Source organism: Ictalurus punctatus, chromosome 9, assembly GCF_001660625.3.
Source record: "Ictalurus punctatus breed USDA103 chromosome 9, Coco_2.0, whole genome shotgun sequence".
Lineage (NCBI taxonomy): Eukaryota > Metazoa > Chordata > Actinopteri > Siluriformes > Ictaluridae > Ictalurus > Ictalurus punctatus.
Window position 1 is genome coordinate 23369789 of NC_030424.2, and position 121896 is coordinate 23491684.

General features: G+C 38.2%; 4 protein-coding genes across 11 annotated transcripts; 1 reads left to right on the forward strand and 3 right to left on the reverse strand.

The window, feature by feature from the left end:
• Positions 1–685: 685 nt before the first annotated feature.
• kcnk17 (potassium channel, subfamily K, member 17) lies at positions 686–7749 on the reverse strand. The gene is made up of 5 exons (XM_017476603.3): positions 7429–7749; positions 2052–2166; positions 1649–1815; positions 1316–1484; positions 686–1094 (listed from the first exon to the last, which is right to left on the reverse strand). The coding sequence occupies exons 1-5, from the start codon at positions 7660–7662 to the stop codon at positions 853–855; spliced, it is 927 nt and encodes a 308-aa protein (XP_017332092.1). The 5' UTR covers positions 7663–7749; the 3' UTR covers positions 686–852.
• Positions 7750–10058: 2309 nt separating this feature from the next.
• On the reverse strand, positions 10059–15258 carry LOC108270190 (potassium channel subfamily K member 16). Its single transcript, XM_017476616.3, has 5 exons — positions 15038–15258; positions 14817–14931; positions 14502–14668; positions 11561–11729; positions 10059–11227 (listed from the first exon to the last, which is right to left on the reverse strand). The coding sequence occupies exons 1-5, from the start codon at positions 15248–15250 to the stop codon at positions 10962–10964; spliced, it is 930 nt and encodes a 309-aa protein (XP_017332105.1). The 5' UTR covers positions 15251–15258; the 3' UTR covers positions 10059–10961.
• Positions 15259–17807: 2549 nt separating this feature from the next.
• On the reverse strand, positions 17808–120935 carry kif6 (kinesin family member 6). 2 transcript variants are annotated; one of them, XM_017476613.3, is made up of 22 exons: positions 120770–120935; positions 118177–118286; positions 116007–116081; positions 108832–108979; positions 106864–106973; positions 102198–102327; positions 93540–93746; positions 92183–92326; positions 90545–90631; positions 85864–85967; positions 82283–82388; positions 79908–80058; positions 77049–77237; positions 60820–60922; positions 59142–59197; positions 46807–46857; positions 43741–43822; positions 43464–43599; positions 42712–42782; positions 40000–40077; positions 36767–36882; positions 17808–17938 (listed from the first exon to the last, which is right to left on the reverse strand). In XM_017476613.3, exons 1-22 carry the CDS (start codon positions 120827–120829, stop codon positions 17922–17924), a joined length of 2331 nt encoding a protein of 776 aa, XP_017332102.1. In that variant the 5' UTR covers positions 120830–120935; the 3' UTR covers positions 17808–17921. The 2 variants fall into 2 exon arrangements, with proteins under 2 accessions (XP_017332102.1, XP_017332101.1); XM_017476612.3 differs by lacking the exon at positions 17808–17938 and adding an exon at positions 28962–30213.
• LOC108270188 (uncharacterized) lies at positions 22613–36731 on the forward strand. 7 transcript variants are annotated; one of them, XM_017476605.3, is made up of 19 exons: positions 22613–22972; positions 23224–23322; positions 23407–23542; positions 26545–26737; positions 27670–27711; positions 27805–27846; positions 28047–28112; positions 28913–28972; positions 29245–29292; positions 29571–29624; positions 30108–30173; positions 30281–30328; positions 30464–30541; positions 30704–30769; positions 30954–31022; positions 31725–33576; positions 33750–33800; positions 34155–34382; positions 34781–36731. In XM_017476605.3, coding segments are annotated over exons 1-19 (3903 nt in total). In that variant the 5' UTR covers positions 22613–22971; the 3' UTR covers positions 35485–36731. The 7 variants fall into 7 exon arrangements, with proteins under 7 accessions (XP_017332094.1, XP_017332095.1, XP_017332093.1 ...); XM_017476606.3 differs by having other exon boundaries at positions 28916–28972; positions 34778–36731; XM_017476604.3 differs by having other exon boundaries at positions 22614–22972; positions 34778–36731.
• Positions 120936–121896: the final 961 nt, after the last annotated feature.

The window sequence follows — 121896 nt, forward strand, 5'->3', positions numbered from 1 at the left end:
ACAATTATAAATAGTAAATTCTTAATTATTATAATAAAATAAGAAATAATGTGTAAAATGAACATTTGATATTGCACATTGACTGCCACACAGAAAAATAAGCTTTTCTGTTCAACCTTAAAAAGCGTTCATTTTTAGGAGTTAAATAGGATGTAAGAATAGCTGAAATTGCTATGCCCTCTAGTGGATATTGTTGGTAATACACGTCATCAGCTAGTCCTGTTACTGGTGCTGAATATCCACAAAATCTTAAAGAGCATTCACACACAGCCTTTAAAAATATACTGTAATCCAAAAATAGTTGTAGACATTCCAACTTGTAACTGGAAGGCAGAAATAACTATGAAGTCGCATATGACCACAAGTTATTTAGTAGTTTATGTAAATGTGTTGGTGAGTGTCAGAGAGATGCAGCCATTTTGTTGGTTAGTGGTAAGAACACAGTTAATGTAGTGGAAGATAATAAGGGGGAGCCAGAAAAATGGGCTGGACTAAACAATACAAAATCTGGAATGATCCTTCATTGTTTATGCATTTTTTAAACTAGGTGATGCATCTTTGTGGACAAAGAGCATGTGGACAGTATAATGTAATGTATTGTAATATATATATATATATATATATATATATATATATATATATATATATATATATATATATATATATATATATATATATATTGTCTTAAGTACTAAGTGTTCAGACTGTAGAAACTAAGTGAGATTTTTTACATCGTATTGAACATTGCGTCTGTAAACCTGTGTGTGTGTGTGTGTGTGTGTGTGTGTGTGTGTGTGTGTGTGTGTGTGTGTGTGTGTGTTGGCCTTAACCAAATTGTCCTGTATGAACAGATCATTTACAGCCATCATCTTTTTTCTCTTCATCCGGCTCTTTCTGTTGTGTCTCGGGTAGCACCTGGTCTTGTGGACTGTTTGTCTTATCAGTTGTCTTCCCTGATTTAAGGTAAGCTTCTAAGTGCCCCAGAAGATCAATAGTGTGATTGATCAGTAAAGCCAGCCAGGCCATGCCAAAAAATATCCAAACTCCCAGGATGCAGCCATACCAGTCAGGGAAATCAATGTTAGGATTATAATCTGAAAGGCAGAGTATGATGGAAAAGAGAAAATGAGAAGAAGCACATATGTAAATGAGCTCTTGGGTATGGTGTATCTGTAGTTTGTGTACAATATGTGGGTGTGGTGTTTCTGTAGTTTGTGTACAGTATGTGGGTGTGATGTTTCTGTAGTTTGTGTACAGTATGTGGGTGTGATGTTTCTGTAGTTTGTGTATGTGGGTGTGGATTTCAAAATCTTACTTGCAACAAAATCTCCAAAGCCTACTGTACTGAGTGTGATAAAGCAATAGTAGATGCCCTGTGCATAGGTCCAGCCTTCATATGTCTTAAAAAATACCATAGGGACCACCAAATAGAGGACTGCCGAGCCAACGAATGATGCAAAGTGGAGTGACACCAGAACACATTTCTGAGAAATGAATAGAAACATGTGCACAAAAGCTGAATGTAAAATGGAAATCTGTTTACATTAGCAGGTTTTTATTATTTGTTCAAACTGCTCATTTATTGAAATTTATTTAGACTGTCACTTAATGTTAGATGCTAAATATTATGGATGGACTGAAGTTTCACCTGGTAGCTGCTCTTTTTCGCAATCGAGGTGCAGAAATTTCTTTCGATGGCCAGCATGTACTTGCCCACTTGGTTCAGGACCACCATGTTAAGTGGAATTCCAAAAATGGCAAAGATCACACAAAACATCTGACCGGTCCACGTACTAGGGGTGATGTTTCCATAGCCTTTGCAGAACAGAACAGTACCCATAGCCAGTCACAATGGTAATCAACAACATGTGTATTTTAACTGCTAGTATACAACAAATATTCATGTGGACAAGCTATTTAGGCTGTACTAAGCCAAAAAAGGGTTAATATCTTGTACTAATGAAAACACAATGAATTTTTTTTTTTTTTAATTTCTTCTTCATATTTTCAAACATGCAACATACAAGATCAATCCCGTTGCATCGACTTACCAATAGTTGTCACCACGGTGGCAGCAAACACTGCCGAGCTGGTGAACTTCCAGAAACCTCCGGCTGTTTTGTTACTTTTCAGACTCATCCCATTCTTAGTTATGTCCAACATAAACTTAAACACAATACAGAGAAACACATCAGTCTTCAGCAAATAGATAACTTCCTACTACTACAAATTGTTTTCATGCAATAATAATAAAAATTGTACTTGAGTCGCCATTGATCTAAAATCCCTATCTACTTTCAAAGCTAAATCTTTAGCTCTACAAAAATATTTATAATAGCCTATTTTCACTTCTAACATAATCAATTTCTTTCCTCAGTTAGTACCAAGACATAACACTAGAATGTAGCCCAAGTACCATCTTACATCAACAAAATGCTGTAACAATTCCCAAAACTTGGTAAACGTTATGGTTCATTCTAACATTTACATTGACAATACATTGCATACCTCCAAAAAAGAGGTACCTATTAAAACTACTAGTCACCTTACTGCTTCAAGGACTGATATAATATTACTGATGAGAAGCAATTCAACATTGAATTATTATATTATACAGTATATCACTGGCACACTGAAACTTTTGTTTGTTTTTTTTGTGTTGGCACTGTATTGGTAAATCATAATGTTGATGCATGTGCATTATTGTGTTATCTGCATAGTTGTATGCTGTGGTTTTATTAATTAAAATTACTATAGAACAGAAAAAGTATTTTAGCTGAATTAGACCTGGAAACATTCATCTTTATTTGTAACATCAATGATGTTATCAATCCCTCAGCTAAAGCTATATGTTAAAAGAATACAAACATTATTGAATATGCTTGTTTCAGACTTCAAACCATCATATTCTAAGAACTAGGGGAGCCACTCTATTGACTCATTTGCATTGGAAAGTGCATTTAAATATCTGTGTGGTTTTTCACATGAGCACAGCAGTTGTATTTTGAACTACGAATGTGTGACTGATAAGCGATGCCAGACTCTCCCAATGTTATCATCATTATTATCTTCCTCATAATCATGATCATGATCGGGCAGCTCTGGCTCAGGTGGTAGAGCGGGTTGTTGGCAGTTCGATTCCCGGCCCACATGACTCCACATGCCGAAGTGTCCTTGGGCAAGACACTGAACCCCAAGTTGCTCCCGATGGCAAGCTAGCGCCTTGCATGGCAGCACTGCTACCGTTGGTGTGTGAGTGTGTGTGCACATGGGTGAACGAGACACAGTGTAAAGCGCTTTGTAGAACTGTAAGGTTAAAAAAGCGTTATATATGTGCAGACCTTTTACCATCATCATCATCATGCTTTATTATGATGTGCAGGGTATGGAAATTCATTAATAGAATGTATTCATTGAGTATTAATATCATACAAGTTTTGTAGAGACTAATATAATTATATCAGTACAGCAATCACAATCCTTTCCCCTATCCAACACACGGAATTAATTTAACTTATTTCCGCTTCAAAATCAACTTATCTACTACACCCGATACCTACATATTTCTTTAAACAAATACCAGATGCAATCGAACCGCCGTTAAAAATATTACACTCCTTTCCCTCCCTCTTTACCACTGATAAAAACCTGACCGTGATCATTATCAGCTCTCAAACTACAGGTTTCCTCCTTTATCTCTAAGATCATAGAAAATGTTGTAGCTCAAGAGCTAAACTGATACTTGCATAGGGTCAGGATTTAGGCCTCAATACAATACAGAAATGGCATTGGTTAAAGTTGTAAATGCCCTATTTCTGGCCATTAGTCAGGGTTCTGTCTCCTTTTTTCATGATGTACAAGGGCAGTGATAGCTCAGTGGTTAAGACGGTCACGAGTTCAAATCCCAGCACAACCAAGCTGCAGTGGTTGGGCCTTTAACCTTGCACAGTATCCTATATCCTGTCTCAACTGTAAATCACTGTGGATTAAAGTGTCAGCCAGATAAGGTACATGTAAATGACTTAATGACAGTGCAGCTTTTGTTATCATGGTTCACAGCTTTCTACACAGACAATTAGAATTTTTTGCAGTTAAGGGGAATGGCTCTTTTCTGGCACATTTCTTATATGACTGATGGATATTAGTTTGTAAATGGTGACTCTGTGCATACAAAAGTTTAGAATTGCACCTGGCTCTGTTCTAGGGCCTCTGATTTTTGTCTTAAATATACTACCTCTAGGTCCAGTTATTTATAAAGATGGTATTAGCTTCCACTGCTGTGCTGATGACTTTAGTTGACCTAAAGCAGCTTAATAAAGTTGAGGAATATATAAAGAACATTATACACTGGATGCTGACTTAATTCTGACAAGACAGAAGTACTTGTACTAGGACCACAGGCAGCTAGAAGTAAGCTTTCTGATTATGTAGTTACTCTGGATGGCCTTTCAGTTACATCATGTGGAGCAGTGAAAGACCTTGTTATGATTATAGACTCCAGTCTCTCATTTGAAGCTCATGTAGATAATATTACTACAATATGCTTAAACAAATCTCAGAAACATTGTGTTAATCAGACAATAAATTAAGTTAAAATAAACTTACTTTAAAAAAAAAAATAAAAAAAATAAATAATCTCTTCAGGACCTCACAAAAATGCCCAGGTAGAATTTGCATTTGACACGCCTGTTCTAAGAACTGCTGCTGTAATCATAAACACTGTCCCAGGCTTCTCCCAGGTCTCCTATCCATATCTGCTCACACTGAAAATCATTTCAACACACTTTACCTTCATTCTTCTACAATTGCATACTGTAATGATTTATAAGCCCTCTATCCAGTGTCACCAAGAAGAGGATGAGTTTCATCCATTGAAGGATTCTTCCTCATCTCAGTAAATCTGCTTTGTGACAATGTCTACTGTTAAATGTGATAAGCAAATAAAATTCATCTCTACACATTTTCCCATTTTATAATGTATGCAAGGCTGTATGAATATTCATGATATTTAATTTCATGAATACGCCGTACCCCTATATCCCTCTACACCCCTACCACACTTCCACCCGCTTTACCCTGGTGATGCTATGCTCTGAGCTTAGTTTACTTTATATGCTATTACAGAAGTTAGCCAGTTAGGTAACTGCTAGAAAACTAGCTTTCAGGTTAACATTAGCAGGACGTCGCATGTATATACAAGCAAGATTTCAGTATTTGAGCCTGGGTTTACACTGTCATATTCTCTGTGATTTATTTAACAGTAGGTTAACCAATCAAAACACACCATAATAGTTAGCTATCTTGCATAGAATGCAGGTTCTGTATCTATTGATGATCACATTACCACGTTATTCTCCAATATTTACCATTTTCCGCCATGATACATACTGAACCATAATATATATTTGCAGTTTGGACGGTGATACATTTGTAAGACGACAAACTGAGCTTATACTTAGCATTCCAGTGTTCTTTGTGAAATTGCTAAGAAATTATTTACAGGGAAGTTCATTTAAAGAAAATTGAGTGTAGGTGTGTTTTCAAATACAGTGGGGGTCAGTATTAGTTTACTTGACTTATTAGACTCAGACTCTAAAAAGTAGCACCTAAAAACATTATACAGCCTCGATTCACTACTGAGTTGTGTGAATTGCTAATGAGACATGCCAGAGCTCTACATGGTAAGAAATGTATTAAAAAATTAATTATGTGAGTTTGTCAAAACATTGGATTTGCTTGTTGCAATTTGCTGAATTAGAATGGATCATAATTCAGTCTTGCTATGATGCATACTCTTGTTACACAGTTTTGTACATTTTTTATGCAACGCACATTAAAACATGATGGTGTTGACTCCACAACATTCAAATTAGCTTGATGCCAGCTCATATTGTGTTGCAGTATGTAAATAGAAAATGAATATAATTTAGCATGTAAATATGATACAGCTTGAATAACTGTGGCCGCAGCAACCATGATAGTACGGTAGGACGGATCACTGATAATACATTGTGTGTATATTATTATCTTTTAAAAATAATAAACACTATTTTGTAGCTTTCTAAATGTTCTAAGCATGTACAATTATTTCATGTAAAAATAATACAAAAATAAATAAATAATAAAACCAGGCTTTAGTGCTGTTTTCCCTTCTGTTCTTTACCTATTGTAGTGTATAATGTACTTTCCCCTTTAATTGAACTAAACATAGGTTTGTGTCTTTCACTTTTGACCAGCCTGTCGATTTAAGATGATAATTTAGTATGAGTAATTACAGAAAAAATAAAGTGTTAAAATGATTACTGCATTTAATGCACCCCGCCCCAGACCTGTACGTCATCTTACCTTGCATGCAGTTGCTTAGTGACGAGCATGAAGCGAGGCGACGATCAAACTCTGCTTTGCGCTTTGAACGCTAACGTGTATGCAACACCAGTTCCAATCACAAGGCACAAGGTCTTTTGGGAGTAATTTCTCAGCCAAAATTGATGTGAGATTAATTGCAATTAATTTGATTAATTAATCAGCACATCGTGTAATTTGTTCGATTAAAAATTTTCATCGATTGACAGCCTTAATATGCAGACATTTGGTCTATGGCCACAAGCTATTAGGTGCAAATGACTTTGAATGGGTTCTTGAGAGTCAATGAACACTATAGTTGCTCATGAAATATGCAGTGTGACCTAACCTTGAGCATGAGACTTTATAGACACTAGTCTATATGTTAAATTCTCTCTATTGTGTCATTGTATGAGGAGCATACGAACCTTGCCCTAAATACATCTACTGTCTATTTGCATGGAAGTTTGAGTATTGACTTGAGCACAGGGAGTGGTAGAGTCTAGGATTGTTTGTGTTTTCCACTAGTAAGTACCACAAGCCTGATTGATTCAAAGTGCATCTATGTACCTAAATATTGCATAAGACATATGCTTTCATATATGCATCATCACATAAATACAGGCCTTTAGGTTTTTGGCCACTTCATCAGGTACTTAAAAGCAACTGATCAAATTCACCAGTCTGATATCAATCAACCTATAAAAAAAAACATCTAGACCAGACCAGACATTTTGAAAATCTAAGCCAATACCCATTATACTTTTGTTAAATGTTATAAAGCAATGGTCACCAACCCTGTTCCTGGAGATCTACCTTCCTGAAGACTTTAGCTCCAACCATAATCATGCCGCCCTGGCTGTCTAATAATTGCCTTAAGAAGTTTTTGGTAAACTAAAAAAGGTGTTCGATTTTGGTTGGAGAAGAAACCTACAGGAAGGTAGATAGATCTCAAGGAAGAAAGTTGGTGACCACTGTGAATAAAGGATATAAAATACCACAGCGTGAGCCAATGGCAAGACTGAATGAACTAACGCTGTTTTACTGCTTTATTTATCTTTATAAAAAAATGTTTTCATAACTCACGTCTCCCAGTTCCTCCAGACCACTTTGTCCAAGACATGGATAAATCTGGAGCATTTTTTCTTTCTTCACCTCCAGCCGAGCAATGTCACTCATTACCTGGTCTCCTTCCAGCTTCCAGAAAATGACCCCTCCAATAAGGACATATGTCAAGTACACCACTCCGAGCAACAGCACAGAAAAGAATTTGACAAAATTGAACCGTTTGAAAAGTTTTCTTAATTGAATGGCGGCCATTGTGGCTCCTGAGGCTTACTTCCAAGGTTTTAAAATGTGTGGCTAGTCCACAGTGCATAGCCGTTGGGTGTGGATTTACCCACGTTTGTGTGACAGGCAAATCAAACTACGTCCTTTAAGGCATAGCATGCAAATAATGGCTGACTGTGATTTAACGAGCCAGGTGGAGAGGGAATGAGGGAGAATGGTAAAGACTGGCTTTTCAGTGCACTCTGAAAATGTTATTAAGGTGTAGTCAAACAATCTATCTGCAGATTTACTTATAACACAAAGGGTACTTGTGTAAACACATTACAAGCATGATGATAGAGATTTTCAACCAAGTTCAATGACACAGCAAATAGGTTGAATTATGATGATCCATTTCAAGTGTCTTGGTTAAATTGCCTCTCTTCTTCTCTCTGAGGTCCTCGGTTCAGTCTATAGTGACTGTTGTTAGGAAGGAAACATCACCACATCACCAGATCATCAAATCATTCTGATGTGTTGTTTAATGCCTTGATGCTTCATTTACTATTTTTCTACAAAGAAATACACACACACACACACACACACACACATGATATATAATGTGTGTGTGTGTGTGTGTGTGTGTGTGTGTGTGAATGTGTGTTTCTTTGTAGAAAAATAGTAAATGAAGCATCAAGGCATTAAATACATATATATATAGTACACATAGTATATATATATATATAATATATAATATATATATATATTATATACATTGGGGGAACTAAGTACTGAACACGTCAACATTTTTTTCAGTAAATATATTTCCAAAGAGGCTATTCACATGACATTTTCACCAGACATCAGTATTAACTCAAGAAATCCACACATACAAAGAAATCCAAACACTGAAGTTAATAAATATAGTTATGTGTAATAAAGGAGAAAAGTATTGAACACGCTAAGTGATATTTATTTAATACTTAGTGGACAAGCCTTTATTTGTAATGACATCTTCAAGATGCTTCCTGTGTGAAGAAATTCATCAGCCACAGTATTCAGGTGAGATTTTGTGTAATTCTTCTAAACATATTGTCTTTAAATCTTGTTCAACTGGATTCAAGTCAGGTGACTGCAGTGCCATTTCTTCTCCGAACATGGTGTGTAGTATAACAGCCAAAAAGTTAAATTTTGCTCTCGTCTGACCAGACTACACTCTCCTAGTATTTCATAGGCTTGTCCAAATGAGTTGTAACAAACTTTAAACGAGCTTCGACATGCCTTTTCTTTAGTAATGGTGTCTTGCATGGTGAGCAGGAGCAGTGGAGTGCATTGCCTATTGTTTTCTCTGTGACGAGCGGTACTTGCCACTTGGGCTACTCCTTCTGACTATTCTTCTGACTCCCTGGTCAGAAATCTTGCGAAGAGCTCCTGTGTATGGCTGATTGATGATGAAGTGATGTTGCTTCCAATTGTGGATAATGGCCCCAATGGTGCTTACTGGAGGATTCAGAAGTTTTGAAATACTTCTGTATACGATTCCATCAATATGTTTCACAACAATAAGGTTGCGAAGGTCTTGGGAGAGCTCTTTGCTTTTACCCATCATGAGACACCTTGGTAACGAAAAGCCTTTTTATAGACCATTAATTTACTAACCCAGTTGATATTAATTTGCACAGATAGGGGGTATAATTACTTATGAATTTCAACTGCCTTATCTTGCGTTGGAGAACTGCTTTTTCTTAGCGTTTTCAATACTTTTTTCCTATGTCATTCCACTTTATTACATATAACTTTATTTATGGACTTTAATGTTGTGAATTCTTTATATGTGCGGATTTCTTGAGTTAATACTGATGTCTGGTGAAAATTTCATGTGAATAGCCTCTTTGGAAATATATTTACTGAAAAAAATGGTGATGCGTTCAATACTTATTTCCCCCACTGTACATATAGTAACTTGCCCCTTGTTAACTAATATGGTAAGTTTAGTTCTGTAGCCTATGTGATATGGAAAAAATTGTGCTATAAGATCATTAAAATCCCAATTTATCTTTTTAAAATGAAATTTAGAAGGCAAAAATGACAAGCCAGAGATGACAAGCCAGAGAAAAAGAAGAGGTGGAACATGGAGAAAAAGAGGGAGATATAAGAGAACAGTCAGAGATGAGTGTTGAGGTGCAGGGAGAGAGAGAAAGAGAAGAGGTGGAATCTGACCTGGGACAAGAAGATGTAAATGAAGCACCAGATACACAGATTGATGAAAAAGAAAGCAATACAGAATTTGAAAAACCTTTACTCCTGCTATTTCTATAAATGTAAAAAATAAAATACCATTAGGTTATATTAGTAGTGTCATTCTCATATTCATTAATGTGACCACACACAGTCTATTTATAATGTCTACCAGGGCGATAACACACCACACACACACACCTCAGACATCACTCACACACACGTGCAAGCACGTGTTTATTAGGACAAGTCACTGATATCTGAGTCCTGCAAAGGGGAATATATCGGAATAATTCATAGTCATACTTGTGGTCTTCGAATATGAAAAGCAGTTCAGTAAAATGTCTAACGAATTTTAATTCTTGACTGAATGCATGCTCATCCTGGATGTAACCTGAGCTATGTATCAAACAAAAACAGAATGCAAATACCAAAGCACAACAAGAGCACTCAAAGGATACATGCAAATGCATAATGCGCTAGTGACAAGCAAAGTTTGTAGATACAAGTGCTTAGAAGTCATATGACTATTACCAAACTCTGAGCTGTCATCACTTTAATTTGAGTGTGTTTTACTCACAGATTACTTTAAGGGTGTTTACACACTTGGCCCAAACACTCCCAAAACTGAAAATGACACCACTGTTCGGTGAACAAGCCCCAGACCAACAGAGGGCCATGGGTCGGGTCTCTGATCCGCTTCCGGGCTTGAAAAGTGTTCACAATTCAACAAATGCACCAAACTCTTAGGAGAAATACACAAATGTGAAAACAGACTTAATTTGGTAGTGACACCATAGTGACATTGGTTTCATACAGCACCCATAATCATAATCTACTGGGCCAAAATATTTGGTCTCTACTGATTTGTCCTATGTAATTCTGATTTCTAAATTTGGATTTGGAAACATTGCATGGTCTGAAATGAATAGAGATTAATAGTTGTTGTTACAAGTCCTTAACATGGCACAATTATCAACAGGTGATGTATGACATCTAGACTATACAGTAATGTACACATTGTATGTACGAAAATACTGAAAAAAAGTGGTTGAAAGGTACACTTTACAGCCAATAACAGCTCATTTCTTGAGAGTCTTAAACCACAAGGCTTAAACCATTCTGATTTTAAAGAAGCCTTTTTCCTTCTCCGTCTCTTGGGGTTGGTTCTCTGGTGTACTCCGCCCCTCATCCTGCTTCCTTACTGAAGACCTTCGCTCGTCTCTTGAGGTGATGGGGGGCTGTTTAAGGCCGAGAAAATGCTCCATGATCCTGGCGCCGATGTTGAGAAGAAGGGCGAGCCATGCCAGTGCAAAGATGATCCACACTGCTGCTAGGCAGCGGTACACAGAGACGTTTTGCTTGTCCTGGCCATTTCCTGGCAAAAATAATACTCCACATCAGACCCTTGTACACTGGTAGGCATGTACCTAAAGACTACTAAGTAGAGTACACTTAAGAGCAAATTAATTGTTCTTTCACACATCCAGTGTAGGGATGGAACCAAATGCAGATTGAACAGATTATACTGTATGTTCTAAACCATTTAAAAAAACAACAACAAAAAAACAATGCAAGCTGAATTAAAATTTTTTTTTTTTTTAAATGTTGGACTCTGAGAGGCAGGTTGGTTCAAAAGACCCTTCCAGACTTCAGGTTTAAATATAAATACAGATACCGATATTTTTTGCACTAATCCAGTGGTACTCACCGACCACATAGTCTCCAAAGCCAATGGTGCTGAGTGTTATGAAGGCGTAGTAGAAGCCCTCTCCATATGACCAGCCCTCCACGTAGCTGAAGATCACCGGTGGGAAGATCAGGAAGAGCAGACTGCCCATGAGTAGGAATAAAGCCACGGCCAGCACCTCCACACACTGCTGCGCTCAAAACATCCACATCTTCTGAGAAGGAGCTATACTGAAGTCTTCATTGTACATAACTATGTAGTATATGACTGTGTATCAAACAATTGTGTCCTAAAAACCATCTATGTGCCTTTTGATGATGACGACAGCCATTATATAACCACTCTCAAAAGAATATGTATATTTCACATGGAATCATGAATATACTTTTAAAATCATTATGGTATTTGAGGATGATTATGCAATTGGAGTTCCATTGGTGCCCCACTGATATGATATATTTACCAATATTTATGTAAAATTAAGAAAAAAAATATATTTTAAACATACAATCCCCTCAGAAACTATTGGAACAGCAAGGCCAATTCTTTGTAGACTGTAGACTGAAGACATTTGGGTTTGATATCAAAAGATGAATATAAGAAGAGAGTTTAGAATTTCATCTTTTATTTCCGGGTATTTATATGTATATATGTTAAATGACATTTTGTATCAGACCACCCAATTTGTAGGTAAGTAAAAATATTGGAGCATGAGACTGACAGGTGTTTCTTGTTATCCAGGTATGTCCTGTTAGACAGACTGTTTAAACAATAAATAGCCCTGAACATCTCAAACATTGGTTTGAGCCCTGGATTTCATCTGTGAAAACTGCATTTGTTGTTAAAAAGGATAAGCCAACATGAAGATCAGAGAGCTGTCTATGGGAGAAAAGCAACTGAGAAAAGAGGGAAAATCAATCAGAGGCATTGCACAAACATTGGGCATAATAAAACAACAATTTGATATGTCCTGCAAAAGAAAGAAACCACTGGTGTACTAAGTAACAGACACAGAATGGGGTCGGCCAAGGAAAACAACATCAGCTGATGTGAGAAACATAGCTGCTTCTGGAACAGGTTCATTAATCTTTATTGATGATGTAATTGATCATGATGGTAGTAGCAGAATGAATTCAGAAGTTGACAGAAGTTGAGGTTTTGTCTGCCAGTTTACAGAGAAATCAAATTAATCAGGAGGAACTTTATCATGCAGTAAGACAAAGATTCAAAATTCTTTACCAAAGGATTTTATCAGGGGGAAAAATTGGAAGGTTTTGGACTGGCCAATTTAATTCCCAGACCTTAACACAGCTGAGCAGTATTTCAGAGAGAAACCCCCCGAAACAAACAACAACTGAAAGAAGCTGTGGTTAAAAACCTGGAAAAACATCACAAAACAAAAAATCAACAATTTGGTGATGTCAGTGAGTTGCAGGCTTGATGCAGTTATTGCAAGCAAGGGATATGCAACTAAATATTAAGTGTTATTTATTTTAATTTACTTGAATACTTATCTGTTCCTATACTTTTGGTCACCTAAAAATTGGGTGGTCTGATACAAAAGCTTCTATGTTTTATGTTGTTTAAGACATCTAGATGTAAATACCAGGAAATAAAAGCTGAAATACTAAACTCTTGTCTTTTGCTTTCTACTGCAGTTATACCACAGAATGATCGAATCTGATTGGTCAGAATGTGTGCATAATTTTATATATGTATAAAAGCACAGTCTACAGTGTGTTATTCCTTACTTGATGTGTGAATCCATTTAAAATCTCATGTTTGAAATGTCCTTTTTCATGAGTCATCCACTACTGATTATGAACAATGTACATTTTAGCCCCACAACATTCACCGAATCCTGTTACTTGAATACATTCATTCCTTATGAAACATTTGGAATATTCTAAAAGAAATTGCATCATCCAAAATTCCCGAAGATCACGAGAAGAAGAAAAAATTAAGTTCTCTCTTTATTTTTTATTATAATGTAATATTGATTGATGAGCTCACTTTGAAAGTACAACACTGCTACCCATATTATAGACTGAAAGTTAGTTATTAATAAAAAACAAAAGTAAGTAAATCATTGGAATGTCTCTAATGTCCTTATGCAATTATCATGGATGCTATTTAACCACATTTTGTGTATTTGCTAATTCTACACAAAAAAAAAACAACCCACCCTCAAACCTGTTACTTTCAACCCTGTTCGTTGTCATTTAAGAGCAAAATGCCATTTTCGGTAAGAAAAAAAATGACATCGACTGAGATGGGTTAACACAAGTTCTAAATGGTTAAATGCATGTTTTATTAGATTCAATGTTGAAAAAATATTTTAAAAGTAATACATAATTTTTAAGAGCTAAATGGCACTCAATTGTTGCACCTGTAAATCGAACCGTTGTAGCACCTTTAAATAGCATTTACACTAAAGCTTTAAAGATACAAGGCATATACCTCACCAGGTAAAAGGATACATAATAAAGGTATGAAAGATGCACCCTTGAGGGTAGCACCCCAGAGACAAATATATAAAGGAATGAAGCTGGGGTTAGAGTAGACGGTCAGCCATCATAAAGTGCTCTGGAGCTTTTGAGAGTTAAAAGCCTCTAAATCTTTTCAGCAGTAGCCCAGAGCCTTGACCATTGTGTTCTGCTACTGTACTCTGACTCTAGCATTTCTACTAAAATCAGGATTTCCAAAAATATATCTACAGGCTACATTCTTAGACAAAATTAAGGTTCCTCAATTGCTATTTGAATGCGTTCTCTAGAATGTACAAAACAATCCCTTAGGCTTCTACAAGGCTCGTTCAAAGATTCCTCTAGTAGGACACATCAAATAACCCTTTAGGCTGCTAGACACCTTTTCCCCTGCCAAAACTCTATTATAGTGAGTAAAGTGAGATTTTAACAATGACTAGGATGTCAAATTTTTAGAGAAAGGTTTTGAGTAATACCTTGTGAGGCACCATTGACATCATCCTGTTCTCCAGGCGTCCCAGATGAAGGCTGAGACACTTGCTAAGCTGGTTGAGGAAGGCCAGGTTAAGGGGGATCCCACACAGGGCGTAAAACACACAGAAAACCTGCCCTGGGTATGTGGTGGGTGAGAGATTTCCATAGCCTTTGGAAGGAGCACAATATCCACATTAATTTTTACAATCATAAGCATGCTTCTCTGATTTGGTCAAGTCCAACTCAACAACAACTCAACAGACCATGTATGGTAGATCAGCATAACCCGGTCAAATAGATATTAACATTTAACTTGCCTATAGTGGTGACAACTGTCCCTGCAAAGAAGAAAGAACTGCCAAAATCCCAGTTACTCGGGTTAGTGGAGTTTCCTGAAGGGTTCACACCGCTTTCCCTTGCATCTAAAATCACCTGCAGCAAAACAATACAGTAATCCAAAGTGCTCCATAGAGTTTTCAGGACAAATCAAAACATGTGAGAACTAAGACATGCATACATTTCGACTGGTAATAATGACCTTTACAAACTTCTCCAAGGCTGGTCCATCCAGGCAGGTGTAATTAGCCAGAAAGTTGAGTTTGTCCATTTGAAATTGGTTGCGATTTTGGCTCTCAGCCTCTTTCTCAAGCAACTGGAAAACGGTGGCCCCCAACAGCAGGTAGGTAAATTGAGACAGGGCCAGCAGAGTGGTCCAGCTAAACCTCGCACCTGTGACCTGGAGCTGAGCCATGTATGCTCACAAGCATGAGAGACACACAGCCCAGAGATCCGGCTGTGAATCAGATAACTCTCAATCTAATCTAATCTAACGTAGGATTTTGTCCAGTATAGTCCTTAAACCTTCTTGGTTAAAATAAATCTTATGATCAGACAGTATTATGCACTAAAAATGCAAAATAATTGTCCATCTTTGCTGACAAATCCAAAAATAATTGTCAAAAGTTGGATAAGAAGTGAATGAGAAACCCTGGTCAGGCTCTAAAGTGCCGTGATATGGATTCGTGAATTGAGAAGTCAGTCTCTCACTGGAAATTGTCCAAAGTGAGGCAGAAGAATAGCATCCCTATGTGAGGTGGTTTTCGTCATCCTCGTTGGTCACCAAAGGTTTAAACGGATGTTTGACCAGGCTACGTGTTAAGTCTGTGGTTCCTGTGACAACGACTGAGAATGAGTCCCATAATATGGACCTGGAGCTGTCTCCCACAACCTCATTTATCTCTGCTAAAACCACAGGAGTACCACCATGTCAGCAGAACATTGGTTAATGTTTCATCTGATAGCTGCAGGTTGGTCAAGCGCACTAAATGTAGTAGAGATTAATCACTCTCGGCTGGTGTTATTCCTTCTGGAAGGACATCACACACAGCATTTCATGCAGCATAAAACTTAAGTTATGACGTTATGAACAAGGTATAAATTCATGATACTCTCAGTGTTATAAGCAGGGGATAAACAGAGATTTAGGTTGATATCATTGAAATGAAAAAGTTTTAATATGCACTACTGTGCAAGGCTTAAGCATTCATATTAAGCAACATATTTATATGAATTTTTATTGTGCCTATTTTATACTTACTGCCTTAGTGTATATGTAGAAAAGAATAAAAGATTTTCAAACATTCTTTTTTTCCCCAAAATAAAAAATCAGTGTTACAAAGATTGTTGTTAAGTAATAGAACATCTGTAAGGAATAACATGGCAGGCCAGACCAGGTCAGGTAATACAGGTGTGTTTTTTTCCCCTAGAACAGCACCACTCAACAGCAAGGCCTGAAGTGTGTTATTCCTTTTATACCTGAGTGATTTGCCAACAATTCGAATTTTAAACGAATTAATGAAAAGCGTATCACATGTTTAATGTTTACATTTAATATTCATTGAGACAAGGTCATTCCTGATATCACTTACAATTACTTCCCCTATAAACAGTCACTGCCTTTATTTTTTTTCTCTCTCATGAAGTTAATAAGGCACAAAATGCATCTTTTTATGTTGTGGAGAAACCGGAAAGCACAAGTGTTCACAGCTCCGTGCCGAAAGACTATCCCAAGTGAAACACTTACTGACTGTAAAACAAGCAGGGATATTATCTACAGAGACAGAAGAACTGTAGCAGGATGTTGCTCCGCCCCCTCGCCACCCAGTATGAAAATAAATCTTTTTCTTTCTTTCTTTCTTTCTTTTTTGTTTGTTGTTGTTGTTTTGTTTTTTTTACCAACAAGGCGTCATTTAGTGTAAAAGTGGTAACTAGAGATTTAATAACCATACAATCTGTAAAACACAGTTTTCAAAATGATAAAAACTTAACTGGTCTGAGGATTGGTTTCACTGAGAATAAAGAATAGCGAATTCAGCTTTATTAAATGCAATTAAAAAATTCCAAAAAAGCGGCAAATCAAATACCCCACAAACACTACGATTTCACTGTTTTACTGTGTATTTACATGGAAAAGAGTGCCACTGGAGCATACCAAAAATGTGCAAATAAAATAAAGTAAAAAGAAGGGCTTAATACGACCTTGCTAAACTCTGAAAGTACACACCCGAGGAAAGCGCCTCACAATGCAAATTTCTTTTCAGCTGCCTACATTTCAAACAAACACGTTCAGAGAAATGCAAATGCAGGATGCCTGAAAATTCTTATTCTTTGGTAAAAAATCTTTTTTAAAAAAGGAGATTTGTTGAATTTTATTGTATAATGTTACATCATCAATTACTTCAACAATCCTCACAGAATAATGAGCTGTTTGTGTTGACTACTGAATAAAGCAGTTTTTGTGATTCTCTGTATAACCTTATCAAAGTTGGGACCTAATGTACAGTTGGTAATAAGGCACAAGAGGACACTGTAAAACGGCGCACGTCTATTAGTGGGTATAAATTCACCTGACAGGCAGTTTATAGTGGAACAAGTCGTGTAAAGGAAAGTGCTAATCATATTTTACGGGAATCACTTTTATACCGAGCAGATAGTGGGGAAAGAAATCGATTAAACAACATGCTAGGAAAATAAAACACAAATGAAATCCATCATTTGATGACTCGAGTAAACAGGTCGCAGATCTTGGCAGGGTGACAGACATCCGATCCAGTTAGTGCTATGTGATAGCTTGTGAAAACATTTGCTCAGTTCGGATAAGTGCCTTCAGCAGTGATATATGCTGCTGCTAGGCTACTGTCTATTGCTGAGACATTCAAGCTCATTTACAGAATGTCCCTGTCCATTAGTGACAAAAACACTAAAGGAAAGTTTAGACCAAGAAGCTAACAATTATATATAAATAACTGTCTCCGTGTATATTCTGACTTCAGTTCAGTCCAAGTCAAAATGCACTGCGATGAAACACATTTGTTAGACAAACCCTTGTGCATTGTGCTTATCTTGATCAAATCGATCCAACCTTATTTTGGTGCCATTCCTGAAAGAAAAGGAACAGAGACACAGTGATAAGTAGTAATAATAATAATAATAATAATAATAATAATAATAATTATTATTATTATTATTATTATTATTATTATTATTATTATTATTATTATTATTATTATTATTTGTGTGTGTGTGTGTGTGTGTGTGTGTGTGTGTGTGTGTGTATTAGAGAGGCCATTAGATGTACTATGGAAAGTGTAAAGAGTTCAGTGGAGACACATTAGCACTTCAGTGTTTTAAACACCATCTGTTCTCTCTCTCTCTCTCTCTCTCTCTCTCTCTCTCTCTCTCTCTCTCTCACTCTCTCTCACACACACACACACATTCATAAATGTATACCTACATACAGGACAGTCGATATGACATTTGAAGAAAGACAAAATAATGACGTAATGTGACCTGAGTGTTGGAGTGTGTGAGAGTGAAGAGGGAAATAACTGATCACAATATTTCTAATAATTCACATATTGGGACTACTGTAAATTTCCATTCCAAGAAAGTAATCCAAGAGTTGCTTTCAGACACATCCTTATATAGGAGGAGACAGTCTTTATCAAATTATTATTCATTTAGTTTTGAAGTGGGGAAAAGAGAAAGACGCATTTGGTTGACTTCTACTAGTTTACTGTTTTAGGCAAATCATAGGAAATCCTTAATATCAATCCAGTGTTTTACTCCAGTCCCCACTGATCATCGCCATGGCACACCTTACTCACACATGCAAAGCAGAAAGACTTTCTGTCCAGAGACTCAGACACCCTGTATTCTTATACCATACACTACATCCTTCTCTAGGTAATAACCATGGAAAAGTTTTGAACAAAATGGAAATGATAAACAATTGTAAACTAAATGACAAACACTTTAAGGCCCTTAACCCTGAACTGCTCATTTGTATAAATGACATAAAGGTGTGCCGCTCTGGATAAAATGAAGCCTCATAAAATGAAGCTGTGGTATAGTAGTATTATAGGAACATCTGGCATGTTTAATATGTTAGATTTTCTGTCATTTCAAACAGGATCGGGGCACACGGTGGCTTAGTGGCATGCTCGCCCCACACTGCCAGGGCTGGGGGTTCAGTTCCCGCCTCTGCCCTGTGTGTGCGGAGATTGCATATACTCCCCATGCTCCTGGTACTCCAGGCATCTTATCCAAAGACATGCATGGTAGGCTGATTGGCATGTCCAAAGTGTCTGTAGTGTATGCATGGGTGTGTGAATGTGTATGTGATTGTGCCCTGCAATGGATTGGCACCCTGTCCAGGGTGTACCCCGCCTTGTGCCCGATGTTCCCTGGGATAGGCTCCAGGTTCCCCGTGACCCAGCTGGATAAGCGGTATAGAAGATGGATGGAAATGGAGTATTGATCAAGGAACCCACTGTCCTCCACTAGTGATCACAATTAATTAAATATATAATAAATTATATGGTGTCTGACAAGTACATCAGCACACCTCAACCTCAAGACTCTGATGGTCCTTGTTTAAACTATTAATGTTTATCCAGAGAACTTGTGTGAGTTGTATATGATGAAAAGTAGTAGCGAATGTAGGGCTGGATCTCTGGGAGGGGGCACTGAGTGTGTGTGTATGTATGTCTGTATGTATGTATGTATTCAATGTGTGTGTGTGTGCATGTGTCCATGCATAACCGCTCAATGGAAAGTAATATAAAAGAGGTCACTGTGCACTGTGAGTTCACTGAGACACTGTAACAGCACTTCAGCGGTTTAGACGCTGTCACCCCCCCCCCCACACACACACACACGTGTGTTCGAATATATACAGGACAATCTATATAGTGTTTGAAGAAAGACAAAATAAAGAGGTAATGTGAAATGCCAAACCTGAGTGTTGGAGTGTGTGAGAGTGAAGAGTGAAATGAGAGGGTAAACCATAAGTCAAATCACTAGAGGGTGATATTCATACAACTGTATCTTTTGACTCCAATAAGGTAGTTCCTGACTGTAAAGACTGGACATAAACACTGTAGTTTTGTTAATCGTCATCAAATAAGTAGAGTATTGGGGGATATATTTCGAAAAATCGTGATGTGAAAAATACAAGCAACTAACTAAAATAGCATTCAGCTGTCCCCTGGTGATTGAGGATCATGTTGAATGAAATAACATATAATAAATGATATGTCACATGACAAGTACATCAGCACACCTGATGACCCTGATGGTCCCTGTTTACTGAGCGTCCATGCATATGTGTGTGTGTGTGTGTGTGTGTGTGTGTGTGTGTGTGTGTGTGTGTGTGTGTGTGTGTGTGTGTGTGTGTGTGTGTGTGTGTGTGTGTGTGTGTGCATTAGATAGGCCATTAAACACTCTGAAAGTGTAAAGAGTTAACTGTGCAGTGGAGACACTGTATCAGCACTTCAGTGGTTTGAACTCCATCTGTTCACACACACATATATAATATAATATATAATATATTTATAAGGACATATCTTATGCAGGACGATCTATATAACAATCTATATACAATCTATATATTTGAAGAAAGACAAAAATAATGAGATAATACAAAAATGAGGTAATACCTAATGAATGTTGGAGTGTGTGAGAGTGAAAAATGAAAAAAAAATTATCAGATTATTTCTAATAATAATTTACATATTGGGATAAATTCGACGTAGGTAAGGTAATTCCTGACTGTAAAGACTGGAGGTAAAGACTGTAGTTGGATTAATCATCAGCTCAAATATAGTGTTGATAAAAGAATATTTCGGAAAACATGAATCATCATGACAATCTTAATGGAAGTCCAAATAAGGATTTGAACATCTACTATGTATGTAATGAACTGTGCGAAAGACATATTGCTAAGCAAATAATATCCATTTGTGCTCATGGTATTTATGAATGTTTAAATTGGTTTTGGACTGGCAGGAACCTATTTAGGAGGGAAAAAAAACTAATATCCCACTGATGTTCCGCAAAGGTGATACTTAAAATACAAGTAACATACTGTCCCCTAGTGATCATGTTGAATTTAATATGTAATGACGTATACTCACAAATCTATCTATATAACATTTGAAGAAAGACAAAATAATGAGGTAATGTGAAATGCCAAACATGAGTTTAGGACTGTGTTTTTATTTCTAATACTAATTCACACATTGGGATGAATGAGAGTTAAGTTTTAGGCACTAGAGGGCGATATTCAGACAACAGCCCAATAAGGTAATCCCTGAGTTGCTTTGAGAAATATCCTTATATGGGAGGAGCCAGTCATTTTCTTTCTTTCTTTCTTTCTTTCTTTCTTTCTATTTGGTTCATCCATACTGTTTAAAGCCAATCATAGGACATTCGTAATGTCAATCCAGTGTTTGAACACAGTCCCCACTGATCACTGGCTTAGCACATCTACTTCACATCATGTAGAAAGCAGAAACACTTTCAGACAGAATAAAATAAAATAGAAAGAACACAATGTAGTACCCTGATTTAAATGTATGTAATGATCTGTGCCAAGCACATGTTGGTAAGCAGATGATATTGGTTTAGTGATAAACTGTTTTGGACTGGCAGTAACCTATTTTGTTATTCTGCTCTTTACTCTTGCCTTTAATATATAGTAAGTTGATCACACAAATGGCTTGTAATTGTAAAATGGGACAAGTGGAAAATTGATGATAAATACTGGAACATCAATGGACAACAACATGAATTTAGATGCACTTTTTGCTTATCAGCATGATATTTTGAGGGGTGTAAACCACACGGGCCCTCAGTAAAATCTAGATATTTCTTTATTTTTCTACTGGGTAGTGCAGAAGTTAGTGTTGCTGCCTCACAGCTCCAAGATCACCAGTTCGCTCCTGTGTTCAGGTTACTGTGATGATTACTGTGCATGTTCTCCCTGCATCTCTGGTTTCCTCCCGCCTCCCAAAAACATGCAAGTTGGTGGAATGGCTTCTCTAACTTGCGCCTAGGTGTGAATGAGTGTGTGCACACACGTGTGTGTGTGTGTGTGTGTGTGTGTGTGTGTGTGTGTGTGTGTGTGTGTGTGTGTGTGTGTGTGTGTCTGTGTGTGTGTGTGTGTGTGTGTGTGTGTGTGTGAGGTGCCTTCATCGGATTGCTGTCCCATCCAGTGTGTACGCCCAGTGTTTCCAGGATGGGCTTTGGATCCACCATGACCTCGACCAGGGGGGAAAACGGTTACTGAATTGAAGGAATAGCAATATATTTCTTCCTCATGCACTGTCTGAGGTTTCTTTTCTTAGATGCCCCGCCCCTCTAACGATGTCATTAACTCCAAGTTATGATTTATTGGTTAAGAAGTGTTTATGAAAAGGTTTAGAGATAATGGTTTATAAAAATATGATAGTGATAAGGAAATACAACTCTTAACTTGTCCCATAATACCTGAATTCATCCTGTATAAAATAAATTATATGATATATGTCAAAATAGACTTTGAATCATGAGCAAGCACTATAAATAAATGTTCTAAAAAGGCACGATTGCAGATAAATGTATAAATGCTATTAGTAATTAATAATGTAAATAAGTCTATTACTTATAAGTCTATTACTTTCTGTTATTATTCTAGCCGGTTCTGACTTTTTGAAACCCGGAAGTGTCGGAGCGCGCAAGTGGGAGCTGGGTTTTATCTTACACACTCTGTACTTCACATCACCTACAGGCCGAGGAGAGAAGCGCACGCGCACATACACAGACACAGACTCACGCTCACCGCCCGGTGTGTGTGTGTGAGCGAGAGCTCTTTGTGCATTTACGAGAATAAATACTAATGTGTTTGGTTCTCTAAACACACAGCGAACGATGTGAACATATATATTTAAAAAATGCGCATTAAAAAGTCGCACTTCTCTCCGCAAGCTTTTCAGCAAAAACGGAAACACAGAGAGGACCAATGAGCGGCCTCGTTTTTAGTATGCGCCTACATAAGCGCCGCCGATTGGCTAATCCGTATCACGTTCCCGTGGCTCACTAAAACTCTCGGTTACTGCTTTAAAGAGGTCGGTGTTTGCGAATGTGCTCGCAAGTAAGTCTCACAGAAACGTTACAAAATTCTAGAAAACAAAGTTATCTTCTAGTAAACATGTTATTATATTTATATTTAATTTTCCATGGGGATTTGTTATGTTACAGGCTCTGCTAAACGGTTTTGCAGTGACTGTTTGTTTGATTAAAGGTCTTAGCTACTACAGAAGTTAAATTTCATGTCTTTTAAACAAACACTTGGTATCTAATATCTGATGTGACTAATATCATATTCTGGACTCTTCTTTTCAGTGGGCAAAGGGATAAATCCAGTTCTGGATGCTAAACAGCACGTGTGTGCAAGAAGAGACAAGAGCAATCTGGAAAGCAGATTTATAAATGTTATTAAAGGTAGATAGTGCCTTCGTAATGTTATCGAAGCTTTACTGAACAGAAGTAATTATTACTGCATCAAGCTAAATGTTGTCTTTGTAGGATATGGAGTGTTTGCCAGCTCGTGGATTGAGGAGGGAAGTTTTATAGTGGAGTACAGAGGAGTTCTGCGAGAGGCAGGCGAATGCAGCCCTGATGCTTATTCATACTACTTTATATATAACAACACACGCTATTGGTAGGTATACTGTGCAGGTAGTGCACCAGGCTGTGAATTAGCGAGTTGTAGGCTGCTTTATGTCAGGACTTCTCAACTCAAGTCCAGGTGTTCCAATGTTCTGAACAGTTTAAGTACTCTAAAATGCACCTGGTCCAGATTATTTGTAGAGGGTCTGAACACCTGGCAGGATAAAGTTGTAAGCAGAGTTGTCAAAGATAATTCAAAGCAAGTCCCCCCTGCCCCCTCTCCAAAAAAAGAGCCAAATACTAAACCTTAAAACACCATACACTGCATTTAAAGTCAAGTATTATGTCTCTCATTGCCATATGTATGGTAGCATTCATGAAAGCAAAGGATATTTTGACAAATATTTTCATTTGAAAAGCCATTGAAGTCATAGCATTATAGCATAGAAATATATTACTTTGAAAGTAAAATTTGCAAGAAAAGGTCTGTATTTATGGTTTTCTTTTAACCTCGTTGAAATTTATAGTATCTTTATTTTATTTGAAAACTCACATTTTCAAAATAATCCAAACTAAACCAGCATTAGCTGGACTGTTCATCATTCGGGGTTGAGCTCAGATTCTTCTCCATCAAAAAACTTTTAAAAACATACTTATAAATAAACTTTATTTATTTATTTATTTAGTTAAGCATGTGAGGGCTCATTGCTTTAAAAATGTGAAAATTGGACAAAAAGTGAATTTCTCATAAAACTTGCCTCAGGTGTCATTGCTGTTTGCAGTAGTGACGAGTCATTCATGAACGATTCTTTCATTTTGAACGAATCTTTAATATGATTTGGGAACAAGTTGTCTTCGAGAATGATTCGTTCATTTTGTGTGGACCACGCATGCGCTGTAACATCCCCATAGGTTCTGTACAGGAAACAGAAATGATTAGTTCACCTCTCGAGTCGTTCGTTTGTTCACGTCACAGCCCAACTGCATTCAGGCTGTGGAGCTGTGATGTGATGAACAAACGACTCAGACCCAAAGACTCGAGAGGTGAACTAATCATTTCTTTTTCCGGCAAACAGATGTGACAAAAGAAAGAACGACTCGGATCACGAGGTGAGGTGAATTAACAGACAGCATAGCCTGAAGACCAGCTAAGCAATTAATCATTTCTGTTTCTCATATCTCAGCCTTGGCTTCATTAGCCTATAGTTTATTTTTTATTCCAAATGTGATCGTTTGCGTAAGTACTAGATGTGTTGGGGAATTTAACATGTAACTTTTTAATTATATTCTGCTGAAACGACTTGGAATAAAAGATTCGTTCATTATGCTGAACGAGATTCAATAATCAGAGTCAGTAAAATGATCCGAACTTCCCATCACTAGTTTGTAGGACTACCAGACAGATTAAATATAAAATGTTTTGGTTATCTAATATGAGATTAGGCTAGTTTGGTGTCGTTAGCCAAGGGGAGGCACAGCTAAGCTATCAGTGTGTGGGTTTAGCTGCTACAGTGCCATGAAAGTACGTTAACTGTTCTTATGCTCTGCTCATTTCATATTCACGTAAACTGGAACTCATATAGACATTTACACACCTTGTTGTCCTGCTCAACATGAGAGGAGGTTAGTGTTTCAGTTTCAATGCCTTTACTGGTAAAAAAAAAAAAAATTAAAAAATTAAAAATTGGCGTATATCCATTTCTCTTACACTAAATGACTGTGTGAGCTAGCATTTGAGAATTGAGAGCTGTCAGTCAATAAGTATTTCCTGGAAACCTTGTTTGATTGGTCTCGCCTACAAAATGACAACACCACCGTCTTCTTTTACTGCCGTTCAGTTAAGTAGTGACGAACCGCTCCAAGTGGAGAATTATTCGGGCCAAAGAAAAAATCTTCAGGGCTACAACCTTGAATGCCCAGGCCAGGTTACGCTCATGGTTTCAGAGTTCCCAAATAAAGATTTGGGAATAATTCAGTTTTCAAATATATTTCAATGCTATGACTTCAGCCGTGTTTAAATGTCATTAAGAAAATATGACTTTCAGCATTAAAACTTTTCTCTTTTTTTTGCTTCCATAAACATTTAAAAGTAACTTCATACGGTAGTTTTTTTTTTTAATTGAATGTGCAGTTTCTTTAAATTAGATTAAACTCAATTAAGAAGGGAGTCCAACAGTTATGATTGCCAATTGTATTAAATCATATTTGCATTACTCAAAATACCTTCTCGTATAGATGTAGATTTAAATCCATAATGAGAAAGCTAGAGGTGACAGTGGTGAAGGAAATCTTTCTTAGACAACATTGACACCTAAATTCAAAAAGGGAACCCATCCTGTTGCTTTGGGGATTTCTTTTTTTTTTCTTTTCACTGGCAGGGTGTGTTTGTGAGGATTTGGGGTTGGGTTGGTACTTTTTCATTTGAGTGTGGGGTTCAATGTGTTTCAGTATAAACATAAATTATGTTTGACAGCTTTGTTTAGTCATACATTTTTCAGTATGGCACATTTTAGTTATAACTATTATAATCACCAAATAATTTACACTGAAACATAAAACATGCTGTATACACTCCAGTGAAGATGGTAGTCAAGTAAAAATATCTCGTTATCAGCAGCCTTGGCAGTATAGCTAGAGAACTAGATCACTACCTTGCAATGGTGGTGTTTTGCAAGTTAATATGAAAATGTACAGACATCAGTGTAGTTATTTCATTTCGCTTGCTGTAGATATTTCTACAGCTTAATGTGTACAATAGTCGCAGGCATATGGAATTTTGAACTGCACGTCTTTTGTAAACAGAGGCAGGTTTCAGAGGGGATGTGAACTGAGGGGTTAGATTTATGGTCAGACACTGTCAGCTCATCCTCAAGTTGTTTTTGAACTGGATCATGTGTGTTAAGAGTAATAAAACTAGACATTATGCAGAAAGAGTCAGGAAAACTTGCTTTACCTGATTGGGCCACACATGCCTGAAATTGTGAGTGAGTGTGTGTGTGAGTGCGCACGTGATTCTCACGTTTATCACGAGTGGATATTTTTTTATATTTACAGTATCGATGCTTCAGTGGATGACGGATCTCTCGGGCGGCTTGTTAATGATGATAGTAATCCCAACGCGAAGGTGAAGGTCATCTCTATCAGCCGCATCCCGCATTTGTGTTTATTTGCACTGCGGGACATTCAGTCAGGGGAGGAGATCACTTACGACTATGGGGGTTATGACCTGCCCTGGCGCAGAGGCACGGTGAGTGCAGATTAATCAGGTTTTGTTGTATATACAGTATTGGTATATATTGTGTATATACTGTATTGTTGATACAGGTGAGACTGTAGTGATGCAAGATAATACATGGGATAATTTATGCATGGCTGTATAAAGTGCAGAGGTTTACAATACATACTGTATACAGGATGGTATGGTTCACTACAAAGAAGCCACAGGACAGGGCCAGCATCAGAATTAACAGGGACACCTGGATAAATATGATTAGCCAACCACTGGAGAATGAACACCACAGGGAACAACATGGCCAAGGCCTACAACCTTGGCTTATTTTGTGCAGGGTTTATATTAGTGCTGTCATTCTAATACATTCACATTTCCATAGTCACAACTCATTTACGGGGAGTTGGTGGTGGAATATGTTTTATATGTTATTCTTAAAAAAGAAGAATGTATAAATCATTGATATGAGGAAGCTTTCTGTAAGGAGACTTATGGAAAGAGTCTCCAGTGTAAGTGTTTTGTAACAGTAAGTTTTCTGACATGGGGAAATCTTCAGGACAAGAAGAGTTTGCACCTTCCAGTTCCTTTTTTTTTTTTTTATTTATTTATTTATTTTTTTTTTTGCTAAAAAAAATGGATTGCATATGTAAAGTACTTGCAAAAGTTTTACGCACATGCAAAGAAATACTGTAGAGCAAAGATGCCTTCAAAATAATGAAATTAAATGTTCTACATTTTTAAAAAATACTGTAAAGAATTAGTTCATTCTTTATTAATGTTTTCTTCTCTTTCAAGTATGTAAGTTTCAAGTTCGTATTTCTAGGTAGAAATCAAAATGATCTATGACACATGTTCCAAAACCTTGTTTGCGATACTATTTGTCTCGCATGTAGATCTGTTTCTGAAAAAGTTGATTATATGTTTGATATACACATTTTATGTGTTTACAGTGGCTGTGTATGGAGAACCCTTCTCAGTTGAAACTGAAAGAGGTCTTTTTTTTTTTTTTTTTTTCTTCTCTTATCGTGTGAATTTGTCATTGAGAATATGATCATGCGTTGTGATAACCTGATTATTTTAAGCAGGAGCGTGAGGAGCCGCCATCAGAATCAGACACTACAGAACAAGTAAGTATCTGAAAGGTTTTGTTTGATTTCGTTGTGCAGAAAGCGAGCTTCTTACCACTCTAGCCTTGAGCAGTGGTAATAAACATGCCACAAAAGGTATTGTAGAGGAAGCAGTGGGGTTGCTAGACAATCTGTCTGCTGTACTTGGTGTAAAAGCTCTTCTGTTCTATGTGCTGAGAAAGCACTGTTGATTCTGTCAGACAATAGGTCAGCAAGAGCAGGACGCATGTACGGAGGGAACAACGCCGTCACAGACCATGAACGAGGTAAGGAAATTTTTACCTTCCCCAAAATATCCACACATCCCAAATGTAGACAGTTGTCTGACGTTTGCTTCCTTAGTTTTGGAGCTATGGCATTACATTGCTAGTAAAAAAGGAAACTAGAACCATAAAAACCTGAATACATTTACAACTCATTTACTACCCTATGCTTTTAATTAAAAAAATAAAATAAAAAAATAACAAAAGCTCATTATTTACAGATGTATATCTGACTTTGGATGCCAAACATGTAAGGATAATAATGTGTAAATTCAGATTTTTATATTTTACATGTTCGGGTCCATGAATCCATTCATCTGTGAGTCTGTCTGAGATCCCTGTTAGCAAGATATCTCAAGAATGAGTGGTTGAATTATAAATTTTTTGTATGATTTTAATATGGATTTATCATTGTAAACAGCAGATGAACTGCTCCAGGATCAAGGTTACAACCTGGTCAAGCATCTGAAATAATAGTTTTTCTTCAATAGCTTTAAACCATGTGGTTTAAAGGGAATTTCAGCCATACAAATATGTAACACGTGTAACTGACAAGCAGGTTACATTTCAATACTATGAAATTGCCCAAGAATTCTTACTTTTTGTATTTCTGTAATATTTAATTTAATCTATATTTGCTCATAATATATGTCTACAGAACTGAAAGGGGGGGGCATTTGTCATTGCTTCTACTGTAATCGTAATTCATCTCACAGGCAGCAGTGGGCACTAAAGTTATAAGACATCCCTTTAATATGTTCATAGTGTTACTGAGACATAGTCTAATTGTTAATGATTTATAGAAGGAGTGTGAAGAAGAAATGCCGATGCGAGCTGATAAAGCTACTCAGACAACAGAAGAAGTAAGATGGTTTATTTCTGGTAAATTGTGATCACATCTTTATACTAATTAATGGATGTAATGCATTACTGACAGTATTTACCTGTCACTCGTGTGCAGAATACATCTGTAGAAAAGATGATCTGGAACTATATTCCATATCAGTGTCTGACATCAGAACATCAGTTTTGATTTCCTGTTTTTACATTATTTCAGCTATGGCAGAAGCTATATACGAAAGTTTAGAAAATGGACTTATCTTGGTATTTCATTAAACCTGTCAATTTGCTGCAGAAAATCTGTGAAATTCAACTGCTCCAGTTAACTCCAGTAACTCAGCAGGTAGTTGTTAAGTCTCTTAATGATCAAACCTATTTATATTGCTGAATCAACAAGCTGTGTTGCAGTCTGTAGTGTTGCTGCCTCGTTGCTCCAGGGTCCCTGATTCAATTAACACAGATTTCCTTATAGATCACAGAATTCTACATATATTAAACCTCGCATTGAAATCTGTTCATTTCCAACTACATTCTTTTTTTTTTTTCTTTTTTCTTTTTTTAAATCATAGTAACAAAACAAAAAAAGTCTGAAGTTTGTATATACATACAATTTTGTTACAGATACCGTTTAAGGAGGACAAGAGGATCAGTGAAGACCCTGCTACCTCTCAACAAGTATAGCTTCTTGTTTAAACATTTATTTATCTTCACATTATCTGGTGCATCTCAGTTGGTTTATACGTAGACCAGTAGCATTAGAAATCAATGTATACCCTTGCCAATTTAACACCAGTTCACTGACCTGGTAAAAAAAAAAAAAAAGTATATGTACTGAAACTAAACAGTTACATTATAACAGTATTATAATTCCTACTTATTCCATGAAGTTGATGAACTGGTTGCACTTCGTTTTCTAAGAGGCTTTTATCTAGCTCTCTTAGCATCCTTGTGTATCCTCTATTTAGATTTCCTAGCGATCCCATTCTGCTTTTCGTTTTCTGTCAGCTGGAAGCACGTGAAAAAAGTTGGGAATGGGCTGAAAGTTGGGAAGATTCTCATCACACAGTGCTAATTTAAATGCATGGCTCTTCATTGAGAGCACTTTGAAGCGTCATGCTACTTTTCAAAATCATTCCTCTCTTGTTATTTCCATTGTAGCTCATGAGTGATGTACAGCTGACCTCTAGTAATGAAGAAGCAGCTGAATCTCAGCTAACAAATCAGGTGTGGTCTAAAGCTGTTCTTGTCCTTAATTTAGAAGAACCTGTTCAACAAAAAAAGAATAGATTATTTGTGATCACTTTATGAAAGAAGTCATGCTTGTGTTGCAGATGACCGATGAGGTGGGACAGATGGAGTGTAATGAAGAGGCAGAACAGGTTACTCTTCTCTTGAATCGTCTGTCTGCAGTGTCATGCCACAATCTCTAACATGAATTAAGTTACAAACTGAAAAAAAAAAAAATTAATTAAATAAAATAAATTTTTCCTGCACTTTCCAAACTATTAATGCAGATCTTGGAACAGCAACAGTGTAGAATGGAAGCTGAACCTTGTGTGGAAGAACCGTCTCGTCCAGTGTCGGCTGCACAGGTCGAGATCTGAATATAATAATATTTCAAAGTTTTTTTTATCTTTTATTATTATTTTTTAAATCCCTAAAACAGTTGTATAAGAAGTAACACTTAGTTACTACAATTAGTACATGGTTTTCCTTTACTCGCAGTAATGTCTTATTTTCTTATTCTCCTACAGAGCACGTATAAAGAAGAGCAGCCCACGTGTCAGGATGAACCATGTGAAATGCAGCTAGAAGAACAGGTATTAATTATTGATTCTCTATAAAGTACTGGACCTGAGTTTAAAGAAAAAAGTTTACCTATAGTGCTCTAAACTAAGTCTAAATTAAGAAATAATCTGCATGGGCAGTCTAGCCCAGAAACATAGAGTAGCCACAAGGTGGGGCACGTGAACAATGTAAGTCGGTAAGGTCTTTCCCATGCAGAAGCAGGCTGGTGAAGAGACACAGCAGCAGTGTAATACTGATTCCTCTCAGATTCAGAATGCTACACAGGTATGACTTGATGCCTAACAAGAACTGGCTTTTTTTTTTTTTTTTTTCTTGGTGTACTGTGTGACACTCACAGAACTGGTTATTAGATGTTTATACTCAACATTAGTACGACCTTAACCACACACTGTGAGCTCCTTTTGTGACTGTAATATGGAAGGAATAAAACACTTGGGGGGCATTCGGTTTTCAACACTGGGGTGGTGTGATGTGGTGCAACACAAGCTACTGTTACCCCTCCAAATTGATTATTTTAACCATTTATAGTTTGTATTGTCATGAAATGTGAATGAGAGGACGTTATCACCTCTGCTATAGGAGGTACAGTCATTCCCTCACCAGCTTCTCTTTTCCTCTTTCTTGAATTAATAAGACAAAAAAAACCCAGCTTGTTCCCAAGAAACGCCCCCTGTCCTGAGGACTTTTACAAAGTGCTGACACTGGAGACTTCTTCCAGAAACATTAAATGTTTGCCATAACCTAAGAATGTACTGTTACTATAGGAACAGTTACACATCATTTGAATTACTATTGTCAGAGCTGTGCTGATATACTCAACTAGTCAACACTTTCTGACCAATCAGATTCGAGAATTCAACAGTGCTATGATAAATATTGTTACTTTTTTTTTTTTTTTTTTTAAATATTATGATATTTGCTTGACATTACATAATTTACCAGCGTTCCTTTCATTTCTCTATTCAGTCATCCGAAGCTGATCAAGATTCATACCTTAGCAACGAGGACAGTAATGATGAAATGGTCTCATCAGATGAAGAATTCCTACCTGACTCTGACACGGACTCGGAAGATGATTCTGATGTAGAGAAGCCTAAAAAGAAGGCTAAAACTTCACTCGCCTCGAAGGAAATAGACCAAGAGGCAACGCCACTGATTAAGAATCATTTTGTCACTCAGGCTACAAAGCTTAACTTCTGTTTTGTTTGTGGAAAGGCTTGCACAAAAATAGCAAGGCATTTAAAATTACACAGAAAAGACAACATTGAGATCGCAACTGCTTTTAAGCTACGGAAGAAATCAAAACAGAGGTCACACATCCTTGAAGTACTAAGGAACAGAGGGAATTACCAGCATAACAAATTGGTTCTTATTAACGGCACCGGACTGATAAAATTGAGACGAAAGCCAAAAGATGATATAGACACACAGAAGTTTGAATACTGCATGTACTGTAAAGGGCTCTATATGCGTAAAGAACTTTGGAAGCATGCGAGACGCTGCACATCTAACCCTGAAAGAGACACGCAGAAGACTTCAAGATCTGTCTTGGGTTTGGCAGCTTTATCCGAATGCCCGCATTTAAAACACATTTCAGAAGACGTGAAGAAAATGCTTTGTGATTTGCATCAGGATGAAGTTGCACAGACCATCCGGAATGACGAGTACATCTTGAAACTGGCACAAGATTTCTTCGACAAGAAGGGCAATAGCAAAGAAAGACACGCATTTGTTAGACAAACCGTTAGATGCATTGGAAAGTTTTTGCTCCTTTTGCGCAACAGATTTGCGATAAGGAACCTAGCAGAGGCTATAAAACCCTCCAGCTTTTCACTGGTTACTGAAGCAGTCAAAGAAATTGCTGAATTTAATGAGGAAAAAAAATGCTTCACAATACCAAGCCTTGCACGCAGAATTGGATTGGCTTTGAGGAAATACTGCGTCTTGAGTGCACAGAAAGCATTTGTAATTGGAGACAAAATACTAATCCAGGCAACGAGCACATTTATGGAGCTTTTTAATAAAGCACAATCTCAGTTCGCTTTAGGCGAACAAAGACACTTGGGCGTACAGTCCAAGTCTTTTTTACTGCCATTTGTCGATGATGTGAGAATATTTCACTGCTATCTGGAAAAGGCTGCACAGTGTGCAACGAAGGAACTGAGGGAAACCCCATCTGCTCAGAGTTATGCTGACCTTTGTAAAGTGACCCTGGCACAAATCCTGATGTTTAATCGCAGACATGGAGAAGTCTCGCAGATGACCATCAAAAGCTTCCAGGAGAGGGATCTTTTGCAGGCTCCTGAAAGCTCTGAGGCACTAACAGAATTGGAAAAGGTGTTTTGTGAAGACTACTGCAAAATCTTGGTTAGACAGAAAATGGGCGCATTCGTACCGATCATTTTAACTCCAGACATGGTCAACGCGCTTATGCTCCTGACTGAAAAGAGAGACCAATGCAGTGTCTTCAAAAGCAACATCTATGTGTTTGGTCAACCCAGAAGTAACAGGTGCTACAGAGGAGAAAATGCCCTGCAGATCTGCGCCAATGAGTGTGGCGCGATGGATCCAGATAGGCTGACATCCACCAAGTTCAGCAGACACATTTCTACACTCTGCCAAGTCCTCACCTTGAAGAACCATGAGCTAAAGAAGCTGGCCAAGTTCATCGGCCATGATATAAGCCTGCGTAAAGAATACTACAGGCAAACTGAGGCCATGCCTCGCTTGGCCAAAATCTGCAAACTTATTTTGGCCATCGAGAAGGGAAGTGCAGCTGAGGTGCTTGGACAGTCTCTAGATGACATTGCATTACCAGGTATGTACCTGTTCTTATTAATTAATGTTAGCCTGTAATAATGCAAATTAATCTAGATAAATATTTCTTTTATTGGTTTGTTTTGATTGATAGGTTTTTATTTTTATTTATATATTTGTATTTGCCACTTCACCAAACAACTGCAAATAAGGGCAATTGAAATACCTTTTCAGTTGTGATCAGCGAGAGTGACAGTGAAGATGAATATTTCGAGGAAGACGATGGTAGGTTTGTTTTTTTTTCTGTACTGGTAGAGACAGTTGTAAAGACAGTGGAAAACATGACTGCAGATGGGGAATATGCTTTTTGTTATCCATGAGCAATATGTTTTGTTTCATGTGCCGCCATATTAAAAAAACAACTGAAAACAGACAAAAAAAAAAGTAATTGAGGTTGAGGCTAAGACTTTGACATCTACGCTCATGCTTTAGTTATGAATGTTTACAGTCATGTCTTGTGTAATTTAACGGAATAATGGACCATCCATTTTTAACCCATTCCAGTATGCGTTATATTTGACTATGTTCCCAAATCATTTCATTCACATCAGCCACTATGTTTTGCTTCCTGTTAAAAAGCATTTCTCCAAGATCAGGAGGCAAGACGTGAACTTGCATTACAACTGTTATCTAAGAAAATGAAGACCATCCCTAAAACCCCTAAGAAAATTTGTAATGTACCTGCTCCAAAACACAAAAAACAGGAAAATGAATCTACATCTAAAGAACAGTCAAATGCATCTACAGATAAGGAACAGGAAAATGAATCTACAGATAAGGAACAGGATACAACTGAAGAGCCTAAAGGTACGTCTATAGAAGGTGCTGCACTGTTGTAACCCCGATCGTTATAAAACTCAGTTTTGATTCCTGAATGTTTTTTTTTTTTAATTTATGAAAACATAAAGGCAATATAAAAGAAGGATGCATGACAACCCAAGCCAAATAAGTATATAAAATAGCATAATAGTACTAAACAATATGGGTAAGAAAACAGCAAGACAGGACAAAATTCAACAGAGGGTTGCACACTAATATCTATTGTGTCTACCATAGGAGACTTCCACAAATGTGTCAATTACTTCTAAGCCGTCTGTTATCTAGTGATTTTGTAAATATTTTGACTGTTTATACAGATCTTTATCAATCTTTGGGTCACGTTGAATGTTACATAAAGAGCTTTTGTTTTAACTTCTTTTAAGCAGGAAAACCTGCTCAGCAGCAGGCTGAGCAGCAACTCAATGTACTCATGAAAAAAGTACTGTGGACAAGAGAAGAGAAGATTGCAATCATGAAGCATTTCAAAAAACACATTTACTATGGAAGACTGGCTACGATAAAGGAATGTCGACGCTGCCAAATGATGGAGCAACCTGTACTGAATGGTAGAACTATACAGAAAATCAGAGACTTTGTTAGAAATGCTGGGATTTCTTTCATGAGGAAGATGACAGCTAAACATTATGTGAAGAAGAACATTGCCTTACCTCCCCAACCAGCAAATCCAAACAGCACAGGTGTTCAATCCCCTCAATCAGCAAATACTTCAACATTTAGTGTACTATCATCTCAAACAGCACACCCTACCAGCTCTAGTGTCATACCGTCTCCAAAAACTAACTTCAAACCTGTTATAGATTTATCTCAAACAGCAAATGGTACTACTACAACACTACCCCCTCAAGCACCAATCTTTACAACCTCTAATGTAGTACATCCTCAAACCACCAAACTCATGTACATTAAAGTACAAGCCCAGCATTCAGCAAACCACACCATTCCTAGCTTAACACTTCCATCTCAAGCAGCAAATCCAAGCATAATACCTGCAGGTATAATACTGCCTCAAACAGTAAACCCAAGCATCTCCAGAGCTGATATACTAACGATACCTCAAGTAGCAGACTAGGCCAACTCCAGCATCGTAATACCACAAGTACCAAAACACACAGATTCTAGTGTACTACCTTCTCAGGCAGCGCCCCTAATATGTGCAGGTGTACTAGTCCCTCAAGAAGCAAACCCAGCAAGTTCTACTACAGCACCTCCTCAAGTAGCAATTCTAAAATGTACAAGTGTACCATCCCCCCAAGGTGCAGATACAGATCAATCAACACCTCCAGCACAAGCAGCAAATCTGTCTAACTCTAGCACTTGAACTTCTCAAACAGCAACTCTATCATACCACCCCTAAAAACGCTTTTATCTAATTCTAATGTACGACAACATTAAGCAGCAAACTCAAGAAGCTAAAGTGGCTAACTTCATTAACAGCATGCAAAGCCACCAATACCCACATGTTCAAGGATACTTTTCCAGACAGCTCATATCTGCAAGAACATTACATTAACCAATAAATCCAAACTTTGATAGCTAAAAAAACAAGACCACCCCCTCAAATAGCACACGCACAACTGTGCAAATGATTTATCCCTTCAATCCAGCAAATTCAACCACTTCTAATGAACTAACTCGGTGAGCAACTTGTCCAATCAGCTATAATGTATTCCTTCCTCACACACAAAAAAAATTTAAATATGAATGTATGCTATGTACTCAAGGGACTTGTATAGAATACTAACCAGGAGCAGGAAAAGTTATCCAACTCTAGCTGTTTACCTTCTCCAACAACAACTTTAAGCACTTCAGTCAAACTACCTCAAACAGCATATCTAACCAATTCTATTGTAGTACCAGCCAAACCCAAGTATTTCAGGTTCAACAGCTAGACATCTAAACCAGCTATCAACAGCTAAAACATACCATCAACATTTCAAACACCACTCAGCCACTCCCAGAGAACACAGGTTCTAGGCTTGGGCAGCAAGCCTACCATGTGCAAGTGTACCATCCACTCAAGGGGCAGGTCTAATTAAGTCCAGCATACTAACCCCACAAGCATCAAAAATAACCAACTATATAGTTTTACCTTCTCAAACAGCAACTCGCCACTTCAATCACACCACTTCCCTCAACAAACTCAGCTAGATCAAGTGTATTAAAACCTTTACTTTGAGCATTGTATTAGTAATTCTATATAGTGCTTATTGTTTATCAAAACTGATTTGATGGAAGATGTTTTTCCCTTTATGTATCATGTGGCAATTCATGGGGCTGTTACAAAACTGTATAATAAAACTTGCTGTAAATATCAAAGTCTTTCAAGTTTGGTCAGTGTGTGAATGAGATACCTGTTCTGGTGAGCAGATTTTGTCTGGCTTTGATGAAGGCCAATATATCTGCGTCAGTCTGTTGGTCTCCAGTCAGTGGGATAGATGTTGAGGCAAGGCCAGCAGAGGACAAGGATCTGAAAAGCATACACATGAACAAATATAAAATATTTTTTTACATGAGTGCATATTATAAGTAAACTCCTGGAAATTGTTTGCTTTTTTGACCTATTTGAATAAGCAAACATTTGATCATATTTGAAACATTTTAATAAAGTTGATATACTTGAACAGAACCACAAGGAAAATTGCTTTTTCAATCATTTATTCAACAGAACTATCAATAAATGTGATATTCTTCTGTGGAAAAGTAAGTACACCCTTGGCCTCAGAAGTTAGAATTACCCTCTTTATCAAAAAATAACTTATTGTGGGCATTTTGCATAATTGTCCACCAGTCTCTGACGTCGGCTTGCTGGAATTTGGAATTTGACCGCTCTTTCATGCAATATTCTTTCAGTTACAAGATGTTTGAGGGTTTTCTTGCATGTCCTGCCCGTTTCCAATCCCCCCACAACATTTCAATGGGATTTAAATTTTGGCTTTGACTATGCCATTCCATAACCCTCCATTTCTTCTTTTTGAGCCATTCCTTGGTAGATTTGCTAGTGTGTTTAGGATCATTATCCTGTTGAAAGGTCTTTTGGTTCAAAATCAACTTTCAGACAGATGGCCTCACATTATCTCCAAGTACTCTTTGATATGATGCAGAATTCATAATTGAATCAATGAATGTGAGCTGTTCAGTCCCTGAGACAGTGAAGCAACCCCAAACTATAATATTTCCACCACCGTGCTTCACAGTTGGTATGAGGTGATTCTCCTGAAAAGCTGTCTTTGATCAGCGCCAAACATGTCTGTTGATACTGTGGCCAAACAACTCTATCTTTCATTCTTCTGTCCAGAGCTCTTTATTCTAAAAGGCCTTGTCTTTGCCTATATGTTCACTGGCAAACTGTAGTCTTGCTTTAATGTTCTTTTTAGACAACAAAGGCTCTTTCCTGGCACTCCTCCCATGCAGGTCAAATTTGTGCAATCTCTTTCTGATTGTAGAAGCATGCACTTTGACACCAACAGTTGCAGGACTTACTAGCATATCCTGTCATGAAATTTTGGGATTCCTGGAGACTTCTTTTTGCATCAGACGGTCTGCTCTTGGGCCGAATTTGATGGGACGGTCAGTCCTGGACAAATTGGCAGTCATTTGAAATCTGTCCCACTTGTAGATGATCCCCCCACACCTCAATAGCTAAGGGAACACCAGACACTAGATATGAGAGGGGTATAAATAAGACAGGTTCCACCTGCACTCCCTAAGCAGGTTCTGATCACTGGCACCCAATCTTGAACACCTGATTCTAATTTTATGGATTTGAAGTTGTGATAAATGTAGGGGTATATGCACTTTTTCCATGTGACTGATCTGTTTTTGTTTCATTTAAATTGTGAAAATTACTACAAAATGTCAATTTCATGTGTCATTGGATAGTGCATCAACTTTATTAATAGGCACTGTTTCAAAGAGGATTAAATGTTTGCTTGTCCAAATATGTAAAGAAAAAAAAAAGAAAATTCCATGGTCTGTACATATTTTTTCACATGATTATATGCCTTACTGTAAATAATAACAAACATGGTCATCATACAGAGATGCACAACCACTTGATTTCGCCAATCCCTTCACCTCCTTAGAAAATCTGTAGGTTGTGCATGTATGGAAGAAATACTATTATGTTCAGTGCCCTCTGAGAATATTGGAACAGCAAGGCCAATTTATTTGTTTGTGTTTTACACCAAAGACATTTGGGTTTGAGATCAAAAGATGGATATGAGACGAGTTTAGGATTTCCGCTTTTATTTCCTGGTATTTACATCTAGCTGTGTTAAACAACATAAAATAGAACCTTTTGTATCAGATCACCTAATTATTAGATGAGGAAAAGTATAGGAACAGATAAGTCTTAAATTAAAGTAAATAACTCTTAATATTGGGTTGTATATCCCTTGTTTGCAATAACTGCATCAAGCCTGCAACTCACTGACATCACCAAATTGTTGGTTTCTTCTTTTGCGTTGCTTTTCCAGGCTTTTACTGTAGCCTCTTTCAGTTGTTTCTTTGTTTTTGGTTCTCCCTTCAGTCTCCTCTTCAGGAGAATTCACTAAAATCCTGCTCAATTGGTGGTTTGATGGTAATCAGTGGTTTCTTTCTTTTTCAGAACATTCCAAATTGTTGTATTGGCTATGCCCAATGTTTGTGCGACGCCTCTGATTGATTTTCCCTCTTTTCGAGGCTTCTAAACGGCTTACTTTTCTCCCATAGACAGCTCTCTGATCTTCATGTTGGCTTTTCCTTTTTAACAACAAATTTAGTCTTCACAGGTAAAACTGAAGGCTTTACCCAAGAGTAGATTTTTATAGCTATTTATTGTTTTAGCAATCAATCTAACTGGGCACCAAAGAAACACCTGTCAGTCACATGTGCTAATATTTTAGCTCGCCTACAAATTGGGTAGTCTGATACAAAATATGCTATATTTTATGTCTTTTAACACACCTACATATTAAATGGAAGGAAATAAAAGCTGAAATTCTAAAAACTCTCCTCATATTCATCTTTTGATTTCAAACCCAAATGTCTTCAGTCTACAGCACAAACAATGAACTGGTCTTGCCATTCTAATAGTTTCAGAGAGGACTGTATTTTGGCCCGCTCTGTCACCTTTGGGTGAACTCATTCAGAATATTTTTTTTTCCTTGAACCGGAATTGCACTGAAAATGCCTTAAAAGTTTTTTTTTGTTTGTTTTTGTTTTTTTTAAAAACATTCCTAAAACTGGCATAGAGATTAGAGTTGCATTACTAATTTTATCTGTTCACAACCTTCTAAGTGTTCTAAGAGGCTTCTAACAGTTACCACAGAGAGCATTCAGAGGGCATTACTGGTGATTTTGTTTGATCAGGTATTACTTTTCCCCCTAGAATTAAAGCCATTTGTATGGCTTGGACATATTCATTGTTACCAAAGCAATATTCCACATTCTTCACTGCGATCTTGGCAGCAAAATAATCTCTTGCTGCTCAGGAAAAGACTAACAGTAGTAAAAAAAAATTATGTGTCCTTTTGTCATGGAATGGTATTTGGAAAAGTTCTAAAATGCCCATACCTGGCTTGTGTGCTATCTCATGTTTGTTTACCTGAGTTCTCTTGTTGGTGGAGTAGGCTGGTGTCTTTGTGCTCTTTCTTGGTTATCGAACTGGTGATCATGCAGTGAACTGGAATTTTGAAACAAGTGTACAATAAGCATTATCAGAACGTTTTTCCGTACCAGAATTTATACAGCCTGTTTTAAATGCAAATAGCAAACTCATCAAAACATTAACAGTTTAATACAGATCAAAGGAGAACATAATCTCTTTCTATATGAGCTTACTGACGCAAAGTGGTAGGTAGATACAGTCATTTCTATAAATATTTGGACATTAGCTGCATTTACATGGACAACAATAATCCACTCTTAATCCGATTAAGACCATGCTCTAATTAAGAAACTACCATGTAAACAGCCATTTTTACTTACCTTAGTCTAATTAAGGTCATAATCGAAGTAAGCAATAATCGAATTAAGACAGGTGGAGTACTCCTGTTTTAGTTGCATTATGGACGTGTATTACAGACATGTAAACACCTTAATCACATTATGAACGTCGTGTGAGGGTTTTCACTGCATTTTGTGACAGGACATGATCACACGGCAGTTTTACAGCGAACAAGAGAGTTCGGCTATACTACTATAGGCCTGTAGTGGGGAAAAATACATGTATCTCGGCTACTATATAGATGGAAATTACACGATTTGGGACGCAACCCACGGCTTCAAGCAGTTGTCTATTAGCACGTATAGCGTGACAAATAATTAACTGCACTTAAAGCGTTCGTAAAAAAAATTAATAAAAACACCCAAAACTGTATACGGTCCCATAACGAAGACGAACTGTATGTTGATACGTAAAATTCTGGAGGGACGTCGGACGGCGTGGTGCGGTGACGTAATGATGCAGGCTGTTAATCTAATTATGCTCTAAAACATGTAAAACGGGAACATGACAGGAGTATTCTAAAAGCGACTCATGTAAACACCTTAATCACATTATTATCTTACTCACATTAAGGTCAATAATTAGATTACTGCTGTCCATGTAAACGTAGTCATTGACAATGTTGCTATTTTAGCTGTCTTACCACCGTATATTAGAGTCTAAATTAAATACTGAAAGTACAGACTTTCAACTTTAAGTTGAAGGTATTTACATCCAAAATCAGTTCAACGGTGTATGTGGTCCCACCCTTTCACATGATTAAAAGTAATTGGACAACTGGCTGCTCAGCTGTTCCACAGCCAGATGCATGTTCTTCCCTCACTATTTCACTTACATGTAAGCAAACAAAAGTTCTAGTGTTGAGTTCAAATGTTGAATTCACATGGGGGGATGTGTTGCTTTTAACTCTCAATATGAAGTCCAATGAGCTGTCAATGCCAATGACGCAAGCCATCTTTAGGCTGCAAAATCAAAACAAACCCATCAAAGATAGCAATAACATTAGGTGTGGAGGAATTGTCTATTTGGTACATTCACTTTTGGTGAGCTCAGGAACACCAAAAGGCCTAGAAGATTGTGGGAAACAACTGTGCTAGATGACGGAAGAAGGAACTGCTCATGATGTGAAGCACACCACCTCATCTTATGGCATGGGCATGTCTGTCTGCCAGTGGAACTATTCTCTTGTATTTATTGATAATGTGACTGCTGACAAAAGCAGCTGGATGAATTCTGAAGTGTGTAGGGTTATATCTGCTCAGATTCAGCCAAATGCTTCAAAACTCACTGGATGGTGTTTCACACTGCAGATGGACAATGATCTGAAGCATACTTTGAAAGCCTCTTCAAAAAGAAAAGAAGTGGAATGAGCTTCACTTGCTGAAGGCAAAACTGAAGCCAAAATGCCCCAAGAACAAGATCGAATAGGAACTGATGACAGCTGTAGTAAAGGCCAGGCAGCACATCACCAGGGAAGAAACTCAGTGTCTCGTGATGTCTATGGGTTCCAGACTTTGGGCAGTCATTGACTGCAAAGGATTTGCAACCAAGTATTAAAAATGACAATTTAATTCTAGTGTTCTAGAATTGTAATTCTCACAATTTAATTCATGATTATGTAATTAGTTTTGGTCCCTTAGCTCAAAAGTAAGGTATAATGGAGAACCCTAGGCCTAAGGGAAGGGGGGCACATATAAAAATGGTGCAACTAAAGCAGGACAATCATATTAATAATTTGATGGCTGAATAATTATGGAACCGACATTGAGCATGAGGAAATAAAGGAAAAATAACAACATAATTTGGCAATCTTTAAATACAAAGTTTATTTTAAACAAAGAAAAGAAATATTCAATATTCAATATACTGCACTATTTCTATGTCACCATTTAAATGTCACTAATTAAAGGCAATTTTGTGATATTGACATTGTGATGTGTTAAATCCTTTGTACACAAAAGGTCAGATTTTCCTTGAGTCAATCCATTCCACTGAAGCACGTATTCAGACGACACTTCCATGGATTTGATCTAACATGGATCATCAGGCTTTACACAACTTATAGAGTGTCCATGCCAGCTCGAGTGCAGGCTGTCATTAAAGCAAAAGTTGGATGTACCAACAAAATTCATGTACTTGTTTCTAAGAATCTACTAGTTTCACACTAGTAATTGCTGATAAGTGGTTTCAGGCTTTTAAATAGAATCAAATATTCCAAGCAGATGAATTTGTCAATACTTGATAAAAACACTCTTTTTTTTCCCATTCATTCTTCCTATACTGATAACCATAATTGCATCTATGTCTCACCTGGATGAAGGAGTGCAGTGAGAGTTGTCCTGGCTCCGCCCTGCTCTTGTGCTCTCTGAGGATTGATTCTGCTGCAAAATCACACACAGTTACCATAAATGCATTTGCCTAAATTGTTCAAGCTAAACATCTGAGTACCTGCAGCACCTGATGACAGATAGGAACATGAGAATCAGAGAGAACATTAAAACCAGCCTAGCTTCAGAAATGAGTCATTTTCAGCCGGTCTGCTATTGCTTCAACGCAGTCCTTGGAAACATGTCAGCATTTTTGGAAAAATAAAACAATAATGTGTTTTGGTATTAAAGTTGTAGTTTCCTGTTCCTAAGAAAAAAGCATTCTCTAAATTATACACTACACCAACGCTAATGTTTCCAGTGAATATTAAAAGCTTGTTTGTTCACTACAGCCAGAGCTAAATACAGCTTACTCAACCTCGATGTTAATGAGAAAACACAAACCAGAACATCCTAAGTTAGTGTGAAAGACAAGTCATTTCCTCTGGAAAGATTCAAGGACCAAGCACTGCTGCACAGCTGCTCATGTGTCCGGATGGACCATTCATATTTCCTATTGACAAGATCAAAACAGCGTCGCCAGCTCAGTCTGCTGGTCAGATGTTTAGCTGCATGACATTAAAAATGTGGAACTGAGAAATGTCTGTGCAGAATCAACCATATGGAGACTGTAGCATTTATGGGTTTGAGTGACCGATGCAATGTTCCTTAATTAAACGCAACTGAACAGAGTACCTGTAGCCTTGCTGCCTCCTGAGTCCACCAGTCCTCGAAGTCCTTCTGCAGTTTGACCTTTGACCTCTGAAGCAGGTGCTGTAGATGTTCAATCTCTGTCTTCAAGCCTTTTAAACGTTCAAAAGTGCTCTTATATCTATCATTAAAAAAAGAATGTTAATGGTATATACACTGATTCCACATAGACACATTTCAGAAAATCGTTGTGTTAACAGAGAAGGGCTTTTGAAGTTTGCTTGGATCATGTGTAAAAAGGATTTGAAGAATAAATGTATACCTTTTCTTCTCCTCTTCAATCTGGTTCCGGAGTCTCTCCTCTACAGGATCCGATTCTGGATTTGGCTGATTCCCCATTACACCTGAAACAATTTTATTCCTTTTCAATAACACTAATAGTAGTGCAGAAGTCCCAACACTGATAACATGAAAATTATAGCAGACAGAGAGTAAAAACAGAACTAGCATTTATCGGTGGACGAGACGGCTAAGCTTTTTTTTTTGTTTGTCTGTTTTTTGCAGATGTTTGCCAAGCAACACTAAGAAAACAGTGAGGCAAAAGTCTGGTATGAGTGCTGCTTAATAACAAGCAGCGCCTTCATTTATTACTGACCAAAGAGACCGTAGTCCCGCCCACGTGGTTTCTATTGGCTCACAAGACAGAAGTTTGTGAATCCACAGGTCAAATACCACTTTTCCACCGCAGGAACTTTCCTCAGGAACTAGGGACTTTTGGCGGTACTCTGTGTTTCCACCGCAAGGACCAGGGTCTAAATTAAATTCCGGGTAAAATATTTAGGCCTCACAAAGTCTCTACTCGGGAGGTGGTCAAAAAAAAACAGAAACTTTGTGAGGTGGGACTTGGGTGTTGAACATGCTGATTGGTTGAGTATATAGAGCTTTTTTTTTTCAACCACCATTTTTAACCGTCTGTTGCGATGTGCACAGTAACTGTTTTTTATTGCGATTCGAATCAACACAATAGAGTTTCTTAAAAAATGCGACCGATGGACCGACTATGAGGTTCAGGCCTTAATAAGTATTTATGCTGAGGATGAAATACAGCGGGAACTGGAAACGCCGACCGGCAATGAATAAGTATGCTTACATACATCAAGTGGGTTAAGCGAGCTGGGTGTTGTTCACACAGGAAAACAGTGCAGTGCTCGTGCACGCGCGTTCGTCTCGATCATCTCAACAATAGCTGATAAAATCCATTTGCTTACTTTAAGTCTAGTGTTACGAGCATTCTGAATTCGCTTTACTACCACTGCTCGTCTCTTTTCCAGCATTTTCTCAATGACCTCTTTAGCAAAGCAATACATCACAATCAACAGCAGCACAGCTTGAATCTCCTCCATCCTCGTTTTTGTTGCCGTGTCTTTAACAGATTTCAGAAAATAGACTGTCCATTTTTAAAACACAAACCTTTATCCAAAAAAAATAAAATTCATTAAATGACCGGGAATCAAACCCAGGCCATGGTGGTGAGAGCACCAAAACCTAACCACTAGACCACCAGTGTACTTGCAGCAAACTCTTTTGTTACTGTTCAAAGTTTTGTGTTCCAATCAGAGCCTGCTACATGTTTTTATGGGCTGAGCAAACAGTTTACATTATTACACCATTAAAATCAGCTTACTTTGTTCAATAATCAGTTTGATTGTAGGATAGTTTGAGGCTTCATATCCTCGCCAAGGGTTTTATCGCATGCAGTCACCGGACTAATTTGCCTAATCTTCACGGTACTTTAGACCGCGATGGAAACGCAGACAACAAAGGTCTGGAGGAACCAAATGTTCCCTTGAAAAAAAGTTCCTGGGACTAATTGTACTGGGTAATTTCGGTGGAAAGGCGGCTAAAGTTTATCTCTATAAAGTCTGTGCAAAGACAAACTAACAACTACCAGAATTAAATGCACGTCTTTCACATCACATGTCATTTCCCATTCAGTAAATCAGTCAAATTTGATTTGCATTTGGTCTGACTGCTGCTTGTTCAAATCACCATTTGTAAATGCAACAGCTAAACCATAAACGTCTAGTAGTGCCTTAACAGGAGTACGTTCTCAGCATCACCTCATGTTTTGTTTTGTGCAAAGAATGACATAATGTCTTCACAAATATCCTACAGTTGTGCTTGAAAATTTGAGCATTTTCCATATTTCTGCATAAATATGACCTAGAACCCAATTAAACAAATAATTATGCAAAAAATATTGTACTTGTTCATTTATTTATTGAGGAAAATGATCCAATATTACATATCTGTGAGTGGCAAAAGTATGTGAATCTTTATGATTAGGAGTTTAATTTGAAGGTGAAATTAGAGTCAGGTGTTTTCAATCCATGGGACAACAATGGTGTATGACAAGGTGTAAGTGAGCACCCTGAATTATTTAAAGAACAGGGATCTATCAAAGTCTGATTTTCACAACACGTTTGTGGAAGTGTATCATGGCATAAACAATGAAGATTTCAGAGGACCTCAGGAAAATGCTCATCAGGCTGGAAAAGGTTACAAAACCATCTGTAAAAAGTTTGGACTCCACCAATCCACAGTCAGAGAAATTGTGTACAACTGGAGGAAATTCAAGACCGTTTATACCCTCCCCATGGTCATATTCATTCAGAAATATAGAAAAGGGTTCACAAACTTTCAAGCACCACTGCATGTCCTATTGGACCTGAATCATGTTTTTGTTTTGAGCAACCAACTCTCCTTTCATAGATCTGTTCTCCACTTCCTGCTCTACTCAGCAGGACATTTCCCTCTATGTGTGTTTTTTCAGAGCGCTCTGAGCCAAGACACGAAATCAGCTCATACGTTGCCACTAACAAACTCCACATTTAACGCTGAACGGCTGAGGCCACACACACTACTCTAGAATTCAGGACATTCGAGGTACAACAGGACCAAAACATTGTAGTCTTTCATAAACACTGCACTTATGTCGCTGTGGACAGGGCACTCATCTCAGAGTCGCACGCCCATTTCACCATGATTTTCAGAAGCTCGTGAATATAGAACGGCTATATTCAGGGCTTCTGGGTGTGTTTCGAGTACATGCTGCCGCATAATAAAAAGCATGCTTGTCTGAAGTTCCTCTTTGATGCAGTTAAAAGACAGCCCACTGACAGTGTAGGCTAGATCTGTAAACTTGTAGAAGCATGTTTAGCATGTTTATCAAAAGGAAGATGACATTACAGTAAAGGCCAGGCCAGGCCACCACAATGTTTAAAAAAAAACAGAGGAAACCCCTACTGGCTTTTAATTCAGATTCCAATCCCTTTCATGACTGAAGTGTTGAGATAACGTACAGCCATTAGAGAGAACAATCACCTACCCTGTGCTGCCATCTGCATCCTTCTACTCTCCAACTGCTTCTTCAGCTCATCTGACAGATAGCAGACAGACAAAGAAAGAATAACAGACACAACATTAACAACATTATTTAACCAGCGCAGAGTAGCTTTATGCTGTAGCACGTTACAATGTAGAGGCAGACAACTGGAGCCTGGCGAGGATTTGCAATAAAACAGTGACATTTTACTAGTATAGCTGAAGACACTAAAAGGCTTTGTGTGTTTCACATAAACACAGACGCAACACTGGGCCCCAGACAGATCTGTTATGCCTGCCACACTGCAAAGACCTAACAGTTTATAGTAGCCATAGAAAAACATACATATCTGGTGCATGATTGTGTGAAAGCATTTACAATGGAAAAAGTCAGACATAACTTAGGATGCTCTTAGTGTTAAAAAGCCAGATTAAACACTGACATCACTAATAAAACACGTGGTTGAGAGTTGGGGGGGTCAGGTCGCTGAGATCCACAGAAATGCCTTCAGTTACCTATATGACCAGAAAGGTATTTCAATTGCACAGGTAATGTGATGATCATTCATTTTTGTAGGCTTTTTGGTAAATATTTTGAGCTTTGGATTATCTTTACAGTATACTATTACTGTATTTATGCTATAATATATTTAGGACAGACCACATAATTTTGACATTATTTATTTATCTTTTTTTCTGCCTCCCGACCAAACATATTGCAAGTTAGAAGCAGTGAGCAAATATAAATTGATACTGAATTGAAAAGATTCCATTGCCAATATTACAAAGCTGCGATATATCTACAAATAACAACTTTGGCTATTTTTGGCACGTTCACCAGTACGTAATGTGACGTCCCATTGACAGTCAAACTGCACAAGCAACTCTTCTTCTCTTTATTTTCTGCCTCCAAAGCTACAGTAAAAGCAAAAATTCTCATCACCAGAGTTAAACCATCCATCCATCCATTTTCTGTACTGATTATCCTACAAAGGGTCGTGGGGAGCCTATCCCAGGGAACTCGGAGCACAAGACAGGGCACAATCATACACACACACACACACACACACACACACACACACACACACACACACACACACACACACACCACGGACAATTTGGAAATGCCAATCAACCTACAGCGCATGTCTGTTGACTGCGAGAGGAAACCGGGGTACCTGGAGAGAACCCCCTGAAGCACAGTGAGAACATGCAAACTCCACACACACAGGGTGGAGGCGTGAATCAAACCACCAACCCCTGGAGGTATGAGGCAAATGTGCTAACCACTACGCCACCAGAGCTAAAGGAGTATCTATTTAATCATTATTACTGATAATAATACACCTAATCAGTATAACAAAGTAGGGTAGGTAATTACTACTTATACTAGCTATAACTTATAAGAGTGTTATTATGGTTTCATTGTGCATGCTGTGTGAGGTGCTTATTCAGAATAGCACAGAAGGTGCTCCAGCCAGTGATCGCTAGAATTTTGAATTTTTCTATTCAGCTCATGTGCAATAGCCTTAAGTCTGGAAAGAGAAATAATGGAGGCGTAGGAGTGCCTGGGCTTCAAACAGTAGCAAATAGATCTGCTGGCAGTTTGAAACTGCCTAAGGGAAAGAGTCTGCCATTAATGGAAAGATGGTGGAAAATAAAAAAAGAATGATGGACAAGTCCCAGCTGACTTGTGGGGCAAATGTCTGACACAGCTAGTCGCCTTGCTGTCTGCAGACCTCTTCTACTTATCCCACAGGATGTACAAGGATAAAATATGACAGGACATGTCGGATTCTGATATCAGGTAGTACTTCTGCTGACCCGTTTCTGTCCATGGTAAAGTAATATCCATGGCAAGGTCTGCTGGATAAGGCTCTACAGAAACACATGCCGTGTTGAGAACATCCGAGTAGAAAGATGCCAAATGAAAACGTGCCATTTCTCTCTTAAACGTGATGCTATTAGACATTCTTAGGAATTAAAACGTGAGCCAACTTCACATTCAGTCTTTGTTACTGAACCGTATATCACTCCTTCATCTGGTCCAGTTTAGATGGTGTTGATGAGGAATCCACATGGCCATGAGTCCGCTAAGTAGATGGTGCTGACAAGCTGATTACATTACACATAAGAATACACTCATGGCCATTCAAATGTAAGATTTTTTTTGTACTCATAACTCACCTCAGGACCCCTGACATACTTAGCCAGATGCCCTTGTTAACACAAAACAATGGAGGCTCTCAAGGGGCAATAGAGCAGTTCCAGCTGCTTGATCTGTGGCCTGGTCATAACTAACCCATAAAGCTACGGGATTAAGAAACACTTAGCAGTAGTGCTGAGTGGTCTGAACCTTGCCTGACCTGCTTATGCAGACAGAATGAGAAAGCTGCAGATCAGAAGAACCAGAATTTGACAGCTACAAGTGTGGCCTACTGTATAGACAGAGATCATTAATTGCAGTCATAGAAAGCCGGAGTCCAGAACAGTTTGGTTATTTCCTTTAAAGTCACATGATTCATCCCATGGGCTTAATTACAAAGGGTGGGTTGCACCAATAAGGATTAAATTAAGCACAGTTTAGAGCTAATCTAAGATTTGTTGATCTGGGCTTTATTTTAAATCGAGTTGTGGTGCACCACTTAATTTTAAACACAGATTAACAAAACGGAGATTCGAATTCTAACCTGTGATTAAAACCTCCATCTACAATTCATTTTCTCCATCATGATAGATTCTCCATTGACAACATTGTGGAAGTGCATGTGGATTTCCTAAACGTGGAAAAATAGGAATTCTCCAGTGTAACTAAACAGCAACAATGTAACTCTTTCACTTCCACTTGAGTGACTACAAAGGGATTGTGAACTTTAAACTTTAAATGGAAAAAAAAAAAGCGCAACTGCCGTTATTAACCGTTCATTCGCATAACTGATATAGGCTGAGAAAATGAAAAAATTCAAATAATTTTTTTTTTTTTTAAATCTGAGTTTTAAGTGATGGAGCAACAAGATTATAGTTAATCCAGGTTTATTGTGAAATTCAATCCAGGATTAATGTGTTGGTTTAAATGTAAGCCTGCTTATTTTAAACAGGGTTTAAAGTTTGGTGCAACAGAATTATTAGATAAACCTTGATTTAATCTAGTTTTAAGCTTAATCCTTATTGGTGCAACCCACCCTAAGTGTGTTAGAGCACTAAACACATCCAAAGTGCACCAATATTAAGAAGATACACCTCAGTAAAATCAGCCAAAATAAAAACACAGGAGGACCTCTGCAAAACTCTGTAACATAACATTAGATAACACTACAGATAGCGATAGTATCTGACAATTTAGCTAGCTTGTACTGTTGGCAGTAACTACATGGGCAAATTCCACCAGAAACATCATCATACCTAGCAAAATAGTTAACTGAGCAGTTGAAGTAATACCAAAATAAACAAGATTCATATTTTCTGAAGATGCTATTAAAATGATACTTGTTACTAAATTTCCCTACCAAAAGCAAAAATGATTTAAGATGATGATGATGGCACCATGGATTATTTTTGTTGTAAACTGAACTCAGTACTAGCATGGTGAATTTTCTTATTAGATTCATTGCTGACGGTTGTACTCCTTTGTACCTCCGAGGCACATTTGGTAAGACAAGTACAACGTCTTTCCTTCTACAGTAAACATTGTGCTTTTAAGATCATCTTAATTCATTTCTTTCAGCCTGCTTTTCTTTGTATAGGTCAGAAAAGGCTTCACTATCCCCAGCCACAGATTTCAGCTCCTCTTGGTGGGTTCCCAGATGTTTCCAAGCCAACTGTGAGATATATGATCTCCAGCGAGACATAGGTCTGCCCTAATAAGGCACTATTAGAGGTGCTAATAGAGGTTCATTGGGGCAGGAATCATGCTAGCCCATGCTAGCTCTATGAATATTTTTAGCAGAGATATTAATGCCATTGAGGTACTGTAAAGCTTTATAGCAAATAATCAGTATTAAATCTAATAAATTTCCACAAACAAAAGCAAAGTATAAGTGCATACAGTGTGTGTATGTCTGTATGGTGCACCATGGTGACTTTGTTTCCCATGTAAATGCTAAGAAAGACAAGAAAACTCCAGAATATCTCCTTTTTTTCAGTTCTTTAAGGTCCTTTTTCTAATTTTTAGTTGAGTTGTAAATTTTGCTGAAAACTGGTAAACGTGATTATAGAGCTTGAGGAAATGTTCTCTTCGGGAAACATGTACCCAAACACTGGATAAAAGGTACATCTAAAACAGCTGAAATCGAGCTCTAAGACTGCACTGTATGCTGGATGACTTTATGCTATTGACTCTCAACTGCTTATTAGGAGATTGCTCTAAAAATTCAATACATATAGTAGCCTTTAGCTAAAAAACCAAGTGTGATTCCATCTCGAATAAACTTCATTTGAATCTATGTTGTTATAAATTTCGTCCCGCCCCACTAAAATCTATGGTCACAAGCCGCTGCTGCTTAGATTATTTCCAAACCCGTGTATGTGACACAATATGTTTCAGAATCTGTAAATGTCTGGTTTTCACTAAAGGGCTTTGACAGTTATTCTGAGATTCCTGTGGGCTCGAGCTTATATTCAATCAGCAGCATAACTTCATGGTTTGAGCAAAAGCAGCTTTTGAGTCCACCATCCACTCCTTATTGGTAAGAAACTTTTTTTTTCTTTCAACCATATTACTATTGTTTTGGTTTTTTTTCAGATTTACCAAGGATCACATAAGGATGATTATGCATTCTGTATTGTTTAAATCTCTGCTCTGCTTTAAAATTTCAAACAGTGTTAATAATGAATGAAATCCATCTTTTTTTGTGGATGGAGAACACTTTTAAGTAGATAATTTGACACTGTAAATAGAGCTTGGTAAATTATATACTCTAAAAGTCTGAATAATATCCTCCACCCAGTGGTCCATCTTTTTATGCCTGTGCCATATTGACCACAAATTTCAATGATCAAGTAAGTGTTATGATATAGGCTCCATTTAGCATCGAAATGGTGTATGAACTGGTAATAAGAAACGCAAATCACTCGTTTACTTTCAATAGATATTTAAGACTTTTGCTGTTGCTGCACTTTCTTCACCAGACAAGACTCCCATGTGCCCTTACTCTGCCAGGAGTAGAACTATTTTCATTTCAGTGAACACAATAAAAACTATACTTAAATCCTTCATGGATGATGCTTTCCACTATGTTTTTAGTCAATGGATATTCCATGAAAACGACTTCATGCTTAGCCAGACCATGTGATATGTCTCTCTAAGGCCAAGAACAGAGGGTAAAGGGAATCTTGGCACGTATTATCCTTTGACATATTTTCTATAAGCTACATTTGGTTCCCTGATGCACTATATGGTGGCACATCAAAACCTGAAGTGTGCATGATTCATTCTAATAATCGTACACGAGAACAGAGAGGCGCCACCTTACCCACAAATATGCTTTTCTCTTTGGATTCTTTGCGCCACAGTCACACGATTTTTATGAAATCGCAACAGAAACCACTGGTGACTAAACCAAGTGGGACAGAGACCAATATCATCCACTTCATGTTTTCTTTGCCTGACAGACTGAGTGAATGCCTCTCATTGAGATCGCAAAATAATACAGTGCTCCTCACAAAGCAGTCTGAAGGACTCACATGCAAGTGTGAGTTGGCGTGATAGAATATTATATTTAACATTCTATTCTTACATATTGTTGACAACTTTTCTGCCATAGACAAATTCCAATACAAAACCACAATCATAACCCATGTGTGCATTTGGATGTCAGTTCAAAGTTTGGGACTTTGAACTGACATCCACCAGCAGTAAACATGTGAGGCTGTGATGACTGGGCAAGAACACACTGACTCTACAAAGTACATCCACATCCCACAGAGGTGTTTACAGCCGTCCCTCATGCTTAAATAACATGACTGAGAATCAGAACAGCTATGAGCAATTGTAACAAACAAAGGAAACTGCTGAGTTCAGGGAACAAATACATGCAGATATAATGCCCCAAACATGCTGATGATATTTATGCTCATCTGGATCCTGCTTTGTGAGCCATGGTTCCAGGAGCGTGGGCCACAGCTACAGACAGGACAGATGGGCTCTTGGGGCGGGGTGGGGGGGTGGGCAAAGAGGATAGCAGATGCTGTATGTGGAGCAGGCGCAAGAGGACTCCCTAATTCCCCACACATCTGGAAAGCCTATTGGGGACCTCGATTGCATTTTCCTTCGCGTTCAGCCGAGGACATACCTCACAGGTTGAACTTGTAGCTCCGTCATGTAGAGTCTACACAGTGTGCACATTAGCAGTTTATTGAATAGATATCATATGGACATATGGACACTCAATGTGGGCAGGTACGTGCTGGCATGGAGCTTATCAAAATGGGATAAAGTTAAACATATTAAGAATTGAAAATAATTTTTAAAAATAGGAGCAAGAACCTAATATAGATGCGGGCAGCAATTGGTGGGCCCAGGCACCAAGGGGTCAGCAATGTCTTTTTCATGAGCCAGTTTTGGCATGTGGATGTTATTACGGCACGTCACTGGAAATACATGAGAAGTATGTGCGACACTGCATGATATACAGTGGAATTATGCCTCACTTCTTGTTTGAGCATCATCACATGTTAATTTATCACCTCACCATGGCAACATCATTTTACATTTCCATTAGCATCTTGGCTATCCTGACATTATGCAAATTTGGTTTGATCCTGATGAACTCTGTAGAAGTACTCAAGTTAAAATCCAAAATGGCTGACTTTCTGTTGGGTAGAAATGATGGATTTTAAGAAGACCCATATGCCTACCAAATTTAACCTGGAACCTGAACCTTAAAATGGTTTGAACCTTAAAACTCAAAATATTGTCTTATATTGAAAAACACTTACCCACTTACCAGCCAATCACAATCCAAATTACAGCAGCCATGCCTACTGACTAACAGACCAAAATCCAATGCTCTTATTCATATAGGCAGTGAAGCTGGATGCTGGACATGCATTTGGCAAGACATCCTGTACTCATTGTCTTAGACTGAATGTTAAGTGCTATGTTTCAGAGTCTACAACTACTGTATTTGCCCCTGTAGTTACTAATTCCCCAAATCAATGAAAATGCATTCATAATGGGGTTCAGCTGGACTAGACACATACAGGCCTGATTACTGCAAACCCTGTTCAATCAAATCAACACTTAAATAGAACTTTTTCAACAGCATGAAGTTGGTTAAAAGGTCTTACCCAGTAACACACTCTGCCAAAGTTGAAAGAAATTCCAGAAATGATGAGGAAGAAGGTGATTGAAATGCATCAGTCTGGGAAGTGTTACAAAAGCTTTTTCAAAGGTTCTGGGACTCAAAAGTACCACAGTGAGAGCTATTATCTTCAAATGGAAAAACTTGACACAGTAGTGAACTTTCACAGAAGTGGCCGACCTTCCAAAATTCCTCCAAGAGCACAGCAACTACTCATCCAGGAAGTCATATAAGAGCCAAGGACAACATCAAAGGACCTACAGGCCTCTCTTGCATCAATAAAGCTCACTGTTCATAACTCCACTATCAGAAAGACACTGGGCAAAAATGGCATCCATGGAAGAGAGGCGAGATGAAAACCACTGCTAACCCAGAAGAACATTAAGGTTCATCTGAATTTTACCAAAACACATCTTGATGATCCTCAAACCTTTTGGGAGAATGTTCGAAAGTGGAACTGTTTGGAAGACAGGGGTCCCTTTACATCTGGCTTAAACCAAAAACACAGAATTCCACAAAAAGAACATCAATCCTACGGTCAAGCATGGTGGTGGGAGTGTGATGGTGTGGGGATGCTTTACTGCTTCAGGGCCTGGGCAACTTGAAACAATTGAGAGAAACATGAATTCTGCTCTCTACCAGAAAATCCTAAAGGAGAATATCTGGTCTTCAGTCCGTAAGTTGAAACTCAAGCACAACTGGATTATGCAGCAAGACAATGATCCAAAGCGTAAGAGTAAATCCTAATCCTAGAAGTAAGTGAAAGTCTGATCTCCAGTTATCGGAAGTGTTTGCTTGCAGTTATTGCTACTAAAGGTGGCACAACCAGATTTTATGTTTAAGGGGGCAATTAGTTTTTCACATTGGTGATAAGTGTTGGATAGCTTTTTTTGCTTCAATAAAAAAAAAAAAAAAAATTGTATTGTGTGTTTACTCAGGTTGCCTTTATGTTGTATATTTCCTGTTGAATATGTAAAACTATTTAGTATGAGATATACACAAAAACAGAACAAATCAGAATACTTTTTCATCCATCCATCCATCTTCAATACCGCTTAATCCTTTTCAGGGTCACGGGGAAACCTGGAGCCTATCCCAGGGAGCATCGGGCACAAGGCGGGGTACACCCTGGACAGGGTAGAATACTTTTTCACAGCACTGTAAATTCCAAAAACATATGACAAAATCAAAATAAAAACACTTTCAAAGGAACTTGATCTACCTTTTCTGAGTTTGAATACTGGGCAAAGGAAGTCCAAAAGCTGCTCAGAAGTTGGAAGCGATTATGAGGGCATATATTGGGAACATTATTGGAGAATATTTGTTTTATTTACAATGACAAATGCTTTTTAAACAATATTTCATCTTTAAAAACTAATATCCTCCTTCCATCCTCTGTATATAGGTTGTTCAAATCAGTAGTCCTCCTGTACAAATCATTCATTCATTCATTTCCTTCCCCTTTTCCTGGTGAAGATCGCTGTGGCAACAGGTTGTGAAAGCCAGTCCATACTTCTCTATCTTCTGCCACAGATTCCGGCTCCTCCTGGGGGATCCTGAGATGTTCCTAAACCAACTATAAGATATAAATTCTCCAAGCGGTCCTGTCTCTTCCTCAGGGTCTCCGTCCAGTGAGGTGCCCGATACAGATCTTCCCAGGAGCCAACCAGGCTATATCCTTGTAACTGCCTCAACCAGCTCCTCTCAATTTGGTGGAGCAGCGGCTCTACTCTGAGGATGTCCTAGACTGTCGAGCTCCTCACCCTATCACTGAGCATAAGCACTGTAATTCTGTGGAGGAATCTCATTTACTCCATCTGTACTCATGATCTTTTTCTTTTGGTCATTACCATAGTTTGTGACCATAGGTGAGGAAAGGGATGTAAATTGATTGGTAAACAGAGAGCTTCGTCCACAATCTGAGCTCCTGATGCACCATCACAAGCTGGTACAGCAACTGTAACACTGCTGCAACTGAACCGATCCACTTGTCAATCTGACGGTCTATTTTTCCATCACTTGTGACTAAGATCCCAAGGTACTTCAACTTCTCTGCAATTAAATACCATGCCAATTTTCCACTAATTCTCAATGAGATTTTCACATTGTTGAGTGCCAATCAGAGGAAAATGAAGACATTACAGCTGGTTGATGTAGACATGCTGATGTTAAGGCATAAATTCCTTCATGCCTTCATCATTCTCAGTGTCTGCGGTGGCATTAATTCAGACACCCGAGATTACAGGCACAATAATAACACCGGGCTTTAGCTGTATCCTCACTGAAGCATAACACCGAAGTTAAACGTCAGCGCATGATGTCTTTGTTGGCGCTGCGCTCTGGGCGCCGGTTGAATGCCACTCAAACCCACATGCGTGACTTTAGGGAAGTCAAGTCTGCTGTGAGGTGAGGTGCACCATTTCATCCGAATCTGAGCCGAAACCACAAACACCAGTTGAACAGTGTGGGAGATACAGCACACTTAAACAATATGAACTGGGTGCTGGAGAAGTACGATGAGTAATTATGCTGCTGGGAGAGACTTGTGGTCGAGACATTTTTTAACAGATGGAATAGAAGCGAGTCTTGGTTTTGTTTTGTGGCTGCTTGATTGTGAAAACTGTACTTCAGCAAAGAGCTACTGATTGTTAGTGACTGATTGCTTCAAGTGAAGCAACTGGCAACACTTGAAAAAGAATATATGAAGTGAACGAGGAATTCAAGCAAAAAAAAAAAAAAAACGAACTCTCCACACAGGGCTGGTGAAATGTTACAGTCTGTGAGAGAAGAAATGTGATGTACACAGTAACTCGAGCAACACTGTTTTGGCTTTCCTTTCTCTCTTGTCATCACTGTTGCTGGAAAACCCCATGTCGTGCTGTTAGATGTTAACAGAGAAGCTCACATATCACTGCATTAAAAGGGCAAGAGAAAGCTTGTTAACGTTACTGTACATCTCGCTCAATGTACTTTGGTAGGCTGTTGAAACTCTCCTCAGTTTAGGAATCTCAAAAAGTTGACGTATTTTTTTCACATGACTTAAAAGCTTCAGCAGACTGGACAAGGGTGATTCCTATGCTGAGAGTACCGTATTTCACAGTATTTCATTCGAAGACAAAGAAACAAAGATTCCATCATGTTAATTTCAACACCAGACACCAGTGCTTAATATGTAAATCTGCAGGTCCCGGAAAAGCAAGAAGGTAGTGATCTGGCAGGTCTGGAGGCAGGAGAAAGGTCCCGGTCCCCGAACTCACACACACGTAAGAGTGCTTCCAGAATCTCATGTAGCTAACGATATTCAGTGCTGATAGGTAGGCCTGTGTAATTGATCACACTGGTATAGCGACATAACGAGTTTACAGCAGTGAGTATTCTCAGTTCAAAGGGAAACATTTATGGATTGCACATTTTATGAGCTTATGTGCTGTCACCTCAGCGACAAAACACATTTGCCCAAAGCACTTCGGAAACAAAGCTACATTTCAGTATAGCAATAAATTAACATTAACTGCACAACATGATAAAAAGACAAAATATTCCACAAAGCTGTCATGTCTGTGTCCTCCTACTCTTTCTTGTGTCGTGTTTTGATTTGAGTGTCTGTGGTGGTCCTGTGGCCGTCCTGTGGCCCTTACATGCCAGAGACATACCTCCCTGCAGTTATCGGCTGGTTTCCCACTGAAGCTAAGCAGGGTTGAGACTAGCCAATAGCTGGATGGGAGACCTCCTGGGGGAAAACTCAAGTTGTTGATGGAAGTGGTATTAGTGAGGTCAGCAGGGGGTGCTCACCCAGTGGTCTGTGTAATGCCCCAATATAGTGATGGGGACACTATACTGTAAAAACAGCAACCTTCCTTCCATTTAGACATTAAACCGAGGTCTTGACTCTCTGTGGTCATTAAAAATCCCAGAACACTTATCATAAAAGAGTAGGGGTATAAACCTGGTGTCCTGGCGAAATTCCCAAATTGGCCCTTCTCTCTCATGGCCCCCTAAAAATCCCCATCTCTGAATTCACCACATCACTCTCTCCTCTCCACTAATCACACTATGGCACATTATGGCTAAGGCACACTATGGCTGCCGTCACATCATCCAGGTGGATGCTACACACTAATCATGGTTGATGAGATTCTCGCAAAACAAAAATATGTTTTTTTTGGCTTTGTACAAAAACATTTGTACAGATGTCAGTAAAGAAAGTAACATATTATATAATAGACCACTTTTCAATAAAACATAAAAACATAATGAAAGCTGTCAGGGATTAAAGCTACACATTTTTTATGTGTGTATAAGTATATGTGTCTCCTATACATAAGGTACAACATTGTTCTTGGTCATTGGCCACAATGTCTAATGGCAGCTTCCTTTACAAATGTTCTTGGCCATGGTGAACGTGAATGAGGAAAGCTCTTTAAGGAAAGCTAAGAAAGTGTGGCTCGTGTGACCACAATACGATTAAAATTATATGCATTCGAGTGCTTTTGAAATGATTCACAACAGGATGTAGAGCACAGCAGTAACTGTGTGTCAGCATGCTGTTGTTTCTGGCATCTCCCGACTGTGAGAACATTGCCAGAAAGATTCCACGGGAGTAGTGGAAGTGCACTGAGGTGTGTGTTCAGCACACTCATAAAGCAGCAGTTCCTGCCCTGTAAACCAGCGTCATGGCGGAAGAGCTCGGATGAGAGTGGTGCTCCCAGGATCTCCTGTGTTCAGGAACAGGTCTGGAATGTGCTGAGTGACACTACTTTACCCAGGAGGGACAACGGAGTCCCAGCGAGAAGCTAATCGTGTGAGGGAAAAGGGTCATTAGAGAAGAGTGTGGTTTTGACTCATGGTGCATTAGACGCAGAGCAGAAACAGCATGAGGCCATCTTAGGACTGTTCTTGATCAAGGTAATGGTGATAATAAGAGTAACGTTCGCGGAAGTTAGAGGTTTACATTTTCACAGCTCTGGAGTGTATGCTGTTTTAGCATCCTGTGAGTGACTGGGTGGCTAAGGGAAAATATTAGGTGTGAATGACTTACTGACTCTGCTCCTGGCCTGGTTAACCTGCTCACCCAGTTCTTTAGCCTCTGCAAACCTGTGAAGCATATGAAACCTATGTAGTAAAATCATATAATACTTTTAATGGTTAAAAAGAGCACTTTGGTTGTTTTAAAACAACACTAAAGGCTGTGCAAATCAGGCTCTATTTCTGCTACCGAGCTCATTATGTTTCAGTCAATCTCCAGGTCATAAATACTCAGCAAATCAGGGGGGGGGGGGGGGGGGGGGGGGGGGCAATATCAAAAGTAACAGTCAGTATCTGGTGGCCTCCAGCTGCTTAAAGTACTACAGTGCATCTCATCCTCATGGACTGCACCAGATTTGTCAGTTCTTGCTGTGAGATGTTACCCCACCCTTCCACCAAACCATTTGCAAGATCGCAATCACATCTGGGGGGAACACGGTTACATGTAATTTTCCACTGCAAGGACAATCAGCTGTCCTTCCTGTCTCCCTGTAGCACTGTCTTAGGCGTCTTACATTACAGACATTGCAGTTTATTGCTCTGGACACATCTGCAGTCCTCATGCCTCCCTGCAGCAGGTCTATGGCATATTCACGCAGGTGAGCAGGAGCCCTAGGTATCTTTCTTCAACATAGCTTTTTACAGCAACAGTGATGACAAGAGAGGAAAGCCAAAACAGTGTGGCTCGAGTTACTGTTTAAATCACATTTTTTCTCTCACAGGTCTCTTTAGTGTCCTAAGTTATTGTAACTGTGACCTTAATTGCCTACCGCCTGTAAACTGTTAGTGTCTTAAGGACGGTTCCACAGGTGCATGTGCAATAACCGATTATGGTTCATTGAACTAGCATGAAAAACCTTGTTTAAACCCTTTCCAATAAAGATCTGTAAAGCTTATTTGGAGTTTACAAAATTATCATTAAAATACAGTCTCCAGAAAAAAAAGTAAGATATGGTGAATCTGCAGTACATTTTGTTTGCGATATTAAACCTCTGTTCAGAGCAATTTTTGATTTATTCAGTTTTATACGTACAAAAAATGCACATTGTTTTGCATTGTTTATAATTCAGAGTCTTTTCAGTCATTGAATCGTCGATTCAATCGATTGATTGGTCATGTTTGTGGAGTCATGTTTGGCTCCTGATTGGCTGGAATGAAATCCTGCAGTGGATAAGATGGAAGACTGCTGTTATACACTAATGCCTCATCTCTGTGATGGCCAAATATTTTGCAACACTGGAACTGACCTAGTTTTATTAGTCATTCTGTTCTATTATTTATATGATTTCATGTGCATAATGACTGATTCACATTTAGTAGCGTCAATTGAAATGTTTGGTCTCATTTGTTACAAAAAAAAAAAAATACAGCCAGATAAATTTCGTTAATAGTAACCTATTAATGTTGAAGATGGGTGACATAATTAGTTTATATCCATGAAACCAGGCTGTAAGATATGGCACTTCTAAGTCTGTGCCAAGAGTATGTCTCAATGGGTGGTAACTATCACAATTTTGGATCAAACGAGGGTGTTATTGCGCCTGCAATGGCAACGCAGTCACTTTCATTGTTATTGCCGTAATCTCTTTGACCAACTGAGCAAAAAGGGAAGAAAACTGACATTATACTATTAAGTTACTCTTTCACTGGCACAAAAATAGAGCCCACTGATACTGTAAAAAGATACTGACCTCTGTTTCAGTATGACCTTGTTGTCTTCTATAGTTATATTATCCTCATGCTCGGTCCTAAATATTTCAAATGCCTCCTGTCGTCCCATAGACAGCTCTGCTCCTGAGGAGAGTGACAAAGCATGTCAGAAACCTTTCTGAATAAAGAGAACAGTCTGCTAAATGAGGGATAAATACAGTTGTTCATTCAACCTCATCACATTGTTATCTGATTGTATACCACAGCGCTGATGAATTCTCAGTTCGGATTGGTCAGAGGGTGTTGATTGAGTAGGGAATAAAACATGACAAGGTGTGCTACAAAATATTGTAATCATTGGCACTTTTTTGCTGTGATATAAGAGGAATAAAACAATTCAGGTCATGCTGTTATAGGAAAACAATTAGAAAAATTTCAGGGTTGTAATGGCTCTCTGCTTCATATCAGGCCTCATCTGCACACCATTGTTGATTATTTTCCTATTACAGCACACACAAAAAATTTTATTCCTTAAATAAAACCTAGAATAATCCCAAATAAGTTTTGTGTCTAATGTGGTAAACTAGAATAAAACGGAGATCACTTATGTGATATGACAGAACAGGCAAAACCATGAGGTCAGACACTGAGGTTGACCAGACCCGAGACCAAGAGACCCAGAGACCAAACGTACAGTTCAGCAAACTCCATTACATTCAAAGCAGTACAGATGGCAACAATCTATACTCCACATTGTCCAATTTTCTCTCAGTGTTTCATTACATTTCTGCTGTCACTCGCATTACAGATATATAAACAATGAATGATATAAACAATGAATATAAACAAAGATGCTCCTGGTCACTGGAGGACTACAACTGATCTGTTTTATGGTGATCTGACATTAAAAGCACTATTTGGCTGGATCCCCAAAATCAAGACTTTCCTTGTTTGCTGTCATGTTTGTTTAAGGGATTTTGTCCTCCTGAGTAGTGCTGGATGCTATGAGATCATCATGGAGCTTTCATAATCCTTCAGAGAAGAAAGAGGTGGTGCAAAGTCAGATCTGCTGCCTGCAACCCCCCTAAACACTGGAAAGGCCAGGCCAAAACAGCTGTCAGTGATGAATGAATCCAGGTGCAAAACAAAGACTCTGGCAGGTAAGCATTATAAATGGTAAAGAGATGCAGAAATCCTGTTTTAGGTCTCTCAGGGGATACAGTAAAAGAATACCTGGATAAAATTTGACAGCCGCTCACTACAAGTGGATTCCATTAATGGTCCAGAATCAGTACGTCCAGAAATGAGCACTGGGCATGTAATACCAGGTATGTAACAGTATATATACACACTAAAGACAGAGCGTCTATCAGAGAAAGCATGGAAAGACTGTGTTATAGATCATTTACACTGACGCCAGCTGAGGATTGAACAGATGAATGGAAGTCATGTTAATGACACAAACAACCAATGGTCTTTGAGCAGCTGTGTGTTTCGTGTCACCATTTGAATATTTAACCTCTAGCTTAACCTCTGTTCATGACAAATGCACAAGAAATAAAACATTAATCAGACTTTATATACAGGAAGCAAGACCAATCACTGTAAAAGCTGGAAGATCAAGATCCCTAGAGAAATAGAGTTTATGAGAAATGAACTACAAACCCAGTTTTAGAAAGCGGAAAGAGCAATTTTGATGGATCTCGCATGGTCGTGAGAAAATCTACATCCACCCCAAACCTTAACCAATTTTTTTTTATTATTAAATTTTTTGTATGAGCTGATGTTTGTTAACCCCTAGGCTTTTAGAATCATACTCAATGATCCTGCTTCCTTTTTCCACAGTGTTTAAACACAAATTGGTTTCAATTGTTTAAACACACTGTTCTGTGCTGTGGGAAGAATCAAAGGCTTGGGATATTTCACTTTACGTGTAATGAATCTAGAATTATGAAAGATCTACTTATGGAAAAAAATTAACTTTTCCATGATATTCTAATTTTTTTTTTAGAGGCACCTGTATAGTCTGTATTATCTCTATACAATTCAAAGTCTATATCCTAGGTTATCTTTATATACAATATATCTTTATGTATATTATCTGTACATACACTGTATCATACCCATGGATAATCTGGGTACTGTTGTATAGACAATGTACATCTCTTGCATATTATTTATATTTATATATATATATATATATATATATATATATATATATATATATATATATATATATATATATATATATATATATATTTATATATATATATATATTTATATATATATATATATTTATATATATATATATATTTATATATATATATATATATATATATATATATATATATATATATATATATATATATATATATATATATAAAAATAATTGAGGTTTTCTATTATAGCATAGTGTATTTACCATTAATACTATTCAAAAGCTACTGCACATATTCACTGCCCAAACCCTTGTTATTTATTTATTTATTTACTGTATTTATATATGTTTACATATTCAGCCTGCACTTTGTTAATTTGCACAGTGCTACTATTTGCACTTCTGGTAGATGCAAAACTGCATTTCATCGCCAAGTACCTGTACTGTGCAATGAAAGTTATGCAGAAAGTTCTTTCTTTCTTTTTTTCTATCTATCTATGAACTGGAAAAAAAAATTAGGTGTCCTTCTTTAATTACTAAAATGTTTTGACAAATTATTGTAGTATGCATACTGTAGGTACCACCAGCTGTGACCTTAATCAATAAACTGTTTATAAAGTAAATAAATAAATAAATAAATAAATAGGACACCTGTTCATATTCTTATTTTGACTTAATGACGTAAAAGTTTGGGAGCCATTTAAACACTGTAAAATGGGAATTCACCTAATTAACTAAACACAGGAAAAACCACAGGGCTCTCCTCAGAATCACACCACATTAAGTTAGCGTATTTCTGGAATCGTTAAACAAACCTCAGTGTAAGACCTGAAAACATACACAAAACAACTGAAGAGTGCATATAAGAATCCTTTTGTAGCTCCTATGAGTCTAACTCAGTGTGGAAAACTCTGTCCATTATCCAGGCAGCCATTTGGAGCAGTGAAGTCAGAGTGATCTGATGAAAAGAGCAGAAGAAACCAACAGTACAAACCCTAATAGCATCTAATGCTTTCCAGAATTACACAGCCATTAATATGACAATAAGTATTAATCAAAACTTCAACTTCTTCAGTGATAAATCTACAGAACCTTTCAGCAGTTTGCAATCTGAGATCATTAACATGAGACGTTTCTTTTCTTCTTCTTTTTTTTTTTTGGTGAGTTGCGTGACCTGGCTTTATTTGAAACCCATGTCTTAAATGCTGACAGTAAGCATACTTCAAAAGGTCAACATCTTTAACACACTTAGCCGCCCGCAGTAGCCCAAATGTACGTCATATGTGATGGTAAAGCACTCTTTCAGCCATATGATTAATGTACAAGGCAAAACTAATATGAACCTTACGTCTCGCATCTACAAAGTAAAATATGGTGAATTAAGAAGATCTTAAACAGCCCAGCCAAATACATTACACTTGCTTTACATTAGTCTTGTCTTGAAAAATGATTGGTCATTATATAGTCTTATGTACAGTTCAATGCAATGCGGTTTTCCTTCCTTTTGCTGCTGAAACAGAAGGAATTGAATGCAAATTAAGTTTTACAGATGTTTGTTCAAGTAGCAAAACTAGACAAGACCAGTATATATGTTAAGATATTACATTTCTGAAGAAAGGTAAGTAATATTAGATTATTTGTAAGTAATCATCAAATGATGGGGTGGCGTGATGATTATTTTCCAATAACAAAACATCCCAAAGTGTTTTATTTCTCTTATACCGCAGCAATTTGCCAATACTAACAATTTTTTTCATCAGAAAAAATTAAAAAGTACATTTTATCCATTTATAGTTGCGTCTAAAGTGGAACATCTTCAGAACAAGTTCCTGGTATAACTTACATTTTAAAAGCTACAAACTGCTGTTCCCTAACCAGCCTCATATAATCAATCCTAAAGACTTCCTGGTGTCAGAAAAATGAAAGTTACAGCTTGACCTCTATTTGTTACAAAGCCTTGACACTGGAGACTCCTTACATAAATAAATGTTTCTTCAAAGAAAACGTCACAATATCAAGAATGATCTGCGTCAGCTATACAAGCTGTTATTGCGTCAGCTGTACAAGTCCCTGTGTATGTTGTTTCTACAGAAACGTTTTGTCTTGCAGCTTAATACTGTCGGAGCTGCTGTTATAGAAAATGAATCAACACCTTCTAACCAATCAGATTCGTGAATTTAACAGTGCTTTGGTATAACGTGTTAGAAATATCGACTTTTATTCATCTTACCACTAAGGAGTTAGATCACCTGCTGTTATAACATACATTATAGTAGCTATAAACAGTTGTTCCTTTAAAAGAGGCTCTTTGGTGTTATTGAAGTGTGTTATTCCTTTCATACAACAGTGACTTGCCAATGATTACAATTTTTCATTTATTAGAGAACACAACAACACAGATTTGAACCATTTATAGTCACATTTAATGTTATGGAATGTTTGATACATGCTGCCATTTACGTTATAGCAGCTATATACGCTAAACAACGCCTTGGGCACCCATGACCCTGTCATCGGGTTCACCTTCCTGGGACCACTTTTGGTAGGTACTAACCACTACATACTGGGAACACCCCCAAAAGACCTGCCATTTTGGAGATGCTCTGACCCACTCGTCTAGCCATCATAATTTGTCAAAGTCGCTCAGATCCTTTCGCTTGCCCATTTTTCCTGCTTCCAACACATCAACCTCGAGAACTGACTGCCACCCTAATTCACCTCACCTGTCAGTGGTTTTACTGTTATGGCTGATCCGTGTAAATGTCTCCTAACAGACAACTTCACATATCAATGATTACATGTTTTTTCTTTATTATTAGCCTTACATTTTGTAGATCTTCCACCGGACAAAACCCTTCAAATGGGCTGTTACTATAGAAATGCTAACATGTGCACATTAATAGAAACCTGTGATTCAAATTACAGCCTGAACTACTGTCAGAGCTGCTGTTGTAGCAATTTAATCACCTTCTGACCAATTAGATCTGAGAAGTTAACAATGCTGTGGCATAAACTGCTTTATTACTTCCTACAGGCACAATTGCCTATAGGAACATTTAATGACAAACATGTTATTTGATTGGAACTATGAATCAGCTTCTTGTAAACAGAGATAATTATTTGCAGTTAGGCGATCATTCAATCCCAGTAGACAGGATGCTGAAACACTCCACGCTGCCTGCTATGTGGTATGCTTTGGCTTATTAAGAAAACATTTAACCTCCCATGCATGCCAAACAGAAACACGTCAAACTGGCCTAAATGTTGGACATCTAGCACTGTTTACTCATTCGTGCTGTTTTTGCCTTTGGCATGGAAATCCAACTGCAATGTGAATTCCTTTACCACATTTACAGATCGTGCCTTTTTCCCCCCATAAACCCCTACCTCTATCACACAATTTCAATTACTCAGTGTGCAGTGGGAGCAGAAACAAGCCCACGTGAGCTCAATTGTCAGGCTTTTTAGGATTTTAAACGTTTTCTTTTTTTTCTTTTCTTTTTTTTAAAATCCTGATTGAAACCAGCAGAACGTCCCCTGAAGATGATCTGACGATAGCCAACCATAACAAAATTCCACAAGAGTCATGCTCAGGAAACAGCCTCATATTTCTTCCAAAAAACAGAGCATTCCTGAAATATTTTTCCACAAGCACCATGACATCACACTATAAATGTTCTCCAGGGGGTGGGGGGTAAATATATGGTACGGCTATATATTTGCCTCAAATGTAGGTTTGAATTTCTCGGTACTTGATCGGCGTAAACCGAGATGACAATCGGATGAGTAATCAGAGAGCCGTGTTTAATAGGAAACACATCCGGAGAGAGCCGAAAGCAGTTCTAAATGTTTTAAGAGTCTAGAAAAGTGATGAGGATGAAGGCATGAGTTAGAGATTTGATAGTTGCCATGGTGGCATGACCTATGTCCTATACGTCCCATAGTGAGGCTGTTTTTCTTGTCACAAAATCTCCCCCTTTAGGAGATGTATCCTCAGGAGCAACCTTATTCACAGTCTAGACAGCCGGGTCTGCTGTACATATTAGCTTTACACTACACAGTTGGAGCTCTGTTCACAGTAAAGAAAAGCCATCACTGCCGTTTAACATGTACTGTATCACATAAGGGTGACAGGGAGTGCCATGGGCCCATGTGTCTGAGGACCAACCTGCGTTTCTCTTCAAGCATGCACTGCTAGAGTACACCGTTTAGAGTTAAGAAAGACGTTTATTTTTTTAAAAACCACGAGATGACCAAAGACGAGAACCATAGATAGATTTAGACAGTGCCATGGATGTAACACCGCTAGAGGGCATATACAGTTGTTGAGGCCCACCGAATGTTCGAAACTCTTTAGTGTTAGTGTTCGTGGTTAGCACGGATAAATTTTTTTGTGTTTACAAAAAGGAAAATTCAGTTTGTGTAAAAGAATCATTATACAACGTCAATCATGTACACCTGTTACGTAATAGAGACGTACAGTAATAACAAGCCATGCATAGAAGACGGGGAGAAAATCTCTCCTCCAGTCAACTTTTGCAGAGACAGAATGGCTTCTACATAAAGGTCACCCTCATTATGTACTCTTACTGTTAATCTGGGAAGAGCAGAGACCTGCAATTATCCACCCAAACCCATACTGCCCTCAGGACTTACAGGAAGCATCTCCAGACCTTAAAACGGCTCACATTTATAGTCAGTTTATCATCACTTCTTAACTTTCTGAGGTTGCATTTACTGCTGGCGACAACATCAAGGATCTTGTAATAATATACTTTTTACTTTTATCATTTTTCATTTTTAGATCAAGTTTTAGAAATGAGTTGGACAGTAGGCCAATCAGATGTGGAGCGAAATGTATCACAAGGGATTTTTTTTGTTTTGTTTTCTTCTTGTTCTATACTATGTTTTTTGTTATTTATTCATTCATTCTTTCATTTTCAGTAGGCACTTTATCCTGGTCAGGGTCATGGTGGATCTGGAGTCTACCCTGGGAACACTGGTCACAAGGTGGGAATACACCGTGAATGGAATGTCAATCCACCATGTGCACACTCACTCACATTCATTCACACCTAGGGGCAATTTAGTGTAACCACTCTACCTACTGGTATGTTACTGGGAGAAAGGAGGAAAGCAGGGAACCCAGAGGAAATCCACATGGAAACTCATGGGAGAACATGTGAATAGCCACCCAAGCTCAGAACAGACCTGGGATCCTTGGGGCTATAAGGTGCCAATACTACCTACTGAACCACCATGGTGCCAAGTTGTTGTTTTTGTGTGTGTGTGTGTGTGTTATTGCTGGTAATAACTGTGTCTGACACCTGAAGTCAAATGGCATGATGTTGCCTATAGCCAAAGTACTCAGTGTTAGAAATGTGCTAAGATCTACCACCAAGTCAGTCACCAAAGGATTCCTCAGACCCCACTTCATTCCCAAGACTTTTTTCCTTTTCTATTTTTTCCTTTTTAATAACAATAACATTATAATCCCAGTGTATCTGTTACTCCATTAAACTAGCTCTTAAACTAGACTAGCTCCATTTGTCTGACTAACTCAGTTAAATTAACTCATTGGAAGGGATATCTGTGCACATGCAAAATAATTCCACCAGAAGGACCACCTTCTGGCAAACATTTTCTGTTTGGCTAGTACAGGACTAAACCAAGTTGAAATGTTTAGTTCCTGAATACAGAATCAGGACAATTACGGATAGTTTTTTGCCAAACATCTATTTTTAATCATAGCCATCAGGAACAATTACATCAATTACAGCACCTTTAAAGGAAAAAAATCCACCCAGAACAATTTGAATATTCATATTATAATTAACAAGTGATATTCAACGGTGTCCAAGATTTATTATGAAATGAAAGTCTGAGTTGAGTTTGTTGATCTATTTTTCACTTTGGTTTCCTACATTATCCAGAATGTCATTCAGGGCACTGGCTCATAGGCTAAGGCTCTGGGTTACTGATCAGAAGGTCAGGGGTTCAAGCCCAAACATTGCCAAGATGCCAATGTTGGGCCCTTGAGCAAGGCCCTTAACCTTCTCTACTTTTAATATATATGATAAATAAAGGCTTCTTCTACAACTAGCTGCAAATAAAGGTGCCAGTAGAACTTAGCCCTTGCTTCATCTCTACCTAAAGAGATTGATGCAGCAGTGCTTCATCCCTGCTCTAGTCTACCAGCTCTCTCATCTGTACACTCTGCTCAAACAGATCAGCTTCCAAAGCTAACACCATCATGCTTGTCATCTCATAGATCGCTAACCATCCAAGTCAAGTCTCTACCATAACTGCATTGTATAACTGCACTGGATTCTGGAACTTTGAATCCAGTGTTTGCTGTCTACACTATTTCTACACTGGATTTCTCATTAATATAACATGTCCCTGGAAAATGTTGAGTGAGGAAAGAAGCTCTCTCTTTTTTTTTGTTGCTCTACTGAAACCTTATCCCTTATGTAGCACCAAATAAGCACAATTCATGTGCTTCATTTAGTGTGTTTCAATTAATGTGTACTTTTCCTTTAAGTCCTTTGATAGCCTTAAATAATACACGGCTGGCGCACATGCTGATCGGTTAACGATTAGCATTCAACATAAGTGTGTAGTTATGAAATTTTAATAAATACTGTAATTGCTATAAGTGCCATACCATAATATCCAAGACCGGGAAAAAAAAACTTACATAGCCTCCTAAGATGAAATGTGAATTGATGTAGTGGCCGAACAGAGCATGTCTCCGCACTGATAAACCCACGTCATGACTTTATTTGACCATAAACAAGCTTCTATGGCATGAGCACAGGAAGTAGCAAGCATGTGGCCTACAGTATATATGACTGTGGTTAAGGGTGGAGGATGAAGGCCTACTCACTACATCAGTAAAGCTTATACATGGAACAGCACTCGGTTATCCACAACCCTCACATACGTAGCTATATGGCTGTTCCTGTTTGGGTTGCTCACATTCTTTTGCGACTATAAACCCAAATGTGTTCCTGCTGGTTTTTATGTGATAAACACAAAATATGAAAAACCCCCACAAAAGAATAAACTAAAATGCCCTATATGTCTTTTTTAGTAAAAAACAAAAACAAAACCCATGTCCACATTTTTCACATTCTTGCATTAACTTGCACATGATGAGTTTTCTCTGAACTCAAAACAGTTACATTTCTTTAGCATTTCTCAAAACGAGGGCTGAAATCTTTTGGGAGCAATCAAAAGCATTGAACATTCCTTCACCAGCTGTTCTGTCCCTGATGTAGGCTTTTGATTAGATTGACACAAATTACTTCTGGATAACATCAGGTCCATCCATTCTGTTTTACAGCGCATGCAAGACAGACGAAACAACACTGGAGTGCTGCAACTGAGAGCAGAACCCCTGCTGTCCTACAATACAAACTGTGTACGACAAAACCTCTATGACAAGTATAGATCATCTAGGTTGAATATGATTTGACCTTTAAATTGAATCAGTGTTCTTTATCCTATTCTGTTTTTTTTTTTTATCTTTACAGATCCCTGGATATGGAATTTTAGCAGACAATTGGAAAAGATTGCTTTCAACAGAAATATAAAACCCATTTTGGTATCAATTAAGCATGTATCATTAAGCATGCATTAAGCATGTAGTGCATTAAAGCACCCAGCAACATTTAAGCGAAAAAATGTGTATGGAGCCTATACTGGGTGAGCTTATTTTCTGAAATGATAGTGTACCAGAAGTAACTGGCAGAAAGCCCAGAGGCATCCAACGACTCACTTTTCCTCACCAGATCCTGCAGTACGGCAGCAATTACTGTATGCCGGGTCACAAATGAGATAAACTGTGATTCCAGGCCAAGGGCTTCTTAGTATCACCGCATCCATAAACAACGTCTGAGAGGAGTCTTTCCTCTCTGTGGCTGACGAGTTTCCATCACTGAGGTTCTCATCCAAAATTGGTCTTTCAAGGACACAAATATGATTCATATTGTATGCAATGGTGTAGTTAAATCCCTTTGTAAACACGGTTTAATGTAAAACGTTTTTTTACAAAAACCAACTCAGGCGAAGATGCTTCAAAATCAAATACTGGGGCTTTCAAGGACTTTTCAAGCACTAATATTATGTTTTGATGCAGTACACAAAAGATGTCATTCACCAAACAACAACTGCAAATACATTGCAGTTTTCAGAGAGCAAAAATGAGCTCATCATTCAGTTGGGTGTTACAAACTAGAGCAATGGTTTCAAGTTCAAGCATTTTTACCATTCATCTTTATCCTGGTCAAGGTTGTAGTGGATCCAGAGGCAACCCCAAGAACCCTGGGTGTGAACCATGGACCATCTAGGGGCAAGTGGGTCTACCAGCCAATCCACCTACCAGCATGTTTTTGGGAGGAGAAGCCAGAGAACCTAGAGAAAATGCACACGGACATGGGGAGAACATCCACATAGACAGTAAGCTCAGGATTGAACCAGGGACCATGGAGCTGTGAAGAGGCAACACTACTATCCATGATACCATGCCACCCATTGTATTCCATGCACTCCTTTAATTCTGGTATTTATTAAGTATTTTGCTATAATGTATCTGGTTTTCCATTGCTTCTGTTTGTAAAAGTTGCAGAGCTTGATAATCCGGGCCAGCCTAAAAGTAGAACCACTGCCCTTTCAAATCGAGAGGTGGTTCAAGCACCTTACAAGGATGCCCCCTGTTCGACAAGAGATCTTGCTAGAGATGTATCAGGCACATCCCGCTGCATTGAAACCCCAGGACAGACCCAGGACTTGCTGGAGAGGTTATATCTCACACGTGGCTTGAGACATCCACCAAGAGAAGCTCAAGTCTGTGGATGGGGATAGAGAAGTCTGGGCTGACCTCTTCAACCTGTTGCCACTATGAACCCCCATTAGGAAATGGTGGAAGAAAAAAGCTAAAAGCTACATTCAGGTACTTAAAGCACCTTGAGTCAACCCATTGCACACTTTTAATGATCTAATATATAATATAATCCTGATGTCTTGGGATTTCAGACATTAAAGTTATCCCTAGTAACTGAGTACTTCTTTCTTGTTACATGAACTGAATCCATTTTCCAATCCACTTCCACATACAGGACCTCACTGATGCCCAAGATTGTCTAGTATTGGAGTGATTGACAGGGGACAAAGCAACATCATCTATCCCACCCAGGAAGCATGACTAATTTTGCTCTTTAGACTCCTGGACACAGATGGCTTTGGCACTATTGGAATTCAAACTAGCAAAATCTCCCACTAGTAGAGTAAATGCTTTTTTTCTGTTGCATGAGTTGATGAGATGAGTAAACAATGAGATGATCACAACAGAATCTTGGCTGAACACACAGTGTGACAATGTGTTTCTATGCCGAATGAAGGACCTCTAATGATACAAGTGCGATTAAAGAACATGACTACTTTCTGCTTGTTTGATGGCCATTTCTTAGCAAGCCTATACATAGCATGATACATATTGTGTATCTTAGAAATGTCTTAAAGTATTCTTAGAATTTTTTTGTCATATCTCCAACCCTTAATAGTTATTTGTCTTAGAATGCCTCTCGTGATTCTTCATACAGATATATCCAGTACCTTTCTTGATTTTTTAATACATGTCAGGAATGACAAATGATGTGATCTTTGACCGTAACTAGTTGCGTGTAAATATAAAATGATGTTTGAATGATCTATATGTTCGAATGTACGTCATGGTAAAACATAAGTCCAAAGACACAACTATAACAGAGTATACTGCAAAGAGTACAGAGTCTGCTAGAATAAAAAATAAATTAATTAATTAAAAAAAATAAAAATAAAACATGGCCATGAACAACTCATGACTCGTCTGCAGAAAGGAGACGTACAACCCGAATTCCAAAAAAGTTGGGTCGCCGTGTAAAATGTAAATACATGTAAATAAAAACAGAATGCAATGGTTTGCAAATCTCATAAACCCATATGTTATTCACAATAGAACATAGAAAACATATCAAATGTTTAAGCTGAGGAAAAGTACCAATTTAAGGGGAAAATAAGGTCATTTTGAATTGGATGGCCACAACACCTCAAAAATGTTGGGACAGGGGCAACAAAAGGCTGGAAATATATGTGTACCTAAAAAGAAACAGCTGGAGGTTATTTGGCAACAGGTCAGTAACATGATTGGGTATAAAGCGTCCCAACTTTTTTGGAATTGGGGTTGTATTTTTCCAAGCCATGATCACTTCTGCAATTCAACCTTCTGTAAACCACATGGTGAGGACTACATGACCAGGATCTCCAACACAACACGGCAGCATCATTATATCGTAATCAAAAGCAGAATGCTTACCATCTGGTGAAGTATTTTCTGGCAATGGGACATACGATGTAAATATCCATCACTTGCAGAGAAGGGAATGTCTCTGAAAATGTCATTTAAGGAGAGAATATTTGCCTCCAAGGACTTTTGTCAAAAAGCATCCCTGTAGGATTCTGAACGTTCCAAATCAACAGCATTCTGCAGACTTTGCAATATTACAGATTCCTTCATGCTTTTTTTTTTTGTCCTATCTAAGGCTGACACTTCTTAAGTGTTAAACAAACCCCAGAGTTCCAGTTTAATGGACAACATTCAAACATCTCTATATTTCATTCACGTCACATAAGGCTATGCTCTCAAGTCTCGACCATTCGCTCTTCCTCCGTCGGCACAAGCGTGTTTATAGTTGGCCACACTGGCCTCACTACGATTTATTACTGAACGTGTTGGCGGAAACTAGAAAGAAATATGGCTGATAGTTTTCAAGGGAAACCTGGTCAGTACATTCAATAATAAACCACTGTTGTCAAAAGTGTTTAGACTGCAACCCATTGCTAATTCATGACGTGTCATAAGCTGTCTACCCAAGCAGAGGGCTTTATGTAAAGGGAAAAGAAAAAAAAAGAAAAACCTGGAAATTCTTGAGCAAATAATTGAACAGCTGCGGTGCAAAGATCACCGCTGTATTAGCTGTGATGCATTTGACAACAGCTGGAATGCAGTCAGAGGAGGCAAACTTGGGTTTCTATGATATGATATCATCTGAATTCCAGACCTTTCATTCTCACAGCACATACGAAGTAGTGATAATGCAAGCACAGCTTTCCTGAGAGAGATCTGAGACAAATGTGCAGCAGAAAGCAGAATGCGTGCGCGCACACACACACACACCTTTATAAAACACAGCACTCCGGCGTTGTCCATTAGCCACCATGCATCACAGCTTGATGAGTGACTGATTCTCTCCTAACTAGAACTGGACAGCGTCCAAACATGTGTTTGTTTGTTAATAATCTCCTCTTGCTGAGCCCTGCTTACAATTACTGGTCCTATTACCAAACTGGGCATCATTAGTCAAAAATGTCCAGGAAAATCTGGGTGATCCAGGGCCTGCGGTGGAGCACACAGGAGCAACGGCTCGGTTCTGAAGTTGCTGGGTTGCACTGAATCCCCAAAGCCATGATCACAGTAATGATCAGAGCTGAGGTTTATCATTATTTTAAAGGCTATACCAAACCACAGTGAAAGAAGGCGCGCCAAACACATGGCAGTTGAGGAAGAGGATCTATGCCTCTGGCTCCTTTCCCTGCAGTTCTAATAAGCAGGAAGATCTGCCGCTACAATTTTATACTCCACCCAGCTAATGGAAAATGTCAGACAGGTTCTTAGAAGGTTAGCCTGTAATAAGTAAGGAATAAAACTCGGCCAGGCAGTGTGATGACGATACCACCCCAAACTGAAGTCAAAGTATACCCTGAGGTATTTTATTCATCTTCTACTACAACAATTTGTTAACAATTAAGTCATACTTAAAAAAAAAAAAAAAATCTATTTACAGTTACATTTAATGTTATGTTGTAGCAGCTATAAACCGTCATTCCCTCCCCTCGCCAGCCTCATTGTTGTCTCCCTCTTGAAGCTAATAAGACAACAAAATACATCTTGTCATGTTACTGAGAAACCACAAAACCCTCCATCCTGAAGACCTTCCCTGCATCAGAACAGCTTTATTCGGACTGTGACAAAGCACTGACACTGGAGACTCCTTCCAAAATTCTTAAATAAACTCTCTGCTTACGCAACCATGCGCTTGTAATCCGGGCAGAATGTGGTTTGTCGTTGTCCTGCTCTGGATGGCAGCACATGTTGCTCCAAAATGTGTACATATCTTTCTGCATTAATGGTGACCTCACAGATGTGCAAGTTACCTGTGCCATGGGCGCTGACACACCCCCAATCCATGACAGACGCTGGCTTTTGGACCTGACGCTGATAACAGCTTGGATGGTCCGTTTCCTCTTTAGCCCGGAGAACACGACAGCTATTTTGTCCAAAATAGGCGCCGGACCACAAAACACAATTCCACCATACTACTGTCCATCTCTGATGAGGCCGAGCCCAGAGAACTTGGCCTCGCTTATGGACAGTGTGGATGTACGGCTTCTGCTTTTCATAGTAAAGACTTAACTTGCATCTGTGGATGCAGCGGCGTATGGTGTTGCCTGACAAATGTTTACCAAAGTATTCCCGAGCCCATGTCAGGATATCCATTACAGACTCAGGACAGTTTTTAAGACAGTGACGTCTGAGGGATCGGAGATCACGCGCATTCAGAAGTGGTTTTCTGCCTTGCCCTTTACGCACCAAGATTTAACCGGATTCCTCGAATCTTTTAATTATATTGTGCTCTGTAGAAGGTGAAATGCCCAAAATCCTACCAATTTGTCTTTGGGGAATGTTGGTCTCAAAGCGTTGGATTATTCTTTTGGCAGATTGGCGAGCCTCGACCCATCCTTGCTCTTGAAGGACTAGGCCTTTTTTGGAGGCTCCTTATATACTATGATTAGACGATTGCCTCACCTGCTTCACATCACCTTTTTATTTCAACTTCTAAATTTAAAACTAAAAAAAATCCTAAATTGCCCCCATCCCAACTTTTTTGGAATGTGTTGCATGCATCAATTTCAAAATAAACCTTTATCTTCAATGGAAAAAATGGGGGGAAAAAATGGAAAAAAAACTTGTCTTTACATGTTTTTTTTGTTGTTGTTGTTTAAATACAAGTCAAAGTTCATTTACAAATCACTCCTCTTTGTTTTTATTAGCATTTTCCATACTGTCCCAACATTTTCGGAATTGGGGTTGTAAAATGGAAACATTCGTGTTAATAAACATTATATAAAACGGAAATGTTAGTGTTAATAAACATTATATAAAATGTAATGTTTACTTCATCTCAGAATACCCGGGAAAATTGACAAGTTTCTAAAACCCTAACATTCAGAAAATGTTCTCCTAACCTAAAATTTTTAGCTGGGCAGACTTTAGCTTTGAGGAAATTACTCTAGAAAGCAACCTGCCGGTTTCTAGGTAAATTCCTCAAGACTATTACTTCTTACAGCAGTTAACACAATGAGAGGAGCCCTTGCACTGTCATGCATCAGGAGTTTTCTGGCCTTGGTATGGACAGCAAAAGCAGAGGTTTAGTGTGCCGTCTCCGTGGTGTTCTCCATCATATGCAAAAAAAATAAAAAAAAATAAAAAAAACCCAACACATTTCAGGCTTTTTGTTTTTACAGACAGCCTGCATGTGTTCACTGAAAATAAGCAAATGTAAACGAACACCAGAAGAAAGCCCTGATATTCACAATCCTGAGACTTCCCTTTGAAATATTTTCGGATCATTTGCTTCCCTTCTTTTAATCTATTGTGCTCTAAACTGAAATCCATGAAGCTGTGAACATTCCACTAAGTTTTCATTGTGATAATGATCATGGAACTTTTTTGTTTATGAGTGCAAATGGGTGGCCAGAATCATTGCAAGAAGATGTAGAGCGTGACTGGGGCTCAGAGAGAATAGACTGTTCGAGCATGAACAATTACCAAACAATACACAGAAGATCAGTCAGGCCAAGCATTGAACCTTTCTCTTATAATTCACCCCAAATGTGTCATCGGGCCTTCAGATTAAACACAATGACATTTACTGGGCTTCTGGGTTAACTAGATATAAATGTAGTGATGTAATGCAGAGAAAATTTGTAGGAGTGCATTTGATCGCTCACCTTTTTGCTTGCACTTGACATGTTCGGCATGTACGGAGTCCTCTGAAGCTTCATGCTTTAAGCTTTTCTCAGCATGACTGCTAGAGGATGATGATCGGAGTGAGCTTTGGGAGGTGCTGAATTTTGCTAATTGAGCGTTGGATTCTTGAACCTTCCGCTTCTCTTTCTTCAGCATGCTCACTAGAATACCTAAAAAGCTTAGGTTAAGAATCATACTCTGGGAGAATGTTTACAGGTAACAGATTTTGTCATTGTACTTGTTTTATCCTGTTCAGAGTCCTGGTGAATCCTTAGTGAATGAATCCCAAAGGTGGGAATACACCCTCTATGGGACACCAGTCCTGCCATAGACCAGATGTTTTCAGTCATATTCGCGGATCTACAATGTCCTGATCTTTAAACAACCGTTATGATGTATCAGGTGCTTAGCCGGAATGAAAACCTGTGGCCAAACTGGCCTGTTGCGGATAAGATTGAACACTGATGCCTCTTACATGGAATCTTTTAAGCAATGAAAGTCTCTTCAGAAATGGCAGAAAACGCTGTGAAATGAGCCAAAGGGGCAACCTTTTCAGTTTTATACCATAGAAGGAGATATTTAATCATAACTCTTATAGAAACCACTTGTTTTATGGCTTCCACATTCTTTTCTTATTTTATCATGTGGGACACGACAGCATCTAGTTTAGGCTCCCTAAAAATGAAGCTGGTCAGCAAACACAAACTCATAATTCCCCATGTCTGTAAGACAGCTTGCCTCTCAACGTTAAGATAAATGACTCAGTATTTTTAGGGCAGAAACATTTTCATATGTCTTCTGTGGAAACAAAATCCTGGGACAGTGAGCTCATCTGACTGCTTCTCTATTAAGTCAAACATGTTGCAACACTTTTATTGCAATTTATACATGTATAAAACTATGAAAGTGTACATTTTTATTTGTTTATTTTTTTACATTGTGGACCAGAATAATTTTCCTGTATGAAATCAGAACTTTCAGAAACACTGGAATTACTGGTAGTGATGATGTACTCCACATCCAGTTGATCCAGTCGACCTGCACAATGACCCCCCTGACATGTACAGCCATAGAGTACGCAGGCAAATATCTTTGCAAGTACGGTATATCCCCTAGCAAGGTCTGCATCAGGGGACAAGCAAGTCTCAGAGCCCCACCAACATGTTCGAATTACTATGACTGCACCAGTAACATAAAAAGTGATGCCACTGTCCTTAAAAATCTTGTCAAATAGCTAATGGAAACAGCTCTAAAAGGTATTTAAAGGCATATTAGGACTTACTTAGGAGAACTTCACAACATAAACAAGAGGTTAAATTAGTCTTGTCTCTTCTTTCATTTAGCTTGTTTAAGTTGCTCCAGAAAGCATGCGTGATAATATCATAAAATCACAAAGAAGCAGACTGATGGTTTTATCATTCGTCTCAATGCGGCTGAAACCGATGCAGATGTTTTCGTGTCGTTTTGACAAGGCCATACTATAGCAGCAGAAGATGAACTTCGGATTACCTCACTCCATCCAAAGCACACAAATCTGAAATGTCAGCACGATAACCTGCTGTTTACTTTGGAGATAAACTTGCACCAACAGACGATCGAGTCGCCGTCTGAATTTTCCACCGTACGGAGGCAGACGTAACGACACAGGACGATGCGGTTGACATGCTAATTTCCCCCCAAACCCCAAATATGTGAAATTTCACCCTTAAACAAGCAAAATTATGGTTAACTAGGTATAAGAACTTTCAACAGGAAGGAGATGTAATGTTGGAATTTTATGTAGCCCTGATTATTTACACATAAATCACACCACGTTATATTTTATAATTCATGGTTTAAATTCATGAAACTGTTTCCTATATTCCATTCATTATTCTCTCATGAAATACAGACATCCCATGGTGCATTTTGAGGTCTTGCAGAAGGAGCACGGTTTGGCCAATTTACAGCAGCAAAAGAAAGTCATTTCGAGGGGATTTTTATGTTGGTCTTGTTCAAAATATTTACTATCGTCACCTAGACCATGTCAGAACCCCAGTCATTTATAATGCTCATAGTGAACCATTAATCTGCCATTCAATACACCCTTAGAAACAAAGGCTGAATCTGGCAACTTAAAGCCTTCAATTTGTCCCTCTGGGAGAACTCTTAAACGTTCTATGTAGCTAGAATGAGCCAAATAAGCCTGAGGATCTCATTTTCCTAAGAGTGTACTTTACATTTTTACACAATTAGATGTAATTACTATATGATGAATGGTAGACACTACACAGAGGGAGACAAACGAAAGGAAAATTGGTGGCTCTGTTATTCTGTGCATTTATTTTTCTGGCATGGTTTGGGTTCACTTGTCCCTTTAGACTGAAGGGTCACTGCAAATCTACATAAACGCCTTCTGACTGATCACCTTTATAATGAATATTTCTGTCCTGATGGGAGTAGTCGCTTCCAGTCTATTCCCATCCACGGGGCCTGAGGGATCACTGAATGGTTTCAGGTGTATAAAAATGTTGTAAAACATATGCTATGATGCCTTCACACTCAATAAATCTCAACCTAACAAAACACCTGAAGCAACATCTTAGACGGCACTCTCCACTGAATGAGGGAATATCTTCTGGAAGAACGGTCTTCGTCTTTCAATTACAGTTCCTCAAACTTGTGGAATTTATGCCAATGTGTATTGAAGCTGTTCTTGAGGCTCGTGGTGACACCTTCCCAGGACATTTTATGTAGGTTTTGTTCCCTTAATTTGCACCCGTAGGTATCCAGCACATATAACAGGATGTCCTGTGCTCAAACCACACTCAACAGTGCTGTATAATTTGAATGAAGGATACTGATCTCGTTGTCACGCTGGGTTAGCATGTCCTTCAGTTTGAGCAGCTCTCTATCGGCTGGGCTGTCTGGCTTGTCTGTGATGCTTGACGATGTGAGAGAACTAATATCACCAGCTCCATTTGGAGTATTCGGTTTCTCCCGCATCCTCGCCTGCAAACAACAAAGCACCGGTTAGCCTGACATGTTACTTCATTTGGACTTTTTTTATTATAAAGAAATAAACATTAATAAACCCACAAACAATGAGAGAAAGGTTAAAAAAAAATAGTTTGACATTTGTTTTACCTTGACAAAATATACAGTGATATGTATATGATATAATATGTAAGATGCATCAGTGGTATTGTCTGAATTACAGTAGTCATGAGCACAAGTAGTTAATTAATAGATAGAGTACCAGTAAGTGGCCCACAGGTAAATATTACCATGTATAAATAAATAAACATATGAAATAGTAACATTTCTGAAAAATTATGATATTGCCTCCTCATAATATTCTTTGCTTCAGAAAGTGAGTTTTCACCTTTTGTAGTTTATGCTAACACATAGCGTAGCACCACTGCTAATCCATCTGTAGCAGTATAAAATTATTCGCTAAATCATATTCCAACACTCATTTATTCAACTAGCTCCCTAGTTCCATCAGCCTAAAAATAGGAAATGGTAAACTTATGTTATTCATTTGTTGTTAAGTAAAGCAATTAATTGAATTCACACAACTGGCTGTTTATTTTAAATACCAAGTCATTTATTACTCATCATTTTTTGTGCTATAAAACAGTACTACAAAAGAACTTAAAGCACACCCTGCTAGTCTGGATAAACAATGGAATACACAGAGGGAACCCCTAATCATGACTAGTGGATGTGCCAAATCCCTCATGTCTGTATACATGTTCTACTGTAACAAGGCCTAATCTTTCCTTGAATAGAAATAACAAGAACTATACAACTAGCCTTGGCTGTTGCAGGAGATATATACATATACATATATATATATATATATATATATATGTGTGTGTGTGTGTGTGTGTGTGTGTGAATGGTTCATCTAAATTGAGGTTATCTGTGTATATATATATATATATATATATATATATATATATATATATATATATATATATATATATATGTATATATATATATATATATATATATATATATATATATATATATATATATATATATATATATATATATATATATAAAAACACAGATAACCTCAATTTAGATGAACCATTTTTAGTGTTCATTTAAAATGGAAACAGCTTGGCCCAGTGCCTCACGCTTGGTCCGTAGTGAAAGCAGACATGTCTAATTTAAACTGTGTAACGGACGGTATGGTCAGGGAAATGTAGACTAGAGCCAACCAGAGCGTTAATTAGAGTCTCAGTGTGTGTGTGTGCAAACATGCCAGCCAGTGTTGTGTATTCTTGTCTAACATTAAGAACACTGAATAGCCTTTGTGAGAGTGCATTATGGGTATGGGATTTCGCAAGAGAAAAGTTCCTGGTTTTGGCTATGAGTGGAGAACTAGCAGGTAGCAAAATGTGGTGCTGGGAAGGTGCAGCCTTGAGGTGAGTGGAAACATGAAGACAGCGCAGAATGTGAGATATTAAAAAAACAAGACTACCAATAGAAGAGAAACTCTGAGTCAGATCTGAGTGGAGAAGTGTCAACGAACTACAGGCATCTGAAGCCCAGACCTCAAGCATGTTATGCAAATTCTTCACCGTTGTAAAACCAGAGGGAATAATCTGCTGACCATTACCGCAATTCTTGAGTTTTAGGTTAAGCAGACGTCTGCTTTGAGTTTAAGTGTTTCGAATACTTAACTCCTCCCTTCTAATTGATGAAGTAAACAATACACAAGTGCTAGAATGTGAAGTCCGGTTTTCTCAACATGGACGTGCAGAGGTTTTTATGGCAGGACAGGAATCCAGTGCAGCTGTAAGGTCAGCCAGACGCACTTATTCTGGTTTATCCGTCATAGAGGACGAGTCGCTGGTCAGTGGATGAACGTTATTGAGGATGAATGTTATTCACTTCATAAGTGCATTTAGCTTATGTTTACTATTTCCCAAATGCTCCAAAAGACAGCAATCAAGGAACAATAACCTGGTTTTGGCAAAGCTGAAGTGCAATCTAGTGAAAATGCTTCATTTTGTTTTTGTTTTCTACAGAGACAGAGGAAAGCTGCTGCCAATATTAGGCAGTCCTGTATTAACTGAATGCCTTTTTTTTTTTTTTAATATAGTTTTGTAAAATAAGACTCAAACAAGTCACTCACATTCATTTAAGGAATTAAAAGCTAGAGCAATAACAAAACAGCAGGATACGAAAAGCACTTGGAACAAACACGGAGAAGGCATACCTTTAAGAAACAAAAGCAGTGCTGGATTTTTCTCGTATCTGGTCCTAGTTCCAGAGTCATTTCCGGGTCAGGGTCATCGAGAAACACCTTAAGCTGGTCTTCAATCCTACACACACACACACACACACACACCTTCCATTCACAAAACTATTCAAATCTTTTCTTAAAACTGTCAGATATTCCTATCCTAGTGGGGACATTTGGTCTACACCAAGATATAAAAACTAGCAAGATAAACAAAGGCAATTCTACTCCATGCAACAAACACAAACACTTGCGGTTTTGGTGATTGATTTATCACTACATCCATCGAGTATCAGCTCAAAACCTAAACCCCTGTCACGAAAAGGGCTCTAAAACAAATACACAAAACGAAAGACCGCACGCTCCCTCTTCCTACCCTTTAACACATAGGTTTAATCAGGCAATACGAATGTTTAGCTCTATGCTACAAAATGTTTCGATTCTGGTTGTGTAAAAGCAAAACTATTTACTTTAGCATGATCACGGCTTCCACAGAGATGACCTGTTGATAAACTACTGCATGAAGACCCTCCAAACAATAGCGTTCTGTGGCCTGGACAGAGCCACTGTAATCAAAGATAGCTGAGAGGCCAGACTGCTCCAAACACAGACACGAACGAGCTCTCTCCAGATTTCCACTCCAGCATGTCTCGTGTCAATAGGAACAAAGTTTACACGAATGAAAACTTTAAACAAAAGCCCGTGCTTGGATTTCAGACTCCTGGAAGTCATCAAGTTCATTCAGCTGGAATCCGAATCCAATCCATCTTCACGCGGGGTGTTGGAGTGACTCCTGTGCCTATAGCTGTGTTTTTTCAAGGTATTTGAAATATTCGGATGGTGTACAATACGACTATGACAGGTATAAGCGTGTTGTGTCCAGACCACCGTTTTTCTGCTTCAGCAATCATGTACGCTTGGCCACCGGACAGCGCCACCTCATAAAGGAAATATCCATCACGACAATCATCAAATCTGTCTGCTGCTGGCACACTCAGTGGGACAACAGACATGGTTAGGAGGTTAATGTGTGGTGTGATGGGGAAAATGGGAGACATCATCAGCAACGAGAGAGGAAACCTTAAAATCGAGGTACAGCCTCAGGTAAAGACATCAGAATGCTAGAAAGAGGTGAGGCAAGCATTTCTGAGGCCCACATGTTCCCTAACTCATGCCAGTACTTCTACCAGTCCAAGGAGTGGGAAGAATGTAATGGGGAATCAAGACGTTTGAGGACAGTTCCTGGCCAACCGAAGCATGCAACTGTTTTTCACAGTTAACTCTAGACACAGTATGTATAGAAATCGAATCTGACTTCAAATGCTTACACAGATCAACAAACAAGCTATGACATTTTTTTTCTTCTTTCCTTTCTTTTTTTTTATTTATAAAGCACGATTAAAAAACAGAACGTTGACGCAATTAATAGAATAATAAAAATAAGACATAAATGTGTACAAATATCATAGCATGATTATGCATACAAACTATAATGGAAATGTACGGAACACGTAAAAATAAACGAGAGATTCTACGTTAATCAGTTGAACCAAACGCTGATGCGAGCAGGTGTAATTTCAGATTTCGTTTAAAAGATCCTAGAGAAGATGCTTAATCTTAAATGTAGTGGTAAGTTATTCCAATGCCTAGGAGCTGCCCCTGCAAATGCCCGATCAACACTCAATATTAATCTAGTCCTAGGAATGTCTGAAATCATCTGACTTGATGACCTTAGATTCCTTGGTGGTATACTGTATGTATATGAAGATGCTCAAATATGGAGGTTGCCAAATTGTGTAACGCTTTATATACTAGAATCAGTCATTTAAAATCAATCCTATATTGAATTGACAACCCGTGAAGTGAGGCTAAAAATAGGTGTTACGTGTTGCTTCTAACGAGTACCTGTTAAAAGTCTAGCAGCAGCATTTTGGACCAATTAAAGACGATTTAACAATGATTGGCTCACACCTACATACAGAGAATTACAATAATCCAGGAGTGTTTGAATGTTTGTGAACCCTGAGGGCTCATTAGTGCCTATGGAAGGGTACCATCAATGTTGAAAGGTATATACAGGTTTTAGAGCAACATATGTTTCCATCCAGATTCCATCTCATCTTTACTTCTGAGAGATTCTGCCGCACTAAGACACTCTTTTTTATACCCAATCATGTTACTGACCTGTTGCCAATTAACCAAATTAGCTGTAAAATGTTACTCCAGCTGTTTCTTTATCGTAACACTTACTTTTCCAGCTTTTTGTTGCCCCCGTCTCAACTTTGAGACGTGTTGCAGCCATCAAATTAAAAAATGTCCTTTTTTTTTTCTTCTTATAATGGTACATTTCCTCAGTTTAAACATTTGATATGTTTTCTATGTTCTATTGTGAATAACATATGGGTTTATGAGATTTGCAAATCATTGCATTCTGTATTTATTTACATTTTACACAGCGTCCCAACTTTTTTTTGGAATTTTTTGTCCATCATTTTGGTTATTTTTATGATGAAGGAATTTTTTAATGAACCATCTTAATAGTCTTGTTTTTATGGTTTTTGGTTTTATGGTCATATCCCAGTAACAGCATAAACATAATAAAAAGTAAAGTGAACATTTGTTGTACCTTTTAGTGCTTGTTGTCGTTGGTTACTTTGGTCACTTTGGCATTGCCAGGAGTTTTGCATGTTACCCCCATGTCTGTGTGGGTTTCCTCCCACTTCCCACCAAACACACCAGTAGGCGGACTGGCACCTCTTAATTGCGCCTAGGTGTGAATGTGGCACTCACCTGACCTTATTTTCATAGCAGTATCATAACAAAGGGTCTGAATACTTGTGTAAAAGTGATATTTTAATGTTTTATCTGGAATATATTTACAAATATTTGTGCAAGCCATTTTATGCATTTTAAAATGATGGGTCTTTTTTGCAAATAGATGAAAATTGGATGAGAAAATGAACTTAACAGTAAGACTATAACAACAAAATGAGGAGAAATGCACTATAGATACAGTCTCATTATCATGATTTAATGCTGACTAGCCAGGAATAAAAACAAACACATCGAATATCCTGGAGATGTTTTATCTCCATCTTCTATTAGCTCTTAGTGATAAACAGTTCTAAGCACATCAAGGTTCCCTGCTGACCTGAGATGACTGCATCCAAGCACGCTGCTGCTCTGACCATTACACACATTTCCTCAGGCTCAGAATACACACACAGCGGCCGCTGGCCACATGAACCTGCTGAACTGCTGAATCTGACTTACGGCATGTCACGGCTGCTAATTTTAATCTAAACCCACATGCCAAAATGGGTTACTGGAAGATAGTAAGCGTTAACTGAATTAAAAATAATGGCATATCGGTACAGCAGCCTTTCCACTTGGGAAAACATAAAGTCAGTTTGACTGTGGAGAACAAGTCCTGTTTATGTAGAGAGAAAAGACCTAAATAATATATTTCTTTTGAGCTATCAAATTTTGGACTTATTAGTGCCATTAGACAGAAGACTTCCTTACTGTGTGAAGCATATAATTAAGTCTTTGAGTACCTCTGGATCTCTTCTTGAGTCAGCTGATCACTTCTTTGCTCTCCAGTCACCAAAGCTAGCTCCTCTTTTAAGCACTGGATTTCCTTCTTCAAACGAATGATCATCTGTAAAGACAGAGAGAGCAACGATTCATCATGTGGGCCCCTGTCATTCATTTCTGCATTAGTAACCAACAAGGTGTATGTGTTCTCTACTACAGCTACACTGCTAGTCATGAAATAGCAAAGGGCAATTTTGTTACCTAGTTTCCCTCAAATTCTGTTGTAGCCCATTCCTTTGTTAGCCAGTTGTTTCCCACATTTGAAATGACCAGTACCAATATGAGAGCATAATTTATGTCCCAAACGTCCCCGTGTAGGATTCATCCATCCATCCATCAATCCATCTACACAATATGGCAAAAAAGTATGTGAACACTTGACCATTACACCCATATGTGGGCCTTCCTCAAATTTGCCTCAAGGTTGAAAGCACACTAGAATGTCATTGTATGCTGTAGAATTAAGATCTTAACTGGAACTAAGAGGTCCAAACCTGTTCCAGCACGACAATGTCCCCTGTGCTTAAAGTGAGATCCATGAAGACATGGTTTGCCAAGGTTGGTATTGAAAAACTTGAGTGGCCTGCACAGAGCCCTGACCTCAACCCCACTGAACACCTTTCGGATGGCTTGGAATGCCAGATAGGCACCAGGCCTTCACGCATTACATCAGTGCCTGACCTCACTAAGGCTCTTGTGGCTGAATGGGCAGAAATTCCCAGCCACACTCCAAAATCCAATGGAAATTCTTCCTAAAAGAATGGAACGTTCAACAAGCATGTACAGTATGATGGTCAGGTGTCCTGATTTTTGGCCATATACTATAGAAAGAAAGAAAAAAAAAAGATGGATTGTCCCCAACATAACCAGCATAATGCATGGTGACAACCAACCACCAAGATCAGCTTTTCTCCCACTTTGCTAGACAGAAAGAAGGCTGTACCAGGTAAACCAGCACCAGACCAAGACAAACCAGTATAAACCAGCTTAGACCAACATTTAAGCTGCTTTGCCCGAAGTTTCCCAGCAGAGAGACATTTCATTACTTACGGATCAGGAAATCGAGAGAAACCTAATACCTAGGGGATGGAGTGTAGTGCCATTATTGTAGGCTTTGTCTAGTCTCTGAAAATAAAACAGGTCATGCTAGGTCATTATCTTTTATTCAAGGATACACTTGAAGCCCTGATTTACTAAATGTTTGCTTGTCTAAAAACACATGCAAACACCCCCACATTTTTTTTTAAATGTGCAAGCTAAAATTCACTTTGTAAATTAATATGACTGAAGGGCAGGTATAAAATTCACTCTAATTATACACAAAATGATCAGATTGCACACATAAAAAAGCCCTATTTGGGATCTTAGTGAATCGGGAGCATTTTTAAGACTAACTTCTAAATGCATTTATTTATTTATTTTTAAAAGTACCTAAAACTACATAAACACATACTGTACAGATTATTTACAGTGAAAACGTGTAGACATCGTTTCAATTCATCCCTAAACAACACATGACCTCAGGCCCAACACGCAGCTTCTTGTAGATAAGAAGGCACAAAGCTGGTTGTGAAGGATGGATCTGCAGATGAAACAACAACCCCACAGTGCTACATTAACATGAAACAAACATTTTCACTTGGAGATTAACTTTAGCCAAGTGAGAACCTAAAACTCTCATTCCAATCTCAGAGGGACTTCACATAGCCACCCAATTTCCAGACATCTCACAAAGCCATACAAGAAAGGACAAGCAAAGTAAAGTCTTCATAGACAAACTACCAGGTCACAATATCCAGACAGCCTCTCTGAAACAGGGTCAAAAGGTCAGCTTAGGTATGACCTCACTACAGTTTATGGCTTGCTTTGATCGTAAACATCTCAGTAGGATCAAGCTAAATCTATGGGGTTCCCAAGCTAGGGTCTCAAGTCATCCGTCCAGACATCCACTCTACTTTGATCATGGATGGTCATGGAAGAGATTGAAAGTCTCCTGGGCCCTGCAGAATGAACTTGATACTTTGTGTGTGTTTTGGAGGCTAAACAGGGAAAAGCCCCTGCTGATGGGGGAGCCGAGAGTCATTACTATAAATGGAATAGTGGAGCGCATTAGTGGTGTCAGCAGATGGGGTGCTCACATATTTTCTTGTATTTATATTTTTCACCGTGTCCTTAAACATTTCCACTTTCCCTTCTCTGTGCTACCACATCTGAAGTATCTGCATAAACACACAGTCAGGCAGATGGACACTGACGCAGACTGAAACTGTGTTTGAAAGTCTATGGAGAAATTCATGAGAGAAACAACTATATGCTAGCATCCAGACAATTCTTGCCACATGGGTGATAAAGGTTAAAGGTCACACACTGTCAAACTAGATAGACCTACAGGCATACAGAATACAAGTACGCCCATCCACTTTGCCAGAGTCATTTAAATGTACATTTTGAGTTCTTCATAAAGGAATTGGTTTCCAGATTCCACTAATGTAGCTGTGTGTGCTGCGCAGTGGTTTTGAGGACTTTTTATGGTCACGTCTCTGGGTGTCTGGCTCTGCCCGAAATCAAAAATTACATCTCGGCAACCAGCGCGCATCACGCCCTGAGGCTGATGCAAGATGAGGCTCCGGGTCCAGCAAGCAAGAGTTTTATTCTGGACTGTGAAACCACACAGGAACCACAGGAGCAGCATCAGCTCCAAGTGTCTGAGAATAAACTAGCGGCGCACGCAGAGTGTGGCTCTGACATACGACCAATGACATCAATATCTGTACCAAAAGGACTGTGGTAGATTCTGATTTCATGGTCTTCATTTACGGAAACAAAATGGCCCCAAAATTCCGACAAGGCTGACTTGATTTATAGGATTGCTTAGTTTTCTAGTGTAGATTTAAAGATAGCTGAGCCTAAGTAAATAAATGGCAAATAAATGACGTTAGGTCAACAGGATTAAGGGTAGAACAGATATTCATGTTTTCTGCATGTGTAAGCACTCCTTTGAATAGTAATAATGGATTATCTAGGGTTCACTTTCTTGTAGTCTTTAGCTAAATAAAGGAATCTGAAACAAGTCCTTGGCTGTCTGGTCAAGTCAAAATGTCTGCACAAATCAAATTGTTCTGGTTCTTCAGGGCTTTGAAGAGTCATGATCCTCTGCTGGAAATGATCAAGGAGGATCAGTAAGTGCTTAGTGAGCACTGATCCATGTATTGACTCCTTGAGGAGATGTAGGTTTATGGCTGAGAATAGTGAAAGGCAGCAGACCATGAAAAAGAGCAGCTGCTCATGTGTGCTTTACTTTAGTATAAATAATAGTGAAACATGAAGTTCTTATAAGCGATAAAGATCAACTGAGAGAAGGTAGATCCAACAGTAATAAGACATGTTTTAAATACGTTCTGGACTGGTGAAATGTAGTCTATTTATTCCTGAATTTACTTTAGCATCCTTCTTTTTAACCACATGGTTGTTTTATGATGAGTGGGTGACTGGGTAGTAGCTACTGAGTCAAACGGTAGCTGCAGGATATGAGCCGTGCCTCCATCTCTCCCAGGCAGACACCGGTTCAATTAACAGGCAACCGCAGACTCTCTTAAAAATACCTCTCTAGGGTTCGAAACTGGGCTTCGAAAGTTCTAAAAGATGTACCAATGGAAAAGGACTAGGAGAAAGATGGTAGTTCATAGCAGAGGTGATTATGGGGCTATAGGTGAGAGACGTATACGCTGTCTACATGCCTTCATATGGAAACTTTAAACAAGGTCTCTGTGCTGAGGTGGATAAGCAGCACAATCAGCTCTGACACAAAAACGATTGGGACTGTACATTTTCCTGCTTTAACCTCCCCACAAAATGTTCCATAAGAGAAGATTCAATTGTTTTCCTTCAGTGAAAACAAATCAGGAGTGTTCGCTCATTGCGAATGTTTACTTTCACTCTCAATGGAGTCAACAGTCACACTCAGAAGATGATGGATGAGATGCAGGAAAGCAGGGGAAGCCCACTGTATCTCTAAACACAGCCAGGGTTTAGAGACCAGCTTCACGCTAATTCGGGGAACCGCACGAGCCAAGTGGGTTTGAAGTTACACCATGGCTGCACTCTTGGTTTTGCAAATATCTGGTTGTCTAAAGTGTACTACATCCTCTTAACAAGCAGCTGTTTACCATTTAAACCAGCATCAACAGCAAGCCGTCTTTGCTTTATGGTGGTTTTGTGTTATTTAGTAAGTGTGCCTGAGGCACAATATATGCCAGTGAGTGGTGTGCCATAACAAAATTTCTGTGTTCTTTCAAAATGGAATGAAAACATGATGCAAGCTGTCGAAAACATTCAAATGTTTTCCCACATCTTCTCTATGTGCAAAGACTTGCAGCCAGTCCTGGTGATGACATAGTGAAATGAGGACCATGTAAGCACAGGTGTGAAGGAGAAGAAGAGGACTCCAGTTCCAGTTCCACTCGCTCAGCCAAGCCCCATCTATTTGCCAGTTTCCAGTTCCAGATTTATGATTCATTTTTGGGCAAATGTTAGGTAATAAGGGAAACATGATAGCAAGATGCACACAGGATCTGGAATGATGCAAAACAGTGGAGAAAAATTCACTAACAAAGTGGGAAAAGGACAGGCGTTCATACTCACCAGCGATGGGTCCAGCTCCTCGTTGAGGAGAGCTTCGTTTTTTATCATGGCCACTCGCTGGGCAAAACGGCAGGTAGAGATTGACTCCTGTGATAGAGCCAGAGGTTAATACATGAGATTTGAAATGATGCATTCTTTTGCTTTGAGTATTGAGTTGTACTAGATTGTGAATATTGGGTTTAAGGGGTTTAGCTTTTGAGTTTTGAGTATTTGTTTGATGGACTATTCTCAGCACTAACATAGTAGCGGATCCTGCCCAGTCTTACAGTACTCTGAAAAAGTATTTTTTCCTTATATCCTGATTTCTTCTGGTTTTGTGTATATCTTCTACTAAATTATTTCAGAAATGAAAACAAAATCTAACATAAAACAAAGGCAACGTGAGTAAACACAAAATACAGTTTTTCAATGATAATGTTATTTAATGAAGCAAAACAGTTATCCAATACCAACTAGGCCTGTGTGAAAATGTATTTGCCCCTATAGTTAATAATTCCCCAAATCTACGAAACTGCATTCATAATGGGGTTCAGCTGAACTAGACACAACCAGGCCTGATTACTGCAAACCCTCATCAATCAAATCAACACTTAAATAGAACTTTTTCAACAGCATGAAGTTGATTAAAAGGTCTTACCCAGTAACACACTATGCCAAAATTGAAAGAAATTCCAGAAATGATGAGGGAGGTGACTGAAATACATCAGTCAGAGAAGGGTTACAAGGCTCCGAGACAGTGAGAGCCATTATCTCTGATTGGAAAAACTAGTAACTAGCAACTGGATTATGCAGCAAGACAATAATGTGAAGCATAGGAGTAAATCCTAGTCCTAGAAGAAGTGAATAACTGATCTCCAGTTATTGGAAGCGTTTGGTTGCAGTTATTGCTGCTAAAAGGTGGCACAACCTTAATAAAATGAATAAATAAAAATTGTATTGTATGTTTACTCAAGTTGCCTTTGTTTTACTTTGTGTTTCGTTTGTAGATTTAAAACTATTTATTACGAGAAAAACAGAAGAAATCAGGATGGCAAATACTTTTTTCACAGCACTGTTTAGATCAAATAATCTTATGGCTCTCAACCTGGTCTGGGCAACTTCCCTGGTTGTCCCTCATCATGGAAGGCTATGAGATCTGTATCTGCCTATTATACTTGGCCAGTTAGAGACTATAGTTCATTTTCTGGTGCATACTTTACGGTAGTCATTCTATAGTCCTTTATGAGTGTCAGTTTCTGACCACAGCACCAATGTTGACGGGATATTTTTGGTTGGTGGACTGTCAAAAACCCAGTAGTGATACTGACAGTCAGTAATTGTAAAGCTACAAAGCACACCTATATCATAGATGACAAAATGACCAAGGAGTATAGATACAAGGTATGCGTACATTAATAAACTTTGAACTCAGAAGAGGAATGATGAATCACCTGTCCAGTCATCCTCACATACTACTAGAAATTCAGAATGACCTGGATGGCTGAAACCATTTACAGACATGCTTTTTTTTTCTTCTATCAATTCAATTTCCTCTTATAAATTAGGACTACCAAGAAATTGTAGAGACCTTGCAGTATTTGTATTTTTAATGGACTCTAAGCAAGCGTTAAGTAGGCGTTAAATGTCATAAAGCATTACATCAACATTCCTCTTGTCCACTGACACCATGGCAATCATGGTGGTCATGCAGTTGCCCCCCAAGCTGTCTCTGAGCACAGAGGTCATCATGGAGTTTCGGTAAGGAATGTGTGAGCGATTCTTCTCTGACAGAGCTGTGATGACCTGGAATAAAGCCATTAATAAGGACATCACTGTAGGCAGTGTCTATTTTCAGCACAGTGTCACACCTGTATCTCGAATTAACATTCTCTATTTGGATTAAAGGGACTGTGCAAATTTCCTTCACAGTCTACACTGCCAATAAAAAGGAAGACCCTAAGCTAAAATTTTTGATTAAACCTCAGGTTATGGGCTTTCTTAAAATACTCTATAATTGGGGGGGGGGGGGATGATGAATAGGTGTGAGTGAACTGAGCTATGCCTTTTGACTGTATTGGAAACAATGAAAATTTAAACAGAAAAGGTCTAGATCTTAATCGCTCATACTAATACTATAATAATAACAACAACACTGTTTTTAAGGCTTTAATTTGTAATCTTAACTGATTTACTCTCCAAGAACAACACACATTTGAGTCCCATAAGGTTCTGAGCGTGTTCAGTTACTACTAGATTTAGGTCTTAGTTGGATCACTTCCTTTTCAACATTTTTCCCTATTTAAATGTGTATCTTTTGTAGGGTGTATAACACTAATAGTGATAATATTGTAATGAATCATAAGACACTACGGTGGGATATAAGAGTAAAACACAAATCAAACCAAATCAAAAGCGGAACAGGAAATCAGAAAATGCAAAAACCCCCCAAAAAACACAAACACAAATTTGGAAACACAACAGAATTAACTTGGAGCGGAAATGGTACATTCTTATTCGTGTCACTTGCTCGGCGTGTGTCAGTCTGAGATCTGGAGGATGCAGGCGCAGAAATGAATCTACTGATGCTTTTATTCATGCTTATTTTTCATCAAGGGCATTCATATGATGTTACTTTAGTTATGCTGCCAACTTTGGACAGCATTAATATGAGTATGAGAATGCTTTCTTCAAAAGAAAAGAACTATTTCTCACTATAATAACATAAAATTGGCAGCAAGTCGTTTTTTTCTAAGTTAAACATATAACAGTCAGAAAAAGGTCAATACTTTTTCTTTGTGATAGTCATACACCATGTCCAATCTGTATTTGTTGTCATGTGTTTGGTTTTGCTGTTGTGTTTTTGCTTCTGTTGTTGTCTTTTCTGATTTGCTGTTGTGTTTTCAGTTTGTTAATGAGTTTTGTACTTTGAGGTCACAATAAGATATTCTACAGGTTGAAAATATTTGACTGACATTATCAAAGAAACCATTAGGAACACGTTAGCATGCCCTCTGACCTGCTCAAGGTAGTGTAGAGACAGGTTGATGTACTTGGCCTCAGTGAGAATCTGGCCTCCCACACCGGTCTTTCCCACCCTCTCGGAGCCGGCCAGGTCCACCAGGTGCAGCTTGGAGCGTCGTAACGTGGCTGATCCTGGCTCACGGCTGCACACGTGAATGGTGAAGATGCAGTGAGAGCGTGTGGAGGCCTGATTCATTGGGGTCTGAGAGATGGCAGGCAGAACGCACAGACAGTGAAGGTGAGAAGAAGAAGAGCATGAAACTAAACACATATACAGTACGTGAACTGTACACATACACAACTAAACACATATACAGTATCTTTGCGTGTGAAGTGCAGTAGATATGGCCATCAGAAATTCAGTTATGCTGTAGGGATTTTGTATTAGGTTCAAGGATCAAGGCTATATGAGGACAGAAAGTCACAGATCAAAGCAAATATGAGCAAATTTAAGATAAATCATGGACACGCTTACCCCTTAAAAAAAGCTCATTTGAGTATACTGCAATGTAATCAGAGTGTATTAGTGTGGCATATACAGTAAATAGAAAAGTGCAACAGATCGCAAGTATACTTGTATAGAGTGTAGCATTAACATATTGGTTTGTCCAAGGAAAAGAAGTCTAATAAGTTTTATTATACATTTACTTTTTATATATTACCACTATATTATATGTCCACTCGGTGCCAAGCAACCTGTTATTTCACTTTTAGATGTACTGACAACTTTTACTAGATACAGTAAGGTATACAGTCATGTGAAAAAATAAGTACGCCCCATGGAAATTGTTGTTGTTGGGTTTTTTGGGGATTTTTTAAAACATATTTGAACAAGCAAACATTCAATCCTCTTTGAAACACTGCCTATTAATAAAGTTGATGCACTATCAAATGACAGATGAAATTGACATTTTGTAGTAATTTTCACAATTTAAATTAACAAAAAATAAAAGAGATCAGTCGCATGGAAAAAGTAAGTACACCCCTACTTTTATTACAACTTCAAATCCATAAAATTAGAATCAGGTGTTCAAGATTGGGTGCCAGTGATCAGAACCTGCTTAGGGAGTGCAGGTGGAACCTGTGTTATTTATACCCCTCTCATGACTAGTGTCTGGTGTTCCCTTTGTTATCAAGGTATGTCATGTCATCATGCCAAGATCTGAAGAGTTCTATTAGGCCTTCAGAAAAAATGGTTGTGGATATCTAGGAGTCTGGCGAGAGATTTAAAAAGATTTCCAAATTATTTGAAATACATAATTCCACTGTCAGGAAAATCATCATCTACAAATGGCGCAGATTTCAAATGACTGCCAATTTGTCCAGGACTGGCTGTCCTAGCAAATTCAGCCCAAGAGCAGACCGTCTGATGCAAAAACAAGTCTCCAGGAATCCCAAAATTTCACCACAGGATCTGCTAGTAAGTCCTGCAACTGTTTGTGTCAAAGTGCATGCTTCTACAATCAGAAAGAGATTGCACAAATGTGATGGGAGGAGTGCCAGGAAAAAGCTGTCTAAAAAGAACAATAAAGCAAGACTACAGTTTGCCAATGAGCATATAGGCAAAGACAAGGCCTTTTGGAATAATGTGCTCCAGACAGAAGAATCAAAGATAGAGATGTTTGACTACAGTAAGAGCAGACATGTTTGGCGCTGAACAAAGGAGAAGCACCTCATACCAACTGTGTTGCTTCGTTGCCTCAGGGACTGGAGAGCTTGCATTCATTGATTCAACTATGAATTCTGCATCATATCAAAGAGTGCTTGAAGATAACGTGAGGCCATCTGTCTGAAAGTTGAACCGAAACTGGACCCTTCAACAGGATAATGATCCTAAGCACACTAGCAAATCCACCAAGGAATGGCTCAAAAAGAAGAAATGGAGGGTTATGGAATGGCCTAGTCAAAGCCCGGATTTGAATCCCATTGAAATGTTGTGGGGGGATTTGAAATGGGCAGGACATGCAAGAAAACCCTCAAACATCTTGCGACTGAAAGAATATCACATGAAAGAGTGTTCAAAAATTCCAGCAAGCCGATGTCAGAGTCTGGTGGACAATTATACAAAATGCCTACAAGAAGTTATTTCTGCTAAAGGGGGCAATACTAGCTTCTGATGCCAAGGGTGTACTTACTTTTTCCTCAGAAGAAATATACTAAATATACTTAAATATATTTCATATATTTAATTTTCCCTCTTTTGTCCTGTCTCACAATTGATATATCAAGAAGTTGAATTGAAAGCCAGGCTGACAGCTACGTAAAAAGTCAAATTCCAGCTAAACAGAAACAGAAAAGTTGGACTAGATCATATTTTGTTCCACAAAGTGGAGCTTGGAGAAAAGGAAGCGAAGATATCAGCTTATCAAAAGATAACTGTGTGAGTGGAGCGTGAGTGAGAGAGACAAGCTAAGTTAATGAGGTGCTTCATATCTATAAAATAAATAAATAAATAAATAAATAAATAAATAAATAAAGAATACAAAAACAACAACAAAACAGATCCATGTGTGAGTTTCCATACATGTTTCCATACAGATTTGATTTGATAGGCAACATGTGATGACTACTGACTGGTAAACTATAGTAATCCGAATGAGGTTCTTTCACTAGAGCCAAAAATAACCAGGTCAGATCAGGCCAAACCACAGAGACACAGCAGCCTGGTCCTGCGCCAACTCAACGGGATCTTTTCTTCAATGAGTAAAAGATGAGAGACTGTGTGTAGCCTCAAATGACACATTAAATCAAAGGGAAACCCCACAGCTAAATCAGATAAAGGCCTGCTGTATTTACAGTGTGATGACACACAGGACTCTGCTGATGCAGTGCGTGCTTACTGACATGCTCACAAGACTTTCAGCACTCATCTCCACTGATTCAATGCCTTGTTGATTTAGGGCTGTATTTCGAGCTGGTGATGTGAGCCAGGCACTTCAGACGTCTTTGTACATTTGTCTCAATTTTGCCATTTAAGATTCACTTACATTACCTACCTATCTATCTATCTACTGACATGGTAATATTTAATAGGCTCGTCAATACCAGCCTATTAAATATTACCATGTTATTAGATAGATATAGGCTAATTGAGGAAAGAAAACAATTTTTTTCATGTGAATTAGAAATCCCAGCAGTAAGATTTCCAGTAAGCAATGTACGGACTGTTTGGTACCAATGGCAGCAGAAAGTTTAAAGCTTAAGGAGGAATGAAAGTTATTATCATAGTGTCATATACAGTGCCCTACACGAATATTGGCACCCTCGGTAAATATGAGCAAAGAAGGCTGTGAAAAATTGTCTTTATTGTTTAACCTTTTGATCTTTTGTAAAAAATAAATAAATAAATAAATAAAAATAAAAAAATCACAGAAATACTCTGCTCTCATGGATATGAAACAATTGCAAACAAAACACAGGTTTATTAAAAAAAAAAAAAAAAAAAAACTGTTAAATATAGGTGTGCAACAATTATTGGCACCTTCTATACTTTGTGCTACCTCCCTTTGCCAAGATAACAGCTCTGAGTCTTCTCCTACAATGCCTGATGAGGTTGGAGAATACATGGCAAGGGATCTGAGACCGTTCCTCCATACAGAATCTCTCCAGATCCTTCACATTTCACGCTGGTGGACTCTCCACTTCAGTTCACCCCACAGATTTTCTATGGGGTCCAAGTCAGGGGACTGGGTTGGCCATGGCAGGACCTTGATTTTGTGGTCAGTTTTTGTGTTGATTTTGATGCATGTTTTTGATCATTGTCCTGCACGGCCCATTTTAAGTTTTCTGTCAGAGGCAGTCAGGTTTTCATTTAATATCTGTTGATATTTGATAGAGTCCTTGATGTCATGTATCCTAACAAAATGTCAAAGTCCTCTGGCAGAAAAACAGCCCCAAAACATTAAGGAGCCACCACCATATTTAACCGTGGGCATGAGGTACTTTTCCATATGGTTACCTCTCTGTGTAAGAGAGGTACCACAGAGTAAACACCACCTCTGGTGTTTATTGCCAAAAAGCTCTATTTTGGTTTCATCTGACCATAGAACCCGATCCCATATGAAGTTCCAGTAGTGTCTGGCAAACTGAAGACGCTTGAGTTTGTTTTTGGATGAGAGTACAGGCTTTTTTCTTGAAACCCTTCCAAACAACTTGTGGTGATGTAGGTGACTTCAGATTGTAGTTTTGGAGACTTTCTGACCCCAAGACTCAACTAACTTCTGTAATTCTGAAGCTGTGATCCTTGTAGATCTTTTTGGCTACTCGAACCGTCCTCTTCACAGCGTTGAGACGATATAGACACACGTCCAATTCCAGGTTGATTCATAACATTTCCATTTGACTGGAAGTTCTTAATTATTGCCCTGATGGTGGAAATGGGCATTTTCAATGCTTGTGCTATTTTCTTATAGTTCAACAACCTTTTGCTGCACATCACAGCTATATTTCTTGGTCTTACCAATTGTGATGAATGACTAATGACCTATGTGTTACCTCATATTTATACCCCTGTGAAACAGGAAGTCATTATTGAACAATTTCCTGTTCCTAGTCACCCAGGTGTACTAAAAGAAATGTAAAATATCAATGGGAATATACCGTTTTGTTTGCAATTGTTTGAGATCCATGAGAGCAGAGTATTTTTGTGAATTATTTTTAACAACAAAACACCATTTTTCACAGCTTCAGTAATCTCTATTTTTGAGCCAATGTGTTACTATTGTGTAACACATAAATTTAATTTTCTCATTTTGTGTTTCTAAAAATACATGTTCACAGACCCCCTACAGGTAGCATAAACCGCACAGAAAGTCACCCAAATCCATTAAAACTGAAAGAAAATTGAAATACAACAATGTTGAACATCTAAATGTTAACATCTAAATGTGTAACATGAGCTTTGCAGAAAGCCTAAGCACAGTTAAAAAGTTAATAAAATATGTCCAGATTGATTTGGTGAAATATATTTATGCTTTCTTAATGTTGAGGTGTCAAAGTACAGTATGTACCCAATTTTAGTCAAAACCTGAATGGGATTTGTTTAGCTGTTCCCAGAATTTAGCCTCAGCAACATCTGACAGGTTTTCCCCAAACCACCACAGATATTGTCCCATTTTTTACTTTGCAACAGAAAACATTTCAAACATTTTCATTTTTAAGCAGAAATTGAATCACATTAATTTGGTACACAGTGTACTATTCGAACTCCTTTTTGTTTTTAAGAAAACCAACTGCCTTTTTAATATACCGTTGATGTACACCCACATGTAATCAGAGCTAACCGTGTAACTGGACTGCTTGAAGCACTGAAAAAAAAATATTTATCCATAATATCATTTTACATAAAAGATATTTAGCCCTTATCCTACATAACATTCATGCACTCCACATCAACTTTCTGCACTCCACAGACCGACAGCCATGTGGCTTTTTACACCACAATCATCCGAGTTAAAAACTGACCAAATCATGAAGAAAACAGCAGACATCAATCTGAGATGACATGAACATTTATTTGTGCAATGTTTTTATTATACTCAATCTTTCTGGATAATTCTAAGAAGTTGAGAGGTTTAAACCACAGTTCATGTTTATGCTCTAAAAAAACACAAGAAAAAACAAAACAAAAAAAACAGCCTGACTCTGGTCAGCCCACCAGGCCACACACCAAGAGCAGCGCCTGATTCAGTAAGAACCCCAAGGAGTCACAGCAATCACCTGGCACCGGACAAAAGATCAGGGTAGAACAGAGGGGACTGCATGTGGAGCTGGACCGGGACGTTTCCAACCAGGTGGCAGATGAAGAGAAAAGACTGCATTCACAGCCTGAACAGGGGGTCGTCCCTTGACTTGGTAAGAAGTGGGTGGCTAAGCCTTGAGACCCAGGAGTTCATCACTTCCTCATCAGTGTGAAGGGTTAGATAACAGGGGGGGTGTCTGAAGGAGCACCACAGGTCCTTATAGTACAGTGATTCTGGAAACAAAAAGGCCTGTAGGAATTTTGCAACAAAGATCCTTTGGTATCAAAGATCTTTTGGTTTCCTTAAGGTATTGGAGTGAGTGCAAACTCATAACCAAAAAAACACAAACGCTTCAAAATCAGCCAACTTTCATCACGCATCCGGTCAGTATGCTGAAATCAGTGCACCATGGGATCACTATTTGTGTTCTTAACACTGATGTTATATTCAGATGAGACTGCAGCTGTTGAGTTTAGTTGGACTTGAATAAAAAAAAAAATGCTGAAGGAAGCATCCAGAAACCTTCCTCTCAACAACGCCTCTTAAGTCAAATAAAACACAGTGCTGCATGCTATTACAGGAAAAATGATCAACAACAGTGTGATGTGATGTAAAACAGAGAACCATTATTCATTATTAAGTTGATCTTTTTTCCTTCCCCAATAACAACACATCCTGAAGTGTTTTATAACTCTTAAACCACATCAGACAAAAGAATGCAGCTCGTCGTGTTACGTAGAAACCGGTCTATGTATAGTTGTTACTGTAAAAATGCAACATCCTGAAACAAGCACATTAATATAAACCAAAACTTACAGCTGGAACTACTGTCAGAGCTGCTGTTATAGAAAATAAATCACTGAGAATTGGGGATTCACTAGTGCTGCAGTATTAAAGCATATTATTCAGTAAGTAGTGAGCGAACTAAGCTACGAGAGTGAGAACTGTAAGTCCAGACCCACCCATGGATCCCGGGAGTTTTAGCATTAAATGTATTCACCCATCATGAGATGTTTATAAACGTTTCAGTTCAAGATTGGTCAGAGATGTCGACAGAGCTGAACGAATGCATGAAAAGAAGTCCCTGTGTGTCTAAACACCACATTTTCCTGAACATTGTGGGGTTTTTATTACTGGATAAGTGAAGTCTGTCCTTCTTCTCGTAAATGAAGCCTGTTCTTTAGCTTGTAGGACTGCTTCATTATGGTATAATGAAAGCGAGACAATGATAATACAATAATCGCACCATTATAAGGAAATGTATAGATAGTCGAGTGATAGAGTGAGTGAGCAAGGATTAGGGAGAAAGGGAGGAAGTGAGTGTGACTGAGTAAGTGAATTAGTGTGACTGAATATGACAGAGGGAGGGGAGAGGGAGATCAAGTGAGTGAGTGAGTGAAAGAGGGTATGATGGAGAGCATGAGGGAGGGGGGACTGCGCTAGTAAGCGAGTGAGAGAGTGAGTGAATAAGTATGTAATAAACCAGTATTTTGTTTGCAATTGTTTGATATCCATGAGAACAGAGTATTTTTGTGTTTTTTTTTTTTAAACAAAAGATCAAAAGGTTAAACAATAAAGAAAAATTTTCATAGCCTTCTTTGCTTATATTTACCGAGGGTGCCAATATTAGTGGAGGGCACTGTGTAACTGAGTGAGTGAATATAACCGATTGAGTGAGTGAGTCTAACTCAATAAGTGAGCTGAGAGTGTGAGTGAATGTAACTGAGTGAGTGAGTTGAGAGTGTGAGTGAATGTAACTGAGTGAGTGAGTGAGTTGAGAGTGTGAGTGAGTGAGTATAACTGAGTGAGTGAATGTAACTGAGTGAGTGAGTGAGTATAACTGAGTGAGTGAATGTAACTGAGTGAGTGAGTGAGTGAGTGAGTATAACCGAGTGAGTGAATGTAACTGAGTGAGTGAATGTAACTGAGTGAGTGAATGTAACTGAGTGAGTGAGTGAGTATAACTGAGTGAGTGAGTATAACTGAGTGAGTGAATGTAACTGAGTGAGTGAGTATAACTGAGTGAGTGAATGTAACTGAGTGAGTGAGTGAGTATAACTGAGTGAGTGAATGTAACTGAGTGAGTGAATGTAACTGAGTGAGTGAATGTAACTGAGTGAGTGAGTATAACTGAGTGAGTGAATGTAACTGAGTGAGTGAGTTGAGAGTGTGAGTGAGTGAATGTAACTGAGTGAGTGAGTTGAGAGTGTGAGTGAGTGAATGTAACTGAGTGAGTGAGTGAGTATAACCGAGTGAGTGAGTGAATATAACCGAGTGAGTGAATGTAACTGAGTGAGTGAGTGAATATAACCAAGTGAGTGAGAATAACTCAATGAGTGAGCTGAGAGTGTGAGTGAATGTAACTGAGTGAGTGAGTTGAGAGTGTGAGTGAGTGAATGTAACTGAGTAAGTGAATGTAACTGAGTGAGTGAATATAACCGAGTGAGTGAGTATAACTCAATGAGTGAGCTGAGAGTGTGAGTGATGTAACTGAGTGAGTGAGTATAACTGAGTGACTGAACTGAGAGTGTGAGTGAGTGAATGTAACTGAGTGAGTGAAATGACAGTGTGAGTGAGTGAGTGAAATGAGAGTGAGTGAGTTAGTGAATGTAACTGAGTGAGTGAAATGACAGTGTGAGTGAGTGTGAGTGAGCAAGCGAGTGTATCTGAGCAAGTGAGGCTCCTCTATACTCATAGTAGGACCACTGAGCACTTGTCTGTTCTGAGGCCACCATGCTGGAAAATGTTGCATGTCTTTGCTAGACATAATGTCACAGTGCCGTGGTAATTCAGCTTCCAGTGCTTTGCTCCAAGCTACAGCAGCAGTAAGTACAGCTAGTACATTTAATCTATATCCCTAGATTCGCTGGTGCTCATCTAGTAAAATCACCACATTTCATAATAATCCTTACCTCTGCAATCATGCGATTGGTGTCGCCCAGGAAAAGCAGATTAAGAGCCTCTTCTTCATTGGCTGATGGTTGTAATGACAGATTCTTGAGGTGAATGTTCTGCTCAGGATCTTCCATTATCGTCACCTTCCTTTTCAAGGACAAAACACAGAATGTAGAACCGTGAGAATCATCAAGTACAAATTGCACAATTAAAGGAAAGAGTCATTCTTGTTCAACTGAATAAATTAATACAAACTGGGCTCAAGCAAAACCAAAGTGCCCAGATAAAATAACCCTAAATAAAACACCGTTTGCAACTTGGAACACATTCGCTTCACATGGTGACTCCAGGGCTGGGGTGCCATTTAGCATTTGCAACTCTTAAAAAGGTAACTTAAGTGAGTAAGTAAATAACTTAATTTACTTTCTTGCTTACTTAATTTAATTTGAATAATCACAACCTCGTTGATATTTTCTCAAAATCTCCAGGAAATTTGGCTGGTGGAACTTCCTGTTGAACATGGCTGACCCTGCGCGCTTCCTGACATGCTGGGGTATGCGAAGAAAAGAATTTCACTGTGCTGTAGTGTATATGTGTCCAATAAAGACTCATTATCATTATTAACATGTGACTTGTGGAATATTCCAATATATTTTATAGGGGTGAATGTGTTTTTTCATAACCTATAATGTACAGTATGGTGCATGGAAAACACTAGCTCAAGAAGTAAATGTTAAATGGATTTACACACCAATGCAAAAATATGATTAAGTATTTTAATGATTATTTTTATTTAAGGTAAAGTGTAAATATAGTGCAAGCAAAATGCTGTTTCCTAAGTAGAGGTTTTATTAATGTTTTAAGTTATTTTATCTGAGACACGCACATATGTTGCTGTGAAGCACACTTTACCTATGTTTAAAATGGATTACTATTGCAAATCTGTTTTTAGAGGATTTAAACCGAACATGGTGAACAAATTATATTATAGAATTCAGGCAATTTTACTGGGGTTACCTCATACAGTGTGGCAAGTAATAATCTGGAAAGATCTTTGTAATATCACAGTCTAAAACTGGATTTAAAGAGAAGCAAATCAGTAAATGAATCACATGTAAATGAATCACACGAATATGAATCACATGGAAATTAATAAATAAATTTTAAAAAATATCAAATGGATTACCTTTATTTTACGTAGGCCTACATATTAAATATCACACAAATTTCACCCAAATCATGGAATCACCAATATGTATCAAGTGGCAGTCTGATACAATGCGATAATAAACTGACTAGCTTATTAATACAGTAGCTCAGTGCTGAGTAATCATATGAACTTATGGCTTCAGTGGCATCCAACTGATTTATTGAAAACTAGCAGATGCCTGAATGCTTGCAAATTGATCAGAATTGTGTTGGTTTATCACTGAATTTTGAGCCTTTCTGGAAAGCAGGAATAGGAAAGCCCAAATATGAGCTACAGTAAACATGCATGACAAAAGAGATCTGCTTTTAATGGCGAGTGATAAAATGTGCCACCACTGCTCAATTTCTGTAAGGAGATTCTGTCAATGGTTCCATCCAAACTGGAGTCTAAACTGTTGACACCCACTGTTGATGGCTCAACAGCAGTATGAATAAAGACATGCAGAGAAAAGGGAGAAAAAGAGAAAACAGTCCACTTGTGACGGCAACTTTCAAATAGGTCCTTGAAAGTTTAGCTTGTGTGGTCAGGAGTGGGCATTGTCTATTTTCAGCAGCGTGTAATTAGCGGGACGCAAAGCCTTGAGCTGGATCCCCAACGAGAAGAGACAGCGAGAAGAACGAGAGTTCAAATGAAAGAAAAATAGAGGACCGACAGAAACACACAGGGATCCAAGTTAACTACAAAAAAAGGTCTGTGTTTATTAACTAATAAATCAAAAAAGATAAACGAAGGCCAAAAGAAAATACGAGACCTAGAGTGGGAAAATAAAGAGCTGCAGCAGAGAGGCAACATAACTCAGAGAGGCTTCAATAAAAGGAACAGGAGACAGCAGATATACTGAGAAGCAGCTTTTGTTATATGTATTGCAGCCCACAGGCACAACTAAATGAAATTTTCTGACCTACCGTGGTGTTATTCTACAATCCTGTTCGAGGACGTGACTTCACTCAAATATTACATACGCTGAAGTACTAAGAGCAACTACTGTATTTACTGTTCATTTGGGACACTGTGTAAACCCCCAAAATACGCCAAAAATATGCTTCCTTTAGTAAAACCTTTGCGGTCTTTAAGACAACCACTCAGCAATTTGCCAAACAATAAAATTGTCATATTTATTAAAGAATGATGTCATACTATTTCTTATCAGTTTATGGTTCAATTTTGTGTCACAAAACAAGTTATTAGCTGTTATCACTTGCTGTACATTAGAACAGCCATCAACAGTTGGCCCCTCACTTTCTCTGAAAGCTAATAATACAGTAAAAATGCAGCTTGTCATGTGACAGAGAGACCATAAAGGGGAAATTCCTCTGTTCTGGCAGAAAACATAACCATTTCTAGAAGTCCACCGACTTTTCTGACATTTTCAATCAGTGTAAACAAATGAATTATTTTATCACTGCGAGTCTGGTACAAGATTAGTCAGGATACTGTTGGGTTTCTGTGTGTAGAGTATCTCACCATCTTCAACAGTATTGTTGATATTGTTAAATAACAATACTTTCTTTAAATCTGTTTATTATTAGACTTAGAGTCCATGTGTCGATGTAAATTAGTTGTCATTATAGAAATGATCATTTATTAGAACAAACATACAGTCCCCTCTGAAAGTATTGGAACAGCAAGGCCAATTCTATTGTTTTCACTATACATTGGAGACATTTGGGTTTGAGATCAAAAGATGAACATGAGAGGAATTATCAGAATTTCAGCTTTTATTTCCTGGTATTTACACTGTGATAAACAACTTCAAACATAAATTAAAATTTCATTGCATATACCTTGCTAGCAATAACTGCATCAAGCATGCAACTCACTGACATCACCATATTGTTGCATTTTTCTTTTGTGATGTTCCTCCAGGCTTTTACCACAGCTTCTTTCATTTGTTGTTTGTTTTGGGGAGTTTTTTCCCTTTGGTCTCTTCTTCAGGGGGTGAAATGCTGCTCAGTTGGGTTAAGGTCTGGTGATTGACTTGACAAGTCTTTTTTTTTTTTTTTTTTTTTTTTTTTTACCCCTAATAAATTCCTTTGCTAAGTTGGCAGTGTGTTTTGGATCATTGTCTTCCTGCATGATGAAGTTCCTCCCAGTTGGCTTAGATGCATTTCTCTGTAAATTGGAAGACAGATTGTTTCAGTAGACCAATGAATGAATTCTGCTGCCACAATCATGAGATTATCAATAAAGAATAGTGAGCCTGTTCCAGAAGCAGCCATGCAAGCCCAAGCTGTGACACCACCTTCACCATGCATGACTGATGAGCTTGTATGTTTTGGATTATGAGCAGATTCTTTCTTTTGTGGTTCATCTCTGTATTTCTTTGTAAATTCCAATCTGGCTTTCTGATTCTTATTGCTGATGAGTGGTTTGCATCTTGTGGTATGGTGACTATATTTCTGCACTTGAAGTCCTCTTCAAACAGTGGGTTGTGATACCTTCACCCCTGCCCTGTGAAGATTGTTGGTGATGTTTTGGGTTTTTCGTCACAGCTCTCACAATGTTTGTCATCAACTGCTGTTGTTTTCCTTGGCCGACCTGTTCCGTATCTGGTTGTTAGTACACCGGTGGTTTCTTTCTTTTTCAGAACGTTCCAAATTGTTGTATTGGCTATGCCCATTACTTGTGCAATGGCTCTGATTAATTTTCCCTCTCTTCTCAGCTTCAAATTGGCTTGCCTTTCTCTCATAAACAGCTCTCTTATCTTTATGTTGTTTTACATGTTTTTTAACAACAAATGCAGTCTTCACAGGCAAAGCCTTGGCTCAAACCAAGAGTAGACATTCAGAGCTTTAAATTCTTTAAACACTCAATTTAACCGAGCACACCTGGGAAGAAAGTAACACCTCAGTCACATGCTCCAATATATTTGATCACTTGAAAAAGAAAAAAAAAATGGGTGGGTTCAAAGAAAACATTGCCACATTTGAAGTTGTTTAACACATCTAGATGTAAATATCAGGAAAGGAAAGCTGAAATTCATCTTTTGGACTCAAACCCAAAAGCCTTCAATGTGTAGCGAAAACAACAGAATTAGTCGTGCTGTTCCAATACTTTTTGAAGGGGACTGTAGCAATATAAAACTGTGATTTGTCAGAGCTGCTGTTATAGAAAATTAATCAACACCTTCTGACCAATCAGATTTGAGAATTCAATATTTCTGTGATATAATAGATTTTAACCACCCTAAGCAAATAATATATATATACATAATGTAAAGCAGTGGTGTCCGATCTGATCCTCATTGGGCCGGTGTGACTGCAGCTTTTTATTCCAATGACACAGTAGCCACCTGTTTTTACCGGTTTCATCAGCTGATCTCGGCCTTCAATCAAGTATCAGCTGTAGATCTTGCTAGTTGGAATGAAAACCTGCAGCCACAACGTCCCTTTGTGAAAAGACTGAACACTATAGATATACAGTAACTGTCCAATGCAGTATTTGTATAAAGTGAAACACAGGGAGATACTAACGGTAAGTCCTCCAGATTGGATGCTTCATGTCGTGGATCCAGAAGGTCGTATCCCACCTCATTGTAGATCTCCAGGTAGGATATGTGTGTGGTATACATCATGCTGCAGTCCTGAAAACAAGGATCCAAGTTTTTCAGTTTCAGGTTTTATGATATCTGTAATAACTTATAAATGTAGTAACTTATAAACATATAAAAAGACAAAAGGTTTATACCAGGGCTAACTAAATTAGCTTTGTAGATCACTAGCCAAAACATTTCCACCACAAAAGTATACAGCTGAACGTAAAAATCCAAAACATAAGGCAAAATCAACAGTAAATTACTCAGAAAAGATTTGTTTCATGTCCCTTTTAGTCCCCAGACCTGATTTGAAGAAGGCAGGACATTTGTATGACATCTAGCAGAGTTTTAACAGTCATGTCAAGAAAAATGGGCAATGATTTGCCAAGCAATCTTGCAGACTTAGTATAGAGATGGCAGGAAGAAAAGGGGACTTTTACAACTGAAAGGATGAAAAAGCTGTTCATCTTTTCAGAGGTTGGACGCAGTTATAAAGCCAATGGTTTGACATACAAGTTATTAAGAATATTTATATCACATTCAGAAAGGGAGATGTAAACTTTTACACTGCTATCATTTTGATTTTTGCAATATAACTCTTTTCAACCTACAGTACATTTCACATATGTGACACATTAAATGTACTACTGGTATAAAATTGGTATAATCTTTTTGTCTTGATTAATCATGTTGTTATTAATTATTTGTTATTACGCCACAGCACTGTTGAATTCTCATATCTGATTGGTCAGAAGGTGTTGATTCATGTTCTGTAACAGCTTTCGGTTATTTCACTCTTTGTAATATCTTATTGTTTCTATAGTAACAACTTATTCACAGGGATTGGTACAGCAGAAGCGCCACATAATCGAAACCTAATAATAAATAAAAGTTTTTAAATCTGTTTGAGAAAGACATTTATATGTACAGCAGTGGTGTTGAAAGTTTGTGAACCCTTTAGAATCGTCTATATGTCTGCACAAATATGACCTAAAACATCATCGGATTTTACACAAGTCCTAAAAGTAGACAAAGAGAACCCATTAAACAAATGAGACAAAAATATTATACTTGGTCATATATTTATTAAGGAAAATGATCCTGTATTACATATCTCTGAGTGGCAAAAGTATGTGAACCTCTAGGATTAGCAGTTAATTTGAAGGTGAAATTTGAGTCAGGTGTTTTCAATCAACGGGATCAGGTGTGACAGTCCCGTGTTAGTGAACGCCGTTTTATTTTATTTAAGAACAGGGATCTGTTAGTCTGATCTTCACAACACATTTGTAGAAGTGAATCATGGCACAAACAGAGGAGATTTCTGAGGACCTCAGAAAAAGAGTTGTTGATGCTCACCACCAACTTGGGGCAGTGGTGGCTCAACAATTAAGGCTCTGGTTTAAAGTCTGCAAAGCCAAGCTGCAACTGTTGGGACCTTGACCTTAACCCTCTCTGATCCAGGGGTGCCATATCATTGCTGACCCTGCACTCTGACCCCAACTTCCTAACAAGCTGGGATATGCAAAAAAAAAAAAAGAATTTCACTGTGCTGTAATGTATATGTAAAAATAGAGGACAACTTGCAAGTTGTCTCCATCTAACCCAGTTACATCAGCAACAGTCTATGCTTGTATACAATTGGCAAATAACTGCATCCATGGACAAACTGAACTTAAACCAGGTTTAAACATTTCCCTGTGAGATAAACCAAGGTAGAAAAGAGAGTACAAATAATGGACTATATAATACAGACTGAGCTTCATCGTCAGCTTCATCTTTAAATTTGAACTCTAATTTAAAACCCTTGGTAATAACTCTATAAGATTAAAATGTCTGGAGTCTAGAAAACCATTTTTATCATAGTTGCGTGATAAAACTATATAACAGTGCAGATGTAGTCATTAACCTGGCTGAAATGCTGGTACAGGTAAGAGAGAGTTCTGGGGATGATTCCACGGTCACTGTAGCGCTCAGCTCCACCCGTGATGGTGAACGTCTTTCCACTGCCAGTCTGTCCATAGGCGAAGATTGTACCATTGTACCCTGCCAGCACACTGAGACAGACAACATGGAACTTTTTAAAATGAAAAACAAAAAGACAATCAGTTCTCGATCAGCCTAAAAATGCAGTGTTTTCCCATGGCTAGCTGACAAGGACCTCAAAAATTGCTTACTACATCGCACAGTGTCTGTAAACCTTGACTGAATGAAACCTGACGTTCCAAATGACCCAAGGAAAGGAAAAGAGCCTGAGCTCCCAAAGACAAACGTATGACTGTAAGCAGAAGCCGTTATGTCAGAAACAATCATGGATTGCACAGTCCGGTTTTTGCTTTGGCGCTGCAACGGCCATTCTGGAAATCTGAACTGCACTTGGTGGCACACCGCAGTAGAATCAAAGAAATTACAAGCAGTAACACTTTTTTTTTTCCCAGAACACCAAACACCCCTTCCAACATACTGCGAGTTCTCTCAAACAATGTGGCAAAAAAATAAAAAATAAAAAAAATAAAAAAAACAAAACATGATTTTCATGATTAGTATCTGTATAGGTGGTGTATTGTTTACCTTGTGAGTGAGAGAATTTGGTTTTGGATCACATAGTGATGTTTCACAGAGCTCTTGGAGGTACTATACAAGGAGTGCTCCAAGACTCTAGGCTTTTATCCTGGTACCTCTATTACTAAAAAAAAAAATTATCACATATTCTTGATCATGAATGACATGAAACCAATAGAGGCAGAATGACATTTGGAAATAAATATACCATTTCCTCAGAACACCACTCAAAACTCCACTTCTTTCTCACTATGAAACAAATGAATTCCTCTCCATCATAGGTGTCAAACATGGCCCATGGAATAGAAAAATTATAATCTAGCCCATCAAATGAATTAAGACCCTGTGTTCAAAATTCAAATGATCTTATGGACTGTATTTGAATTGAGAAAGACCTAGTCACTGTTCTGTTCCACTAGGGGGCAAAACAGAGCAATAAACATAGGGACAGCTACCGAGATAATGTGCTAATTAGATGGAATTCTTCATTAGAAAGCTAAAAATTGACCCTGTGATCAGGTCTTGTTCTAATTTGGGGGGGTTTCACAGCAGTGAGGGTGAATATTATTATGCATTATGGGCTATTATGTGTAGATTCATGACATATAATCCTCACTTTGAGAACCCTGGTTTTAGATGACATGTTGATGTGTTCTTGTTCTACTAATCTGGTTTTGGTCTGGTCCACCTGAAATTGGACTACATGTAATGTGGCCTGTTATCTAAAATGAGTTTGACACCCCTCCTATATATCTATCGTCATTCTAGCCACTGCTACTGTGGTACTGTGATACTTCATTGTGGAACTAAAAACAGTTAGAATTATGTGGGTTTTTTTGTTTAAAAAAAAAAAAATAATAATAATGTACTGGATGTCAAACATGCTATTTTTCACCAAATCCCCTTAAAAGGTCATAATGTGGTTTGGCAATTTGGAAATTAGCACTATTTTAGTGAGCCTGATTCACAGAACGATCATCGTTGGTTTTATTGTCAACCGGATTGGAACAACTTGACACAAGTGGAAAAACTAAACCTAGGAATGTCTTATGTGTTGCACGTATTCCTCATAAACATGTATAAGCAGCCACTTGGAAGCTTAATGGAAGCTGTTTGTCGTTATGGAGCAAATGGTCATCATGTTACTCATCCAGAAATCATTGAATCCAGCTAGTCTGGGCCATAAAGAATGAAAAAATGTGGTAATCAGACTGGCATGCTGAATTCCAAGAAGATTTTACAGTTTACAAAAGCCACGTGCTGGATACTGTAAGCCCAGAGATACTGCATACCACAAATATGTGTTATATTCATTTGACATTTACGGTATTTAAATTTAAAAACGACATCCTTATCCAGAGAGACTTACAGAAGTGTGGTGTAGTCTCCAAGAACATATAATCCTGTTAGTACGAATAGGTCAGGGTCTAAGAATGCTGTCAAGATAAAATCCCGAGTCAGAAAGCAAGAAAACTGTGCACAAGTCTGTCTTCCTATGGGTAGGTCTTGTCCTAAGTGCTTACAGACAGTTTCATAGACAGAGTACAAGGGAGCCAGAGAAACAGGAGGCAATAATCATAGCAGGAGCTGGGTGTTGTGACAGGAAATGGCAAAACACTGGCACTGCCCTCAAGAAACAACTAGGATAACGTTCAGACCAGGGTGAGGCTCTATCTCGTGCAGTCTATATGGAAGACCTTTTCTTTGTCCTGGAACTCAGATGGTGGAATGGACTGTTCAGCGAGAACGTCACCAAATGAAACCTAAACCTACATAACTTACTTATTTTAAAAAATATCTTTTTGCTGTAGTGACTCTCACATTATCTCCTATGTAACAGGGTTTAGCCTTATGATATTCTTAGACCAGAGCCTATTTGCAGATCGTAATCGTTACATATGGTAAAAGTAAATCTCTCATTATGGCCACGTCTAGCTATAAAACAGGCTCAAGAATTTAAATGACTTTAAATATTATCCAATACTCTTGTTAAGGGACGTTGTTCAATTATTGATGTATTTTTGGTGCTCGCTGACAAAAAAAAAAACAAAAAAACAAAAAACAACACATGTAATTGCCTTTTGGAAAGCCTACACACCAAAAGGTCACGGGCTATTTCGGATTTTAAGTATACTAATCCTCAAAAAATCAGTCAAACAAAGCTCTGCCCAGAGACATTCCTCATAAAGTGTGTCCCTCCCTTCTTAATGGAAATTTATAAATGCACAAGTCCATAAAAAAACCCTCTCTGCTAAGATCGAAGGGCGAAGTCCTGCTGCTTTGTCCTTATCCTATGTCGTCATGTTAATTAAAGGTCTTTCAAACCACATGAAAGGTGGAGTTTTAAGAATACTCCAAACTGAGATTATGAGTAATGCAAGGGAGAGCTACTTTTATTTTCGTAAGAGAAACTGAATTTGCTTCTTAATGTCATGTTTTTCCATCACGCATTTGGTTGCTGGCAATAGTTTGCATCCTCTATGGTTTTTTAAAGGGAAAAAAAAATGAAAATGGTTCTTCGAACTTGCAATTTAATCAACAAATAAAAGGTTTCCAGAAAAAGTTACAAATGAAATGTGGGTGTATCCTGCAACAAGACAGCAATATGGCAACATCAACAGAAAAATAAAACCAAAAGTTGTTTTGTTTTTTTTTTGTTTTTGTTTTAAAAGTCACAGTAATGCCATGACCCTCTCAGTCTCAAGACATTTAAAGAAGGCAGTTTATAACGGTATTTTAACAAGAACATACTGGATGTTAAGGAAAAATTGCCAATGCCTGACAGAGATATCAAGAAGAATTTGAGGTGAATATTACTAATTAAGAAGAGCTAAAAGCTAAGAGAAGAAAGCTGGAGGCATAAAGGTGAGAATACAAGTTATTAGGAAAACTTTTGAACATGGCTGTTTTGTTTTTTGTTTTGTTTCTCAAACTGCCACATGGAGTCGGGGGGCCACATAAAAATGATTTTTATAATTAATTTTAGAAATAGTAATAAATTAAATCAACTATACACAGCACACTAAGCTGAAACATTCCCAAACAGGGACATCTGTTGATATACTAGGGTCCAGTACTGTTAGCCACATGCTGATAAAACCTAAGACTGTTTAAAATGGATACGTTTTTAGATAGAGAACGTAGACTCTTAGCTAGAAAGTTAGTACAGGAGAGCCTAGCTTGAATATTTTTTTCTCGAAAATTTGACGACTCTATGGAGCCACAAGAGGGGCCTCACGCTGAAAAAGTTTGAGACCCACTGCACTACACTACACACACTAAATACATTTATCTGCCTCGTTTGGTCAACTTTTACACAGTATATACAACATAGTCCAGTCTCATATATTCCCATGCATTATACTTAATGTTATTCTTGTGCTTTAAGATACAAGAGGATAAAATAAAGTGAAAAACAAGAATATTATACATGAAAGTTTTCCTCAGACCTTTTGTCATAGTCACTCCGACCAAATTTAGGACAACTAGTCATCTTATGTCTCCAAAGCACTGAATCGAAAACCTTGGGAAGGCATCATAAAACTAGTTCATCATCATCATCAAATGGTATTTTCCATCATCAGACACTTGAATGCGCTTTGAAATTCCAAGTCTGTCAATATGATGAAAAGATGGAAATGCCAAATGGATGGCTGGCATGGCACTGCATGTGGTGTAAATGGTTCATGTAGTGGTTGGAGAACAGAGACAGGCCAAGAATCACAGCTTTCCATCATTACTGTCCATGTACCGAGTCAGCCCACGATGTGAGTCATGAAGCTTGTGTGGTCCAAGCCCAAGCCAGAATCATTCACAAGATTGCAGCACATCATTTCATTTAATTTTTTTTTTTTTTTTTTTAAAGTGATCTAATGTGTGAATAACACCTGGCCAACACTTGATGAAAAATGGGCCGGGTCTAAGATGGTAAAAGCAGAAACGTTACAGACCTTCACTTAAATCCGAGTTGAATAAAAATGGAGAAACTGAGAAATGATATACATTTTCCCCCAAAGGCAAAGCTTTGCAGTGGAATCAAGCAGCTTCGGCTTAATGAAAGATTTTAGATTTTACAAAATGCGTCTTTAATGGATACACAGCTGAACAGATCAGTCTTACCTCTAAGGCAAAATGGTTCATTTACAACCAGCAACTCATTACCACACAGCAAGGGCCTCTGGGAATATTGCTTATAATACATTATATGACTAAAAGTCTGTGGATACCGGACCGGCGCTCCAATATGTGATTCTTCTCCAAACTGTTGCCACAAAGTTTGTTTGAATCACACAATTGTACAGAATATCTTCGTATGCTGCAGACATAATTTCCCTACACTGGAACTAAGGGTCCCAAACATGTTCCAGCATGACAATGTTGCTGTGCACAAAGCGAGCTCTATGAAGACATGGTTTGCCAAGGCTGGAATGGAAGAACTCGAACCCTGAACTCAACCCCACTGAACAACTTTTGGGATGAACTGGAATGCTGACTGCACCCCAGGCCTCCTCGACCAGTATCAGTGCTCCTGTGGCTTAATGAACAAATCCCAACAGCCAAAATCTAATAGAAAGCCTTCCCAGAAGAGTGGAGGTTATTATCAACAGCAAAAATCTGGAATGTTATGCTCAGAAAGCATGGATGTGATGGTCAGGGTGTCCACAAACTATTAGCTATATAATGTGTAGCAGTTTATATACACTTCAGAAACTACAGAATTTCCTGTACATATGCTTCTCTTTTACATACACAGAACTTGCAAAAGTCTTAGGCACATGCAAAGAAATGCTGTGGAGCAAAGATGCCTTAAAAAATTTTAATTAAATGTTTCTACATTTAAAAAAAAATCAAAACAGTAAAGAGCAGTAAACAGTAGTAAATGAAACAATGTCAATATTTGGTGTGACAAAAAAATGTAAATTTAAATTAAAATAGTCGTCTCCGGTACGATTAGTGCGGTTTTATAAGGAGATGAGCTGTAAGTTTTATTGAGCAGCTTGCAGAACCAGACACGGTTCTTCTCGAGACTTTGACTTTCACACTTGCTTCTTATTTTTGCAGCAAAACCCAGCAGCCTTCATTGTGTTTTTTGTCTGAAAATTGTCTCTTACCACTTAATACGCTGCTTTCTTTACTGACATACATACTTTTGTGTAACGTTTAATTCTGTGCTGGAAAACTAATGGTTGGGAATCTAACATGTTTTTTGTACTGACTCGATAATGTAGAAGTCAGAACATAATAAATATATAACAAATTTTGTACTAAAAAGAATAGGATGCCTAAAACCTATGCACAGTACTGTATATCAACCACAAGTAAGGTTTTTAAATGTCTCGTTATCATTTGAAGAGTTCATTCTGACTTTGGCACAGGACAGGAGCATCACAGACATTTTGACATTTGACATATCTGATTACAAACTGAACTGACTAGACTTGTATCCATTTCAGTGCAACATGTAGTTATCCAACAAACTTTAGTGTAACACCGTGTGAGGAAATCACACTTAACCAACAAAGTTTTAGACAGACTGACTGTTTGCCACTACATTTTTCAACTGGCTTCTTACCCAACTTGATCTTTGCAGCTTGATGTTAAAAAATAAATAAAATCATTCCCAAATTGTTCTGGTGAAATATGTTTATAGTTTCTTAAAGCTGAAGTGTCAAAGTTTGTTAAAGGCAAATTTTTGTCCAAAACCTGAGTTTACATTTCTGATACTATAGGTGTGGTAACAGGATCAATGCCATGAGTTTGTGTGTATACGAATGGTGTGTGTGTGCGTGTATACATACATACAAACGTGTGTATATATATATATATATATATATATATATATATATATATATATATATATATATATATATATATATATATATATATATATATATATAAAGAAAATGAGCTGCCTTATATTTCTCAAAAAGGCATTACTACTGAGTGTCTGGGTGTATAGTTTTATGGCTGACTAAATACACCTGATATGGAAAAAAATAAAATAAAAAAAAACCACAGGCTCGAGTTGCTAATTTATGCATGTTCCACGAAATAATTTATTTTTTATTTTCTGTTGATTGTTCATCTAAGTTAGAGATGCTCTTTTTTTTCTTTCCCCACAGCTTTCATGGCAAAGCATTATTTCCTTCCACTGCTTATGCGGAGTCCATTGCCTGTGATATAATTTTACACATCAGAAATATTCATCATTGACGAATCCAAATCAGTCAGCCACTAATTCCAAATTCTCTATGCGACCTTTTTTTTTTTTTTAAACAGTATAGAGAAAGATATTATGTGTTTCATTTTTAACAGATTCAAAAACAGATGGCTGTGATGCTCAATACAGGCTTAGTTTCTCTTCTTACATTTGCAAAGTATTGTTATTGTCTGTGTACATTTACACTTATGTGTAAATATGACTCTATTGTGGCTCAGAGTTTAATGATAATGAAGCAAACAGCAAACATAAAAATTTGATCTGAATGTCTGTATAACTCTCAGTGAACAAGATCTACTCACGTATCAGCCACAGGCTTTGCAATTGCCTCAAAGATTTCCTCTTGCTTGGATGTTTGATCAAAAACTTTCTGAAACCTTCATTAAAAAAAAAAGAAAGAAAAAAACATGTTTTGAAAAACCACACTTGATAACAACTAAACACATTTTTTCATTCAGGTTGTGATTGGAGAAAACAAGTAAATATAATAATTCATCTGTCTGACTGTTACTAGAATCCAGTTTGTACAGATTTGACCCGAGTCTCGTAGCAAAACATCCATTAGGAATGTAAGGATTAACAATAGTAGAAAAGGAGGAAGCCTACTTCAAATTAAAATGTCGCACGAGCAAGAGTGCTGAGATTCAGTACAACAGCATGATTGGGAATAAATAAGTCAGTAAAATATTTTGGGGGGAAAATAGATCCCAACGAAGCCACTGCATGTTGTCATACCAACTCACACACACTGTATAGTGTAGTTTCAACCTAATGAATAATTGCTAGAATTGGAATTTGACCGAGTGAGCACAGACAGGCCGAGCGATACAAACAGTGAAATGTCGCTTGTCCAATCAAATCGGTGGACTAGACCTAACTGTGGTATAATTTCATATAACAGCAGCTCTGATGCAAGGCAAATCACAGATTTATGTTAATCTACTCTTTCTAATATGTTATTGTTTCCATAGTAACTGAGTGAAATTGTTGATATGATGTTTTTTACTGTATGTGAGGAGACGTTTTATGTAATTTGACATTTTTGGAAGGAGTCTCCGGTGCTAGCGCCTAGTAACAATGATTGTTTAGACCTGCTAACAGGAACGAGCTTGTTTTGCGGACTTTTTATAGACTTATTAAAAGAAGAGATCTTTCATTCACGCATGCGTGCATGCATTTTCCATACCGCTAATGCTACGCAGAGTCGCGGGAGCCTGGAGTCTATTCCAGGGAACTCGGGGCACAAGGCGGGGGACACCCTGGACAACCCATTGCAGGGAACAATCACACACATATATTCACATAGCACTGACAGTTTGGAAATACCAATCAGCCTACAGGACATGTCTTTGGGCTGGGGGAGGAAACTGGAGTAACCGGAGGAAACCCCCAAAGCACACAGAGAACATGGTGGAGGTGGGATTCGAACCCCAATCCCCAGAGATGCCAGGCAAATGTACTAACCACTAAGCCACCGTTCCCCCAGATGTTTCATCCATTGTTTTATTTTTTTTAGGTTGGCAAAGTGCTGTGGTATTAGAGGAATAAAACTGTTGGACACACTGTTATTGGAAAGTAATCAACATCGGGGTGGTAACAGTAACTCTGCTTCACATTAGGTCACATCACAACACTCTGTAGTTTGTTATTTTCCTATAACAGCATGTCCCTGTTGAGTTTTTGTGACTGTTGTGGCCAAAAATGCTTGATTTTTCTGCAGCTTTTTAAAACATTTGCGATCCAATCTTTGAAGATTTTTGTGCTTTTTTTGTTGTGGAAAACCACATGAACTGGCGAAATTGTTTTGCAGTCTTTCACATTAATGTTTGTTGGTGAATGAGACCGTTTAGCTGTACGCTGTTAGCTGTACACTTGATGCAGGTGGAATGCCTGTTGTGATGATATCACATGACACATCTTGGCCCAAATCTGCGGAAAATCTGTGGTAAATTTGAAAATCCTGATATATTTGCAACTGATCTCTTAACAAATCCATACGAATTCAAACAATCAAGAGCAATGTGGCTGGATTTTATTCTGTTTTATACACATTAATGGAGTTGTAAGAAAAGGAACAAACGCTAAGCGCAACTTTATCCCTGTACTGTATCTTTTCAATATGACTTGAGTCGAATTTCACATGAGAGCATGTTGATATTGGACAATGATACTGGGATGATACTGGGATTAGAATGGGAATAAACGCTCAATCCTATAATTTAACCGTCCATGAGCAAAGGGGATTTGGGAAATCAATTGAAATCGTGTAATTGGACAACCACTCAGACTGTCCATTACTGGCTTACTCAACTGTAAATCTCGCTGTGATCCAGCTATACACAGGGTTAGCTCATCCTAAAATGTGTGAGCTTCAATGTTCAGGACTGCAGCTTGTTTATTTAATCCTAAATTCATGGATGTGCATTGAATTTACAGTGCGCTATCTGCAATGTGAGTAGTTCCATTTTTCACCTGAATCTGTAGCTCTCCCTCTTGTTATTGATGAAGCCATCTGCAAGATCTCTTGGAACTACGAACTCCAAGCTGCCTCCGCTCTGCTCCTCATTATCCACAGAGTACACCTGGCAAGAGCAGGACACGCAAAGCTTCATCAGTCAAGAGAACAGAAGAGTTTTACACATGCTACACATCAGTGGCCCTCAGCACTGAGGACATTGTGCACATTTTTGTGCTTTCGCTGCAAATACACCAAACTCAGCTGAGGACATAAGAGATTCCGGATGAAGTGCACAAATTTGGTGGTTTTGAGGTCATTTCTATCTGACAAGCCTATCAGAAAGCCGGTTTGTGTTGAATTGTATTGATGTTTTTACTAATATTTGAAAAGAATATTTTTAGACTACAGAAATAAAGTTTTAACAATAATGAGTCTTTATTGATCACATATACATACACACAGTGAAATTCTTTTCTTTGCATACCCCAGCATGTCAGGGTCAGAGTGCAGGGTCAGCCATGATACAGCGCTCCTGGAGCAAGAAGGGTTAAGGGCCTTGCTCAAGGGCCAACAGTGAGCAAGCTTGGCAGTGCTGGGGCTTGAACCCCCGACCTTCCATTCAGTAACCCAGAGCCTTAACCATCAAGCCACCACGAACATTACGAATATGAAAATGTACTACACCGTATACACCAAACAACACATACTTGTTCATTTAATTCTCTATGATGTTTACTTTAAAATTCACAGCATTTTTATTTTTATTTTTTTTAAAGTTGCAATTTCCCATAAACATGCTGGCATACTTATGCCCAACATAAGTATTCACCCCCTTTGAACTTGCTTACATTTTGTGGTGTTACAACTTGGAACTGAATTGAACTTAATTGGGATTATTTGTCATGCACCTATAAAAAATAACCCACACTACTGAAGTCAGAGGAAGAGAAACTACACATTTTGCAAAATTATTTACAAATCAAAAACGTAAAAGTTGTGAGCGCATAAGTATTCACCCTCGCTGCTGTGAAAGCCCTAAGTAGTTCTGGTGCAACCAGATGCTATCAAAAGTTGGATAATTACTTAAATGAAATTACAAATGAATTCCCACTTAATCGTAATAAAACACACTTGTTACTGGAAGGCCACAGAGTTTGTTAGAAAAAATACCAAAACAGCATCATGATAACCAAGGAGCTGGGACAAGTCTGGGACAAAATTCTGGAAAATTTTGGAAACTATCACTCTGGTTTTGAATATTAAAAAAATATCCCAGACTTTAAACATCCAATGGAGCATTATTAAATACATTATTTTAAAAAATGGAACAAATATGGGACAGGGCACACGGTGGCTTAGTGGTTACCACATTCGCCTCCAGGGTTGGGGGTTCGATGTGTGCGGAGTTCTCCCCGTAAAGTGGGTGTTTCCTCCGGGTACTCCGGTTTCCTCCCCCAGTCCAAAGACATGCGTTGTAGGCTGATTGGCATGTCCAAAGTGTCCGTAGTGTATGAATGGGAATGGGAATGTAAATGTGAGTGTGCCCTGCGATGGATTGGCACCCCGTCCAGGGTGTACCCCGCCTTGTGCCCCATGCTCCCTGGGATAGGCTCCAGGTTTCCCACGACCCAGTAGGATAAGCGGTATAGAAAATGGATGGATGGAAGAATATGGGACAACCATGATTCTGCCTGCTTTGGTGGACTGACTTTTGTCCACCAAAAGTCAGTCAGTGAGCAGGTGAAGAGGGTCAGAGTCAGAGAAGCAACCAATTGTAAGTAAGTAAGCAAGCAAGCAAGCAAGCAAGCAAGTCAACACAAGGCTGAGGATAGAATGAAATACAGTTTCTCCTGAGACTGGGTGTTACACTTAACACACAAAAATATACAGCAAAAAGACAACATACAGTGCCCTCTACAAATATTGGCACCCTTGGTAAATATGAGCAAAGAAAACTGTGAAAAATTATCTTTATTGTTTAACCTTTTGCCACACATCACAGCTATATTCCTCGGGCTTACCCACTGTTATGTTATTGTTATGACTAAGGGAATTTGGCCTGTGTTTTACCTCATATTTATACCTCTGTGAAACAGGAAGTCATGGTTGAACAATTTCCTGTTCCTAGTCACCAGGTGTACGAAGAAAATATAAAATATCTATGGGAATATAGTTCAAATATATTTTTCTCATATTTTAAATATACACATATATTTATTTATTTGTGTGTGTGTGTGTGTGTGTGTGTGTGCGTGTGTGCGTGTGTGCGTGCAGAGGTGTTTGAGAATATGCAGTCTTCATTCTGCCTTGTTAATCTCTCCAATTCCCAGCCAGTGACTGATGGTTTTCATTGTGTTTTTGTGTGTTTAGAGTTTACTGGATTGTGCAATGCTTTTGATAAACAAATGGAAACATGTTGAATGTGCTGTGTTGAGGCAGAGCACAAATTGTAAGTATATTTAGAATTTAGAGGCATTTTTATGAGCTGTATAGACTTTATAGTTAGCACACTGATATAAACAAAATGCAAAGCTGTTCACTGCAACCCCCTACATTATTATTTCATTCACTATTCTTTTCTTGTCTCAGTCAGGTCACGTTACTCACCGCGGTTGTTTTGTTTGTCGGTTTAACGCGGGCAAATATCTGTATGGTCTGCTTCACCATTCTCACCCGCAACCGCTCTTTCTTTAATGAGAAATTAATTTCAGCACGCAAATTAGTTCTCCTCTGTTCTCCTCTCCTCTCCGACTGTGTGACCACTTCCTGTTTGTAACGGTTGCGAAGTGATGGAGCGTCACGTGTTCAGTACCTGGCAGGTGATTGGCTTGCTCTTAAATGAGGGCGTGACATTCACAGGTGATTGGCCAGAAGCCAGCTAACAGAATGGTCATATATGCCATTCAGGAAAAAGAAAGCGTGGACATAGCGGTAGTGCAATTAAAATAATGTTTGTTGTGCGGTATTTATTCTTTTTAAACAGCACATTAATAGTAATTTTGGCTAAGCTTTTTTTTTTCTTTCTTTTTTGCCTTTCCCAGCCAACTCTAACTTCTTTTTTATCTATAAACGAAATTAAATGACTTCAAAAATGTTGTTTTTGCGTTTATGTGTGAATCCATTTATGGCCTTTTACATTATAGGTTATAATTATTATTATTATTATTATTATTATTATTATTATTATTATTATTATTATATCCAGGGTTGGGGGTTCGATGTGTGCGGAGTTCTCCCCGTACTGTGGGGGTTTCCTCCGGGTACTCCGGTTTCCTCCCCCAGTCTAAAGACATGCATGGTAGGCTGATTGGCATGTCTAAAGTGTCTGTAGTGTATGAATGAGTGTGTGAGTGTGTATGTGATTGTGCCCTGCGATGGATTGGCACCCTGTCCAGGGTGTACCCCGCCTTGTGCCCGATGTTCCCTGGGATAAGCTCCAGGTTCCCCCGTGACCCTGAAAAGGATAAAGCGGTATAGAAGATGGATGGAAGTTCCAGTAATATTATTACTGTAAATTGACTGATATATTACTGATATATTATATTGGCATTAATATTGAGTTGTGCATTTGCTGATTCTCTGCTAGAAAAAAACACAACCCTAGTTACTTTCATCCTTGTTACTCATTCGAATGCTCAATGCAGCCACTTATAATCTCATAATCTTTGCTTAGATACAGCCGAACACAAAATGTTTGTGCACCATCAAGATAAAACATGTTCCTTCATATCCTG

Bases quoted from the DNA above. Each gene is read 5' to 3' on its own strand.
- LOC108270188 (XM_017476604.3), top strand. The intron at 26,738-27,669 runs GTGAGTGCAGAT...ATGTGTTTACAG, and splicing joins TGCCCTGGCGCAGAGGCACG to TGGCTGTGTATGGAGAACCC. The intron at 30,174-30,280 runs GTGTGGTCTAAA...CTTGTGTTGCAG, and splicing joins AATCTCAGCTAACAAATCAG to ATGACCGATGAGGTGGGACA.
- kif6 (XM_017476612.3), bottom strand. From the start codon at position 120,829: ATGGTGAAGCAGACCATACAGATATTTGCCCGCGTTAAACCGACAAAC. The intron at 92,327-93,539 runs GTCAGAGGGCAT...GCTTTATTCCAG, and splicing joins CTCTACACTACCTTGAGCAG to GTCATCACAGCTCTGTCAGA. The intron at 60,923-77,048 runs GTGAGCGATCAA...CACTCTCCTCAG, and splicing joins TGTCAAGTGCAAGCAAAAAG to GAGCAGAGCTGTCTATGGGA.
- kcnk17 (XM_017476603.3), bottom strand. From the start codon at position 7,662: ATGGCCGCCATTCAATTAAGAAAACTTTTCAAACGGTTCAATTTTGTC. The intron at 2,167-7,428 runs GTGAGTTATGAA...ATTGTGTTTAAG, and splicing joins GTCTGGAGGAACTGGGAGAC to TTTATGTTGGACATAACTAA. The intron at 1,095-1,315 runs GTAAGATTTTGA...TCTGCCTTTCAG, and splicing joins CTTTGGAGATTTTGTTGCAA to ATTATAATCCTAACATTGAT.
- LOC108270190 (XM_017476616.3), bottom strand. From the start codon at position 15,250: ATGGCTCAGCTCCAGGTCACAGGTGCGAGGTTTAGCTGGACCACTCTG. The intron at 14,932-15,037 runs GTCATTATTACC...GTTTTGCTGCAG, and splicing joins CCTTGGAGAAGTTTGTAAAG to GTGATTTTAGATGCAAGGGA. The intron at 11,730-14,501 runs GTATTACTCAAA...TTTTGAGCGCAG, and splicing joins TGTCAATGGTGCCTCACAAG to CAGTGTGTGGAGGTGCTGGC.